The 144,179-nt window shown below is 39.9% G+C and overlaps 6 protein-coding genes across 9 annotated transcripts; 3 read left to right on the forward strand and 3 right to left on the reverse strand.

Moving 5' to 3' along the window:
- Window positions 1-8,780: 8,780 nt before the first annotated feature.
- On the forward strand, window positions 8,781-21,116 carry rgma (repulsive guidance molecule BMP co-receptor a). Its single transcript, XM_068708175.1, has 4 exons — window positions 8,781-9,279; window positions 13,365-13,480; window positions 15,307-15,824; window positions 18,075-21,116. Exons 1-4 carry the CDS (start codon window positions 9,266-9,268, stop codon window positions 18,777-18,779), a joined length of 1,353 nt encoding a protein of 450 aa, XP_068564276.1. The 5' UTR covers window positions 8,781-9,265; the 3' UTR covers window positions 18,780-21,116.
- A 757-nt stretch (window positions 21,117-21,873) lies between these two features.
- chd2 (chromodomain helicase DNA binding protein 2) lies at window positions 21,874-46,382 on the reverse strand. 4 transcript variants are annotated; one of them, XM_068708172.1, is made up of 42 exons: window positions 45,828-46,382; window positions 44,368-44,434; window positions 44,180-44,249; window positions 41,989-42,045; window positions 38,646-40,576; window positions 35,237-35,471; window positions 34,560-34,646; window positions 34,321-34,382; window positions 33,739-33,873; window positions 33,251-33,430; window positions 32,985-33,124; window positions 32,663-32,888; window positions 32,467-32,567; window positions 32,317-32,358; window positions 32,016-32,194; window positions 31,794-31,918; window positions 31,494-31,710; window positions 31,317-31,406; window positions 31,009-31,199; window positions 30,704-30,892; window positions 30,412-30,574; window positions 30,127-30,279; window positions 29,495-29,566; window positions 28,984-29,133; window positions 28,750-28,898; window positions 28,572-28,668; window positions 28,392-28,484; window positions 28,114-28,287; window positions 27,776-27,945; window positions 27,646-27,687; window positions 27,394-27,533; window positions 27,169-27,307; window positions 26,923-27,073; window positions 26,526-26,648; window positions 26,299-26,421; window positions 25,844-25,984; window positions 25,508-25,624; window positions 25,219-25,397; window positions 25,026-25,125; window positions 24,728-24,920; window positions 24,200-24,440; window positions 21,874-23,689 (listed from the first exon to the last, which is right to left on the reverse strand). In XM_068708172.1, the coding sequence occupies exons 5-42, from the start codon at window positions 38,705-38,707 to the stop codon at window positions 23,404-23,406; spliced, it is 5,457 nt and encodes a 1,818-aa protein (XP_068564273.1). In that variant the 5' UTR covers window positions 38,708-40,576; window positions 41,989-42,045; window positions 44,180-44,249; window positions 44,368-44,434; window positions 45,828-46,382; the 3' UTR covers window positions 21,874-23,403. The 4 variants fall into 4 exon arrangements, with proteins under 4 accessions (XP_068564273.1, XP_068564274.1, XP_068564272.1 ...); XM_068708173.1 differs by having other exon boundaries at window positions 26,305-26,421; window positions 41,989-42,048; window positions 45,828-46,376; XM_068708171.1 differs by having other exon boundaries at window positions 41,989-42,048; window positions 45,828-46,374.
- A 4,557-nt stretch (window positions 46,383-50,939) lies between these two features.
- On the forward strand, window positions 50,940-55,626 carry fam174b (family with sequence similarity 174 member B). The gene is made up of 3 exons (XM_068708178.1): window positions 50,940-51,567; window positions 52,297-52,428; window positions 53,335-55,626. Exons 1-3 carry the CDS (start codon window positions 51,290-51,292, stop codon window positions 53,336-53,338), a joined length of 414 nt encoding a protein of 137 aa, XP_068564279.1. The 5' UTR covers window positions 50,940-51,289; the 3' UTR covers window positions 53,339-55,626.
- Window positions 55,627-55,730: 104 nt separating this feature from the next.
- Window positions 55,731-67,453, reverse strand: st8sia2 (ST8 alpha-N-acetyl-neuraminide alpha-2,8-sialyltransferase 2). The gene is made up of 6 exons (XM_068708177.1): window positions 66,979-67,453; window positions 65,430-65,486; window positions 64,270-64,410; window positions 63,913-64,170; window positions 60,970-61,263; window positions 55,731-57,988 (listed from the first exon to the last, which is right to left on the reverse strand). The coding sequence occupies exons 1-6, from the start codon at window positions 67,074-67,076 to the stop codon at window positions 57,676-57,678; spliced, it is 1,161 nt and encodes a 386-aa protein (XP_068564278.1). The 5' UTR covers window positions 67,077-67,453; the 3' UTR covers window positions 55,731-57,675.
- Window positions 67,454-71,738: 4,285 nt separating this feature from the next.
- slco3a1a (solute carrier organic anion transporter family member 3A1a) lies at window positions 71,739-105,884 on the reverse strand. The gene is made up of 10 exons (XM_068708179.1): window positions 105,192-105,884; window positions 99,571-100,027; window positions 78,972-79,070; window positions 78,605-78,877; window positions 77,973-78,137; window positions 77,687-77,885; window positions 75,460-75,628; window positions 74,868-75,040; window positions 74,703-74,767; window positions 71,739-73,877 (listed from the first exon to the last, which is right to left on the reverse strand). The coding sequence occupies exons 1-10, from the start codon at window positions 105,348-105,350 to the stop codon at window positions 73,525-73,527; spliced, it is 2,112 nt and encodes a 703-aa protein (XP_068564280.1). The 5' UTR covers window positions 105,351-105,884; the 3' UTR covers window positions 71,739-73,524.
- A 19,244-nt stretch (window positions 105,885-125,128) lies between these two features.
- On the forward strand, window positions 125,129-126,466 carry si:dkeyp-59c12.1 (Ras-related and estrogen-regulated growth inhibitor-like protein). The gene is made up of 4 exons (XM_068708168.1): window positions 125,129-125,186; window positions 125,286-125,339; window positions 125,423-125,490; window positions 126,026-126,466. Exons 1-4 carry the CDS (start codon window positions 125,138-125,140, stop codon window positions 126,449-126,451), a joined length of 597 nt encoding a protein of 198 aa, XP_068564269.1. The 5' UTR covers window positions 125,129-125,137; the 3' UTR covers window positions 126,452-126,466.
- Window positions 126,467-144,179: the final 17,713 nt, after the last annotated feature.

Raw genomic sequence — 144,179 nt, forward strand, 5'->3', positions numbered from 1 at the left:
CATTTCCAACAGATTCCACTGCACCACAAGTGAGCTGCACCTGCTGTGGTTGAGATCAAAAGTTGTTTGGCAGGTTCTAATAACTAATAAAGCTAATGTGTGTTTCTCAGGCCACGCTTCAAACTCTTCCATGCGTTCATACCACAATCATTGTGAAGCAGAATTCATCAAGTGTTGGATTGTTCACATTCACATTTGGGTGATGATTTCATATATTGCTGTTTTCTAAAAAGCAATATCGTCAGATAGGGGATCAAAATCGTCCGACCCTAGTAGATGGAATGGGATTTCAGGCACTGTTTGACCATCCAACAAGGACTTGAGTTGAAGCATGCTGACAACATTACCATGAACAGCTGCTGGCTAGAAACATGCCACACAACACCAACACTTGCTCGTGTTTGATGCTCATGCAGCATCAAACTTTCCCCATGACCACAAACACCATTCTTCAGAGAAACTTAAACATGCATTGCATTCATTTTATATTGTTCAGACATGTAATGAAAAGTATCCAAGTGGGAAAAAACATTCACCCAAGCCTGCAAGATGTAATTCTGACAACTACAATATCTCCCACTTTGAGAAAGAAACTACAGTAGTGCTAACAAACCCTGGCAACATGCCAGTAAAGTCTCCATCACTGACAGTTAATTTAAACACTGACACAATCAATTAGTTAATTTCATTTGAAAGGAACAAAACACTATTTAATTGTATCTTTTGTGACACAACAAAAGAAGCTAATGTTACAAGGCTAATAGTGGGGTGACTATGTTGGAATAATGCAAGAACACTCCAAACTTAGGGTCGTTTTTTTGTCCTGGTCTCCCCGTTCTGACAATATTGTGTGAAGCAATAGAAGTCAGATGAAGTCTGTGGGCTGCTGAAAGCCATTTGTGAGGATTGAGGTTGAATGCTCACTTCAATGCTCACCTCTCAGACTTTCACTACGGCAAAACAACCCAAAGTATTGCACTGGTGTTGGCGTGTTACTGCAACGTGCAAGTAGAGTCTATAATATCTGGACCTACAAGTAATGCACCATGAGGTATTACCGGTATTCAGGGCAGTGTGTTGAACGATGACACTGCACTGCTTTTTAACTTTTCAGGTGTGCCACCCTGAGGGATTTTTTTGCCCAAGGCCTTTTCAACATGAACCCCTGCTGTGCCAACGCAGCGGTCTCATTTAAAACGAATAAGGAAGCCAGCGTTTTGCATGGCAGTGTTATTGTCAGAGTGTAAAGGGCCCTGACGCTGTGGAAACCAGTTATACTTGGACTGAGCTCATCCAGGTGTGGTTTGATATTTAAAGGGAACAGGAGGGCCATCTATTTTCCTCTCTCGTAGTCTAATCTGTCACCAACTCTTCTCTTCTGTGCTGCTTGTTTGTTCTGTTTATGGCACCTGGAAACCCTCACTATACACTTGAAAGCACAACAACGTCATCTCCTGCTAATCATAGAGATTATTAATGCACTATCGCCCCAGTTTTGCTTAACTCATCGGGATACGATGTTTAATCAGAGATTAAAAGGAATCTTGTTTTCATGTTCCTTTTCAGATGCAGTGCACAGAAAACAAATTGCTTGCCTTACGAATGTGCGGCTCAGAAGTACAAAGAGCTCATTTACAGACCGTTCCCTGGCTCCTCACACCTGCAGTAAAGTTGAAGTGGCAGCTCCAGCTCCTATCAGGGTGCTGGACATAATAGCTGTGTGCTAAGTGGATGGCTGGATGCTTCCAGCCGACTAACAAGAGGCAGCAGCACAGCTTTGGGCTCTGCCACTGGCAAAGACCTGAGGCTTCAAGGTAATTTTATTTCCTTGATCCGGATGTTGGTCTCCTTGCACTTGGATCTTCTTTTTTTTTTTTAAATGTATTAAAAAAAGAAAAATAAATATTATATTGGATTTTTTTAAATGTGGGGTGAACTACTTTATTCATTGTGTGCCTTTAACTGATGGTGCGAGGATATCACAGTTTCCTGTCATGGATATTCTCAGTTACTGCACCTACATGCCTTTTTGGATGCTTTTTCTACCCTCAAAGCTAATTTGTCAGCTCAATGTCTCAGGGTCAGGAACAGTGCATGCTGTCTAATAGCAGCACAGGGATTTTTTTGTTTGATAGTACATATCTACACTGGTGTTACTCACTATACAGTATATCACACCCTTCTGAACAGTCGATTTAAAATGGGTATTAAAATGCTTCTGATTCAGATTCTTCTGCTTTCTTCCTTGTTTTTACAGCCAAAGGTTTGGGTGATTTATGTGCCTTGACAGTTACAGTAAGTGTCTGTCGGGACACGTGCTAACTGTTCATAAAATGTAACCTATTTTACCTAATATGTCATTTGTCATATCATTTCATCTACCAAAGGTATGTTTCTTCCATGGTTTGCTTTGATTGGCGCAAATGAAAGGAAATGTAGACAATACATGGGCAAGTAGAGGCATACAGACTGATCAGACTTTTCCTATATTAGTCATGAAAGCCACCATTCACTTTCACTCTTTTCCCTACAAAGTGTAACTTAACTGCCACGTGACAAGGGGAGGTTTTGAAACATTTCTATTGTATTCATACAATAGTTGCACCTTATCGGAATATCATTTTGAATCACGTCAATATAAATCTTAACTTATAACTCTCTATGCAATTTGGGCAAGTTGGCCATGGATCACCAATTGTACAGTTGTGGAGACATATTACGATGAGGTTAAATATGTGGTGACTCTAGCTTTAATTAAAGTTACTGGTGAGAGGACTAGCCTGCGTGTTGAGACAGACGAGATAAAGTCAACGTGGCCTGGAGGCAACTATGACTCACTGATGTTATTTTGGCTCTGGCATTGGGATTTTTGTTCGGGGGGTGGGGGGCCTCGAGTCTCCTCCTGTTTCACAACTTTTGAGGCGAGCCCTGCTGTGTGAGGCACTCGCCATGAAGAGCCGTCAGTAAAACATCAACAGCCTCCATCTCCATTCCACTGTTCGACAAACACCTGACCAAACACCAGACGCCATCACAACCACAAGGAATGTGGAGCTCCACAACCATTCAACTGCTAATTAACCTCATTGCATATAAAGCACAATCCTCGAGCTAAGGCATAACAAATCAAACCTTTATAGCTTGTTCAGCACCAATGTTTTTCTTTTTTCCCCCCTTTTTAGGGTCTGATCCAATTAACCTGCTTCTATTGCTACAGTCGAGACAAAGAAATTACAGTATCATTTTACATATGACGATGAATAAAAACATAATTTAGCCCTGGGGGGGAAGATCCACTGTCTCTGAGGGCTGAGGATATCTGTAAGTATTTCTCCTGTAATTAGACGTCCGTGGGCTTTTCAATTAATCTGAACCCAAAGCACTGACATTTCCACAGCTCATTAATGAACAGCTGCACACTTTACAAAGATGAAGTGGACTACAAGGCTGCACAGGGATATGAACATGGGTGACATTTAGTAGTGCTGTAGCTCTGCTGTCTTCGGTAGCAATACAAGAGGCATTTGCAAATGTTTTGGAGCATCTAATGGGAAATAGCTCCTCTTTGGCCTGCTGAGGAGATAGCATACATCTTAATGAGTTTCAGATTCATCTGTTCTTTCAGCCACCACTGAATTCCACTCTCCAACAGTTTTAAGGAGACTATAAATATTTCAGCATGAAAATTATCTTTTTCTAGTGCTTTAGAATTGCAAATTAATTTCCCTCCACCCGCCGAGGATACAATTACGCTGTTGGACAGATTGTTCTAAAATTCTATCGAGCAACTGACCCGTGAAAATCGTTTAAAACTAAAATAGGTCTGCCAATTTATATTGCAAATGAAATACTTTACGGCACAGATATTAGACGGAATGACTCCAAAGTTTTACATGCAATAATGATCACATTTGCTTGAAATTATGCAAATTTTAAAGGAATTAGTGTATTAAAATGTGAAATGGAGCGAGTTGAGGGATTTGTAGGAGCAGCTATCCTGGCTGGGGAAGGCTACTTTAAAGTCAATGTGTGTGGTCAAAGTAATAAAGGGAGAGAGAGATAGAAGCAGTCGAGGCTAGAGGCGAACTTGCGGGCCAAGAGTTCTATAATGCTGAAGATTTACTGGCAAGACTAGTTAGAAATAAATTTCAGATTGTGTCTTATTAGATTTCAGCATTGTGATGTTTACTAAAGTTTATTTATATGATAAACGTTAAGGCAACAGCAAACACTCCATGCATCAGATTCTCCATGCAGCTTAAAGAATCAGCCTGATTCCTGTTTCTCACTATCAGCAGAGCATGAAGGCTGCAATGTGATTTTTTACAAAAACTTGAGCCTTCCTCTGCAGCTATTGTGACAAGATGGGACAAAAGGAAGGGCAGGATGTAGCACCTGCAGCTGTGCATACAGGACAACACTGCAGAACTCTAGTAAAGTTCAACCACCAAGCAGAAGAAGCAAAGACATAAAAGAGCTGTGAAGAATTGGCTGGCTGACAAAATGCACATAATACAAATAGCAGGACTAAGATTGTGACTTAGTTTGTTGTTATTAAGTCTACACTTTGTCTGTGCTTGCATTGACCCATGTCCATTATTGACATGGGTCAATGATGGATAACCAGAGGTTAGATGGAGGGGAAATACTGGTTCTGATAGGATGCTAAAGAGAGTTGCCAAATATTTCAACGAGAAGAATACTTAACTGAAAGCTGCTAATACAGCTGTGACAGTGAAGAGTACAATAGGTTTCCTAACAAAGAAATGTTAAAAATATTATTATATAAATAGTCTTAAGAATAAGAAGTGATCCATGCAATTTCCGAATAAAAATGTTGTTTACTTGAAGTAAAAATTGGATTACCTATTTCCATTGTCTGTGTAAAATGCCAAAAAAAAACATTGTTTTTATGACAGTATAGACAAATGGAGGCCTAATTCCTAAATTGCTTATTATTTCAGAGACTAATTAGTTGTGAATTACTATGAATTAAATTGGTGGAAAGGCGTTTCACTCTGTATGGAGAAAACCATTATCTAATTCTATGTTCATATACTGAGTCCTTCACTTTTTGCACAGAATTTCAGAAGCAGGAAATTAAAAAGGCAGCTGTTGTATTAAGATAAGCCTCAGTTGTCTTGCGTGCATTCATGGCATCTTGCATGATAATGGAGTCATGGCTTCTCACCAACATCATGTTTGTTTGTTTGTTCAACCCTGTCAGGTGAATAAATTGTAATGATCATTCATGGTCTAAAGCGGTTATTTATTCACTAATGGTGCTCCCCAAAATTTGGCTTGATGTGTTGTGTCTTTCACTGAGATCAGTTGTGTTTAGCGGCGGAGCTAATTATTTGTCTTGCCGTCTGTACACACTCTGTCTAGTTCGGTCCATGTCTGGAATTAAACAGTGTGCATAATTCTCGCTGGATTGCAGTCTGGCTTTAGAAAGACAGGAAAAAAACAACCTCTTCTCTTCTGCTTAAAATGAGAAAGGAGATTCCGTAATGAGGGTTTGAACATTCAAGGCCATTCCTCTGTGTGCACGAACGGGCCAATGTGCAAGCATTCATATTGTTACTGACTGTGGAAGTAATTCCACACAGTATCGGAGCCCCATATATCACCTCTTAATAAAATGTTTTGAATTCATGCTCACACCTTATTACCAAAGACTGTGCTGGTTGATGCACTATCCCCTCTTATTTGTATCTTCACTGAATACCAAGGGACTCTCACTGGTTCACTCTGTTTTCTCATTTAACAGCCTTTCGAAGAAGAGGAACCTTTGGCGGAAAAAGGTCAGTTTTAACACTGAAAATTGCTCTTAAGTCCTATGTTTCAGTTTATAATATCATGCCAGCAATACAATAGTCCACACCGAGGGATATGCATATACAGTATGCGTGGCCTATACATAAATGGATATAATGTCACGCATATTATGATGTGTGGAGAATACAATAAAGGCAGCAGATAGACATTAGCATTTGCTGCAGTTGTTAGCAAACCTGTTTTAAGTCAATATGGCAGATCGGTTTCTCTGATAAATCACACTCGAAGCATTATATAACTACAGTATGGTATGGCACAGTTATGTAAGCATATACATGCTGAAAATGTATTGTATACAGTCATATACTGTTTGTATTTTTTATTCAAAAATTGTTCAACCTCATTCATTTGGCAGCATTGAGAAGAAAAACAATCAACGTCTAAAATCAAAACAGATAATGCAGCTTTTGTTTGCAACACGACAGGTTTTGGAGAAATCTGACACAGCTAAATAACTTCTAAACTCTTTTGGTCTTTTATGCTATAATTATCAAGAAAAATTATTAAAAATGTGATTCTTTACTTTTCAGATGTAATCAGCTGTTATGATTGCAGATTAGGGCTGCAACTAACAATCATTTTCTCAATAAATGGATTCAGTGTTTGGTTTATAAATGTCAGAAAATAGTCATTAAATGTCTTGTCTGACCAAAGGTCAAAAACATAAAGATACACATTATTATATTACATTATTATCAGATAAGGCAAAGAAAAGCAGATATTAGATATTACTTAAACGATTATTAATTGGTTATCAAAATAATTGCCATAATCTTTTTAGCTTTCTTAGGTTACATATATGAAATTCTTATCAACTATTAATATAATTTAAACAGTGTACAATTAACAAAAAAAAAAACGTTTTCAAGATAATGTGTCTATAATCTCAAACAGCCCTTGTCAAATATTTTGGGAGCTTCAGAAACAAAATGCAGTGACACCTTGGAAAAAAGAGGCCCAACTCACTGTGACAAGCTAATTATTATGCTGCGGGAGTTGAAAGGGAAACTAGAAGGTCAGTAAGAGCACACTTTTGGAGTTTAGTGACTCAAAAATAATGCAATGACTAGTTTCCTGCATGTCTTTCATAATGTCATCTCAACATGTGGTCAGCTGTTAAGAGACATTTCTCATGTAAATAATCATTGTTATCTGAAATCATGACTGTCCTGTAATAAGACGACAACAGTGAACTTTTGATCCTACACTACTGGGGAAGTACAGCGTGTGATGATCTGATGACCGGAAAGTGAAGCAAGATTTGAATGCATTGGTTGGACCTACAGTTTGCGGTTTATGATTTATCATGTCGCAGAACTCTTGCAGCAACATCCAATAATTCAGTATCTCAGGAAGGTTTGTGTAAAATCAATAAGTAAGATAGTCTTTACTGAATATATATATATATTTTTTCATATCACACGGTTTGAAAAATAAATGTCTCTGCCGGGATCAAGAAGCTTGTAGTCGTTTTTACATCGGTCTCACAGGAATTTTATGCTCTCTGGCAGATTTTTCTTCTGTTTCTACCTCTAGTTTCTGTTTTATTTGCTGTTGCAACCTGAGCTTAACAGATTTTGTATAAGGGACGAGGAATCACAGGCTAATAAAGGAAATCACAGAGAGCCCCAAGGGTAGGCATTACTGAAGGCTTCTTTCATTTGAGCCGGTAATATAGTTACATTGCTGACTGTCACTGATTTCTACTGTAAAATGAAGCAGACACTGAACAAAAAAATCAAAGTGTTTTACTAATCTGGTGATGTGTAAAGCAGATCTGTTGTGTTAACTCGCCATAATACCTCAGCAAGAGCAGCGACTACAGCTGTGTTTGAGATGTGGCCGGCATCCGGCACCTCTAAAACCATTCTTTTCACACTAGGGTGTCACTCTTTCATGTTCTTATGTTACATCAATGTAAAATATGCTGCCTCTCAGTGGCCATCTGGAGAGGGCAGGACTGGGCAGTGATAGTAAACGAGTGGATTACAGGGGTCAGTTTCTTGCTTGTTGCACAAAGGGATGATGTAATGTGACAGCTCTGTCCTGTAGCTGCTAACAACACCTGTGACATCAGCGTCAATAGAAGGTGAAATCACAGGGGTTTTAACTGTCACTGCTGCTATTCTGCTTGATTGTGCATGTCAATTACAAACCTGGCAGACAGTAAGAACACTGGACTGGTCACTCTGCTTTTTCAGTCAGATAGCCTGCTGTAAGTCTTTGCACTCCCTGGTGTGATGGATTTTCCTGATCAGACGAAAAAATGGAGCAGAGAGAACCAGTTATGTTGTACAGAGTGGAGACTGGAAAAGCTCAAGAGGAAAGAGGGGGGGGGGTAGGTTGTGGTATTTTCCTGCATGCAGTCTGATCCTAAAACACAGGTGCAGCCTCCATGCAACCCTCTCTGCCTTTGAGCATACCCCACCCCCCTTCTCCCTGATGCAAAGTGTTTGTCCATCTGATCCTCCTTAAATCCTGATTATTATGGATTTGTCTTTTTCCAACCTGTGATTTGCAGAGATGAGGATCTGCTAAAGGTTATCTGGTGAGGGACTGGATCTAACAATTGGGGGGTATTTAAACACAAAAACACAAAATAATAAAGACGTGTAAATTAGCTGTTCAGTCCAGTTTTAAATGTAGTCCTACTGGTGTTGTCAAAAGGTGAAAATAGGGCATATATGACTATGAAGAACATAATATGCAATTCAAGTGGAAGCTGACATTATATGGATTTACTTGCAGTTGCTTTAACAGAGAATAACATTGTACAACTCACTGTTTTTCGACCCTAATCTGAGGAGTCCTATCTCCCACAGAGAGAACAACTACTTGGGGAGGGAAAGAGGGGGGGGGTCCACAGCTGAGATTTGGGGCTCCCAGCGGCGTCATGCAGAGCCGATCATTGTCTCTCTCACACTTTCTAACTAGCCGTTTCACAACATCCAGACAGCAGATCGGGCCGTACGCAGCAGCAGAAGCAGCTTCGCCCTCAGGGCATTTTTTCTCCCCGACGTCGACCATAACTAACAATTTGGATTCAACACGCGGATGGGGGCAATTACTGGACTTAATGTCTCCTTTCCGATCGACCGATAGTCAAATGAGTTAAGCAATGACTGCAGAGATTTGAGACACCCCCCACCCCCGGGTGCGAGAAGTGTCTTTTTAAATAAATCCCAACTAAAAAGAAAAAAAAAAACACTTTCATTTCACCGAGAAGAAGATCGGTGAACATCATGTACAGATTTGCGGATTTAACACTCAGAAAGCCACTGAGTGCGTTTGATTTCGGATTACAGTGACACACAGGACGAGTTTTTTTTTTAAGGGGGAGATTTTTTAGGAGTCTGCTCTCTCTCTCTCTCTCTCCTGTTCGCTGTCCTCCGGGTTCCTGCAGGACTCCCAGAGTCGTGGAGAGCCCATGCAGTCGCCAAGGTTGGTTTCTCTTTAGTTCGAGACTTATTTAGAATTTTAATAAATGTTATCGGAGTATATTTTACGCAGGAGTTTTGCCAGTTTTTGCCGAGCTGCAGGGGTTTTAAACTGTATCTCTATGTCCCAATATATATATATATATATATATATATATATATATATATATATATATATATATATATATATATATATATATATTTCCAGATGTACAATCAGGAGAGCTCGAGTTCTGCAATAGTAACAATGTTAACCATTTGCAAGTGTAACTCAAGAATTACGCATAAAAACTGCATTCACGTCACCTCGTGCATTTTTAAATATTGAAGTATGCTGCACTATTTAATGCACCACATTGTCAGCATTTATCAGCTACTCCCAAACAGAAATAGCGTTGAGGCTATTACTTCTATCTGACATGGAATGAAAAGAATGATCTTCTTCAGGGCAGTGCAACAGGACAAATGCGCCTGCTGGCTGCAGATTTACACCTTTTTAAATCCCAATTGCATGACAGCATGTAATTAGAGCAATAGACGAGCTGTCCAAAGCTCAGATTTAATGACAGGTTTGGTTGTCCTCATAATGCCATGTGCGTTTGTGTCATGACTTGAGGTTTCATATCAGAGCTCATAACAAGCGCCATCTATTGGAAAAGAGGATCAGTCTGCTGTGACCATCGATACAGACGCATATAAAAATGTAGTGCACAATTCAACACTGGAGAAGAGATGAAGCGCTTCACCAGTATTACTTACATTGCACTATATTCAGTGTATGGAAATGTCGAAACGGTGTCAGGTTTGACAGGTGATATCAGAGATTTAAAGCACGCCATTAAACGTGATTGGATTATATCTACTGGATTTATGGAGATGTTTTATTGTTTAATGATGTCACCTTCACCTGTCGCAGCATGTTGAGCACATGATCTGCCTGATGTGGAAATCTCTCAGGAAAGCTGTTTCTTATGTGTCATTTACCAATGGAGATGTTAAATTTCGGGTAAAAGTCATTTCAATTAATTAGCAATTAAACAATCTGTTGATTGATCAGACAATAAAACTATCATGCAAAGGCCAAAGTATAGCCGGTGGCAAAATGCTTGATGAGAAAAGCCTATTGGGGAGAAAAAACCTGACCTCATTTTGATTGGTGCTGTAGTCAAACTGATAAAATGTGCCTTTGTGATGAGAATTAGGGCTGCAGACAGGTAGCTAATCATTATTTTTGCAATTGATTTAATCATTAAGTCTATAAAATTTCAGAAAATTTGTCAGAAATGGCATCACAATGTGCCAGAGCTTAAGATGATGAGTTCATATTGCTTCTATATTCCAACAAATGGCCCAAAACACAAAGGCATTCATTTTTACAGTGACATAAAACAGAGAATATTAGTGAATCTTTGCATTTGTGCAGCTGAAACCAGCGGTTGGCATTCTTGCCATCAAAATAGTTGACGATTGACCAATCTGTTAATCGACTAATCATTGACTCTGTAATTAAAATCAGATATTTTTATCCAGAATAAGGAATATATAGGTCCTAACTGAAGAAATGGATTGAAGACTTCAAAATAAATTGTTATCCGTGAACAAAAAATCTGTAAAATAATTAGTTCCTCTAGTATCATTGTCAATTTGCAAATGAACACTGTGATGCACAAGTATCTCTAAATATCTATTATTAAAGATCAAAGCTTACTTGTGACTATTGTGTTGCCAGAAATGTAATGACAACTAATTAGCTTATTGTTCATAAAAAGACAATTTAAAAAAATTGTACAAACACCATTGTTTGCAAAGTTGCTGCAACAGGTTTTAAATCTACAACCTGCACCATCTATTTTCCGGATGTGATGTGAACCGTCCACTAACGTGTGAATCACTCACATTTAAAGATATCTGCACAACAGTAGGAACATTTCATTCCTGTGTTTGCCTCTATATCCACACTGTCACTGATAAAAGCCCCAAAACGTTCCACACATCATCAAAACACATCACAGAGCAGCTTCTACCTTTCAGTTGCAGTCATTCATTTTAGATGTGAGTACTTGGTATATTAGAGCTGGGAATCAGTCTGCACAGGGCCACCCTTGTTGAAAACATGTGTAGGCTCAGACCTCATTGTACAGGAACGTATCCATCATCCACGAGAGGGACAGCAAGCATTCACAAAGACGTTCACCGTACTATGGAAAAATACTGAACAGCCAGCCATAACCTGAGTGTGCAGCAATCTGTGTGGTAGTATTTTGGTGTAAATGGCAGTAAAAGACAGCAGGAATGTGTCATTTGTACAAGATAATCAAAGAAGGTGGTACTACGCCTTTTAGAGTAGGGGATCACGGCCTGCTCTTTGTGGAAATTATTATTATTCAAATCCTTTAAACTAACATGCATTACATAGGCCCACTCTGCTACAAGTCCTGCATTCTTAGTTTTACTTCAAAGCAACGCAGTCCTTGTGGTCCTTTTCTCATTGCTGATGTGATAACCTGCGTATACTGCGGTTATGGCTTTGATTACTTCATGTACTGTTGGGTGGTTTAAACTACAGCAAGGAATCATGGTTTGTAGTTATATGCTGGGTAACGGGGAACTAATCAGTAAAGAGTACAATGTTCTGTCCAACGCTGGAAGTATACATTGAGAACACACCGTTCATGTTCTTAGTGTTTTTTCGGGGAATTTAACAACCAAGGATGAGTTGTCACTATGATATAATTACAGGCATATTTCACAAAGTGGGTTTTTAAATACTGGATGGATTATAATTGTGCTTTCTTTACTTCCACCCTTTAATATTCAGTTTTATTTTATGTTTTGGCAGTTGAATTCCATTATAACCCTTTTAAGTTCCCCCCAGTTCCAGTTTGTCTGACAGTATGTCTGACATAGAGCTCAAACTATTAGGCAGTTAATACATTTGTCAATCACGTTTTTATCCAACTTTTTTGATAATTGGTTAATCATTTAAGGCATTTTTTGCAGCAAAAGTGCTAAATATTTGCTTGTTACACCCTGTTGAACATGAAGATTTGATGTTTTTGTATTTAATGTAAATATCTTTGGGTTTTGGATTGCTGGTTGGACAAAACAGCCAATGTGAATATGTGAGCTTTGGGAAACTGTAATAGCCAATCTTCACTATCACCTCATATTTTATTACGTGGAAAAAAAAATTATCAATAAAACAATAAGCTGAAAATAATTGTTGGTGGAAGGTCTAATATATATCACAAAACCACTTGTTCAAATTCCATATGTGATGTTTACGCTGAGTGAAATATTCAAACCTACATTTTTACCATTTCATCAAATGGGAATCATTTTGTTCACATTTATCCAACATTCAGTTTGACAAAATTGGCATCTTTAGAAGCTTTAAGATCTCCACTGGAACATTAAATAATGTTATGTGGATTTTGGCTGCACAGTGTGAGTTAGTTGACCTACCAGTGGGTCTGTGAGGATGAAAAGGGTCAACTTGGCTTGCAGCCACCATTTCAAGTAATGCATTATTATACCGTAGGTTTAAACACAGCAATGAGTGCTGATATGAAGGGCAAAAGCAGATCATTTACAGCTACGTGAGAATAAAGCAATGTTTGTTTACATTGTATGTTGTCGTTTTCCAACTCTTTTTCCTCTTGTGTTGATCTCCACACACATGCTTCCGATCAGACCTTTCGTACACACGGCGTTGTGTGGACGAGCACTGTGTGGGTCGCGAAGACTCGTCGTCGTCGAACAAGTCTGCACATTGAGTTGTAATTTGAAACGTGCAGAGGGGGTTTAAGGGCAGAACAGAGAGCCGTGATTGGTTCAGTGTGTCCGCCTGTGCTCCTTTTCGACACTCCCTAAAAGAAAGATAGATTGCCTGGCTGCTTTCAGCCGCTTGTCCCGCACTGAGTGTTAGCTCACAGCTAAGAGCGCACAGACAACTTGTTACCAGTCAGTGATGACACGACGGGACTTCAGACCTCTTTTATGGGACTTTTTGTGGGTTTTCTCAACGAGGACTCGGTGTGGCTCTAACTCGTCTCCTCTGTCCTTTCCTTAACCCGGTCTGACCACCAGGGAGAGGAGTGAAGAGCGACCCCGAGCTGGATGGACGGTTATGGGGAAAAGAGGAAGAGCCTCGGCGCTTGACGTGTGCAGAGTCCTCGCGGTGTTTCTCTCACTCTTCCCCTGCGGTAAGATGATACTTTTTGTTACTTTTAAATTAAAAAGCCAACGTTTTCAAATACATTTTTTTTTCATTTTCTTTTTTATAGCGACCCACTGGCATGTTTCCACTGATACGGTTTAACATGGTACACCACAATATGAAACGGTTTTTGCTGAAGTTCGCAAATTGCTATAACAAATATCGATGCATGTATAAATCGCTGCAGCGAATCAGTTGGAATTGCATTTAAACTAAATACAACAATGATTAAAATCTACTGGACTCTAGATTACCGAGATTTTGGGTTTGTAGTGTTTACGTGCAGACGTCTGGTTTTTGCAAATATTTTAGTCTTGAACGTTAACAGCCATGCCGTTATAGCGCAACATGTGAGTAGTTCAAGCAGCGTGAGCTTTAGTCAGTGTTTTACTATTTTATTAGAGAAAGACTAAACAAAGTGAGAGGTCTTCTTGGAGCTGCTGCAGCCCCCATCTCTTGTTTTGTTTGGGGGGATGGTGCGAGCCTCGGTGTTTTGCAGTGGCTCCTTGAAAAACTGTAAGTTAGGTTATTAATTAAGCAGGGAATAACACGTTGAGGTGTTTTAATTGCTGCCATTAACTTTTTTTTAATGTAGAGATATGGTGGTGGGATTATGGTTTGAATGCGCCTGTTGCAATGTATATCTCCAAAAATCCACTATAATAGCAAATATTTTTAAAAAAGGTCCAGTGAACTGTTGCAGTGACTGTGTCGCTTTATATTAGACTCCCACATTTTTGTGTTTAAATATTGTCTTAATATCTTTGTAATTTGGCAATGGGATGATTGCAGTGGTTCACTTTTTGCAGTGTGGATACCTATTTCAGCTCACCTTACATGTTTGCCAAACCCTTATCAGTTTCCCTCTTAAGTCAAACAACAAAGGGATAATGCACTGATAGTGGAGATCAAGATTAGTTTATTGTCGTCTATCAAATGGGCGGTAGATGCAGAGGCCATTTGGGGGTTGGAGAGAGCTGCGGTGAAGCTTTCAGGAGGGATATTGTTTAAAGTGTTACTTCAAAGTGTTGATATGGCTTTGGGGGAAACTTCTCACGGCCTATTCAAATAAATGCTTTATTAGTCAAAGGTAATACTAGTCAAACATGGCATTCTTAGAAATGTTTAAAGAACATTGTGTAAAGAGTTGGACGGATGTGGCAATGAAATTGGAGGCAACAATCTACGTTCAGTAGCGTTTATTATCACTAAAGGTGTGGATTAGGATTCCCAAATGGCAACTTTTACTTGTTCACTAACCAGTAGCCAATGAGTGTGAAAGGTTGACCAGAGGGATGTTCAGACCTGCGTTTAGTCCACTGTTTGCACAAAAACATGCTGTGAAAAGATTTGTATACATATAGACATTATGTTATTTGTCCTTTTTTAAATGATGTACAAACTAACCTCAGCAGCAAATATAGAATGAGGCTTTTATTTTCTCTAGTATTTGAGTGTTTTTCAAATTTTGACCAGATGCCAACTAGACAATAGACAAAACAAAGTATGTGACAAAATATAAGAGTTCCTACTTTGTTATTATTAAAATGTGTTTAACTTGATGTATAGTATTTGACACTGTGGCCTAACCACAATGGCTGTGTGAGCATTTATGCTTAGTTGTAAATGTTGATTATTCTTGTTTTAGATTCAGTATTATTTAAATCTGTGCTTTAAAACTACCATCAATAACAGCCAAAGTGTATTTATAGCTTTTTTTTTTTCCTCCCTGTCTTGATCTTGTTTCTAAATGACATGGTGTCCTGTGGTTTGCTTCTTTTGTTCAAACTGTATATTGTTCCTCCCTGACAGTGAGCCTGCAGTGCAAGATCCTCAAGTGTAACTCTGAATTCTGGGCCTCCACCTCAAACTCTGGCCCCGAGGAGGAGTTTTGCACAGCACTGCGGGCGTACAACGGCTGTGTACGCCGGACTGCGCGGACCTGCAGGGGGGACCTGGCGTACCACTCCGCCCAGCATGGCATAGAGGATCTAATGAGCCAACACAACTGCTCCAAGGAGGGGCCGACGTCCCAACCACGCGCCCGTACCCCTCTTCCTCCTCCTCCTCCTCCGCTGCTGCCCGACAGCCAGGAGCGCTCGGACGGCCCAGAAGTGTGCCACTATGAGCGCAGTCTTCACCGCAACACAGCGCCGCCCAACTACACCCACTGTGGCTTCTTTGGAGATCCACACCTCCGAACATTTGGCGATGACTTCCAGACATGTAAGGTGGAAGGCGCCTGGCCGCTCATCCACAACAAATACCTGTCTGTCCAGGTGACCAACACTCCTGTGGTGCCGGGGTCTTTGGCCACTGCCACAAGCAAGGTGGGGATCCTTTCTCTTTGTCCTGTATGCATGTCAATGTGGTCTACTCAGTTCAAAAGCAATAACTCTGTGGATCAAACACTGAATCAACTTAGGGCTGCATCTAACAGGTATTTTCATTTATCCACTCATCTTCTGATTAATTTCTCCATTAATCGATGAAAAATGTCCATGACGACATTGTCCTATATCTTGTTTTGCCTGACCAACAGTCCAAAATATTGAGTTTACAATCACATTAGTCAAAGAAACGCAGCACATTCTCACATTTGAGAAGCTGGAATAAGGACATTTTAGACATTTTTACTTGAATAAAAAATAATCGAGCAGTTGTTTCGGCTCTACAATCAACAGAAAAATGTTCAGCAACAGTTGTGATAATCAATTAATCATTGAAGTAATATATAAATCAAAAGTGCCAAAAATGGCTGTTCTAGCTTCTCCTATGTGAAGTTTTTAAATCTGTTTTATTATTATCTTACATTGAATATGTGTGAGGTTTTGACTGTTGGTCAAACCTAAAACTTTGCTTCATTGATGTTACATGTTGGTTGCATCAGATCATCCTACTGTTCATGTTTTGGTTTGTACGAGTCTCTTCTTTCATGTGGTTTGTTGGTCAGAGCTGCTGTGGGGCTGCTTCTCTGTCAAACTGTGGACTCTGGTTAGTGTTTGGATGAGGTCCACAATGACGGATAATGAAGCCAAACCCAGCTCCATAGCAAAGATCTTGATAAGCTTTATAAATTATATGTTAGTATTACAACAGCAGTGCTGCATCAAATGTTAACACGAGGCTCCATTTTCACTTTTCACTGTGGACAGCTCACACTGATGTTTGGCCTACTTAGAGTGTAGTCCACACTGAGCCCATTACGTTCAGAAATGTTGTGTCTGCACAGAACTGTAGACATTTTCACTCCATTATGAGATATTTTCTTTCATGGCGTTAACAGCAGGGCATTCATCGTTATTGTTGTTTCATTTAATGGTACGTGGGTTCGTTGGGATGTCTGTCCCTGAAATGGCTTTCAGTAGAACTTGAGGTCAAAAACAAAGAAGTAGAAGTATTTGTAGTTGGCAAATTCACTTAGAGTTGGTCCAGATCTGGCAAAGTTTTGACAGCAATGATTCTGAACCTCAGCCACTTTGCAGAGTCTCAAAACTGAGGTATTTAGACTGAGGCATATGGCAAGAGAATTTTGTCCATTTTTTTGTACATTTGTAGAAAGTATAATTTTCTGCAATTAAGGTTTCTTAATGATACTCTATTAAGTACTTTTGTTTTTTTTAAAGCTTTTAAAGTAATGACATTTTTTCTAATGCTGTTCTTGGAAGCAAATGAAACAACTTTTGTTAAGATCTTGATTCTGGACAAAGGGAAAACAAGGCAGGAGCCAATGCCACCTGTGCAAACAAGGCCCCTCTGCTAAAAGATCTGCAATAGCAGAGCTCTGTGTTGCTGCATTACTCTTGCTACAGCAAATAAAACTGTCTGCTTATTCCCATCTTAATTCTGATGGAGGGATAATGGAGGCATTTTTGTTTGTTTTCATTAAAAGCTTTAGAAATGATCCAGTGAGAAAAACCCCCAGAAGTTAATGTAGGTGGGAAATGTTCCCCTGAGGGTGGAGGGAGTTGACACAGAACTGGTGCAACAGATAGATTGTCAAGCTAATAGCGTATTCTGTAGACTCCCCATCCTCTGTCACAAGTGAGCACACATCGGTCCCTTGGCTTTTCCTGGTGTCGCCGCTCCGACAATGGCTCATTGGTGTCCTGATGAAACCAAGCTTGCGGAGTCCTGAGCGGTCTACCTTAATTAGCTGCAGAGTATATCGCTCTGTCCTGGCTCGACGCCACTCCCTGAAGCATAGTTGTGGGGTTCACAGGCAGGTTTTTCAGCGCTATGAATGGACCGTCTTTGTGTCTGCAGGCCTGATTTTACATGGCCGAGACTCGTGTTTTTTGAGGGCGTTTACCTTGGCCTCCCCCATGTTGAGCCAGTGCTGAAATAGGACACTTAAGTGGGGTGGATGGCACATATAGCACAAACTTGTTCTTAATGCAAATGTATAAGCACTTCCCTTTTTTAAGAATCAGATGTTTACATCTACTGCATTTTACCAGCATTCTGTACATTACCAGAAAAACACTGCAAACTAATGTCTACACACTTATTTTTATGAGAAAGGCAAACGCACACAATGAATTATGCTGAGATGTCTTTCTCTTTCTGTTCTCCTGCAGCTGACAATCATCTTTAAGAATTTCCAGGAATGCGTGGACCAGAAGATGTACCACGCAGAGACGGATGAGCTGCCGGCCGCATTTGCAGATGGCTCCAAGAACGGAGGGGATCGGCACGGAGCAAACACTCTGCGCGTGGTGGAGAAAGTTCCCGGGCAGCACGTGGAGATTCAGGCCAGGTACATTGGAACAACCATAGTGGTCCGGCAGGTCGGCCGCTACCTGACCTTTGCCGTGCGGATGCCGGAGGAAGTCGTGAACTCGGTGGAGGAAGGCGACGACCAGGACTTGTACCTGTGTCTTCACGGCTGCCCCGCCAACCAGCGCATCGACTTCAGGAGCTTCAAGGTCCGAGCGGCGGAGGCCCACAGCGCGGGCCGGATCAGGGGCGGCACCGCGGCACATGGATTTACCTACCAGTCGGCCAAGGCCAAATGCAAAGAGCGGCTCCCGGTGGAGGACCTGTACTTTCAGTCGTGCGTGTTTGACCTCCTCTCCTCTGGAGACATCAACTTCACCATGGCCGCCTACTACGCCTTTGAGGATGTAAAAATGCTCCACTCAAACAGCAAGAGATACCACATCTTTGAAAAGGACGCTTTTATGAGTAATGCCGGCCCGAGGGGCAAAGATTTCCTCTCACTCCTCTTCCTCAACGTCCTTGCTGTCCTACTGTGGGTTGAATGTTGCACAGTTCATCTATAGTCGCTTCACAGCAGTATCCTCGTGTTGTATCCGTCAGTGAGTGTTAGAGTACCGTCGCTGTGTCGTACATTGGCTCCTCTCGTCTGCTCTGGTCCTGAGACTTGACTGGTGGCTTTGCCAGTAGAGTCCTCCCAGTCCTGACTCATTTTAGTAGGATTGTCATGTCACGACTTCAGTCTAATGACAAGTAGAGGTTGCCGTGTTCCCACCTGTCATCACATGTGTTTAGCTGGTTCATAGGACCGGTCTTTGATGAGAGCAGCGGTGAGAGAGCCCAGCTACTCCAAGAGCTCAGGATATCCACCTGGGATTAAATCCCACATTCTCACCGGGCCCGCATGCCTATGGGAAGCCGGACAAGATGATCTTTTGCAGAAAGAAGAGTTTGCTGATCCTCCCTCTCCTGATCCACTCATTGGTGCCGAGCCAATGAAGCTCTCCGTGGCTCATGTGGCGAAGCGAGAGGACCTGACAGGGGCTTTTGTTAACCTAAGGCCAGAAGCAGCTCTATGTTTGATTAGTTTCCAGCTTTGGAAAAGCCGGAGCCTTTTTGGAGGAAGCACTCAGCCAAAAGGATGTCAGAGCAGCGTCTCCAGTTGTCTGCTGTGGAGATTAATGGGTCATATTGTAATACGTGTGTGTGTGTGTGTGTGTGTGTGTGTGTGTGTGTGTGTGTGTGTGTGTGTGTGTGTGTGTGTGTGTGTGTGTGTGTGTGTGTGTGTGTGTGTGTGTGTGTGTGTGTGTGTGTGTGTGTGTGTGTGTGTGTGTGTGTGCGCGCATTAGTAAAATATGTGTGCAGAACTCAGCATCTGTGGTTCATTTTGTGTGTTTGTGGGTCCAGGAGAAATCTTTCCCAAGTCTGTGGAACCCAAAAAGTTCAGAAATAGAAAAGATAAGGCGCTCCACAATCTGTTAATATGGCCTCTTATCTGCCAAGTAGCAAATCCCAAAAGGGAAATGATAAAAAAGAAAAAAAAGATCTCTTTTCAGTGTCATACAGACCTTTACTTCATTGTTCGGGCTGACATGTTGATCACACAGTGTTTTGTATTTTACGTCTGTAATGTGAATGTAGCGAACAAGAAAAGCAAAAGAACAACTGTAGTTCAGGGCACGCATAGCGTTTACAGAATGTAGATCAACCTGTCGAACTTAAACACCTCTTTAGATAGCAGTTTGTGAATTGAACTCTCCATTTCAAGTCTGTGGTGTAGATACTGTTAGTACTAGTTGTAAAGATGTCGCCTCTAGTCAGCAGTTCAGCATTTTTTAGACGACCCGTGTGCTGACCTGGCTTTGTGCGTAAACGATAAGCATATGTCGGTAGACGTGATTTCATGGCTTAAGTCATTGCCAAAGAACAAGCCCTCGTGCCAACATTTCCCCCAACAACTGAATTTCCATCTTTCAGTCTTTTAACAATTCACATTAGGGGGATTCTTAATTGTATATAACTTGTTTGTTGGTGAATAATGCATTACAGTAACACACTGTAAAAAGCAGCATTCGTTTTAGCAGTCGCATCTTTGCTTTTCTTGTGTTTCATGCTAACACTTTCCTTTTTGAACTTTGGCGCTCAGCTGCAGTATCTGGAAATGTCCTCCATGTAGATACAGTTACTACTCTGGCACAGTTCTGCAGTCATTTATCCTTTACACTGAAGTATTTGGCAGGCCTTACTACTGCTTTTTGGAACATGTAATGGTGCAGTTTGACAACAACAAAAAAAGTCACGCAAACAAAATGATTGTAATGTTGAATCTTGTGTTAATAGATGTAATTTGTGTTGTGAGTTTTACAGTATATGGTTCTACATTTGAAATGTGAGGTTGTACATATGTTTTGTGAGTTTTAAATTTGTATATTACCAGTTGTGTTTTGAATTTATCACTCCTGTTTTTGTACATCAGATGTTTTGGTGAATGTGAACCTTTTTTTTTATTTGAAAAGGGATTTCTTGCAAAAACATGAACACCACAGAACTAAATATTCTTTACTATATACAGTATACTCACCTAGTCTTTGTGGAGGAAGTGATAAAATGCTGGTTGTCATCACTTTATCTAAAACATGCTGAATGCAGTCCACATCGTCTAGAAACATGTTCTGGGGTGTTCGTGTTTTTGAGTTTAAAGCACTTTATGTTTTCTCTTCCATTTAGCTCTTATTTTGTTTGAATTTCTGTGTCAGACTTGTAATGGTAGAAAAGTTTAAAAAAATTGCTGAATGGGAAATGCCAGAAAGATCAAACTGTTTGTATGTAAAGCAAATGTGGTGCCACACACCAGCTGTTTATAATGTAAATTATTTATTGAATAAAAGAAAATGTCTTGTTAATGAGGTGCCCTCTTGTCTCAGTTGCTGTGAGAGCGTTTGTTGAAATTCACCGTTTTTTGTTGTAATAATCTGCAGTGTTTGACTGCCCCCTGCTGCAAGGATGTAGTGGTGAATGGGAACAAATGTTTGAGGGAAGACGTCCAAAGAATGATCTTAAACTATGATTAATTAATCAAAAGTCAAACTTACGTTGTGTATAAATGAGCTGAAAGTGACATTGTTCTTCAGTGCAGATAAATGTTATAAAGGACTAACATGTCTATCCACAATCGCCAAAATCATTCAATAGAACGCCAAAGGTGTCGGCTTCATGCACACCTTATGATTAAGAAATTATATCCAAGATCTATGAGTCTGTTGATTGTAGCAAACAAAAGGAAAGCTTAATAAATTTCCCTACAATGTTAACATGTGCTATTAAACATTTAACATTTTGAGTGCGAGCTGTCGATACTGTAAAATGTTCAAATGTTTTTCCATTACAGGACTCAAAAGTCAACGTAAAACATCTTCCTAACTTTATATTCAGTTTTATTTATAGGCTTTCAAACTCATAATTCCTGTATTTCACAGCTCATGTGTAATTCACTTTTTTATACCTAATATAAGTAGACTTATGAATGCAGATTTGTCACTTGTAATTTTGATTCATCAATACTCAAAGCAATCCTGAAAATCTCTTGCATGTCTTTGCAGAGGAGACGATATGATGAAGCAGTTATGGAAATGAAATCAGGAGGAAGACAAAGCTGACACATTTTCAGTGTGTAACAAAGTTTATTACATATGTCCAAACATATGTACAGCACATTTCTCATGAACAGTGGTTTTGTCACAAATATAAATTATTTAGACTTCCTTAAAGAACATGTGATACAGCAACAGTAACTTGCTTAACGTGGAAGAAAAGATGCGCTGGCTGTTCACTGTAACAGGTCGGCCAAGTGACCCGGACGAAACACGCGTGATTTCTTTAAATTTAGTTTTTTTTCCATCAAATCAACACTTTTGGAAACCACGTGATCATTACGACAATAAGTGGTCCCTTAACCAGCTCATTTAGAGCAATTTCCTTAAAATGAGACTGTAATACTACACCCTGCCTTCATTAGGCCCCAGTACTGTCCATGTACAATATGAGAATACACATAAATAAGGCACAAATGGAGAAGCATAAAAAAAAAAAAAAAAAAAAATTGAGGGCCAGAGCAGGTTTGGCACAGGGAAAGAGTGACCAAAGGTAATAAACATAATTAAATGTCATCAGCAAATCCCTGATAACCCTTGAACAACCTACCAGCAACAGCATTACCAAACCATAAAAAAGGAAAAGAAAATGTTTGATCACATAATATTTTCAGACAGCATCGAGTACTTACATACTGTAGGTGGAAAGATGAAGTAATGAAACTACACTGAAGTACTTTTCTTAGCCACCAGAATACTGAAAGGCAACAGAAATAAAGGATTGTCCCAAGTTAGTGTTATCAGCTCTTTGCACAATATGTTGCAATAAATACTGCTTACGAAGCTTCCATTTCATTGGGCCTACTGAGAGGGAAAGTGGACAAAGCAAGAGGATTGCAATGATTTATATAGCTACACAATTACAGAAATAATGGTTATTTGTACACGAGTGATAGGAGTTTGCTAAAAAACATTTTCAAACGACTTGTAGAGTGTTTAGAGGAAACATACTGGCTTCGTTGCTCATTCAAACTTCATAAGAATCAGGCCGTGCCATCACATCACCATTGTAACCCCGCATGGTGATTCAGTTCAGCTACATGTTCACGGTGCACATGACGACGAACACGTTACACATTCTTTCGTATTGAAATCTTCCAATGACATCATTTGTCAATACTTAAAGCTAAACACAAAAAAATAATGTCCATGTCATGCCTCCTTTGGGAAAAAATCCCAACATTTACCATTCAGAAAGGCCAGAGCCTTCAGGCACTTTTAGGATTGAGATCAGTTCATGTATCCTAAATTCTCCTTAGAAAATAGTCCATGGGACTAAGCATCCATAAGCACTCCAACTCAGTCTTACCACGGTCGACTGTTTGAGTCAATTCACTCAAATAAAGATGCTTGTTTAAGTTTTTTTCATCTTGAAGATGACAGACAAACAATCTTCCTCCAGGGCACCATTCACAGCCAGTGTCACTGGGGGTAAAGAGCAAAATAGCTTTGCTGGTAAAGAGGGTACATGTTGATTTCCTTTCCAACTGTGAGCTTATGATTGGCGAGTCCAGACTCCATCAGCAGCATTGGCCTCCTTTTATGTTTTCCTATTGTTCCAGTTCGGATCTGCTGTGGCATTCGGCTCTACGGGCCGCTCTGGTGGAGAGCGGGAGTCCTGGGGAGACTTCTGAGCCTGCGGGGAGCGAGGGTCCAGCAGCGGGGGAGGCTTGTCGGGGTGGAAGGGCCGGCTGTAGTGCTCTGGTCCAGGTGGACCTGTTGGCCTCTGCTCTGGCATCCTCCGGAAGTCCTGAAGAGGGCCTTCTCTTCCCTGGTGGTAGTTGGGACGGAAGTCATCAGGACGCCTTCTTTTGGGATCTGAATGCCTGAAATATAATTTATAGCAGTTTTTTTTAAACCAGTGGTATGACATAGGGCTGTGCACTTTATCGAACTTCAATCATGATTATGAAGTGAGACAGTGAGACAGTGAGACCGTCAACTGGGCTGACCGTCCTCAGTTTAGCTTAGTCAGCAACCCAACCAGTCTTGAAACACAGACTCTGTCTCGTGTGACTTATCTTTGCCATGTCATCACCTTTCATATCAATATAACCAATGTGTTTATGATTAAATTGTTTACACACAAAGTTCTTCAGAGGTCTAGCCTCTTATTTTTGCTCTCAAAGTGCACCAGGTTGATGCATTTAACTTTAAAATGTTGGCTACAAAATGTTCTTTTTTAAATGTAATGAGTAATCATGGTAAATAATCAGGATTATTTATGTATTATTATTATTATATAATGCATCTTTGCATCAATCGAGTAAGACACAATAGTTCCCGATATTAAGAACCAAAGCTAACCTGAAACATGTAATCAGAGTACCTCTCACCTGTCATAATAGGGCCTGTGGCCCCGGTGGTCCCGGTCGTTGCTGTACTGCTCATACGGCCTTTTTCGAGGCGAGCTGTTGTTGCGATAACCGCCTGAGCTGCGGTACGAGTCTCCATGAGGTCGTCGATCACCGTAGTGATCCTTGTAGCGATCGTACGGATGATGCCGGTCTCCCTGCCACGACTGGTTGCTGTTACTTGGGTAATTGTATTTACGGTCCCTCTGCCAGTCTCCTCTATCTGTAATGAAACATGCAGAAGCAGATATTAAAAAGAAAGTTCTATTTTTCCATTTAATAAGTAACTTCAATTAAAAGGATTAGATCAATGTTTTTGGGAAAAAGAAGAAGATCCACTCTGGTGAATATGAATCTACAGTCAGGACGTGCTTTGCTTAGCTTAGCTTAGCTTAGCTTAAAGACTGGAAACAGGAGGAAACAGCTTGAAATCTGCCTGCAACGACCTATAAAGCTCATGAATGCTCACTTTGTTTTCTTTGACATTAACATAATTCTATCCGTACGTACCATCATTGCCAAAGTGTCGCTTATTGGCCGAGTTGTACGACTCTCTATGGTGTCCGTGGGGGCCTGGCTGAGACGAGTGAGATCCAGGTTTAGAGGACGACTGAGTCCCTGTGGAGTCTCGACTGGAACCACAGGGCTCCGGTCGGAAGTTTTTCGACCTCCCTCCAGAATCCTCCTTCTTCTTCTGCTCCTTCTGGAAACGCAACAGGATATGTTCAGTGTTGGTTTTGCACAATACATTATGTTTACCTCCTAACACTTGATAAAGTGTCTACGACTAGAAATAGGAACCACGTGCCTCTTCCTCGTGTGATCGCTTCTTCTGTGCCATTTTGTAAAGCTTGTGGAGCTTCCTGGCGCCAAACTCCGTAAACTTGGACACAAAAATCCAGAGGTTTCTGCCAAAAGGGGAGCAAATAATCATAAGCAGAGTTAAACAGGTGAGCATCATGATTCATTACACAAAAGGTTATACGGTCTAATCATCTTACCTCCGCCATGTTTTGACTAGTTCGGGGTCACTGTAGGCTTTAAGGCACTCTGTGATTCGGTCTCCAATCTTCAGGAGGCATGTGCGGGTGTGCTGGAGCTGCTCCTGGTCAGACAGACCCTCATCTGGTTTATCCAGCTGCTTCAGGGCCTTTTTCACCGGCCTCATGCGCTCCTTACACTGGACACATGTACAAAGTGCTGGTATTATTGTAATGCACTGCTCGCAAGTTCCTTATCAAATGTCACTGGCTTATTAATCTTTGCACAGGAATGAAAGAAGAGACTTACAACACTGAAAGTGTCCTGGTCGAGTTCATCATCCTCCTTTCCTTCAATGGGAACGGGGTCTGACCCAGCCGTTATGTGAACTGGACCTTGAGTCTTCTTCCCTTTGACTGCTTTAGCCTGGAATACAAAAACAGCAGATATAAAGACAATTAACCCCTTTCTGCCATTCATGCCGTCAATAGCTTATTCTCAGGACGGTGACAGACTTCATAGCCATGTTCCTTTAGCTACATGTTGCATTTCAATGCTATAATGAAGTACAGCATAAAAAAACATTATTCCATCATGTTTGAGAAAAGCCCACATGATAAGGTCATGAATACTTTTCTGAAATACCTTCTCTTTTCTGGGCTTGGCACCCTTTTTTTCTTTGTCCCCGTCCTTCTCCTTTTTAGGAGTTCCCTGTTTTTCTTTGTTCTCTTTGTTGTCCTTTTTCTTTTGTCTTTTCTTGGCGGGGGACTTCTCCGTTCCATCATCCTGTTCCAACGCAAGACAGCGCATGTTAAACAACATAACAGCAGGTCTTACAACGAGAGAGGACAAGGACTTATCTGGATTTACCTCTGCTTCTCTAAAAATAAAGCTGAATTACACGTCTTTGATAAAGTGGTTACTTTGTAGTTTTCTTACTTCACAGGGCCTGATTTATAGTCTGGTCATTTAGCCACCACTGCAATTAAGGACAAGTTTTGGAGTTGGAATGGCTAAGCTGGGTCACAAAATCAAATGTTTCAAATGAAACCTCGACACAGGAGCATAACTAAGCCTCCAGACCAGCAGGTGACACCGACCTTTACCTCGCCCTCCTCTGACGGGTTGTCGGACAGGCGGGGGGAGGAGATGTCGTTGCCCTGCTCATCCTTGAGGATCTTGTTCTCCTTTTTCACCCGAGGCTTCCTCTTCTTCACTTTGACCTTTGGAGGAACAGACTGGATGAGCTGTGCGGCTGGCAGGTCAAAGGCAACCGTCATGTGGTGAAAACAGTGTAGATGAGTCGTTCTGATTCACGGCAGCATACCTCCTCCCCTGTTTTAGACAGGTCTGTGTTGTCTTGTTCCTTTTTCAGCAGCTTGAGAAGATACTCGGCTCTCGCCTGCAACTGCTTTGCCTGAGGCTTCTTGCTTGGATCGTCTGGGAGAATCTGTGCAAATGGAGGTAAATGTTAGACCAATGCATGATTAAAAGAGGTGCTGATTATAGTGCAAGTACTAATAACAGAAACTGAGGAATCTAGCTGCGTTCGAAACATTCTGACCAGAACTTGAAGAAGCTTTTACAATATTTAAAACGGGCCAGTTTTGATCCAAAATTACAAAATAAATGTATGCATTTAAGTCAAGTGTGTCCTGATTTTCTAATATTTCGATTTTCATTCATCTCCAACTTGGTGATAAAGGTAGAAATTAGACATTTGCCTTATCAGCGAGTTTAAGGTCAGGATCCGTCTTGATCAGATCCCAGTTGCCAAAGCCGTGCTCATAGATACCAAGCAGGACCTGAACGTCATCCTGCAGTTCCCAGTCTACATCAAAGTGGGCTACCTTGACTCTGCATGTCAGAGTGAACCTGTGGGAAACACATTTGTCAAATTGAATACATACATCTTAACTTGAGTGTAATGCAAAGCCTGTGCTGCTCCTCATCTCTGCAGCGTTTCTTACTTATTCCTCTCGGCAGGATTGGAGGGCACCACTTTGTGCAGGGGCTCAAACTCTTCCTCGTGCTGGATGATGGACTTGGCGTTGACCTGCACTCCCGAGATCTTGATGTTGATTCCTCGCCGCTTCCCAGGACCTTTAGCTGAAATAATAACATGCGTATTTTTTTGGGGCCCGGAAAAAATACTACGTTGTCAAAGAACTCTAACCAAGTAAAAACCAACATACCTTCAACTGGGTTCTCTTTAAGGTGTTCCTCGTGCTCCTGCACTGCAGTCACACAACTAGTATGAATCAGTTCACCGAGTCTCTTCAGGTCTGCAATGGATTTGTCAACCAGCTCAGAGTCTCGTGCAATGGCCTCCAACCTGGATACAGAGAGACGCACTTGACTGTTTGAGCGGTTAAGATGTCTAACAAACCATGGGATTCAATGATGTAGCCGTACATTTATTATTAATATCATTTAACAAAGCTTACCTTTCGAGTGGAGATCCAAATTTCTTGTATGCCTTAATGAACCTGTTAATGATATTATAATGAATACATAGTAATTGTGTTAATAAAAGAGAACTTCACTGTAATACAAAATACAAAATAAATACATTACCTGCGGATCTCTGCATCAGTGAAACCCTCCACATTGTTTTTGCGGGCTCTGGGTCTGCCTCTCTTCTTTGGCTTCTTGTCGTCATCACTGTCATCAGTCTCACTTTCAGAGCCTGAGGAGCGGTTCTTCAGCTTGGAGCCCACATCACTGTCACTATCATTTGCCCGAGCCTGAAAAACAAGAGGAACCAGAGCAACGCCTTATGACCAGATTAAAATAAGCTGCTGGCAGATAGAAAGCCTTGTAAAGTAAGATTCTGAGATGCAACGGTTCACCATGTTTGTTGCTGAAATGTGTACATACAAGTTAAAGTCAAGCAACATTTTTCCTCCTCTTACCCTCTTGTTAGAGCTTCTGCTTCTGGGCAGCATGAAGATGTCGTCCATCTCCCGCTGCTTCTCCTCCTCCTCAACTTTGCGTCGCTGCTCTTCGGGGATGATGTCATCCCATTCCCGTATGGGCCTGTCCACAAACTCTGGAACGCTCTCCTCCATGCTTGAGAAATTGGCTACCTGCAGCGACATGAGGAGGAAGAACGGGACAAATCAGATTTTTGCAAGAGAGGGATCTTTAGATACTTCACAATGATGCTACGGCACAAAGAAGTGACAGGAACCTTAAACTGAGAAAGAAGTTCATCCGTCGCACTTGAGCCCTGGTCACTCTCTCTTGTTTCAGCCAACCTCAGGATCTCATCAATATCCATCTCCTACAGGAAGAAATACATTCTGCTTTAATTCCACAAATATGTAACAAGTATATTTTATGCACACTAGAACACTATTTGTTGGAATACCTGCGGTTCAGACTCTTCTCCTTCTGCCTCTTTGAAGAGCTCCTCTGCACCAAACTTGAGGATGGCAGTCAGTTCTTCTTTATTGAATGGGTTTGAACTGGAATAAAAAAGCAACAATGTTGAACACACAGAGGTTCAGTGTTCAAATATTTAAACAAGAGGATTTCTGACATCTTACTTTGTGGTTCCTGAGTTGCTGTCGAGTACAGTTCGACCAGTGGTGTCCATCCTCTGAATGACAAGATGGTCCAAAACCATCTTCTTCTTTGCCCTCTCAATGATGTCTTCCTCCACTGTCCCTTTGGTGACCAGTCGATAAATATTCACCTACGAAAGGTAAACATTCATGTAATTATCTTTTCAATTCTATATCATATTTACAGTGAAAGTCATCATTTGGGCGAAGGGTTACCTGTTTCTTCTGGCCGATCCTGTGAGCCCTGGCTTGTGCCTGCAGGTCATTTTGAGGGTTCCAGTCAGAGTCAAAGATGACGACGGTGTCCGCTGAGGCCAAGTTTATCCCTAAACCTCCAGCTCTGGTGGACAACAGGAAGCAGAAGTCCTGGAAAACGGATGAAACTGTTAATATGGATCTCATTTAGCAATACACCGCACACCATTTGGAAACGCCTGATGAACAATGAGAGCAAAATGGGGAATTAAATAAATGCTGCTCAACCTCAGACTTTCTTACAAGTAATCATGTATATTTGATCCTTTTTACACCATTTATAAAATACATACTTCAGCTGCTACTTCTCTAAAAGATAGTCTAAAAAAAGTGAACCGTATGTTTGTTTGAAACAGTCATCATCCCAATAAGATAAGACTAATATGCTAATATTCAATTAAATGTGTCGTGCATTTGAGAATAAATGTATTAATTTCTTCAGTTAGTAACAATAAATGATTAGTATACATACCTCTGAGCCTTCTGCATTAAAGTGATCAAGGGCTTGCTTTCGTATTTCTCCCTTTATGGAACCGTCCAGCCGCTAAGGAGGAGAGAGACGAACAGAGAGAAGTTGACATGCCATTGTACCAATATGTCTACATGCTCAGACCGATCATATCAGTGTTCACCGATGTCTACATCAAGTCACCAAAAACAAGTCCAGTGACTTGTAGCAGTTTCTCTGGTCTCCAGCGGAAAATGATAACTTGTTGATATAAATAACATAACAGGATCTCTCAGCCCGGCGGAGTACATGTGCAACACTGAAACCAGACCCTCATCGCAGTCGAACCCACCCAACAGCTCCCTGCACTGTAAACACCAATAAAGACAACAGTCATAAACTTTTTGACTCCATAAACTGTCAGACTAGACACAGTTTCTGGAGATACTGGTGATAAGATTATGAGGTTTTTAGAAAATCTGATGGTTGACAGGCTGACAGCACTATATATTTGATTTCATGGTAATTGTTCAGCAAATAATAATCAAAAAAGGTAGTCTTAGTGCATTTCACAATTATGTTCCTTTTGGAAGAAAACAAGTCAGAAGTGCAGTACGGAGATGCACAATGAAGCCCTGAAAATGTTCAAACCGGACCTGGAACGGGTAGCGATTCTTGGCGAGGTATTCAGCCAGAATGTCCAACATCCTGACCATCTGGGAGAAGATCAGCACTCGGTTGCCTCTTTCTCGGAGTCTGGTCAGCAACTTGTCCAGCAGCACCAGCTTCCCACTGCCCCGCACTACACTCTGAAAAAAGTACAAAGATGGGGTGTCAGGGAAAATGAAGAAGCACTGAGCGCTCATTTTGGACTAGTTTCCTTTGCAGAGATATCCTGAGGTGTTGCTGGGAGCTAAGGAGGGTTCAATAAGGAGACATACCTGCAGGTGTTCCTGTTGTGTTTCACTGTCTACATCCTCAGGCTGTTTAATGAGGAAACTGTGGTTGCAGCACTTTTTAAGTTCCATAACGATGTTCAGGAAGCCAGAGGAGCTGCCTCTGGTGCCTTTGAAAAGAGCTCTATAATTCCTCGTTAAAATCCACCTGGAAATATTGGGGAACAAATTACGTTAATGGGGAGGAGAAATGCAGCTACTGTACAAGACGCTTTGAAAGACTAGTAAAAAGTAGTAAAAAAAAAAAAGCTTACGAAAGACAAAAATACAATCATACTTGTAGAACTGTTTTTGCTGTGCAGTCATGTCTACTCGGAGGATCTGTTCTACTTTGGCAGGGAGAGATTTCTCCACGTCTTTCTTAACACGTCGCAGAAGGAAGGGCTCGAGGACTTTGTGAAGACTCTGATAACCGTTGTCACTTCCTTTCCCGTGTACATCGTCAAAATCCTCCCAGGAATCAAACCTGTTGTGCACGACAAAGATAACAGACGTCACTCATCCATGGCTGGGGGTCAAACCGATGGTGTTTCCTTGCTTTTCCTTGGGTATCATATAAAAAAACGTCTAAACAGGACGTACTTGTCAGGCATGAGGAAGTGCAACAGTGACCAGAGCTCTTTGAGGGAGTTCTGCAGCGGCGTGCCGGTAATGAGCAGCCTGTGGTTAGACCTGAACTCCATTAATGATTTGTACAGCAGGGAGTCGTCATTCTTCAGCCTGTGAGCTTCATCCACACCCAGAAACGCCCAGTTGATGTTCCCAAGCACCCCCTGCAGACAAACGTTAAGTCCTCGTAAGCCACCGTGATCCGATTCTCTTCATGCACAGACATACGGCAAAGAAAACCACAAACACAACCGTTAAGAAATACTGATCACTGCACCTACCTTGTCTTTGAGTAGAATTTCATAAGTGGTTAATAGTGCATTGAAACGGATTCTTTTCGTTTGATGGTTCACCCACTCGTAGTCACGGATCTACATCAAACAGGAGCAAAAACACAAGTTCATGTAACCAACTCTGAAGAGACCATCAGACTGTAAGACACTCAGGATTCAACGTACCGATTTCCTGCTCATGACGTCACCGAGGTAGACCACCACATTCATGTGAGGAGCCCAGGTGTCAAACTCCCTCTGCCAGGAGGTGAGCGTGGACAGAGGCACCACCACTAAGAAGGGTCCGTACAGCTGATGCTGGTTAAACAGGTAAGACAGGAAGGAGATGGTCTGGATGGTCTTTCCCAGCCCCATCTCATCAGCGAGGATAACGCTATTGCACCTGAGGATGGAGGAATAAAAAAACTATTTAATTAGATAATCAAGACCAACACCGTTATATTACAATACTCATTTACACAGTACCTGCACCAGGAGTGGGCCAACCAGTTCAACCCATCCAGCTGATAATCTCTCAATTGAAGGTTATCATCTCCAATATACGACGGTTGATTCTTCAGAGGAGTGAACCTCGGTCTTTGCTTTAACACCTGAAATGATATTTAGAACAAAAAAATGTAACTAGGAGGAGAAAAATTCAAAAATAAACCATGAAGACTAGTCCATTTTGGGTCATTTCACTCGTACCTTGCAGTCTTTAGAGGGGACGGTTTTACTGGAGATCCGGTTCTTGAAGCTGTCGATGCAGTGCTGGAACTTCTTTCCAACCAAAGCTCCATCCTCCCAGCTGCACTCTGAATAGGGCAAGCCCATCCACTTGCATAGATACTCTGGCTCATTGGAGGAGGGCGTCTTGTGACTATGAGCTGTTTAAAAAAAGCAGACAAATGATTATGACAAAAGTAAAAGCTCAGAAATGTACATTCAGAACATTTAAAAAGTCAACAGAACATAACAGTGATGGTAAGAAATTAGCTGATGGACTTACAGGGGAACTCAGTGGATCCTGGTGTCTTTCCTGTTTTTGTTGCTGTTGATAATAAAATTAGTTTTTAGTACATCTTAAGTGTAATTCAAAAATAAAATGATTTGCTGCACTGTCAGACAAAAGCAAATACATCAGATAATGAATTAGTACCGATAATGCGCTCCACAATCTGAAACTGCTTGTTCAAGTCATATATGAGCTCTTGTTGGCAGTTATGAAATTCTACATCCTCAGGAGACACTCTGTTCAACCTACAAACAAGGACAGAACAAACCGTGAAAACTCTCAAAAGATGAACATCAGCAAGACATTTGTATTTTAATGTGAGGACAGATGTTTTTTTTACCATGAATTGAGCTCATCTTGTTTCTTTTTGTAGTTGTCCATTTTCTTTAGTCCCTTGACCTTTTGCTGCAGCAGAGTGTCCATGCTCTCCCACGTGTTGTGGATGTAGGACCAGCCCTTCCACTTGATCAGATAGTGAGTCTCCCCTTCATCGTTCTCGGGGTCAAAGCCTTCATTCGGGTCCCCGTTCTCCTGCACGGAATACCCAGTAGTGGTAGCCCCGGTGGCTAGAGGAGGTAAAAAAACAACTTTTAGACATGTCGCAAAGCGTATTTTGATACAACGGCTTTCAAAATAGAAAGAGTCAAGTAAAAATGCTCAACCTCCTTTTTTGCCCGTCCTGGTGTCCATAACCTTCTCAATGGTCTCGCTGTCATCATCCTGCTGCTCCTCGCCTGCGTCCCCCGTCATTTCAATCAGGTCATCAGAGTCCGTTTCAAAGTCATGTTGGTCCTCTTTATAACTGTAACACAACAGACCCGGTGACAAACATGAGTCTGACGTCCTGAACACTAAACTAAAAGTCCAGTTCAAATAATTCACTGCACCAGGACACGGATGATAAACCACTTTGGGTTCAGAAATGCACCTTTTGACTTTTGTTGCACCCCTTTTTCGAGTCTGTCTCTTTGGGGTGTCGTCGTCTTCGTCGTCATCGTCGTCTTCATCGTCGTCATCGTCATCATCTTCAGCAGAGGAGTCCTGTTTCCTGGACTTCCTGCTTTTTTGAGACAGTTGCTTTTTGTTGCTTGATGACTTGGTCTGAGGTCTGTAAAACACAGTTAAGCAGAGAAACACACCAACCACTTAGAGAAAAGGAACCATCTCCTGGATCATCGTCACAGTGGTCTTGGTCTCTTTTGGCCGACTGACAAACTGCAACATGTCTTCATGATTTGAAGAATGTTTGTATCATGATTAGAATACATTTTACATGTTGAATTTTAGACACCGTGCTGCAGGTGTGAACTACTTCACACCAAAGTAAAAAGGGGGAAAACTGCTCACACAAAATGGAATGACTTGGAGATGACCAGTGGGTAGCTGTCTGACGGCCAGGCCTCGCTACACTCTTACCTTCTAGCAGGAAGTCGTCTGGATCTAACTTTTTTCTCTTCCTGCTCACTGTCTGTACTGTCGGAAGCCTCCTCCTCCTCCTCCTCCTCCTCCTCCTCCTCCTCCTCGTCTTCATCATTTGAGTTCCAGATATTTCTTACAACAAAGAAATGCCACAAGTTCACCCTCAAGGCCCATCACTGCTTTAACCAAATTTTAAATTTCATTAAATACTGGCCATAGGGTGTTCACCACAAACCCAATTTGATCAGTGATGAGCCGATGATCGGACCAATCAGTTTTTGATGTAAATGTCGAACCTCGCCTGACTGACTGAAACTAACTGAGCCCATTTTTAACAAACAGATACCCATTTACAAACAAGCTTAACGTGATAAGAATCACAACATGAACACAGACAAAAACAGACATGAGTTGTGCAAAACTACGGTATGGATTGAGTGTTGAATAACAAAAATCTTGCTAAAAAAGGAGTTTGGTATAAGTGTCTCAACATGGCAGAATTGAAAGAATAAGGGGCTGTAACATGAAATAAAATAAAAATAATAAATACTCAAAGATGTTCTCAGTCTTCACACTTACTCTTTTTTTTTAGCCCGGGATGATTTTCTCTTGGGACTTTCACTCTCAGAGTCACTGCTCCCCTGTAAATACAGTTTCAGTCAGAGCTTTGTTTCCACATGAACCGTAGCAGCACTTCTCAACAGCGTCCACTAGGTGGCACAAGAGGCTTGTTGTTGCCAATAGAACATATTGTTAAAAGCCAGGACATGATGAATATCAGTATTCTTGGTCTAAATTGTTTCAAAACATCCGCTTACCCCAGCTCCGATGTTTAAACGAGCCGGCTCCTGTCTACTGCGGTTTGACCTCCTGACTCCATATACATCTGGATGTTCGTCCCACATCTGTAATCGGAGAGCGAATGCTATCAGAGAGCCGCTGACTTTCTGTATCACTTTACAAATATGTCATGTCTGATTATAAAGTGTGCTATCAGGCTGCAAATAATTGTTACTTTCACTATCTGACTCTCAATTAATTGATTAGTCTATAAAATACTGGAAATTAGCGACAAATGTCCCATTCTAAGGCGGCGTTTTTAAATGTCTTACTTTGTCTTTTTTAGAGTTTACAAGTACTTAAAACGGAGAAAACATTCACAATTAAGAAAGCTTTAAATAGTGATATTTTGTGGCACTTATGCTTACAAAATGACAATGAAATTACAAATCAATTGTCAAAATAATTGCTTATGTCTTTGTCAGCTATCTTGCCACCAGATGCTACCCACTAGCTGCAGTCAAACATGGATACAAAGACAATATGTGGCTTAAAACTACCAACGTCTTGCATTTCAAACCTTCCTAATTCCATTAAGAGCCTGACTACACAAACAAAGTTAACTCAATCTACATCATTAGAGAACAGGAAGTGCTTTAGAAACAGTACGCGGCCACAAAGAGCTTTCTACAGCCAGGTGACCTTTCACCTTTACCTTCTTCACATCTGCCAGTCGCTCCTTCTTTCTTACGGGCTTGTCTTTCACTCCTGCTGTGGTTTGCTGTGATTTGGACTCTGCAGACTCGCTCTCTGACTCTGAGTGACCCTCTGACTCTGAGGAGCTGTTGGACTCAGAGTTGTGGGATCTCCTCCTCTCACTGCCATGCTCGCTCTCCGACGGACTCGCCGACTCCGACGCAGAGCGGTTGGATTCCTCTGAGGCCGAGTTGCTACCGGAACAAGAACACGTTGACTCTTTTCGATTTTGCAAGTGCATATGTTGAGCTACATTTTACACCAAATGACAACAATTCTGTACACCAAAACAACAACACATGTGAGTAGAGTTGTGGCAGCAACTTAAAAAGAAATAAACTCAAAGTGCACACACTCTCACTGAGACATGGACAAACTGCAGGAGCTTGATGGCATGAGTGAATGGTGACTGTCAGCTGAGAGGAAACAGAAACCTAATTACATCATGCAGCATCTTCTTTGTCCCCTTAGAATCTTATGAGCTCATTCTCTCTAAGGCACACAAATCTACTTAGTCATTTTGAAAGGACTTACTTTTAATCAGTAAATTACCAAGTTAAAACATCATCACTGCTTTGAGTGGTGACTTAGTACAATAGAAATAGAAAAAAAGGACAACACAGTTAACACTTAAGAGCCCAACTCTTTTTGTGGAGGAATAAGAATCTTGTATATGGTTACTGACAATATTAAAGAAAATAAACATAATTTGTGTAATAGAAAAAAGTCTCTATTGTATTATGACCCCTCAGATTTATCTTGGGTCTCCTCCAAACCCCCCGGGTTGGTAACAAACCACTGTCACAACATGGGGGGGGGTTCAGATAAAAACTCACCGCACCTGAGGAGCAAGGAACAAGATGGTACAGGGTATATCCTGATGCAATTAAGTTCAAATTTGAAGCAAAAGTATCACTTTTGTAAACTATATCTACATTCGACTGTAGCTGGTATATTTGATGACTATACATTAATGTTATGGGGGCGTCGATGGATAAACTCCAGCTTGAAATGGGGACCTCTCCTGTATGGGTTTCTCTGCGTGCAGTACCTCGTCTGGACACCTGGGGGAGCACTCACTCAGTATAAAGCTGTAGGAATCACTGCCTCAGAGGTGGGTTTATATATATATAAGATTAAAAAGTGTTTTCATTTTAAATTTTTGATTCATCTATTGTTTTTCCTTTTTGAGAACAAAATCATTCGTATTTGTCTTACTGTGTATAGAATGACCATGACTGTATTCTGACATTGATAAAACAAATTAATTCGTTGGAAGTAATTCAAAACAATCCAACATGTGTTAATGTAGGTTTATGAATGAGTGACAGTTTCACAGTCTGCAATATCAGCAGCCTTGATTGCCTAACTCGGAAGTGCAATGCCTCCTTCCGCTTTAAGTGAGGTCAACAGTGGGCGGGACATGGGCAAAATCTCGAATTATCATTGGCTGGCGTGTTACTAGGTGGAACTCTAGCCTATGGGAGCGCAGTGTGGAGGCCTTTTAATGTCTGAACTCTTCCTGTTCCTCCATGTAGTTCTGAGCTGAGTTTAAATACTGATAAGTGAGCAAGCTGGGCACACAAAGCAAGGGCCATTTTGTGACTCAGGAGAGCATGTATATGTAGTACTTTAATAATAATTAATGTTGCATGAAATCAAAAGATGTTCTGTTTGTTCTGCTGCAGTGTATGCCCACAGTGCTCATCTTGCAGTCTGTAAAAGTTCAGCTGTCATCAGTAGCAGAGGACATATTTCACACACAGCTGAAAATACTAAAATGGCTGCCACAAGATCACACAGAAAAACTACAAGTGTGATGTAACCTGCTGCAGTGTACAGTCAGTAAAATGCTGTGAGGGTGATTACCTGCATTTAGTATCCAAACTTCTCTGTGTCTTTATCTAAAAACACAACAGGCTATTGTGATCAAGCTGATCATTATTTATTGTGAAAACATGGCAGCATTCCTAGCACTAAGAATGTATGTTGGGCCATAGCATTTATACAATAAATACACACATTTATAATAAGAATAGTAATGGCTTGCCCCTTGTGCAGTTTCTGAATTCCTGCAGTGTTCTGACACCATGCAAATGCACCTGTTATTAGTTTTAAAAAACATCTTTATTGATGAAAATAGGTGTTTCCACTCGTTTTGATATTTGAAGATTCATATACCAGAGGATAATGAATACACACTTGCAGAGTTTTACTATCTTTCTAAAAAGAAAAGCAGACAATACTGTGAAAAATGTATATTTAAGTGTCAAGAGTCTTGGCCATAGGCACTTAAATATAATCCACTTGACAAGTAATACAGATAAAGCCAAATAAAACAGAACAGTGTTATTCTGTAACATTCACAAGCATCAAACAGGTTCAACTAACACCATCAATATCCATATAGCCAATATTAATACAAGAAGTGCCTTTTAAACGTATCTGATGACAGAGAATGTGTTAGGGGCCATCAATGAACAAAATACCTTGCTTGACAAGTGAAAGCAACCATTCAATATTCTAATAACAATAAACATTTGATTTCAGAGAAATATTTGAGTCTGAAATTGTTCATAAGGCCCTAAAACAAAAGTAAAATCAACCTTCTCCTGAAAACATGTTACATAAGCATGTGAACATTGACATACTGTCATAAAACACAGTAAAGTAGTTTTAAGTTTAGCTATCCATCTAAAACAAGAGAAAATTATATAAAAAGGCATTCAAATATTTGAGATGAAGGGCTTGAATGAGCTGAAGTATGTATAAACTTACTTGGATTTCTTAAAACTCTTAATTTGGTCAAAACTTTAACTACAGGTCCAGATAGCTTACAGATTGATGTACAAAAATAAAAAAAATGAAGTAAATTGAAGCAACATGCAACCTGATTTAATGTCAGAGAAGTAATGACAAAGTATGTTATATATAACACATCTTAAAGACTGACCATAAGTAACATCAAAGCAAGCCATAGTGTGTGAAATAAATAAAAACCAAAGCAACAACGTGGATAAAATGGTGCAATGCAGCACCAACTAGTTAGACAAGGTCGTTACATGAAACATCTGTGACAAACCATCAGAACTTAACACAGGACAAATGAGTTTACCTGTGGTCTAACACATAACATGTTGTGGGCAGTGATCTCTTAACACAGGCCTGGAACCTCAGTATTGAGTGTAAGAAATGGTCAAATCAGGGTGTGGCTGTTAAACAATAGCAAGGTCACTCGTGACAGTGGTACACTTCTTTAAAACCACGTCTCGCACACACACACACACACACACACATGATCAACCATGCTTGACATGTAAACAATCACACCAGATATGAAAAGGGTATAAAATGTTTAAGGATCATACCTTGATGCATTGCTTTGAGTCGATCCTTCCTCTTCTTGTTTTTTACTTTTATTCTTCATCATGGTAGTATCCTGAAAACCTTTATGAGAGGATGATCTTTAGTCCTGGTATTTACTGTCAAAAAGTTAGAGCAAGCAGGAACTATCATAAAAGTCCCACAAGACAGCCTGTGCTCCAGTGGCAGTAAAAACCTCAGGCGGTGCGACACGAGCTAAGAAAAGGGCATTAAATCCAAAGATTCAAGTATTATTACTTGCATCGCTAATTTAAAATGCAGCTGAGAAATATGAGAAATGCTGCTATAATAGGTTTAATATCCAACGTGTGTCCTTTCAATACACGGATCAAGCCGCATGCAGTTAATTATAACTGCGTCATCACATGAAGGGATAGAAAAATAACATTTAAGGACGAAACAAATCCGTTAATTATAAACTACACAATGTAAACAGACCGATTCAATGTGAAGAAAGGCTGTAACCTATAAATTAACTATTAGATTCACCTTCGGGGTTTTTTATCCGACTCGAATAAAAACAGCAAGTTGTAAAAAATAATAATCACTAAACAATAAATTAGAAATAAAACAAAATAAGCTTTGGTTCGTAAAAGCTTTTAGGCCTTTAAAGTCTCTGCTGTCAGACTGAAAGCGACGGAGAGCCGCTCTCTAAAGATGGAGGCGCCATGGCTGCCAGAGCTCAGTCTGGAAAACAACGACGAGCAGCTCCCTCTGCACACGGCTCGTTCAGCTCGACAAAACGGCCCAAAAAACACGAGAAAACGCCCGAATACGCGATAAAACACCGATCGTACGAAGAGCACTTTAATTTTTTGTCAGAATCGAGCGGTCTCCGTCGAAAAACGTCCGAGAGAAACGGTCTGACGAAAGCCCATGGCACCCTTCCCAAGGCTCAGCCGCCATCTAGAGCTCCTTCCTAGCTCTGAAAGCTTCGCCTTTGATTGACGTTATTTCCATTTACCCCCACACTCAGGTGATGTTTAAGTCCCACCCCTTTTATTATGTTTAAAATGTGCGTTAATATATAAACTTAAGTCATTTAAAGCCCAATACCTGAGGGTGAGACCTTTACTTCCAACCTCGTAAAAAAAAGGTACCAATACTGAGAGGTTTAAAAGTATATAAATTGGGGTTGCACCAATTGCATCACTTCCTGCTCAGACAGGAAGGAGGACAACCAGGGGCCATTTTAGAGAGCCTTTGGAAACCATTTCTGTTCAGGAAAAATCCTTTGTTGAAGTTTGCTAAATACAAAATGTGTGTGTTTTAATGGATTAAGCAAAGACTTTCCGTTAGGAGGGATTGGAACCGACTAATTTTCGAGCACTTTTATTTTATCTCAATAATCGAGTGATAATTTTTCTTCGTAGAACAACGCTTGAATAAAAAGAGCATTACTTCAGGAGATTCATCAACCCAGGACGGAGCTTATGCTAATCTATGAATTAGCAAACACGGATGAGTCGTGAAACATAGCCAGTGCTAACCTAATTAATTTGTTGTACAGATTAGCGGAAATATGAAAACCAACAGCCGAGCTAAAGGACTTCAACACTAGCCAAATATTACGCTCAATGTCGTATTGTGATTTTCTGTATAATTAGTTATTGAAACAAAGCCAGGAAAAAAAAATATGAAGACATACACTTTATTTAAAAACAACATTTGAAAATCAAATGCACAAAGGCGGATTTTGCGTTTCCCAAAAATAACTGTAATTTTTGAAGTCCGCTATGCAGCCAGCAACAGTGTTCCAGTGTCCATATTGTCGTAAAAAAATAAAAATCCAAATGTCAATGTCCAGACAAAAACAAAAAGTTTCATCTTGTCAAATTTTGGCTAACTGCCAAATCACTTTTCCATCTTCACGTTAAACAACGCTGTCTTCACTTCAGCAATATCCAGTTGACGTCTTGATAGGATAAAAACAAGAAGGAAACAATGTAAGGCCACAGTGCAACTGAAACCAGCAATGATTCACTGTCCAGCAGTCAAACTGGAGGCTCGCTAAACTAATACGCAAATTAACATTCATGGCTAGCTTTCACATGCGTTAGCCAACATTGCAAATGTGCACGTCAGTCTTAATTTTTTATTTTTTTTAACAAGTACAGTTAATTCTTTTGAAACTAAATTGCTATTCTCTTAAATTGCGATTATTATCATCACATCGACAATGTATATAGAACGCTAGCGACAGATTGTTGGCCGTTTGTAATCCAGTGTCAAAACATATATTTAGGATCAAACTTGTTGTAATATTACATGCCAAACGATGTATTGAGTTCCGATAAGACATTCAATACAACTTTTTACGCATCACATGTAACGAATAAAAACATGTTAGCATGTACGACATGTTAGCATGTACGACGTTGCACAGTGAGAAATGCAGCAAGCTACACTGGTAATGGAAGATCTGTCAGACTGTTGTAAGGCTCTGAATTGCCAGTTTGGTGGATTCAAAGAAATCAGCAGAATGAAGTCCAGAGTTGAGTAAAATGTGACAACAATTTGCAAAAAAATTCATCAACTGACCACCAGGGGTGTGCCGAGTCTAGAGATAGCCTAATTCACAATATGCGATTTGCATAAATCTTAATTACGCAACAACAGTAATTACGATCAAAACACTGGAATGCGAGGAAACAATGCTGTATGCTAATTAGAATACATTTAGCCGTAATTGACTAAATGTTTACCAAAGTCATCAAAGCAAATTCATGATGGACCAACAGATGGACAACATTATCGCATTCAATAAAAGCAACCCTTCAAAACAGCAGCAATTTCACACATCTACTGCTCAAAAACAGAAAAAGAAATACCCTTGTAGCTCTATAGGCATTAAAAAAAAAAAGTTGTTACACGGCATCGGCCATGTTTTCAACTTTAAGGCCAATAACCTTTCAGAGATTTTAGCAGAAACGGATGATATAGAAACTCCTGGAGAAAGGTGGGCTTTCTGTAAAGTACCAACAGGAGGCAATGCAGTCAATGTCCACATAAAGCCACAGTAAAAAATAGCTTACATTATTATTAATAATGGAAGAATAATGAGAATTGTTACGCATGTACTATCATAAATTTACAAATTGACTTTGTTACTCTACCTGCTGACATTAAGTCTTTTGCTAGCTTTTAGAACTAAAAGTGTATAGCTGCAATAAATATTCCAGGTAAATGATGGGTAGAGTGTGTTATACTCAACCTATCTGAATAGGTTAACTCTCCAGGTAACATTTCCCCAGAGAGTCTAATTTTCTATTCATTATATTAATGAGCTCAGTTAATAAATACTTAATTCAAACAAAGAAAACTTACAGAGCTGTCTTCTTTTTCTTCAAAATTCGAAAATCTTCACACCATGTCTTCATGTATCTGCTGTGGAAAAGATAAGAAACAATTAATGATACCCATATCAACACCCATCACATTCACACAGATATAGCCAATAAGTGGACCACTCAACGTGATTGGCGCTTGGGTCTTTGGATTATAAATGTTCATTGCAACCGACTAAAGATGACAGACAGTTCATCTCAAAATACCGTAATAACTATTGATCAATATCCGATGTCCCACACGGCAAATGTTTTTGCTGGAAATTGATTTAAAAAAAACAAACCCAAACAGTGTTCTTTTTTAACAGAAGCCAAAGTCTTTGACTTTATTAAAACCTTCAATACTGCAACATTCTAGATGACTTACTAAAAAGATTTATTCTAAGCCTACTGCTGTGCTGGTTATACTAACATTGTGAGGTTTAAAAAAAAATCTAATCTTTGTCACAACAGAAGAAGCGATGCCAGCATGACTTAGTCAGTGAAGCATTTTTTAACGAAGTGCAGACGTAAACCCAACGTGTCACTCAGTGGGACACGTTTTTTGTTTACATTATTCTCAAATTTACTAAATGCATTTTCTCAAATTAAGAAAATCATACTGCTAGCTGTATGATTTAGCTTTTATGTTCTTTTTGGGGAATGTCTTTTGTTGTAAGGACTCCTGATTCCATCTTCAGACAATTTTAGATTGAGTGGACGGTGAATCAGTGTAAATGTTTTGTACATACTGATCAGAACGAGTCGGTCTCTAATGTTAATGGTTATTGTTCCAGAGATTTCACAGTGATGCACTTCTTATCACAATAAATTGTTGTTGTTTTTATGTGGCAAGTTAAGACATTTCTCATGTTTTAAATTTGCTTTTCTTATTCATATTTAGGTGCAAAGGTTTTTTGCAATGCTGTTCCTCTGGAAGCAAATATCATTGCAGCTGCTAATGAGGGAAGACGGGACATTCTGATTTTCATTTGGATGAAATTAAGGTGTCTGAGAATGGTTTCCAAGTGTCACATCAAAAGCAGTGGCATAAAAAAATAATGAACAACGCAGATAAATGCACCCCATGTCACCTAATATTTAACGCATTTAGGACGAATGGACATTAAAATAACTAATCTGGCTGTTGTCATGATGCCCGCTGTGGGTCACAATTAAAATAGCCTTTTAAGAGTGCGACTGCATAGCAAAATTAGCAAATCATTCTTCTACAATTACTTTGGCAAAATGCCACCAGTTTGGTAACTTACTACATGTAATCAAAAAATGTTAATGTAATCGAATTGGGATAGTTTGCACAGGTTGTCAAACTATTGACAGACATGGCACCATGAGCGATGTTTAGCAACCAACGACTGGCTTATACTAGGTGTCTTAGTACAATTCTTTAATTTGAGTAAAACTCTAAAAAGAATGAATGATCCTGGATCAAAGATCGCACGTCAAGTCTTGTCACACCGCCTTTCGGACACATCAAATTTTCACAAACAACTCGCTCTAAAACCTTAACATTTCCAATGGGTTGCGCTACAGCTCAGCGGCGTTTCGCTGCCTTGAGCAAAGCTCAGCACGCCACTCGCTGAGCAATTGATTGACCTTTGGGTGCAGAAACTGCGTCCTGTTTTAACTATGATTGATGAGTGCAATGTCAGTTGTTATGATGAAAAGAATAATCATAAAGATTTTCAAGGTTAGCTAGCTAGTCGAAAGACCATCATTAACATTGTACAAATCTGAATGTTATTTTTAAATACTTGAATGTTTATTACGAAAAATACACTAAGGAATCCGTCTTTAACGGTTTTAATTTGTTAATGCTAACTCTATTTCGACACTTATAATTACACTGTTAATATGTGAATACTTGCCACATTATACACTAGGGGGCAGAACTGTCCTTCAGATATAACTGTCATTACTTTTAGTCAAAAGAAACTGATAATGCACAGAAACTAAATAACATTTAATGTTAAGCGGTATTTTTTAATAATGACATACACATAGAAATGAAAATACACTATTCACTCTACTGTTTATTTGGTTATGTACGCGTTAAATAGTGGTCACTAAAAACGTCAATGTGATTCGACAAATTTGAAGAGCTCAATGCACAGATAACATGCCAGTAATTTACTGAACAAATTTAAATCTATTTTAAAAAGTATACTTACAAATCTCTGGTGCAGTGCAAATCTCCTGCATCCTTCGATTCATGGCTCCGTGGTGGTTAAATGTCAACCCCTTTAAAAAGATAAAATAATGGTTCAGAGAGGAAATGTGACAGCAGCACCCCCTACTGGCAACACATATGCCGCAGTAAGGACAAGGAAGCTAGTTAGTCTGGTTAAACGTTACATACCATTTAGCTCGGATAAGATGATCCCTTTTCTTCGTTCACGCGCATTTGCTAAACTTCAAGGGAATCCCTGCAAAAGACAAAAACACAATATATTTTAGTAGTCACAATTAACAAAATCGCAACGTGGGTTGGCATAAAACATGGAATTTAATAGGTTACTAGTTTAAAGATATTTTTAAGATTATTTTTGAGAATGTTTCAGGGCTCATAAAGAAAATTCTAAATAACTCGTAGCATGTGTAGTTGGGAAAATGTTTCATCTTTGTGCGCCTTGGTGGCACAAAATGGAAGTAAATTAGTGTTAAACGGGAACCTCCTACTCAGGATAGCGTTGAGAAGACATTTTGTTGAGTGCAGGGTGGTAGTAATCCTTTGGATTTAGCAATATAGCTTAAGATGTAACAATCTGTTATAAAAGATTGTATGTTATCTGTTTTATTATCGGTAGTATTTACCATCACATGTGGATAAATCCACAACCTTGTCCGTGAGACTGTGGTATTAAAATTAATTTATTTCTTTATTTAACATTAATACAATATTTTGAGTTTCCTCAAATTCTCATTGAAGTGTGGCTTTCTAACATAAAAGTCTTCCTTTACATGTCTTGCAGATGTTAATGTGAATGGGAAACAAAATGAATGTACATATTTAAATTATTCTCCATTCAGTGTGATAAAGGGTTAAAAGCCAACACCCTATTGTGTATTTCGAAGTATATCTAAGCTTTTATCACATATAGAACCTTTATTTGGCAAACAAAGCAAGTATAGTTTAAGTATTAAGTCTACAATAGACACATTCTTGACAATAGTCATATTTAGAGCATTTTGGCAACTTGTCACAATTTATTTATAATCTATTTATAATTAATAACAGTTTAGCATCCAACACTTTCTTAAATATGGTTAGAAACTACATCTGTAAACTCAAATCACAAATAATGTGAATTATCATCAATTTCTAAATATTTTTTTGATGTACAATTTGAGGAAAAACCTCAAAAAACTAATTTCCTGAAAATGAACAAAAAAATATGCTTCATCATGAAGTGTTGGTGGCCATGAGTCTGAATACATCGTTTAAAAGAGTAAATGATGGCTGCACGAGACGTTTATGTCGAGTAGAATCACACACGAGCATTTGTCCTTTTCAAGGACAAAGCACATATTAAATGCGTAGGTTGAAATAACTCCAAACAGGTCGAGAACAAACGTACCTGTCAAAATATTAACTATGTTAACTCGAAGTACAGCTAGCAAACATGCAATTTCCATGAACTAAAACAGACATAAATGCAGATAACACTCTCTGGACCGTTTTCTGTGTTCTTCGCTGAGAACGCACCATGGCCATTTTTACAACACTGCGTCTAACTGTCGTCCTATCCACCATTTTGACGAACACCCTAGTCGGTATTTTAACAGCTACAAATGTCTTCATTGCTCGTTAGTTCTCACCCATTTCTCAGGCCGTGGCTACCCGCCGTCATCTGCCCGGTCTTCTGTCGCCTTTTTGGGCAGTTTTTGTCGTTTTGGTGGGTCTTTCGGCCGCATCTTTTCCGCCCTTCCTCTTCTCTGTTCTCGACGCCTCGCTCCTCTGTAGTGTGTGTCCTCCTCGCTCCCTCTGCCTGAGCTCATATCCTTCAGCGGCTCTGCCCACTTTGCTCTCAACGTAAGCCAAACTCCACTTCCTCTCCAGCCCCATCCAGCTAACTCTAGCAGCCTATACTGAGCCTAGAAAAAACGCCGAAACTCTTCTTGCATTTAGCTGAGCCCAAAAACTATAACAAAACATTTTAAACTTTTTTGGCGTTAACAACACTTTATGGAGGAATATCAACACATTCAAACAAAACTGTTATTGTCAACAACCATGTGTGACCCACTGATATGAAACTATTTGTAAAGAAAAACATACTTAGTAATATATTTAGATACTTGTTTAGTGGTATTGCTGTAAATATGTTGGATGCATATTAGAAAAATACATTTTCCTCTTTACACCGGTCCAGTGTGCCTGTTTTCAGACTTCTCTCTCATCAGCTAAATGAATGCCTTTCCTCAAAACACCTAGGTACAGTATCTATGTAGTAGGCCTAAGTTTTGTCTTGCTTCAGAAACACAGGCCTTCTTTAAACACGTTCGATAAGGAGAAAGATAGTGTATTGTAAATGCAGATCTGTCAATAAATTATCAATAACATGTTTACTCCCTGGTTTATGTACCCCCATAATTCAGACATCAGGCTTAGTTCCTGATAGCGATGTAGGCTACCTGACTATCACCATTCCACAGTAATGAAGGAGTGATAGGGGCCATGCATCATTCCATTTTGGAGTGAGATATGCCATTTTTTTAAATGTTTGCAGCTCTATGACAAACCTACCCAAACAATTAATCTGAAGTAAAACTGTACAGCTGCCTCCTTAAGGCTTCTCTGATTCTGGATAATAATAACTGAACGTGAACACCTGCCTTGCTTGTGACATAATCAATTGAGATTGTATATGTCATTTGATTTAACTGAAAAAAAGGTTTGAACATAGTCTAATGGGGACAACCAAAATTAGCACACGTTGGCTGTTCAGTCAGTGCAGCCTTTCTTGGACAGTCTATGGAGTCTGTGGTATGCAGTCCACCCCCCTCCACCGACCAATGAGGTGTGTGCCACGACAGCGCATGCTCTCTGCAGAGGAAGATTTCTTTAAAAAGATCCTCAGCCTAGCAACAGGAGAGCCCTCTATGCAAGCGCAATTCCAGACCAGTAAGTGAAATGAATACAGTCTTGTAGTGACTGGCTGGTTGGATCGGTTTGAACAGGGAAGTGCTTACCCACCAGATTCCAAAATAGTGTCTTTAACCTTTAAGTCACCTGAATGTTGCAATCTCACATTGGGCTTTTAGAGATTGAGAATTGGAATATTTGGCACTGTTGTTGCAGCACAAAGCTTAGTGAATATCAATAAGAATATCTGGATAGTTCAGACCATTTTTCACTGTGTTTGATACAATGTTATTATGTTAGGACTTTACTGAAGTTGCTGCAAACAAATATGCCATACATGTAACACACAGGTTGCCATTTTATATAGAAGAAGACTCCAGTTAGTAGTCAGCAGGGAGAGCTTTTATATTGGCCCTTTATATTTACAATAGTATGACTTAAAATGACACATAAGCACACTTTGGACTCACATTAATCTGCAGCACAAAACAATTCTTTGTCAGAATGGGAAGGCGGAAATGCAGCCATTTGTTTTGTTAAAAGATAAGTAGCCTTTACTGTTGCAGAAGGGTGTGCCTTAACAACACTAACAACAGGCAGGGTTGCATTCATGGGTGTTGTATTTCAGGTCAAAACACACACAGCAAACGTCATTTTACACTGCAAATTACCTTTAACAGTTGACATAAGAACAGGTACACTATGTTCTTATGTTTGCTTTTTTAATTGGCGAGACAAAGGATTCTGTATTCTGGTGTGGTCATGTTGTTCCACAAACAGCGGAGATTAATGGTGAGGCATGTCCACGACTTATATGGCTTGGAGGGACTAAAGTATCAAGTTTCAAATGACTCAAGTATACTCTTCAGTATAAACATATATATATATATATATATATATATATATATATATATATATATATATATATATATTAACAAAAAACTAAACTAAATACTAAATATCACAGCAGTGCATCATTTCCAGACAATTTAAAATGTTCAAAAATAATTTCCCTTATTTTCAGGTTATATTCCCAGTACAGAAAATTTGGCTCGTTAATTGATTTCCTTTCCAATTATAGGGCTTATACATTCACTCTTAAGCAATACATTTATTAACCTTTTTAATTAATTAACCGAACATTGGACATTGAACTAGACATTGTACTTAACCTGCTAGGCGTTGCATTTGTATTTTAATAACAAATTTGTTGGTTGTCCAAACTAATCTTTAATATTGAGTGTGTGATTGCAGCTAAACTGAATAGGAAGGGTAAAAAAAACAAACTGTGGTGTAAGCCAGTTAAAAGCAATGTAACCTGATCACCGTGGTCACATTCTGAGCTGCTTCTCTGTGCAAAGTTCAGGCCGTCCTCTCAGCATGTGACAACCCCCTTTAGCTTCAGATCTGTATCTTCCCTTGTGAGGACAAGGGAAAATGTCCTCAATAAGAAATAAATCTCTTTGCAAAATCATACATCAAGGTACTTTATACCTTTGTGTGCATGTTTGTGTTCAGTATGTCCTCTCCTGCTCCAGATCCTTACCTCAAGGCCTTCTCACACCAGTCAGTGCTGAGTTTTGAACTGTGCGGTGAAAGAAAATGCATGTTGTTATTTTGTGCTGCCATCTAGTGGGCTTTGATCAGCTCTCACATACAGCAGAGGATTGAGGGGGGCCAGTACCCCCAATAGTAGGTGTACAGAAATAAGATCAGACATCAAAACAGACAGAACTACACAGGCTGTCTTTGTTTTCAGATTAAAGGTTTGCACACTGTGAGGGATTTCAGAAGTAATATTAACTGCAAAGATCGTACCCACTAGCCATCAAAGGGATTATTTATGTAGTAGTAATTGTAAGTGTTGGTCTACTTTTTCAAAAGGTCTATGCAGATTGTAAACCCATAAATCCAGTGAAACTATAAATTGAGATAAATCATAAGTCGTGGCTCTCTGTGTATCTTAGTGAGTGAGACAAAGACAAAGATTTATTTTGTGTTTGCGTTATGCTTATATATTTGCACATTACTGATCAATTGATTGCTTATCAACTTCTTGTCTGGTCAAGATTTTCAATTGGATCGGCAGCTGTGACCTAACAGTCTGCTGCCTTTGGGAAATTGTGTTTGCTGTGGCCCATGGGAAAACAAAGAAATGCTGCCTTCAGATGCTGTTGGAAATTTGTCACTTAACTTGTCACAGCAAAGTGGTAAGAGAAAGTTAGACTGATTGACTGACACCCAAGCCTTTAGGATGGGATGTGCGCACTGTGTCAAAAAACGTAAAGGTATTGTAGTATTTACAATTTGTAGACATACGAATTAGTGCTATTTTCAATGTTTTGTCATCATACATCAGATAATCTATTGCAACACTATTGGCTGGTGTCTCTGCTGGGCTGTGTCTCTTCTTCTGCAAAGGAAACAATGCAATGCAAGTGATCCAAATATAAGACTCCCTCTAAATAGAGCCATGTCTAGCATTGATGACATCAAGGTTACGTCCTGATGTTTACAGACACACGTTGGACATTATGTGTTAAGCTTACTGCAGTAATTTTGACTATTAATTCATAATATCTGTATCACTGATATTAAAAAAATAAATCAGCAAATGTAGTTTTTATTCCCCTGAATTGTATTCCTGGTAGTATGTGAGGAATTTGCATTTAGACTGAAGGAACATAAGGCCCCCTGAAAAACTACACATTAAATGACACGTCTCAATTGCATTCCACCAACCAATCACACAATAGTAGGACTGTCATACACTGAGGATATTTCACTGTCCCCCCTAACTCTTTTGTATTTGTATATATCAATATTCCAGTCCTTAGATATTTCTATAGACTAGATATATAGACAAGTGACTTCCCTGTTTAGGAAGGTTCAGCGGTGGAGTGCAAGAAACTACATTTACTCAAGTACTGCTCTGAAGTAAAATTTGTAGGTACTTGTACGTTCAGTATTTCTACTTTATACTTCTACTCCCCTACATTTTAGCCAATATTGTACTTTTTACATCATTACACATATCATATTATATCACATATCATATCATAACTCCACGGGCAAGACATTTAACCCCAAGCTGCTCCCTTAGACTGTGCCTTCGGTGTCTGTGTGGGGTATGAATGAGTTAGTTAGTCCTGATGGGCATGGTAGCCCCTACCATCAGTGTATGAATGGGTGAATGACAATGAGCACTGTGAGTGGTCGAAGGACTGAAAGGTGTTATTCAAGTACAAGTCCATTTACCATAATACAAAATACAAGTCAACTATTGCATTCTGATATATTATTATGGATTAAAGCTACTCGGCAGTTTACAAGAATACAATGTAATACGGTACAATACAAGAAATATAATAATCAGCCCCACCTTTACCGTGATGCTTACATATTAATGCATCACCAATTATAATCCAGTAATCTAATATGATCCTGGCATGAGCCATTCACATAATGACTGCTTTTACTTTTGGTACTTTTTTGATACGGATGTACTTTTACTTAAGTTAGATTTTGAATCTAGGATTTTTACATGTAACAGAGTATTTCTACAGTAGTAGAAATATTGCTATATTTATGAAAGTAGCCTAAAAGATATGAGTACTTCCTCCTCCACTGGGTATGGTCTAGTTTTACTTGACATCTAAATGTAGTATTATATCATATGATGTTATATTATATCAAACTTTTCTTTAAAAGCGTAATCAAACATAAGCCACTAAAACAAATAGTCGTTTGAATCTGCCAACATATTCTTCGTGTTGACAGCAAGGTCTGCAGGTGTTAGGAAGTACGAGGCTGCAGTGAAGGCAGCACCAACCCACACGCTGCTCCTCTTCAGCACCGGGATCAGCGGGCCAGCCTGCAGAGCTCTTCCGGAGGCGGATAATCCCCATCTCTACCCTCCACACAGCCCTAATGCAATCAGGAAGGATTGCTATTCCTCACCTCAAGAGAAACACGTTTTGGAAGCGAATGCAAGCTACGGCCTAGAAGTCCACCATTAGGAGAAGCAGGGAGATGGATATGAGTGTTTCGCATTACTGTGTGAATAGCCAACACTGCCAGTGATAAGCCGATTCTCCACAATATGACAGCTGCTGTCGCATTTCATCTAGATCGGAGAAACTACTGAAAGAACACCCTGCTTGTTTTTTTTTTGTATTGTTATTATTTCAGCACCATGGTGACATACAATCTAGTATTAACTTTCTTCATCGCGGCTCTTTGGCGGGTCGGTGGCGAACCACAAACTCTTTCTTCACCTGCGACGCAGTTAAATTCAACATCATCGTCGATCATCAGCGAAGATGAGGAGCTGCCACATAATGTCACAGATGCCGCCGTGGGATCCCGGATTTCATCTCTAATGACGCATCTTCCAGTTCTGAAAAACATTGTTGTTTTCATCTGCGTGTTAACAGCTGTTCTCATCACATGCCTGGTCATCAAAGTGGTCAGGTAGGTTGATCTCTTCTATTAGAGACGGTTCTATAATAAGCAGCATTACAATGATGCAGTCACAGTTTGGTGATCACGGTATAAATGTCGCTCTCAGTGTTCCTGGTAAATTCATCGATTAGGAGCGCGTGGTTGTGTTAGGTCTGAGCCTATTAATAATATTCCTTCTACCTGATGGTGCTTTATGTAGGCTATTTTGTGTCCTTATGTGTCTTTGACCGATGTGAAATATTTTACGGTCCTGATATTACCGTCTTTGCATTCATCACATATGATTTATTTTAGGTGTTTTCATTTTTCATATTAGGGCTGCAATTACTGACAATTCTGATTGCAGATGAATCTGTTGCTTTTTTTCGGTTAATCAGTGGATCTTTTAGATAATAAAATAGTGAAAAATGGCCATCACAAGTTCCCAGAGTCCAATGTGATGTCTTTGAATTGCTTTACAAAGATATAAAACAGGGGAAAAAGCATATTTAATCTTCATTTGAAAAGGTATGTATAGAGAATGTTTGGCATTTCGGTTGATAAATCACACAATTTACACACAATGGTGGCAATCAATTTTCAATGAATGTCAATTGAATAATTGTTCCAGCAGTTTTTCTTCATAAGTGTTAGTTTGAGGTAAACTAAAATAGGTGCACAGCTGATGTTGTGGTTTAGTCAGTCAAACTAAATGGTGAGATTGTATTTCTTGTGCTCATCACGTTTTCTTCCTCACAGATCTGGGAGACGATTGAGAAAAACAAGGAAATATGACATCATAACGACACCTGCTGAGCGTGTGGAGATGGCCCCTCTTAATGAGGAGAACGATGATGAGGATGACTCGACCCTCTTTGACGTCAAATACAGGTTTGTTTTTCAGGTCGAAGGACACTTTAGTGTTTCTAATGACCAAATAAGAGCGACTGCAGGCCTAATCCCATTAAGAGAGATGTCCACACATGATACAGTGACTGTAACAGTGGAAATATCCACTATAAAGTGTGATAACGGTGATAAACTAGATCACACTCTGGCCCTTTATTTCTACAGATATGTCCCAAAAGAAATGATGCTTCTTTGAAATGGTTTGACTCAGTCAAACAAATTAAACACAAATGATTAGTGTACATTTTCAAAAAACTGAACCCTTTGTAGTAATTTAGTACTTTTGAATTGTCTGGTTTTTCATGCCTTACTTTTCCTCAATGCCTCTACTTATCTAACCACTGTAGTCGTCACACATTTTAACCTTGATTTGCCTGAGGTAACGCACCTTGTGACTCTCTTTTGACTATCAAATGTTGCTGGGTGGCACCATAGTTTTGACAAAGTTAGTGTAGTGCCACTAAAGCAGATGTCTCACTGCTTTTAGTAGACTTCTATAGTCCTTAATATTAAGCACACAAAAATTAGAAGTTCTGCAATGCAGTATAAAACCACAGCGTCAGAATAGGAATTTCAAAGTATGCATTTAAATGTGGTGTATTTCTTGCTTGATGTTCTTGAAGAAACGCTCTGTTTTTAAGAAACATTGTAGTAGGTAGCCTGATGTGGATATTAGGTTTCACCCTTCCGTCCTCTCCATTGTTCTTTAACACACAACCACTTCCTCAAAGGAAGATATGACGCCCTGTTTACCTGACATTCTTGATATCCAAGTCAGACCGGACTCTGCAGGGAACGTTTCCTCTTAACCATGTGGGCAGTATAGCATACATGGTTATATTCAAGATACAATTCAAAGTAACTGTGAGTTTTCATTTTGTTTTGCAGGTGAAGCCCAGCATGGACATCAATATTTGATAACTCCTGTCTTGCACGGGACAACTGAAGTGATTTCCTGTTTTTTGTGTAGTTGAAGTCTAATCAGATCAGCAGCTTCATATTCTGCTTGTGCATGGCTTTAATCTGTGTTGAAAGGACTGGAGCCACATGGATATCATTGTTTGCAGCTTTACAGCTGCTTCCATCATGTGGCACAAATTACCTGCACAATCTCTGGTATTAGTAATATCAGAATGACATTCTTTTTTTAATTTTTTTTTCTACGCTTGAGCTACAGTAGGCCGGGCTGAGGAGTTTATAGCAGAAAGGAACCAGCGCCTGCTTTGAAGCTATGATATATACCCATATTCAAAATGAAGACCACCAGTCATTGCATCAAATGTTAACATGCAACAAATATTACGCAGAGAATACTTTATTCAAATGTAAAAATGTGCACACTTTCAAGAATCTATTGATATACAGCAATTGATTTTTTAAAACTAAAATTTCATACCAAATATATTTCTATCTACTAACCACTTTGCTGTGCATATATACTGTTGAAGGTGGTCTGTCCTTATGTATGAAGTAAGCGTATATTTTTTTACTGTATGTTGTAGACGTTCCTGTTTTGCTGCTATCTCAGCTGACTTACGTTTTTCAAGGTTCAAATTAGATTAAAAGCTCAAATAATATAGTCAGGGTATATTTGTGAGGTGTTTATGAAATACATCTGTGTGCTATGAATGTGAATGCTGTAATCTGTTGTGATCAAGTGTGTTCAATCATGTGATAATGTTGTTTAATCAAGCAACCACTGAACGATATCTACAACAGTATTTAACATGTGCGACACGCACCCAGTGTCTTATTTTCTAAATCAAAAACAATGTTATGTCAAAATGATCCCAAGATCTGGTATCTCTTGTTTGAGATATAGGTGAACAGTTAGTAAAGTATAAATGGAATGTCTCCCACAATCATTTCTGCTGATGGCTCACTGACTCTTGTAATGTCTAACTAGAAATGGACTGTTTCCCCCCTGAAGAGTTGCTTCTCTGTGCCATACAGGTTCTGGTAAAAATCAAAAGAAAAAGAAAAAAGTGTTCCTATCGTTTCAAGTAGCAACACTGGCTTTTTGTTGTTGGAAATGTTTTGACATGTGGGTTTAAAATAAAAGTTTTATTGATTGTGAATAAGTACTCAAACCATTTGGCCCACTAGATAAGAGTTAATTACTTAAAAAAAAAACTAAAAGCATAACTGGTTAGTTCAAGTTGTTATATCTTTATTTCAAATACAGAATATATAATCAACCAAAAGTCTGATATAAAGTACACAGAAGAAATAGCAGAGGACTTCACAAAACTTCCTTGTCTCTGTCTGCACCCTAAATTTAATTCAAGTAAACTAACAACGTTGCAGAATACACCTAGATTAGGTTTCTGCACTAAATGGGAGTGGTGGTGTTGTAGGTGACTTTCTGTTTTTTAGCCAAACTGTTATTTGATTGAGTGCACCGTGGCCTACAGCTGTGTCTGAATGACTACCACCCCTAGTTAACAGAAAAGATTGTAATGCCCAACTTGTACAACTTTTTCTTTCCAGGAGAAGGAACAGTGTTATAAACTTAAGTTATTGACATTCACAGAATCTTGGATACATCTGTTACTGTTGTTAGATATACAAGCGACATGGAGTGATGTGTGTTAATGTCTGATAAGGTTTTTGAATCATATGTGAATCAAACTGTCAAACATGTTTTTGATATAATGATCTTTAGCAGACTGCTGGCTATTTCCTGTGTTGTCCATCAGACTATATGACCACTGTTCCTTTCAGTATTGTGTCATGTTTCATTTGAGCTTTTGACTGTATGTGCAGAAAAGTGCAGATCAGATTTTTGTGCCTCTGCTCAGTTTGTCTCAGAGGAGTGTGTCTTCCATCATGGAGACATCTTTTATTTTATCTTTAGTTGTGAGTGAAATTGTGGAAAAACCCTGCTCATCTACAGAGGCTGATTCTAGGCTTTTATTAGAACTGAATCATCTGCTACAGACAGTTCCTGTTGTAAAATGAATAAACGTCATTGTGGTAGCTATTTGAAGACTGTAGCTAATTTCCCTAATCCCACATCTAAACCCCAACAAAGTTTTGGAAGTTTATTGACAAAAAACAAAGTCCCTGTTTAATTTTCGACGCAGAGATGTTGTATGTACCCACAGCTGTTTCCTCCGTTTCCATTTCTTTGAAAACACTACTGAAATAAAACTGCTTCCTTTGAAGTGTAAAATCGTTTTTAGGGAGAGGCTTGAAGTGTTATTTTTTTCCATTTTGATTTTTCGTGTGTTGTGACCCAGAAAAGTACATTCACTTTGTCATAACTGCACAATTGAAGAGTCCTTGAGTCATACTGAATAATTTCAGAACTAACAAAATAAAATATACTCATGTTGTATGTATCGAGACAAGACCAAGCATGCAAAAGCTGACATTTGTTTGCGGGAATTTGGACATCAAGAAGATGTTAACAAAGTATACATGACAAAAAAGTGCGATACAACTGTACAGCACAATCCCATACGTTTTTTGTCAGACACTACGTCAGCAGAAAGTAAATTTCAGATTCTGGGTTAATTAATGAATGTTTCTATTTTTGCCGAGCTCAGAGTAGCTTTCATAAATAAACCTTTTATTGCCTCAGACTGCTCATGTCTAGTACAACGTTCGTGTCTATTCTTAACTTTACTCGCGGCGTTGGCCAACATACAAGTCAACTGGTGCATCTTGTCAAAACAACATGAACGAATCACATGACTGGGAGCGCATGACAGGCTGCTCGTTTAGCTGCAGAGCTCTTGGAGTGATTCAAATTCTTCTCTTAATTGTTATTGAAAGAGGCAGTTTGTTGCAGAGAAATACTCAAATAATTTGCCAAAAAGGCACATATCAAGACAACTCCTAAAAAACCTAAAAAGTGAACTGAACTTTGAAACTTCACAGTACAGAAGTATAATACAAACTAGCTTTGAACTGATGTATTTGTTTGACAAATAAGCCTGGTATGTCCTTAAAATAAACATAGAATTTCATGTAACTCTGTTTTTCCATCTGTCCCATTGTGTTAAGAATAACTTGGATAAAGCCAGTTTTATTTCTGGGCTTATAAATGGTCCAATGGTCTAATTTATTGAATATTATTACAAGCATAAAATACTGGCAATTTCAATCAAAACCCACAAATATCTATACCAACCTATATTGGTTGAATTACTAACCCAAACCCTCTATACAAGTACAATTCATACATCATTTTAAATGGATAAAGGCATACATGTTATCAGTTCGTACTCCTCTCAGGGTTATTGCACTGCTGCTAACTTTAACTATGAATTTATTTAAAGCACATTATGAGGTTCATTTCTTACAGCATTTGTAAGAATATCACCAATACATTCATTAAAAACAAGCTACGTTCTCCTTACTACCAATACACAGCTATAGCCGGACCTCACTACCAACAGGGCTGGTGTTCGTTGAGAAAAGTTCACAAAGTGAGTTTACCGCCGCCTACGTCTGTGCAAACATTCTTATGTGAACAGCTGGTACACTCCTTCTTTACGCTCACAGAAGCTCAATACAATTCAACGTGTCTCCATTCGGCTCTCAGGGTATCTCAAACTTTATCACTTGGCAGCTCTGGTTGACTTGACTTTGGGAATTCTTTGCTTATGAATAACCTGTTTTACACCGGCAACTTTATAAGAAGCTACAAAAGCATAAAATGCTCTCTATCAGAGGAAAGTTTGTTATCACAAGTTGAACATCATATTAAACAAACAGTAGACCAACAATTTTTCTGTCATCATTGATCTCCCTGATTATTAAGTGCTTCCATCTTGTGGCCCAAAACGTGTCTCACAGGAGCCAACAATGCAGCAGCTCCTCATGATGTTGACATGCTGAGTAAATTACAACACACCTGTAATGGAGCCCTGTTAATCATTAATAAATGGCATCTAAAAATATGTTCTGAGTCCTTAAATTATAACCATACTGGAAACCTTGATGCCCTGTTAAAATGGTCTGTTTAAGAAAAATAAGGGGCGAACAGATGACAGTATCTCCATGGACACCAGTAGAAAAGGGTCTCATTATTTTAAAGGCTGCCATAGAAATCTCATTAAAGTTAAAACACACCAGTGAAACAAGTCACTAAAAGAGCTTGAAATAGAAAAAGTTCATTCCAATTACTGAAAATAAGTTAATTCAAGTTTCATAAAAGTACGGTTACAAGAAAACTGTTTGTACGGAGTCCGCTAAAAGTTTCCATGGAGATCCTTTGAGCTATTTTCTCTGCAGCTCCTTCTGTGGTCTCCTCTCCGAGTCACAGGTCCCAGTGTGGAGCCGGAGTGCCCCCTGTCTGTGCAACGCGCTCAGGGTCCTGAACTCCAAAGGCATGGTGTGAGGACTGGAGCTGGACGTGTACTCGTACTTTAGAGCGTCGTAATAGTGGTATTTGACTGGTTTGCCCTGCGGGTCGAGTGGGAAGGGCCAGAAGCCGTAAAGATGGATCTCTTCACAGAAGCGAGTGGCCATCGTGTACATGAGGAGCCCAGTGGTCGGACGCTTTATGTGGACGTTGTTGGTTAGCCAATACCTGTTGACAAAGACATATAGCGTGTGAGTGGCTGCATCCAATAACACAATAACTGCCACCTAGAAATACAGCAAAAGGAAGAATATGCTCTCCCGAACACACTTAAGTCAGTATTCATGAGGAGAGTAAAACTTTTGATATAAATCCAGATATATAGTATGCCGGATCACACAGCGTGCAGCTGAATCCAAAGAAGTCACTCAAGTAAAAATGTAGAGCCTGCCGGATGTGTTTCTCTCCGCTGTGGACCACCAAGCTGCCCCTTCAAAGACTAACTGCTCACAGATAATCAATATGTCAGCTTTTCACCTCTTCTTCTATTTGCTCAGTGGATGAACTGCAAAAATATCACTCTAAACAAGTCATTTCAAAAATCTTCATTTGGAATTAATGCTGAAGCAGCTGGTTGATAAATTGATAGAAAATTGATTCTCTAAGTAATAAATATTCTCCGGTTCCAGCTCCAAGCTACCTTTTGTCTCTTTTACATCATTGTAAAATGAATATATTTGAGCTTTGTTCTGTTCAATGGACAAAATAAGTAATCAGAAGATGGAATTTTAGGCTCTAAGAAATGGCATTTTTACAGATTGACAATAATGCAGGATGACCACCGCTCCATCCGGCTTTAGCTTTGCTCACGTGCTGGAACCATCAACGAGTCCAAACTGATACAAGAGACATCCGCACACTTACTGCATAGATTTAAGAGTGCGGATATCTCTTCTATCAGTTCCAATCGACAATAAAAAGAATAGTTCCATGCAGCCCTATTCATAACACAGTAAAACAAGATTATTCCACACATTTCCTGGCTCTAAAATCTTGAATCTAGTGCAGCCATCTGCCCAGGAAACAAATAATATCTATTTGTCTTGGATCTGGATTGGATCTTTCATGCAATAATGAAAGTGAACAAAATTGATCATCTCACCACATTGGCAGAGCTTTTACTGCATGTATCTTTGGAAAAATAACTCCTGTATAGTGAATGTTTATTACTTGTTCAGGAGGATATGTTTTGCAGCATGTTGAAAAAAAAAAGAAGCTGCACACACTGGTGCTGGCCTGCACAATTGCATTATTCTACTTCAGGTGACCCAGGAGCTGCTATGACGGATGCTGCCCTCAGAAGCAGCTTCAGGGACACGGCGGTCAGACGTTCACTTGCCCCAACTTCATTTTCCTTTCCAGTCATTCGCCCATTTCTCCAGCCTCGGGGCTACTGCTGCCTCCTCTGGCTGTGCACTCTGTGGTTAGAGTGGAAGGTCACGTTGAGATGCAGAGGTTGTACTATTTAAAGCAGTTTGTGTGACATGAAGGAAAACTCCGGAGGGCAGGTTTGCAACTGAACACTACAGCAGGTGATCAGCATTTTAACAAGCAGAGGAGACGGCCTAATTATCAGTGAAATGGTCTGATGTGGCATTTGGTCGGAGTGAATAAGAGTAGATCCTTTGTCCTCTAGGGCACATGACGGGGAGTTAAAGTTCAGTCTTACTGAGAATATGACGAAGTCAGGGGGAGCTTTTAACAGACGCCACATTAAAAAGTAATAAGGCATTGGATTCATCTCCAAAAAGATTTTAGGTGAATGATTTTCTCTTGACCAAACAGACCAGAAAAAATAATGGCCCAGTTCTACCATTTTGCAATTAGAGTGTTAGTTGGGGCAGACAAAATGGCATAATTTGGTCACTGACTGGCGGTTGTTAGGCTTTTAACAAAGCAGGAAAGATCCCGAGCAGAGCCTGGTTGTGACGAGAGAGAAGCAAGGACAGCAACAAAAATTACACAGATGGGTTTTACAACAGCCTGAAGGCAGTGAAGGCTGTATTTGACAGATCAGTTCTAAAATAAATCCTCAGAAATAATAAGGATTATCAAAATATAAAAAGGTCTTATTATACCACAGCCTAACAGCATATCTTATTTGTATCAATATCTAAATACAACAATTTGGAGCAAACAAGTAACTGATATTTTGCACATAGCTTGACATTTTGAGAAATGCCATTATTTGCTTTCTTGCAGAGAGTTAAATGGGAGGATCCATACCATGAACAATCCACTCAGCACTTTTTGTAGAGTTTTGTTGTCGTCACCTCACCGTGACGACAAGATTACGGGAAATCACTGCACTTGGCTTTTGATCACCAAGAAATAGCCAAAGCATGTAACCCCCATTAAAAGCACAAAGTGTTTATTTGTAGTCGAGCTAGCAGCATGGCTCTAGGAAGGGAAATATCGGTCCGTTTGTTGGTTGGTTAGTCCACCACTTTGGTCCACAATGAAATATCTAAACAACTATTGGATAAATTGCAAAGAGATTTTGCACTGACATTCACAGCCCTCATAGGATGAACCCTCCTCACTTTCGTGCTCCCCTGACTTTTCCCCCAGCACAACCATGAGGTTGACGTTTGAGTGAAATGTCATAGACTGTCATGATATTTGGTTCAGAAGTTCAAGTCCCCCTCAGAATGAATTCAGGGCTGAATTTGGTTTATGTCATGAGCAAATACCGGCAAAACTAATGACGTTCCCAAAACCCTCAGTCTTACTTTGTGTTTAGTGCCAATAAGCAAATGTTAGAATGTTGACCTTCTCCTCTAACTCCCTACAAGAAAACAAATAAGTGCATTTCCCAAAATGTTTCGCTAGTTGTTTGAGGGATATAAATGATTGATCCTAGCACATGAATAAATCATAAAACCCTGATGTGTCTGCTTGAACTGTCGTTCATTTCACAATCAAACACACACAGACATTTCACACTTGTTCAAGCCACATTTGATAGAACGACTCCAGGTGCACACTAAGTGAAGAGAGGCCCAGTAGCGTTCTCACACCAACTGCCCCAGGATATCAGCTTTAATGCTCCGTTTAAAAATAGCCACCTGGGATGCAGATTAGAGCTAGCCAACCCCATTCATTATGCTGCTCACAGGAGTTCTTAACCAGCCTGAGCTGTCTCTTACCCTCTGACAGCGTGGAGAAGGCGCAGCGAGGGGAAGGCGGTGCGGACGTCCACAGTGTGCAACAGGATGAGACGAAGGGCCCACTCCACGCGCTCCTCTCCCCCCTTGGCCATGAAGGCCGGGATCCACAGCACGCTGCCGCTGAGGCTTTGGAGCCGCTGCAGGAAGCGATCCCTCCACTCTTCGCTGACCAGGTCCTGGAAGGCCCGCTGCACCACCGAAGGGTTCATGGTCACCAAGTTGGTCCGCCACCCCACGTCCCGAGAGTACTCCTCCACTGGTGCCAGGTTACACCTTAGAACAAGCAAAGCACACGTCGCTCAATTCCACTGTCAGCCAACGTGAAGTGATTTCCTTTATTGTCTGGATTCTCTGTCCTTCTGTGCCTCCGCAAACATAAAGGTTTCTAAATGAAGCGTAAAACCACGCTGAGCAACCAACACAGCTTCAAACCTGCTTGGTATAAGAATAAAAAGACGTTCTTTGGACGGGACAGGTCTATCATATATTAGCTAACACTGCTAATTCTAAAAGGTTCAGTTCTGATTCATTGACTGATAAAGCTTTCTCAAAAACAAGCCTCCAAAAATTCCATATGAAGAATATTAGGTCACACTGTCATGAATCTACATAGCGTGAGAACGTTTGTTGCGAGCACATTTTCTTCTTACATTTTTCTTTGTGTTAACACACACACTTGTGAGACAGATCCTGAAAGGCTTCTCTGTGTGTAGTGGACTGTTGTTAATCATTTAATACAAGATAAAAAAAAAAGAACTCTCAAAAGAATTCAGAAAATTCAACAGACTTCTCTCTTGGCTTTTTTGCACCCTCAAGCATTTCAGAAAATGAATATTAAGACAGCTTGTTCCCTCATTTGTTTTGTTAAACTCTGACATGTGCAGATGGGTGACAAATTAAAAGGAAAACCTGAATTAAAGAGTGTAGAAAACATTATTGCAGATTTAACTAATGCAGGATGTGAGGGCTGACTGAATGGTTTGATAAATATGAAAATGATTCATATGCTATGATCTTCAGTCACCAGACTCACAAGTGGGCTTAAATGAAAGCCAAAAATCTACACTTCAATCATACATGTCCTTAGCTTAAATGATTTGATGTACCAGTTTTGATAAGTCATTAATTTCATGAGCAGTGACTGCTACTCTGCAATGGATAATCAACTTCAGAATCAACTTTCATAAATCCTATTCTTCCGGCAGCTCACACAGTAGGAACACACTTACATTTTGTTTTCCCCCTTAAATCTACCCTCCATCTGTTTATGCCCTCAAGCTAGTCAGACCATTTGTCAGGCAGAAGTCTCTACCAGGAGTGAAACAGAGCAGAAACACAAGTGAAATTCAGCAGAAAAGCAGCATGGCCTTTTTGTTTATCCTCCAAGTGAATACCAGAAAACACAAAGACGGTAATTATCTTCACGGTGAAGCAACTCTCTACAGTGTGGAAGGAAAGCGAACCAGGAGTGCTCACTTTTAATAACTTAACATATTCTAATTTAAAACTTGTGGTCGCTGTCCAGTGAAAACCCATGTCTCCAAAACATCAACAACACAATTCATTTAATTCAATTCATTTTAGTCCGTTTCATTGGAAAATTCCAAATCATCATGAATAGATGCATGATTTTCACTGGACAGCAACTTACCATTACAGCTTAATGGTTGCCGTCAATATACTATGACAGCTGATGCACCTGCTTTAGGAAACAGTTCAAAGATTAAATGCAAGAGGAAAACATGACAAACATGCACCATCAGCTTACTAATTTATTTTTGAAAGCTCTAATAAATTGTTCAAGTACGCCAAATTATTCCATTACATCATCACAACACTGAGCTGAAATTATCTCGAACCCAAAATACCGTCAACCTATTTAGTGGAAACGCAGCGTAGGGCAGAGAACTATATTTAGCTGAGGCATTATCTCCGGATCGGATGCGTGCGTGTCAGAGTAAAATCCTCAGCTTCTCAAAATGCCACTTTCCCTGTTGTCTGCCTTCAGCCAACCATTACCGCCGTGCCCCGGCGTCATTATCATGCTGCTGTGGTCTAGAAATCATGACCTCTCCTCGTCAGCATAACATCGCAGCACTTAGAAAAGACGAGATTCGCTGACAACAGAATCAATTTCAGAATAAAAAGGGACACAAAAGGATTTTGAGGCCTATTCAGCTATCGATCAATCAGCTCAATGAAGTGCTACCACAGACAGCTACTTCTTGCTCCATTGATACAGCAACATTAAAGTCATTGATTTATTAGAGGCTGCTTCTCACTGTAGTTACCTCTGCAGTTAGTGCACGTTTTGTTAGATTGTTCTGCTGTATACAGAATCCCAACAAGAATATCTTTTATTTTTTGGCATCTTTCATTATAATACAACCCCAGACAGATTTATTTTCCTTCAATGACAAGTGAATGGTGATAAATAACCCACTCAGTGACTCCTTATACACAAGACAGAGCCGGCTGATGGCTTCACAAACACAATTCTCCGGTAAATGAGAGCAGGACCCCTGAGAGCGCCGGCGTTTCTCTAAAAAGCACAATGTGTTTCTGCTGGATGCAAAGACCTTTCAAAGTGTCAGTCTAATGTATAATCATGCATTTACTTGCTCTCAGTCCGGCAGCTCATTTCCAACTTTAAAATCATTAAAAAAAAGCTTTGACAGCTTTTTCAAAAGTGCAATTAATATATTTCTAGCGGTGTGAGCACCAACTCTAAACCTGAATTAAACCGAGAAAGTGCTTATCATTCCAATGTGAATTATACTCTCAGTAAAGTGAGATAAACCTAAAACTGAAACTAATGCACTAATCCATTACAACTACGGTCCACTTTGACTCGCATGTGTTATGATTTATTTCAAGTGGAAGACTTCCAACCCTGTAATCACTTCTAAAGAAAAAGAATACCTGATAACAAAGTCGTGAGAGTCGATGTCGGGTCCACAGCTGCTGTTTAGCAGAATCCCAGAGTTTCCCACTATGGCGCAGCGCCTGTGATGTTGGTTCTTCATGGGGGATATAGTTGGCAAAAGACGGTAGAGATTCTCTGAGATGTTGGTGGTGCTGTGGCGATCAAACACATAGTGGATGATATCTCCTGGTTTTAGTGTGCCCTTCAGAATAGAGATGTCCCGCTCTGGATCGAGAAACCTCAGAATATTCTTTCTGCGAAGAGAGAAAATACACACCAGTTATTAAAAAACAGACCCTGCTGAGCGGAGTGTGAAACGATGTTGAGATAATTGTGGAGAGCGGTGAGTCTGCCTGATGAGGTTGGAGAGCGTCTTGTTGAAGGTCCAGTCGTTTGACGAGAGCTTGACAGTGTTATTGTAGCTCGGACTGAGATGATTTGCGTCTTTGCTCGATCTCGTCGAAGCAGTCGGATCCACGTGTGCTGCAGCCTTTCTAAATGAGAACAGGAAAGTGGTGTTATTGACACGCTATTGTTATGTTTAAAGTTCTGATCAATAAGAAACAAAAGCCTTGCTATTTGGTTCATATATTGTGTTCATTTCTCTTTTTCCCCCAATTTAAGGGTTATTTTTTATTTTTCCTTTCTGAATCAAGGGTGTAAGAACAGAGGTTGTAAGAACAGAGGGTGTCACATGTTGTACAGAAGATTAGGGAGACAAATTTGTGATTTTGGGTTATATAAACAGTAGTGGAATGTAACTAAGTACATTTACTAAGGACCAAATGTTGGGTACTTGTTCTTAAGTAACTAAAGCTTTACTCTTTTATGCTACTTTACACTTTTACTTTGATTGCCCAACACTTATTTCACAGCGTAAGCTATTAACTACATTGTACAGTAAGATTTGACATACAAAGTTCATAATATAACATTCATGGAGGCCATATGTTGCATAATGAGTACTTTAAATATATTTGAACACTTATGTACCATATTATGCAGGACTTTTATTGTAATGGGAGTATATTTACATAGAGGTAATCCTACTTTTACTTAATCAAATCTGAAGTATTCCTCCACCGCTGTATATAAAATAAATTGACTTGGCTGCAATGAGGCTTAGAGTAATTTAAAAGCAATAAAGTTGAGGTTATTTGCTATTTTATGCAGCATTATTCTTATGGCAGATGTTTTTGTTATTACATGGATACCACCACATTGATGGGTATTTATAGCAGCTGCCTTCTCGCTGTAAAAAGTAATGAGACGTTCACTGTGAATGACTCACTGTCAAGGCTGCAAAGGAATCAAATGCCCAATGCCAACTATACAAATTATATGGAAAGACCATTAAGCTCCCCACTGGTGGTCTACAGCCATATGCATTTGCATATACAGTATATATACATATATGTGTGTGTGTGTGTGTGTGTGTGTGTGTGTGTGTGTGTGTGTGTGTGTGTGTGTGTGTGTGTGTGTGTGTGTGTGTGGAGATAATTGGATTTCAGACCTGTGCGGTTTAGGGATGAGCCGATGAAAGTTCATCTTCTTTGAATGTCCAGTATTTCTACAAGGAAAAAAAAGAAATATGGTTTAGATTGAATTATGAATCACATACTGCAGCATGAAGGCTTGGCTGATAATGGACTGATGTTTCAAGTCCTTCCTGTAATCATATCCTGTAACAATAATGCACCCACTGTATTCAATACCAGCCCCACCGTGCTTCCGTCTTTCTAGACAGGATAAAGGTGGAAAAGCATGCATCAAGGTATTTTTAAAGCAATCCACTGTGGGTCCATTTGCTGATGTAATGAGGAGAAATGGAGCCTTAATGGAGCCCCATTATACTGAAAGGAGGCGCTATTTTCTCAAGGTAAGGCGGCAATCTTTTTAAATAGGTGTTGAATACACCATGCCACCAATATGCATTTTACAGTCGTACTAAATCGGTCTATTTTTCAATCATGACCTTGTTCACATGTGATAAAATAATGACAAGCTGCCAGTTTGTCTTGAAGGAGTGAGAAACTGAAACGGAAGAGTGCTTCTCTGACAGACAAGTGGGCCGTTCTCACTCGTTTTACAATCCTGGTGGCTTTAAATATATTGTTACAATCGCGTTAAGCTACATTTATGCAGAAGTGGAATCGGTTCTGGGTCTTTTCCCACCGCGAATCACAAACCAATATGACCTCATTACAACGTGAGCCACAGCCGAGTAATTGCATTCAAAGCAAAATGTTCTTGCTGAAAGGCAGATGTGAGAATCCAAAAGCTTCACAGAGAGAGAGAGAGAGAGAGAGAGAGAAAGAAAAAAAGCCATTCAGGTAGCACAGCTTCTATAAAGTGGTGATGATAATGATGAGTGGAAGAGTGGGATGTTGCACTGTTGAGGCCTGGTTGGTTTTACATGTGGCAGATTTATTTTAGTCCTAAATGAAGAAAGTATTTTTTTTTGCAGGTCAAATATAAGCATGACTTGGAAGATGTCTGCTGCACTGCTCAACATTTCAAGGACTGAAAATGAAAAAGAAAAAAAAAGAGGAGACTCGTTTGTTTCCAATCTGTTGCCCCCCCCCCTCTCTCTCCTCAGTCTTTCTCTCTCTCACACACACACACACACACACACACACACACACACACACACACACACACACAGTCTACTCCTATGGTGTAAATGTATCCCATCCCGCATGCAGGCTGCTGCAAGACAAATAGCCTAATCCTTGGAGACCCTGGCCAGGCTGCTGTCGGAACAGCTGCTGCTGCTGCACCCAAGTGTTACAAATAGAAACAAACCACCAATTGTCCAAATCCAACTCTAAACTTCAATTCAATAACGATAACCTCTTTTATTTCACTCATTAATTCCCCCCCCCCCTACCACTCCACAGATTCAATCCTGTGAGGAAATAACCTGCTGGACAAGAAAACAATGGACACAAGCGCGCGCGCGCGCACACACACACACACACACACACACACACACACACACACACACACACACACACGCACGCACGCACGCACGCATGGGTAAATAACGGGGTGCTACTTACGCAGTTTCTTTCTCCACTTCTGCAATATCATCAATTATCAAAACCACCACCAGCAGCGTTACAAAGCCGAACAGCAGCGTGCGGAATACAAGCGGCATGGCTGAGGGGGAGGTGGGCTGCAGCCGGGGTGTCCCTCCTTTCAGCAAACACTGTGCTACATTAACCTTCTTGTGTTTCCCATTTATAAATCAAAAAATGCGCTCAGCCATCTCTCCCATTGTTCTTATCGCCGGAGTCGGACACTCCCAGGCGAGCTGCGGAAGACGATTTCCTTGTGTCGGTTTCCCGGCGGGGCTGCTGCTGCTGCTGCTGCTGCTGCTTGCCGTCTCCGGTGTTACCCCCTTATTCCCCAGTCAAACTTTGAAAGCGTGCACCTACACAGCCTGCCATGGGAGCAGCGAGATGTAGACCACATGCAGCCTTAAAGGCGCAGCGGCCAACAACTCCGTCTCTCGACCCCGAGCAGCCGGTTTGATTTCACTCTTCAGGTGTTTGTTGGCTTCCCCGAGAGGAGGTGGAAAGACCGCAGTCCAGAGGTAGTCAGACAGGCGCACGAGGCACGCTTGCACCAAAGTAGTAGAATCGTATCTGATGTGTAGTCTGATAGCCTACATTACAAAATAGAGGTCAATGCTTCAATGAAGCTCACGTGGCCACCAAGCACAGCGAGTGAGCCCCCAATCAGACGAGCACTGAATCTAATGGAGGCGTCTTTTAATAGCTCTGGTCACCAGTGGTGGATGGTAATGAGACACAACACTAAACGTGCCTTATTACACTCCAACACTTTCAGAGAGAATTATTATGATTTTTACTCCACTACATTTATCTCACAGCTGTAGGTATTAGTTACTTTTTTATTTGACTTAAAGCCGTGTATGTATTGTTCAGGATTAAACTAGTAAATCCCAATCTCTTTTTTGTTGTTGTTGCTTGTAAACCCTTACAAAAAAAGCACTTGACGCCGCTTGTCTCCAGTAGTTCCACCAAAGACTGGTTTCACCACCAAACTTCTCAGATGGTTTCATTTAAAGAGTTGTTTAAGACCTAACGATGTAAAATGATCTCAAAACAGCATCAATAAAAGAAAAGTAAATAGAAATGTGTGCTGCGCAACTTATGTTTCTTCTTCTTTCCAATCCAATCAATCACGAATGACCCTTTAGAATTGTCTTGTGACCCGATGGAGGGGGTCTGACCCCTAGATTGGGAACCACTGGACCAAATATAAAGTAGTTAAAGCTAGCTCCACCTACGAGTTGCAACAATACTTGATACGTTTGTGCTTAGGTAGGACTTTTAATGAAGGACTTTTAGTGGAGTATTTTTACATTGTTGTTAGGATCTAAATACTTCTTCCACTATTGATTTGGTTTTTGGTGCATTTAACAGTTTGGAGGAAGTAATCCTTCTTTTCACTGAGCTATTCCCACTAAGAAATTAATGTTGGACACCACTATCATTTAAAAAAATGTTTCTGACGCTCCCATTTGCATCGCTCAGGGTATTTCTGTTCTTTTTTTTCTGGTACAAAGTGCAGGACTGCTGATCTTGGAAAAAGAAATGCATCAGACCATATATCTTTGTATTACCGTCACTACGCCCTGCTCTGCTGTGTCTACAATTTTCTTTGTTTATATATTTTCTAAAGCCTATGTTTATCCTGAAAAAGCTAGCTGGGCATATTTTCTTGCAGTTTCCTGCTAAAATGTTTGCTCCACCTCAGGCACATAAATGTTAATGGTGGAGTTACACTTTCCCTTAAAGCAACAATGTACATTCACTAATTGCTGCTTAATTAACTAGTGCTTAAGCATTGAGTGTAAACACATGTTGAGATTTTAATTATCTGTAAATTACAACCGTTTGAGCTCAATGGCCATTTAAATTATAACAGCTATATTAACTACACTGGAAGCCATCAGTGTAGTTAATGTGAGAACATTGTGGCCACATTTGAGCAGTTATTGTGTCAGTACTCACGTCATAGATAAATACAAGCAACAAAAACATTGCAGTTTTCAGAGTATGTCATATTTAAAGCAACTACAGATTACATTGGACATTTGTTCATCATCAGCATCATCCTTTAGGACTTTCTCTTCGTCCTGCTCATCCTCATCTAATGATCATCTCCAGTCTCACTAGTCCTTCATTGGCTAAATAAACTCACATTTTCAGCTGAATCATAGTTTATTATTATCTATTTACTGACTTCAACTATATGCATGATAGCTGAGCACATGGTTGTCACATGGTCAGTGTGGCTTTAATTGTTAATGAAGCATTAATCAGTTAAAGCAAATGTAAAGTGTTGGCTCTGGCTTTCTCAAATTACATGCATATATTAGCTACACAATTAAATTTCATAGACATGGATAAAGGGCTAATTTACATAAAGTGAAAAGTGCAGCTGCAGCCTTGACAGTGTGCATAATGACATGACTCATATTCACCCTGATAATAATATCGAATACTAAATGCTGATTCATATATGCTGCATTTATGTGTGACATGTGAAATCTCACATTTGCATTCCCATTCTGCAGTTTGTGATCTTGTTGAAAAATCAGCATCCAGGCATGAAAGTCTAAATGTCAGCGGGCTGAACTCACTCACTCGCTCCACTAAATTAATATTCACTGAAACATAACACAGTATATCCCTCAACAGTATGAACAAGACATAAGTCAAAGTTCTCCACGGACGATTTATTGCTTTGTTTTCTTTCTGCTGGAGTCGTTGGGCAACAGTTTGTCTCACTAAAGCACCCATTAGGCTAATTGACGCTGCTTGATTGAAAGAGAAAACTCTTGCCTGCAGCAGCTTCTATTTAGAGGTTGCTTGCTTTTTTGTGTGCGTTTTGACTTTTCAACAAGGACACTTTCCCCGGAGTCTCGCAGTTGCATTTTGTGTGTCTTTGATGTGACGAGCGTCAGGAGCGAGGTGTGTATCAGAGAGGGATGTTAACTGATGCTGCTGATACTGTAGCTGTTGTCATACACCAGCTTTTTGCCTCGTTGAAGAGTGTCATCGCGCTATTATTAGACGTTACAACCACAGAAACACACTACACTCTAGTTTTTCAAAGTGTGTTGAATTTGGATTCACAAGAAGTTAGAAATGATAACTATGACGTGTTTTCACAAGAGGCTTATTTCTGTGCTCAGTACACAAGCCAAACATTAACATTTTTGTGATTTATTATTTATTGTTTACATGGTATCAATTATTTATTTCATCCCAGTGAGATGTTTGATTTAATAAAACTATGTGATTCATTCCAGTCCAGCAGACTGGGTTTTGTTGTTCTTGATAATAAGCAATAATAAGAGATAATAAGAGATAATAGGAAAAACAGGGCCTTGATGAATGTTTGGCACAAAAACAAAAAGCTTAGTTTTGGCTCGGTTGTTTAGAGCTGCAGAGAGGCTTCAGCTTTCATTATTTTCATTAACACATTTAAAGTACAAGCTTCTCCGATCAGTCTTCAAATTCACAGCAGATAAAATGTGCGCTGTGTGAAAACACAATAAAGCAAACCCCCTCTGCAGCTGTGACTCAGGTCAGCCTCTAATTGGCTGTGTGCAGGTGTGACAGGTTCTTTGTTGAGGGTGACCTTTTGAAATATTTTGGGAATGTGGTTGCTGGCTACAAAGAAATGTCATCTCTTATTTCATGGCCAAAATGTTACAGTCAAAGCTCCAACTTTCAGTATATGTCAGTGTGGTTGATAAGGTGGTGTATGAATGTCCCAGCATGATGTCAGGTGCATAAGCAAAAACAATCTCAAGAAAAATAATAAATGCTGCCAAAATAATGATTTATTAAGTACAACCACGCAGTTTTCATTAGGTCATGTAGCAGCTGAAAGAAAATTGAATTTGCTTGTCAAAACACTGTTTATTTTTGCCTAGAAAGGGTCGTCGCTCTTAAAAATTAGACAATATTTGGATGCATCTTTGCCCGACTACTGTCATGTGGTTTTCACAGGTCTTTCTAAAAAGTCGATCAGACAGCTGCAGCTTATCCAGTCCAGATCATTAAGACCAAGACTAGATCAGTCCAGTTCTCAGATCGTAACACTGGCTTCCTGTGTCAGAAAAATGTATTTAAAATACAGCTGTTGGATTATATATATTGAAAGCTGGTTAAAGTTCTGCCGGTTTCTTTAAAAGACAATAGAGTAGCAGATTAAGGCTCCTTTTTGAATAGTGACTGAAGGATGAAAGATGAACTAGAAGCTGTAAATCTGCTGTGTGAATCAAAATATCAGAAGCTCCATTCTTTTTTCAGGTCAATACTTCATCTTCCTGAGTGAGCACTTAGTACAATATTGAGAATATGTGATGAGCCGTGAATAGACTGAACTTCATGCTGTTCCCTTTATGGTGCCTCAACACTTGTTTAAAGGTTAAAGGGGGTTTCATAGAAAATAATTTCATTCTATACAATATGTAGAGTAGATCAAAGCGGAGTAGTCATCATAAAATGGAACTTAAATTTGATCCATAACACCTTGTTTGTTATATATTTATAGCTTGTTTTACTTAAATTAATCTTGTTTTGGTTCTGGCATGTCCATTACCCTTATTGGACTGAATTTGTGTCTTTTGTTTTGATGTTTTTTGTTTTGTGAATGTGTGTAAGTACATGACAGAATAAAGCCAAACCAAAGTAAACGCTGGACAAAGTAGCTCTCTGAAATTAAAAAAAAAGTCTTTAAAAAAAAAAAAAGACTGCAAAAACTCAAATTTGAATTTCTTTTCTGAAAAATAATTTATTTCCAGAGTAAAATAAATGATATGTTGCCATACAAAAAGTGTAAGAAAAGGGACAGTCAAAACTTTCAATGCAGAGAGAACAGAGATCAGAGTAACAGTTTGTACAGTGTGTGCCGAGTTGCATTAAAGAGTTCTTCAAATACATGTCCAGGAATAAATTCAGTGTGTTCTTTGTTGTTCACTTTGTTTGACCTTGCACACACAAACCCTCTGTAGTATTTCTGTATTTATCCCAGATCAGGACTGCACGATTTTTGAAAAATAAATCTAATTGCGGTTTGACTGATATTGCATTTGCGACATGATTGAATGATGAATGTTTTTACATCATCATTCTCATTTTTGCTGAAAAACATAATAAAATGATTATGCCGTGATTATTGCAGGGCTCTGTACCAAACCAAGATGTTTTCTTAAGTCTGTAGAATATAATATATGGGCAGGACATCTCTGCAGCACGACAATATTCAACCTGAAATTGTATTTTGACACAGATTTAACCTCTTACAAATATTGCGCTGAATGCAATTTGGAAATTGTAAGCAGCCATTTTGGCATTTTGTGTAATTGTGCAGCCCTATTCCAGACATTACAGGCCTAGGATTTTTTTGTTTGCCCCAACAATGCAACTATTTTCATCGCTATGAATTGTCCCAAATCTTCTGTGACATCAGACATACACATCTCAGACAATTAGTTTATATATAATTTATACTGTCCTTTCCAAAACAATCTAATAAAACATTCTGCGCCTAATGAAACTAATATATTACTCGCCATCTCTTTTACTTGAATGTCCAAAACACAGAAATACTATTTTTGATTTTCTTGTTTGCTCTTCCACTAGGTGCAAAAGTCAAAAGAAAATATAATTAACATTCTTAATTCAATAATCCCTTATTAAGACGTGTTAGGCTGGATAAACTCTGCAGGTACGGAAATAAAACAAACTGCTATAATGAAAAACAAACCTGCAGTCTGACACAAAACTAGTATAAACATTGATGTATCAGATATGAATTGCACATTTGCATCTATGAGACAAGACTTCACAGTCTAGTCTAAACAGTATCAAAAACAGTGGCTGTGTTCCAGCAAGAGAACGAGAAACTGAACAGTGCATGATGACACGAAAACACCACCATGTTTTAAGGTCCTAGACTTAACTTGTTTACAGATAAAACATCTAGTAGGCCACTATAACAACCCAGCCAGGGTGTTTCTGTTCTCTTCTTATAAGAAACCTTCCTGCATTGAAATAAAATGCATTAACTTAACTATTAGTTTGTAAACACTTGGCAACTTTTAAATATGAAAAACGGAAGAACCACCCAACTTTTGTTTTTTCTTATCATAAAAATCTCTTTTCTGAGAGCGTGACAGACAGAACACACAGTGCACTGACTGAGAGGAAACTGTCATTTTTCACACAGAACACTGGAATCATGACAGACCTAAAACAATATGGCAACTAGTTGTAATAGCATCATGTCCACTCACTACTAATCAGCTAGGACTGAGCCTGACAGTACTTTAGTCTGTCCTCTACCACCGAGTCAACACAGGAATTCACCGGCAACACTGGACAACACCTCGCTGATACGTAAACGACTAAAATGGACCCGTGAAAGTTTACCGAGGACGCGGAGCGCAGTGGAGAGCAATGTTAAATAGATTGCCTTGATCAAAAACACTTTATCTTAATAAAATGTTCTTTTGCGAGAATGTGAATGTCAACATTGTCCTTTTCTTGCATAACAAACTATAAAACTGACTCCATATTTTCACAAACCTCATGGTCCTCTAGGTTGTATATAAACTTTGTCCTGTCTACTAGTTTGGGGCCGTCTGTGAGAGAGGGGTAAAACTCCGTCGCCGTCATGTAGCCCTCGTTACTTTTGATGTACTTCTTGTAGTTCCTGCGTAAGCAGTACCACGTGGTGGCGTAGAGGAGGAAGGCGACGCCCTTGAGGACGATGGCGAGGCTCACGTACAGATGCCTGTAAGCTACGTTGTCGTAGAGCAGGCAAGCACCCCGATCGCCGCAGTCTAAACTCCAGAATAGGCAAGTAGAGTCGATCCCAGCACCGAATATCAGAGGAGGGGGGATGAAACCTGTTAAACAGAAACATAGACTGAGCCCACATACTCTTCACAATAAAAAAACCTTCAAAAGAAAAGCAATTTGGGTCAATATCAAATAACTAGGCGGCCTTTCTTCCTCTCTTTTTTTCGATTTTTCTTGTTCAATGTTCAAATCTTTTTTATAGAAAGGGTTTTTGTTTTTTTTGGGAAATATCTTTATTCGTCTTTGTGCTCTGAGAGTCGGATGATAAATTCCTCCAACAAATGCAAAAGAAAGTTTGGAAAAAAGGAGAATTTGGTTCGGTCCCAACACCAACATTCAACATAAAAAAAAGATTTAATAAGTGTTGGATTTAGCGTAAAGATACGGTAATTATTTGTTATATTTAACACAAATATGAAATATTATTATTTCAATTATTTGAGAAATGCGTCCCTTCCACTTCCCAAACACAGAGCTAATCAAAGATAATATCTCTTTCATGATCTGTAAAATTAGACCTGCGTGTTTCTAGATAACTCGATTTAGTCTTCCTTAATTCCATTACTCCTCCCACCAATACAGGCCGCGATCGACCCGAAACGCTTTGCTGGTTTCTTGTTCCCACACGGAGACAAATCAGATCAACCCAACAGCATTAGAGTTGATGACACTAGAAAAACAAATGCATATTCAGGTCGATTGAGGCATGTATTGATGGGAGTGACGAGATTATCTCAGCGCGTCCCGGTGAGCTCTGTGAAACCTACACACACTTAACGGGTAATACTGTGGCAAATCAAGCAATTATAGAGTATTGAGACATAGTATACCATAGTATTTGAAATTAATGTGGTATCTGATAAAATCCTTACCGAGGAGTCGCAGCAAAAGAAACAACACTCCTAGTGCATACGATTTCAGCTCAGGGCTCACAGTCCTACACGGGAAGCAGATAGAATAAATCAGTTTTGTTGTTGTATTAGATTCGGTGCAAGAACACACATCCACTGCACACACTCATACGTTTATCAACATACCTGATTAGGATGATAACAGAGGGCGTCTGGGCCATGGCTCCGACCAGGCTACAGGCACAGATCACACACAGGAAGATGAGGAAAGACTCCTGGCAGCCCGGCATCGGACATTTCCCCGAAACGGCTGTGGCCAGTTCACTCTCGGAGGATACACAAGCGCATCCCGTCAAGTTCTGAGAAGAGAAGAAGAGGAGGCTTCATATAAGAACCATTTGAAAAATAACTAGTAAATCAAATTACAGGGAAAACGTGCGACACATTTCGGAGGAAAGCCGGGATCAGCACAGTGCAATTAAATGATCTGTACTTTATATCTGCACTTAAAAAAGTACTGCTACAGCATCAAGTCTCTTCTGCATGTGATTTAAATATAAAAAGACACTAATCTGCAGTCGGCATCTGATCTGGTACAAAACAAATGTGATAGCTGATGACAGGACTGTGAAATACTAGGACTCTTCTTTACTTTAATATCAAAGCACATTTCAAAGAAGTTCAAAGAAAAGTTTGCATCATATGTAATTAATTTGCTGTTTTTTCTCCCTGTGATTACTGTCACTAATCGCGACCGCAAAACTTAAAGGCTAAAGACCTGGGAGGTGTTGGTGGCGGTGCGAGGGCCGCCCGTCTGTGTGCAGCCGGCCAAGCAGGCAGACAGGTAGGTGACACCGTTGGAGCCGCACACGGGGCTGATGGAGGAGGTGAAGCAGTTGCAGTGACTGATGCATGGAGCGTCTGGTTTCTCACCCACCCGCAGAGTCCTGAACAGAGACACAGAGAGAAACCTGAGCATCCTCTCCAAACTGTAAGTACCAGTTATATCTGTATGTGGCACAAACAAAATCGAAGAAGCACTTTTTTATCAGTGACAATATGGTTCACTTTCAACATCTCCATGGAAACTGCTCTGGAGCAGGCTGGGTTCAGGCTACCAAATCGAAAAAGTAGTGAAGACCTAAAGCCAGTGTTTCTACAGGCCCACTGCACGGACAAAAATACTGCTTTCACATTGAAATAACAACACATTAAGGCAACTGTGTGGCTGCGCATCAAACCGTAACACTTTTTTGGAAGAGACCAAAATGTGTCTGTAGACAAGAGTGTTGTTAATAGGGCAGCCATTTAAAAAAAATATCTTGGACTTTGGTTAATCACTTGCTCAGTTATCTGTAATCCAAAGGAGAAGGAGAACACTGGTCCCTGAAGTTTCCATGTAACACATAACCAAGTGGATTAGTACTTTGTGATAGTAATTGAGTGATCGTGTTTGCATGCGTGTAAAATGTGTCCTTATTCTCCATTAGTTGCACTTCCTCTTCTCCCTCCATCCTACAGCTCAGGCCTACGGTGTTTGATATAGTGATATTGTCGCGTTGAGAGTGATTAATCACAGAAATCAATCCAAAATGCCTTTAATGTCTTCAGCTGTCATTTTTCAACCGACCAACAGTCTAAACCCCCAACATATTCAGTGTACTTTCATAGAAGAGGGAGATTCTTTTGGAACCCAAGAATTTGTTTTCTTTTAAGAAATGCATTAGCGTTTTTGGTATCTGCATCAGGTATTACATAACCACTAATATTGGAACATTTCAACAATTTCCAGCTCTAGACAAAAACAATAAATAAATAGATAGTGACAAAGAAGTATAATTCATCATGACTCAATGAATCAATATAAAAGTGAATGAAATGTCCTGTTGCATAATATTTTAGCTCTATCATGAGACCGGTGACTGATTCAGTGAAGGCTGTTGCATTCATATTCAGTCTGTGCAGCACGGAGGAACACAAGGCCACTTTCTGAATATAAAATCTTTTTACAGACTCCATGAGATGACACAAAGTTGTTTGAATAAAAAGTAAGCCCACTGTGCTCCAATGACCGTCAGTAATAAGATTGTATTCACACATTAGACCCTTTGCAGTTCACCTCCAATAAAGTCCTCCAACCTTGGCAGTTACTTTTCACTGCTATAATGTTGTTTACTGCTCATGTTTATTTATTAGAATAAGTCCTCATGATAGGACACACATTCACAATCTAGGGTATAAAAACTCTTTTTGGCCAAGGGTATGTAATAAAATAATTGCATAAAATCTATAGTTTATTGTTTATAGTCTAAGTCTAACTTTCTCTGCTGAATCTAGAGGAACTCCACTAACTTCCTCCTGGGGATGAACCGTTTAATCTCATTTTACATACAAGCTGCATGTGATTGGTTAGTTGTAACAAAACCAGCTTTGTAATGGAAATTGAATCTTGGGTGTACTATAGAATCCTGGCGATGCCACAAGGTGAACTCTGTGAGGAGGACCTGCTCCATATGTGCATATGAAGGGCTCATTGTAAGCTCATGAAAACACAGCAATTCTCGCTTAGTCACTATACACTAATGGTAACATAGCTTAAGTGAATAAATTCACTTAAGTGTTACACATTGGTCCTTTGAGGAATCATCTGTTTGAATAAATCCAGTTAAAGAATCTGGATTTGTTTTGGCTGTTTGAAGGTAAAATGTTGAATTGGCTGTTTAATGAGGAGATTTTTGTTTTAGCAAGATTAATAGAAAACACATTGAACACTATATCCATTATAATAAGACCTTCTTGTTATGAAAATGGGATGTTCTGACATTTTCTGTATGCAACGACTGGTCAGGTTTCTTGAAAGCCCAATTAATCAATCAATTTAAAATAATAATGTTTTTTCTGCTTTCCTCATCTCACAACCCCTCAGATAAATCTGTGTACTGCGTTAACCTGTGTTCAACGTTTAGAATAAAAAGGGCTGCCATCTATCCAGCTTTCTCTCTTACTCGTTGCCATATGGGACCGTCACCCCTGCAACGTGGCCGGTGTCGCAGCCCAGGAACAGGAAGGAGACGTAGCAGGCTGTGGAGATCAGGTTGACCAGCATGGCCATGCGGATGGCTCCCAACGCCGACAAGTTCAGCTTCTTCACCAGCAGACCGCCCATGAAGATCCCCAGACACGCACACGGAATGGCTGTCATACCTTGAAAACAAAGTCAAACCTTTTTATTATGCTGTTAAACTGTACGTAGTATGTGTGCGCTCATGGCCGTTTGCTCTGGACACACACCTAACAGCTGGTTCGCTGAGGATGTGGTGAGGTTGAATTGCTGCTCGAGGTATTTCCCCAGAAAGGCCGCAAAGCCGGCCACGACCGCGATCTCCATACACGCCGCCAGGATGATGCAGGTGAACACGGGGTTCGACAGGAGGTGCTTGGTCACCTTGGGGATCACTAGTCATAAAGAAATAAAGGACGATCATTAATATACTAGCATGTTGGTCAGCAGGACAGACAGGATCCTCTTGTTGCATTTAAGTCTGTTTAGGCACCTGCTTTAATCTAATATAATTAACTTATTTTAGGAATTAAATAACATAATACTAATATATAACATTGGATGGATACTCATTAGATACAAAAAAAATGTTTTCTTATTTTTGGACAATCTGCATAATGAGTACTTTTACTTTTATGCTTAAAGTACATTTTGCTGTTCGTACTTTTCCAGAGCATCACTTAACTTGTGGTGGAGTACTTTTCACTGTAGTATTACTACTTTTTACTCTTTTACTTAGTTTAACATTTTAGTGTTATTCACATTTGTTAAATATAGGAAATTAATGAATCAGTATGTGTTTTAAAGAGTAATTTCCTTGCATCACAGCACTGCGGTGCTACACTGGCTCTTGCACACTCACCCCTGAGTTGCTGACAGCAGGTGGGGCTGTTCGCAGGCTCGTGGTTGCGTGCAACCCCATTGCTGGGCTTTGGAGTCTCATAGTCTGCACTCAAAGAGGGAGGAAGCATAACCTGCTCGCTCTCTGCCCCCTCCTCTCTCTCGCTGGTCGGCAGTGACTGAGGGAAGCCGAACATGAAGAGAGCTGAGCAGAAGAGTAAGGCACCACACAGGAGGAAGCCTGCCCACCAGGCCCCGATCCACCGCGGGTCTTCTGGAGTGATGCCCAGCTTATCTGTGGAGAGGCCCAGCAGAGCAGAGGTCAACAAACCAAACACACAGAGAAAACACACTAAAGCAACGCAACACTGGAGAAGTATTGAACTCACCGGTGTCGATGAAGATAGCATCCACGTAGAACTTAGTGCAGAGGGAGCCAAGGATGAAACCACAGGCAGGCCCGAACACCAGAGTAGAAAAGAGGATTCCTGCAAGAAAACAAACATCCACTTTACTGGTTTGTTTGGTCTCATTATATTCAACTCACGCTTTAAGAAATACTTTTATATTGACAAAAGCACTGTTTTATTAAAGCAGCTGTAAAAATTGTACTGCAGGTCACCAGCCAGCTCTTTGTAATGCTATAAAACACCTCCGATATACAAAACAGGGATCATTTGTACAAAAACATGACATACATGATAATTGACCTTTGCCTCTAACCCACCCTAAGCATCAGGAGGAGTGGGCTGCTGGGAAGTGTTTGGGGAGCTACTTGGGGTTCAGTGTCTCACTTGAGGACACGCAGACATGTGGACAGGAGGAGTGGGGGACTGATTAAAGGACGGCCCGCTCTAGTGAAGTGCAATCGATGTCCCCATGCCGGAGGATTTCAATAAGTAGCATCAACTTTTGCACATATATTGCAGATGAAATATAATACTTTCTGTATTTATTATTTGTATTGTGTTTTGTTGCATTTATTGTCTTTATCTGTGAGATAAAGAGACAAATTCCCTGCTGTGGTGGGACAAATAAAGTTTTATTTTATTATAAAATCATATTAAAGCCTTGTGTGGCATACAACAGTCAATTTGTGAATGACTTAGAAATAGTTTTAAACAATTTTGAATGATGAGAAAACTTTTAGAAATGTATCCACTTTAAGGAAGGCCTTTCATCCTTCAGTCCACGCAATGTGAAAAAAGAAATCTGAAATTTTTTTGCTTTGTCCAACCAGCAATCTAAAACCCAATAAGATATTCAATTTGAAATGATGTAAAACACAGAAAAGCTACAATTCTTGATATTTGAGTAAATATTTCAGCTCTACGTTTATGTGGCATTTTCCAGGAGGTACGGCGTGAAGCAAGACAGCAGACAGGGAAACATTTTGAGTCATGAGAGATCAACTCAGCCAGTTAAAACCACAAGACAAGTGCAGCGGCGGCAAGCAGTGACTGTACACGCAATGATCACATGGCTCAGCCTTCTCATTCTCGCAGGGTAATGCCCTGCACAAACAGATACACACTGTGAGGACGACACCTGACAACAGAAACCAGCTGTCTCGTCCCCAGTATGCTCCAGCGGGCCGCTGGAGATAAAAGGTGGAGCTTGAGATCCAAAATCCTCATTAGAGCGCTGTCAGCGGGGTGAGAGTCTGGTGCTGTGACTCAGACTGCAGGCAGATAATGAAGACTCAAAGCTCAATTTGGGAGAGTCAGTCTCCCTGACCGCATGTCGTGTGATCTGTGGTATCATCAGTCGGCACTGTTGGGACTGTATATGGCACACAGCAACAAAACAGAGCGAGTTCTAAGCTTGTGACTCATAAAAACCGGCAATGCTATCTATAGATTAGCATCAGAAATAAAATAAAATAACTACTACTCCACTTCCTCCTCCGGCCCTGCAGCATCACAAACATTGGCCTGAGCATGGCTACTATCAGCACAGAGCCTCCAGTGAGATGTTGTTTGAATGCCAGGAGCAGCCACTTAATGAACAAGTGCGGAAACTGTGACTAAGCTCTGTACGACTCCGCTAGTGCCGAGAGTGAATGCACGGTCTGCTTCCCCCCTTGACCACCCACATAGGAAGGGAGTCGACACATTCACATAATTGTAGCCTCATTCACACCATAGTTTATTCTTCACATAAAGGAAATGGCTCACAGATTTGTTAGGTGCTGCTCCCCAACTATAATGGGGCATAAAACAGACTCATTTAGGCCAGACGAGGAGTAAAACAAAAGAAAAAGAGCTTTCATGTTAGGATTGGAACATACTGCTTTTTTTTTTTTTTTTAAATCATCAACATTCAGCTGAAACATCTTTGCGGTTGACAGTCAGGCCAGCACGGAAATGAACAAAGATCTAAATATGTATCTATAAGGCGCCAGAGCCTTTTTTTCTTTTTGCAATATGAAAATAAATGTAATTTCCTCTTCTTACAGTCCGAATGTAAGACTGAAATCAAAGTTTAAAACAATTAAGTTCAAACAACTGTGTTTAACCACCTCTGTATACAGACAGCGAGAGGGACTCACACCCACAAACACACAGGAAAGAGCTGTTGTGGCACATCGGGGAGTGTTTAGTAGACACCAAAGAAACTGTGCAGTTTACCAGCACTTTCAGGAGGGCTGCAGTCCCTGTGTATACAGCAGATTTGCCTGTGGTGCTGCAAATGAGGCCTGTGCACTCTCTGTTTTGAGTGTTTCCTTAGAAACTGAGTGTTTTCTTCTCATAGCAACAACATTACAATTTCTTTCACCACAGGAAACCTCAAAGAGGAAATTCAGTTAGTGAAATCACCTTGCAGGAGACGACGGCTCAGCTAGCCCACGGGTCCACGACCACTGAGCGTTTAAATGTTTCCACAGAGATCCGTGCCAAAACCCCCCGGTTGCTCTCAGAGACGCTGTCTCCTTGATGATAACATTGTGGTGCAGCGAGAGCCTCGCATGTGGTGGAGATCACTGATCTATGAGGGAGCATGGCTGCTTATCAATCTGCTGCTTCTGCACAAGAAACAAGGCCAACACAAGTTTTAAGTTGATGATAATCTCAACATGAAAGATTTAACAACAACAAAAATATATATGTATATGTATATATACACATATATATATATTTTCTTAAGGTCAAAGCCACTAGAGGAAAAGCATGCAGCAAGTAGAGTCTCCCACATTAGGATTAAACTGAACATAAACTGGGTCTTGTAGTCAAAACATAAACAAAGTATGAAGTCCAACACTGCTTCAGTATAGTTCTTCAGTATTTCTTCTCTACCATCCGGAGCCTAATCTACTTGATGTGAGCTGCTCCAGATACAAACTTTATTTTGAATGCTTTGGGAGCTCCTACATGTTAAATAACACTGACCGTCTGTGTCAAATTCTCCAGTTTGGCTTAAAGGAATAGGTCAACATTTTGGGAAGTTATATTCTCATCTAACTCTCAGCAAGAGAGGGAATAAATAAGAATATTTCCCAAAATGTCATAATATTCTTTTAATTCTTCTGCGTACAGCAGGGGGCAGAGCAGAGGAGATAAACAGCATGTGGCCATAAAGTTGGTCATCCAACTCAGTGCTGCTATTGTTCTTTCTCCGCATCTTATTATAAATAACCAACCTCTGCAGATAAAAAGACAACTATGCGCCTGTACAAGCTGGAAAGGGACGCGTTTCATATTTGTCACGACAGGATTAAGCTGGAAAAAACAAAGAAAAAGTTAAGCACATTAAATCTCCATGAAGGACCATACACGACCACAGCCGTGGGTAATCTTTGTAACACACTACTTTTCTAAAATGCCTCAAAATCCCCTTTTCCCTTCCAGCGGTCCTGTTACAAGATAAGCACAAAACAAACTAATTTGTTCGTGTTGGTGTGCATCCGAGCCTTTTAGTATCCTGTGAATTATACTCTCAGGGGAGCACGTCAGATTTAATTCAATAACAAAGCTCCGCTCTATTGTTTTTGTTTCCCTCTAATTTGTTTAGAGACCAATAGAAAAAAGCTGGGAAAGCGTCCATGGGGCTAGTCCTTTTCCGGGTATTAATTAACCCATAGATGCATCTTATAACCTACCAACTACATTTGAAAAGTTGACTTATGGTAAATGTTGAATACACAAACACCCACGCATTCCCTCTAAAGAACAAAGAGGGACACTTTTCTATCATTTCACATGAAGCACTTGTGGTTTAGCACAAGTGGAAGGTCCTTGGTATATTTTCACACTCGGAGAGCGTTTCCACAGAAATATGGTAAATGTAGAGCGCCTTTCTAGTCTTCCGACCACGCTTTAACACTACACGTCATCATTCACACAACATTTGTTCATACACTGATTGCAGGGGCTACCTGGGCCACCTGCCCACCAGGACTCTAACTAAACCATTCATACATCGCAGGCACAGTCTGCGGGAGCAATTTGTGGTTAAGTCTCTTGCCCAACGACACATCGACATGGGGTTGGGGGTCGAACCAGTGATCCTCTGACTAAAGGACGACCCTGCTCTTCCACTGAGCTTACAAGGAGGGTTCATTCCCATTGAGTGCATCTCTCAAAAAAACCTGTAAAGTCTTATACTTTGTTTGTAAGAGAGGAGATGATAACCATGACAGCCTGGGCTGTACTCTTCTTAAAAATCCCTCCGGAGACGAACGTGGAGCCAGGTGAAACCCAGCAAGAGGCCGATTTAACGCCGTATCACACAGATACAAGGTTCTCGACAAAGATAATTGCCATTTAAAAAACCCTTGTCCCCGAGTTAAATTTCTTTAGACCGTCAGAGCAGGCTTGATATTGTAATCCAACACAGCGTGAGGCTGAACAGAAAAGCTCACGGTAATCGAAATGTCGGATACATTAAGCCCGTGCCCTCCTCAGTTTATTTCATGCTCTCACTGTACAAAGGGAATTCCTTCTCCTCCATTTAATCCTGCCCAAGTCGGCTGAGCTAAATAAGAGCAGAAGGACGGTGCGATGTTGGAGGCCAAACAAACAGCTGGTGCCACTTTCACAAGGGCCCAGACTGAAACAGAGAGAGAGCTAAATGACTACTAAAGGTACAGCCAGTGTCTCAGCTCTGCATCTCTGAGGCCCAAACATGAGTTTATGTCAGAAGGTCAATTGAGAGCAGGAACAAAAAGAGTCTTGGGAGGGAAGAAGTGCGTAAAGCAGACACAAGACTTCAAGGTTACTGTAAAGTTTTAAGACCACACGATTTAAAGAGCTTTCAAACAAAAGCCCCATCTTCCTCCTCAGCCGTACATCAGGCCATAACATCCTCCGCGTAGAAGCGTGAAGACATTCTTTAAGATTGAAGAGACTCGGGAGAAACACTCAAAGATCAGCACAGGCCGTTTCCTGCATGTCCATTGAAGTAAGGTGGCATCACTCACGCCGACAGTTACACAAAGGATTCAGACCCACCTTAACTCACGCACCACGCCTAACAACTATCCTCCTGCTTCCTGGCAACACACTTCCTCTTCTCTCATCAACTGCACAGAAACAGCACGCACAGTAACAAGTCAATCCGTGTTTAAGATAAGATTATCCTGCATTTGTCAATCAGTAAAAGGTCAAATATATAAGTAAACCGTAAAGACTAATATAAGATAGAAACGGACTGAAAGGTTCACATTATTTCACATAAGAAATGTGAAATGTGTATTGATATTGCATAATGGTATACATTGATTGATTGATAGCTTCTTATCTGTGGTTTAAAAGCCATTTGGTCTGTAAATTGTTGTGACTTAATATACAAAAATGAGGGTTTATCACATTTGAAATGAAGTTTTTCCATAGATGGAGTTAATCTGCATCCAGTTATTATAATACACCCTTGTTTGTGAGCTGGTATTCTCTGTTGCTTCAGGAGAGGAAGCTGAGGTTGTTTGATTGGTGGACGAGGCCGCATGGCACTGATGTGATCTGTGCTGGTCCAACTCTGACCTCACAACAGCCACATTTTAACCGGCCCGTGTCCTATTTCTCATCACTCACAACCTGCTGCAGTTTCTCACTAGACTTTCATTAGAAAGTGCATTAAGGATAAAATACCCAGTCAGGAATGGGAGAATGTGTGTGAAACTGCTCTCTCTACTTCCTGTTCTATGTATTTGGCTGGAAGAACCTTGTTCGTTTCTTTATTACCCCTAAAATGAAGACATACTTAACCACAATAAACGATACATGCTGGAGAAATTGTGTGGGGAGCGGTGTGCAAACCACCACCATATCGTCTGGTGCTGTCCCAAGATACAAACAGTCTGGCAAAACATTTGGAGAATTATGCAGCATATTCTTGGCCAGCAGATCCTATTTACATGCAAGTCATTATATTCGGGTGATCTACCAGAAGGAATAACAGGAAATGACAGATAGCTCCTGAAAATATTAACAGTAGCAGCAAAAAAAAGCAATTACTCATAAGTGGCTACAAACAACCCCCCAGTAGAAAATTGGACTGAAATCATTAAAGAAATTCTCGACATTCTGGAAAGACTGACTTTCTGATATGATACATACATGATACATACATACAGTTGTGGTCAAAAGTTTACATACACTTGTAAAGAACATAATGTCATGGCTCTCTTGAGTTTCCAGTTATTTCTACAACTCTGATTTTTCTCTGATAGAGTGATTGGAACAGATACTTCTTTGTCACAAAAAAAATTCATGAAGTTTGGTTCTTTCATGACTTTATTATGGGTTAACAGAAAAAGTGATCAAATCTGCTGGGTCAAAAATATACATACAGCAGTACTAATATTTGGTTACATGTCCCTTGGCCATTTTCACTTCAATTAGGCTCTTTTGGTAGCCATCCACAAGCTTCTGGCAAGCTTCTCGTTGAATCTTTGACCACTCCTCTTGACAGAATTGGTGCAGTTCAGTTAAATTTGATGGCTTTCTGACATGGACTTATTTCTTCAGCATTGTCCACATGTTCTCAATGGGATTTTAAGTCAGGACTTTGGGAAGGCCATTCTAAAACCCTAATTCTAGCCTGATTTAGCCATTCCATTACCACTTTTGATGTGTGTTTGGGGTCATTGTCCTGTTGGAACACCCAACTGCGCTCAAGACCCAACCTACGGGCTGATGATTTTAGGTTATCTTCAAAAATTTGAAAGGTAATCCTCCTTCTTCATTATCCCATTTACTCTCTGTAAAGCACCAGTTCCATTGGCAGCAAAACAGCCCCACAGCATAATACTACCACCACCGTGCTTGACGGTAGGCATGGTGTTCTTGGGGTTAAAGGCCTCACCTTTTCTCCTCCAAACATATTGCTGGGCATTGTGGCCAAACAGCTCGATTTTTGTTTCGTCTGACCACAGAACTTTCCTCCAGAGGTCTTATCTTTGTCCATGTGATCAGCAGCAAACTTCAGTCGAGCCTTAAGGTGCCGCTTTTGGAGCAAGGGCTTCCTTCTTGCACGGCAGCCTCTCAGTCCATGGAGATGCAAAACACGCTTGACTGTGGACACTGACACCTGTGTTCCAGCAGCTTCTAATTCTTGGCAGATCTGCTTTTTGGTGGTTCTCGGTTGACTCTTCACCCTCCTGACCAATTTTCTCTCAGCAGCAGGTGATAGCTTGCGTTTTCTTCCTGATCGTGGCAGTGACAAAACAGTGCCATGCACTTTATACTTACAAACAATTGTTTGCACTGTTGCTCTTGGGACCTGCAGCTGCTTTGAAATGGCTCCAAGTGACTTTCCTGACTTGTTCAAGTCAATGATTCGCTTTTTCAGATCCATGCTGAGCTCCTTTGACTTTCCCATTGTAGCGTTTGTGGGCGTTTGTATCCAATGAGCCCTATTTAAATGGCCTCAGAGAAGTCACCAGTTGTAGTCACTCATAATCACTCACAAGAAGTTAAGAGGCCATGCTATGAAGCTCATTTCATTGACACAACTTTCTAAGTCACCAAAATTGCTAATTCATGTTGCTGTATGTATATTTTTGACCCAGCAGATTTTGTCACTTTTTCTGTTAACCCATAATAAAGTCATGAAAGAACCAAACTTCATGAATGTTTTTTGTGACAAAGAAGTATCTGTTCCAATCACTCTATCAGAGAAAAATCAGAGTTGTAGAAATAACTGGAAACTCAAGAGAGCCATGACATTATGTTCTTTACAAGTGTATGTAAACTTTTGACCACAACTGTAGCAAGATGGACAAAATGGACCAAATATTTGTCAGAACAAGAAACTTGGCTGGTGACTTGCCCTCCCTAACCTCACACTGTTCAGTGTTGATGCTCATTATCTTTTAAGAAGACAGGTACTCTCTTCAAACAGGATGCTACTTCATCTGTGTAAATCTAGATCCAAGCTTAAATAATGCTGTGTATAGAACCCTTCCAATATATTTTTGGATATCTGATGTAGGGCTGAAATGATGGTTGACACCAGTGACGAACAATGTTGTTGCATGGTTGTTTTGATGCATTTAGTTTTTTTCTCTTATTTATCTATTTAAATCTATTTTTCTTCCTGGTCTTTCTTTGGCAGGTGCATGATTTACTATTATTTATTTTTACTTGTTTGGGATTTGTCTTTCTTTGCTGTGAAAACCCCCCCAAAAAAACCTTAATAAAATATTTAAGTATCGAAAAATGAAAGTGCATTAAGATATCGGGTCTTAGTGCTTCATTCAAAAGTGAGAAGCTATTCAAGCATGCAATGACATAATCGGTGTCTCTCACATTACTGGCCACTCTATCTGCCAATAACACAGTGAAGGTCTGCTTCACACCTCAATATATTTCAAGAAAAACAAACTCCAAGGAACTGGTTGTGCAGTCTCCGTAAACTTTTGTCCCATTTCATTTGGTTTTTTTTTTCCACTTTTTCTGCTGTCACATCTGATCTCTATCTCAAAGTCATTCGTCTTCAGGCACTCTTCAGGGAACTGACGAAATTCTTATCTCACATTTCTCAAACAATATCTTACTGAAGCACAACTTCCTCTTCCTCTTTCTTTGGACAATCCTACTAACACCCTAATCCTGCAGACTGCTGCACAGTGACCCCCTCATGATGTGAACCTGCGAACAACAGCACAAACAAACCTGCTGAGAGGAAAGGAGCTAATCTAAATTAACAAAAATCCTTCTTGAGATTAAACAATCATGACTTTAAACTACGTACACATGATGATCAATTCCTGCACACGTCCGTTATGTAAACTCATGCCTGCAGGATTACTAATAAACAGGTTAAAGTCATGCAAAAGTCTCCTCTTAGGTGAGGTACAGGGGATATTAACGGCTACTAAATCTTCAGTGATCCATAAGTTAGCACTAACAGCATTAGACACCAGCTTTCACCCCAGGAAGTGAAGCCTCGGCCCACCTGAGTGGCTTTTAGTATCAACGTCAATTTTATTCACACTGAAGGCAGGTTTAAAAAAAATAAAAATAATAATTAATATCACTTCTCTGTCCTATGAAAACTATGTCCGGCTTTGCAATGCATTTTGCGGGTGTTCCAACAGGTTTTGAATGGTTCATTTATATTGTATTGATGAGATTATTTTCCCCATTAATTATTTTGTCTATAAAATGCATGAAAATATATAATTTTCCAATAACCAAAGGAGATGTATTCAAATTGCTTATTATATATATATATATATATATATATATATATATATATATATATATATATATATATATATATATATATATATATATATATATATAATAAAAAAGCAAACCTTTAGATTTCAGAGGCTGGAAACAGCAGACGTTTGGCTTGAAAAATGACAGAAAAGGTTTTCAAAGTAGATACTGATAATTTCTCTGTTGATCGACTAATTAATCATTAGTTTATTGTTACAGAAACAAAAACCGTGAGATGGTTTGTTGGTCAGCTGTACCCTATAGTAACCCTGTTGGCTCTACACAGCAATGACCTAAATAACAAGCCAAAGCTTAAAGTAGGCTCTCAACTCACATTCAAATGCCATTACATCAGGATCATCCTGCTTTAACTTCCGCTTACGTCAAACCATCTCAAATTTGAAACCAGCCCCCCCGCACACGTCCGGCTGCGAGCTCACATCAGCACGTCGTCTTCTCGTCTAGTCAACTCCTAACTGGCCCCGGAGCAGACGAGTGTTTCACTGATGCTATATAAAAAGCGCAGCTTAAGGACACGTCTATAACTATTAGCATTTAGACCGTGAGGATGAGGTGGTCGGGTTTACTGCTGAGCGGCGACCGGACGACACGCCGGCTTCTCAGCGGCTCTCTTCCTCTCAACACCCGGTCACGTTAAGCTGAGCTCTGGCTCAATCTAAGCCTCCGAGAGGTCACGGCCTGAGATGGGAGGTCAACGTTGGGCCTCGCTGAAGGCTTCACTACTTCATTTGTAGACTTCTGATATGAGTCTAGACTACTTAAAACAAAGTTATTCCTAAGTAGCAGGAACATCAAGTGACATTACCTGAGAATCCTGTACATTTAGTTTGTTTTTTAACACATGGTCTTCTGTAATTTAAGACAAAACACAGATTTTATTTTAATTGGTGTAACATTCTTAAAATTCATGGATTTAAAAACACACTAAAAGCCCAACATATGTTCAATATAAATATTTTTAGTAAAACAAATATCTTTTTACAAGAGCAAAAATGATTTGATCAATTGATCATTTTGTTGTTGAATGTAAAATAAGCAACTATTTTTCATGAGGGATTAATTGCTTCAGTCATTTTTTAAGCAAACATTTTCTGTTTCCAGCTTTCTCTGATTCATATCATTGTAAATTGAATATATATATATATATTTTTTGGACATTTGAAGACGTTACCTTGGATTTATATCATAGACTCATTGATTAATCGACAATGCAAATAATTGTTTTTATTTTGCATCATTTGATTATATTCATTCTAGCTGTTTCATATCAGAATTGAAAAAAGAACAAACACTAAATGCTGCCTGAAGATCTGCTGTGCCCAACAGATCTCTGTCCTCTTTCATAATTCAGAGGATGCCACATCCCATGACTCCTTGGATGACAATACAGAGAAAAATCACTTAAGTAAAACACACTGCAGCGGGGCGGGAGAGGGGGAAAGGTTTTTATGGAGTGAGATACACGGCAGAGCTGGAACAGTGAAGCCCCGTCATATAAATAAATGTTGTTTAATCTGGAAAAATCAACATCCGGCCCGCTTCCATTATATAAAACAGACTGTAGGTCTGTAACATACATGGAGGTGGTCCTGCTTCCCTGCCTGAACTCAACTTCTTTATCTGTTAAACTTCATGAGGACGGAGATGTTACCAGCAGACTCTGTGTAGTAACCAGAATGATAAATGTGTCATCTGACAGGAGACTCGAGGAGATGTTAAATAAGACCCGTCTGAACACGCCCACAGAGAGTTCCAAGAGGTGTTTTTAAACGTGCCACAGTAAGAAAAGCACAGGTGTTTATCGTCAAATTAATGATTTTATTCAACTGCTTCAATTTAAGCTTCAATTTAAGGGTCCTGGTATATAACCCAACCCAAATGTTGGTGTATGGTTTCTTACTCTACTTTTCTAATCAAATAAATGTAGCTCATCTAAACATGTACTTGTGTTGTGCTAAGGCGGCCTGTAGTCAGGCTCTTCTTGTACCTTGTAGATCAGAGGCATTAGGCTACTTTAACCTGACATGCAGTAACTTAATCTTTGAGTCCCATTAACCTTGTGTCATCACTCTCCCAACTATTCCAGGAAGCAGTCAAAGCCCTCATTAACCTCAATGGCATCAGTACTTGTTCGCTCAAACTGAAAGTCCATTTGTTTTTGTTTCATGTCCGACGGATTTAAATCCACACGCCTAATCAATGAAATGATCTTCATCGTTAGTAAACGGCACACGTCATCACTGCCGCCAGATCTTTTTTATGCGAGGCTAGCGGTTTTCAGATATTACAGTAATGCTTTGACTGCTGTTACAATAATAATGATGTTCCTTCTGTGCCATAAGATTGCATAAACAGACTGGGCATGCTTTCAAACAGGGCCGTGATGCGATGCTGGAAGCAGACTGCCAGCTCTGTGAACACAGGGTCAGCAGAGAGAAGGACGGGCAGACGGGGCGGGTAGGAGTTAACGGAACAGAGCGAAGGCTTGTCTTTCTGCCCTGCTACAGTGATCCGTTTGTAATACTGCTTCAGATGTTTGCTCGGAGCCGAGACGCAGCTACCCACAGTCTCCATTGTTGGGGCAGTTGGGTGGTAGGATGAAGGCATGGGGGAGAAAGGGCAAAAGACCAGAGCGTGTACGTCTCTCCGATGGAGAGTCGCAGCTGCTCTATTGAAGACGAGGAGCACAGAGAGGTTTGGGACTCTTTGACAGCAGCTGGTAACAGCTTCTTCAGCAGGTGGCTTGGCCTAATTATCAGGGTAGAGATGCCAACAGCCCGTCCCCTCTTTTCTCCGGGAACATGTGAGAAGTAGGCGAACACAATATATGGACAATTGTACAACATCATGTTTGCCGCCAATTTTAACGCGGCAGTAATTATGCTGCATCCTGAGGAAGAGGAGAATCGATGGGGAGGGACACAGGTGGGAGGTGTTTTGGTCCACATGTGGAAGTGTGTGTGCAAATGAGCATTAGATTAGATCCTGATGGCCAGGTGGCACCTTGTATGGTGCTTTACAGTCAGACTCCATGTGTATACGACGATTGAAACTAAGTTGAACTTGTTTGGTCAGAAGTTGACGCTATAACCTGTGCATGGCTGTAATCCACCACTAAACAGGGTATAAGTAGAGGTTGTGAAATGTAAACAACAACAAATATCGTCTTGGCCATCCAAACATCTACGAGAGACAAATGGAAGAAAAATCTTCAGGGATTATTTTCCAATTAAGCAAGTTGTATTTGTTCTTTCATGTCAGCTAGTGTTTGCCATGCTTCATGCTGTCTGGAGACAAAGACAATATAATATACATCCGGGAAGATGCTGACAACAGAAACAGCTGATCGTTAATGTGATTTAAATGTCCGCTAAATCAGAATTAATACGGCAAAGGCGTTTCCATAATCCATTTTGCGCATACATTTTTTTTAATCGACAAAGGCAAAAACCATCTCACGCCAGCGTAAAAACGTATTTTTGTGCAACTGAGGAAGTTTTATCGAATGAATGCGATAGAAATATGTGAATGGAAACACAGGAAAAACTCAAGTTAACTGGAGCAGAACTATTGGATCAGAGTGAAGCCAGAAAAAAAAAAAGGAACAACTTCTGTTTCCACATTGATTAAATAATAGTTGACTCAATCAAACGGTTAATTATAATTACTGCCCACCTATTGATCAGAGTCCATTTAATTAGGCACTGTTATCCCTCACTCTTCGCCATCAGTGATATGGGGATTAAGTGCTGAACATGCTTCTGAGTAATCCTAGGAGCCCAGAGAGCAACCACTTACACACCACTCAATCAATGAGGCTTGGGATTTGTGGCAAAGCCACGAGCGCAGCAGGAATTTGTATTTCCTGAGCAAAGTCCTCGTCCAAGGTCAGGTCTAGCTGTACAGTTAAAACTGCTCATTTTTCTGGCAAATCCAAGACAGGAGCTGACCAGAAGCCATTTGTGTGATTTTTTAAACCCTTTCTGCGTTCCCCATACTATTTAGTATGCCAGAAAAAGATTAAGTACGTCTCAATACATAGTGTGTCAAATGCAATATGACAAAAATACCAGGATGTTATACTTGCATCCGGTCGGACTTTGCAGTATGAAAGCCTGTATGATTTTCTGGCTATTCCAACCCACAATCCTTTGGGCTGCAAATGAGCGTCAAAGAGGGGCAAAGTTGTGAGGAAGCAGCGTGTCCCAAATGAAAGCATATTGCATTAAATGGTATGTACTTTGTAAGGGCGGCTGCAGTATGTACTAAAAGTAAAAATAAAAAGATGTGATGCGATCAGGAACACGGCTCCTGTTTGGTTTGAAGTGACAGCTGCATCCTTCACAGCAGGACTGAGCATCTCAATCCAATAGTAAAAAACAAACAAACAGCCTAACAACCTACCGTTTCTCTGGCAACGGATGGCTGATGCTACTGTGTTTATGATCTGTCTCCACCCACCTCTTATCCCCACGCTCCTCCCCCCACGGGTGACCAAAAAAAAAATCCCCTTTTTAATCAGCAGTGACAGAGTCTGACCCAGATCGACTCGAGACGGTTGCGGGGTGGCATGGTGGCATGGTGAGGTTTACTGAAGCCACAGGGATCCATGATGGAGGTGAAAAGGTCCCACACGCACGTTTAGGCCAAAAGTACTTAAAAAAAAACACAACTAGCCACGATGCAGCAGGATGCCACCTTTCAGGCTGCTGTGCCTCCACTCTACTGCTGCAGAGGTCTGACCTATTTACTGGCTCCCAAACTGACACTTTCTCAGTTCCCTCATCGTCCAGCTGAGGGATGAAAGGTTCACCAGGCCTGAAAAGTTCGCCCATCATCAGTGGAACTTTAAAAATTCATCTTTAAAGGGTTTCCAGATGAGCCATGCTGAGGCCAGTTTCATAAAGATATCTTGGACTGGACATAGTGTGTTGGACAGATTTCTGCTCTTAGATTAGTCTGATGCAAGTTAGACAGTTTCACAAAAATAAAGACCCATTTTAAGCCTAATAAGTTATCCACCCTACCCCCAAGCTAGCTCTTTTTTAGTTCTACCACTGTATTTACATGTGGTCCTTGGAACAATTAAAATAGAAATTGGTTCACAAATGTTCTGCTGCTTTCCTCTATTTTGTGTGTAAGCTGTCAAAATCAAAACAAAATGAGGGATTTAGTGAAACCTTTGGATGTTTATCTGATCTGATCCGACCAGCCAGACGTCCAACAGACAGGACCGTACAGACTGTGGCAAAACATACACTGGCATAATTACAGTGTCACTACAATACTGTCCCACAAAAACAGCAGATTGACTGGGGGAGGTGAATCACCAGATGACGAGTCCTTATGAGGCTACTATACAGCCTGACACACAGCAGAAATGTGGGCATGAAATAATCAACCAAGTCCACACCCCTCTGAGGTTAACACTACCGATTTCTTTGTACGCCCGTCCCATCCGATTCATATCAGAATGACATCTAAACAAACAGGTCAATCAGCTCTTGTCATCTGCAAACAGCCGCTGCTGAAAAATCTTTAAATTATTAAAAGCAGACTAATTTGCTCCGTATGTTTTGCCTCATCAACAGGCAGGACTGAGAGATCACCTCATTAGATTCAAGGAAGGACGGCAGATTCATATCAAACAACTTTAATGAAACTTTAACTTGGGGAAGCCACTCATCAATCACAATGACTTTCCATTTACCGAAAACGAGAGCACTTTGAAGTGCTGCCGTCTTCCTCTGCTCAGCTTTGCATATGCTCAGCTCCGTTCCTTTCTGACTCCTTTACATGATACTCAGGGAGTTTTTGGGGATAATTACTGATTAGCTTCGAGACCGCAGCAGCATGTTGTTGACCAGTGGGATACAAGATAATCTCAGTGCCTTCTCTACCCTCTAGGACCAACCCGAGGTAACCGAGCAGGGGGAGGCCTGCAGCAGAGTAAACGTCTCTGGGTCATTCAGACCTTTGAGCTTCCTGTCACACGTGGTGGAAAGACAAGCCCACACAGTTCATTAGAGTCATGCAGAGGAGCAGCGGCTGGCTGACAAACGTTTACTGCAACGCCGTTTATCATCTTGAGATAAAACAAACTGGTGTTGCTAGGCAAACTCGGCATTGCAGCTTATGGCAGGGACGGAAAAACCCATTTAGAATCTAATCCTTCAAGATGACATTAACATGCGCCGAGTTTAAGTAGCTTATATAAACGCCCTACTGCAGCAACCGTTTGGAGTCGGAGCATTTTAGCAGGAATGTTGACAAGTCTCTCGAGGATCCCTCGGAGACCATTGTCACTACGACGACTGCAATCAGTTTTCCGAACACACCTGAAGCTACATTTATCCCCGCAGAGCTGAAATGAACACAGAATTTTGCAATATATCATTAAGAAATTGCTTGAATACATAAAAAATAAAATACACAGGGCTAAGGCCTGACAAGGCATACAAACCAGTGTCTGGCAGCAAAATACAGATTTGAAAGGCATTTCTTTATGCGTCTGCTCTCCAGGTAGAGGCAGTTATCTCTCAGACCACAAGTGAAAAAGAGCCCTTTGTGTTTCCCCACAGCTAGTCTGTCATTCCTAGTTTTTGTGAGCGAGTGAGTGAGTGAGTGAGTGAGAGAGAGAGAAAGGGAACTCCTTTAGCATTCGGGCCTCCGTCTGGTGTACATGTCAGCTTGACAGCTATAGACTGAGACAACGTTGGACACAATGTAACATACTGTTACAAGTTTAAGACAGCTTTCGTTATCTATGGCTTTGAAGAATGAGGAATAACATTCATCATTTGAATCAAAGTTGTATAGAAGCTCTGCCATGAGTTGAAATTGTATACACTTCCTGTCTCGAGTGGGTGTGGTCAAGTCCACCTTGTTTGGAAATGTTGAGAACATTGTGTGGAGGGACAAAAGCAGGTTGGGTTGTATTTGCATTGTGTATTTGTATTTTCTGTTGCTAACATTAGATATTTACACAGCTAACCGCCATAATTATCATTAAGAACATTTGTTATTTAGGGTGTTGTGTCAGATCTTGCGAGAGAGAAATAGCTGAGCTGAGCGAGAGCTCAAACTAATTCAATTTTCTCCTGGTTTGTCTTTCTGAAAAAGACCGTTTCAGTGTCAGAATGAGTATCAGCTTTATGCATATACAGTTTAAAATGAGCTAATTTGGGTAAATGAAAAGACGTTCTCCGACTATGTAGCCTGGAGATATGGACACATTGTTTAGTGTTAATTAACAAACGTTAGTATGCTAACAGGCTAAACTAAGATGGTAAAAATGATTTGCTACAAATCAGCATGTTAACGTTGCCATCATGAGCCTTTTAGGCTGCTAACATTAGCATTTAGCTTAAAACACCACAGTGTGTCCATACAGACTTCCCTAGCAGCTACCATGACTGCAGTGAGCACAGGAACTTAGAGTACAATGTTCACTTACAACGCTGTAACAGAATCAAACTAGAATTACCGCCTCACGGTTGTATGTTTCCACCAACCAGTCATTTGTCATACTGTAGTTAGCATATGAATTCTTGAGTTATGCCCCAAAATGCGTTTTGTCAAGTCACAGTGACCTTTGACCAACAAATTCCAATCAGTTCATCCTTGAGTTCAGAGAGATGTTAAAGTTCCCTCCAGGCGTTCCTGAGCTATCTTGTTCGTGGGTATGGTTTTTTCCATATGGAAGGACAACTTAAAAACACGATGCCTCCGGCAACATCTACTGCTGGTGCGGAGGCATAAAAAGAAGCAATTTGGACAGTAAACTTTGTTATAATAACTTCAGCAACTGTGTCACTTCTGCCAGCACAAGAAGCTTGCACTTTAATTGCGCTTCTCCATTAGCACTCTTTTTTATCTGATCATACATTTCTTATACAACAAGCAACGTCCACATGTCCAAATCTGTGGGATTTTGCATAAAAAGCATCGACACTGATGAATTAATTAATGTCATACTTTCAGTCCCCCCCATATATGTACTTTACCACAGGCACTACATACTGTACATTATATTTTAATGACCAAACCCCAGGCTGTTTAAAAGCTTCTGAGACCTGGAGAGGCAGGAGGGTGGAGTCTGTGCTTTTGGATACACGACGCAGGCTCTAAACCCGTCTGTGTGTGTCCTGTACAGTATATTTACGCAGGGGTCCTGTGGGAAGAGCCAGAATTAGCTGGGGATAGTGAAAGGTCACAGAGCAGTGGGAATAGAGATCCTGTTGACGCAATCTGTCCAATCATATTTATTTCCTTTGGCTGGAGACCAGTGCCTACGTCTAGACTCTGGGAAACAAACCAAAACAACAACGCGCCATACACATACATGTGTTTATGTTTAACTCTACTTGGTAATGGCATTCAAAACACTGAAGTACTTCCTTTAAGAAGAAGATGTGCCACGTAGCAGCACAAGCGCCTACAAAAGATTCTTAACAGTGACAGTGAACATATCTCAACCAGACAGAGACAAACAAGCTCTCTAAAGAGTCACAGCCAACTTTTGCCTGAGTGTGTTTTACAGCTGTTTAAACAGCAGTAAGCCATGTCTGCTGCAGTATACACAGTGAAGGCAGTGAAGCCTCTGGAGGAGTTGTTTTTCACAGGCCTGCGTGGTATGCATGTGCGGCCCGGCCCACTCAGACCCACCTCATGGCTGGCTGGTTGGCATTCCTGCCTCCCTCTGTAATTATGGCTCTTCTCCAGGCCTTCTTGACTCGGCTCCGCCTGCACCGCCGTACTCTTAAAGGGCGGGGTTGGCCTCTGCCAAAGGCAACACACTTTCCACCTGGCCATTTGGCGCAGCCTCTAATTTTAACAATAACACATCACCGGGCAAAAATGTGCACCGACAACAGCAGCAGGCAACAGTTGTCTGTGGGACAAATAGCAGTCTCAATTACACTTTGGTGTCATGTATCGTGGTTAATCATGATGTTCTTCACCTCGAGCTGAGCTTGATATTATGTGATATCAGATAATTAAAAGAATTAAAGAATAAAGGTTTTAACTCTGTCTCCCATTGAGTGTATGAAACCTTTTAACACTTAAAAGCTGTGCAAGAGTCTACATGCCAAACAGCATGAACTTCTACACACTTGTAATCTGGCAGTATGAAAATAAGAGCCTAGAGGAGGTTTTACTGTACATGCTCACACAGCACATCTGTCTGCAGCTGTTATGAGACACATGTCAGGTTAAAGTTTCTGCTCTCAAGATTCCAAAGGTGTTCTCCTCTCTAATTTTGCTTTTACGGCTTCTTCGAAGCACTCCAAAAAATTCCCCTTCAAAACCTGCAATAACACGACTAAGATGATGGATACATTCACTGTCATGTTTGTAAAATCTCACTATAAAGCTACATTCATGTTTATCTTAATTTAGATAATGGCGTGATATTTTGAGACATTATTCCCAGAAAAATTTATAGTAAATTAAAAAAAAGAAGACTGAAGCCGAAGCCTACAGAACTTGTTCAAAACGTACAGGAAATAAGCAAATATTTGGCCAAAACAAAGACATAAAGTTTCATAGCTGCTGTAACAATGTGAACTTGTTGACGTAAACAAATACATTATCAGTACGTGAAAGGAAATCTCACAGAATTTCAAACAATCTACTCCATTCATGCAGCTGGGGGCACATGACACGCCTGCAGCAGAAGGATTAGGACGATCAGCTGAGCGCCACTCAATGCCACATTGTTCCTCGCTGCTCACCGCTTGTTTTTCCTCCAACTCTCTTTGCAGCTTATCAGAGGAGGACAGAAGCAAATCTCGCCTCCCTTATGACTGCCAAACTTCAATCACTCGCAGTCCACTTCCCACTGTAAACTGCTTACAAGCCACCACAATGGCGCAAAAAAATGTCAAAGCCGTTTTCTGTGGCAATTTTTCAGGGTATTTATTGTTTCAAACAATAGCTTGAGGTGCTCATGTTTTTGGGACAAATAAAACAATGAATGGCAATTAAGAAAATCAGCTTTGGGCTTGAGATTACAGAGCACACTGCTGCCTTTGTTTTTTCCGCAGGTCACATCTGTATTTGAGTGACAAAAGGCGGCCACATGCATGCTGCTGTGTGAGTGTCAGCCCGAACTCATCCTCTAGTCAGGCTCTCATTGTCTCTGCTCCACGCTGATAACAAACAGCACACACTACACAGACACATCTCATCGACTCCATCAAAGGCTGGTGTGGCCGTCTGGACGACCAACAGGCAGGTCGCCGTCAAAACAAGGAAACCTACTATTACATGGATTTGTGGCTGTGGCTTCGCAGCTAACTTCTCAACTCAACATTAGTGCAAAAGAGGTTTTTAACCATGCAGGAAGGGTAGGTAGCCTGGGAAAGTTACTGTTTGAACTGCTACGACATTATAAATCCTTATTCGCTTTCGTGCCAAAAGATAGATGAGAAGATTGACACCCTCTCATGTCTTGAAAGTGGTATCCATCTCTTCTCTGCAAGAAAGCAAATAAACGCATTTGCCAAAATATGTTGCATATGTTGCTCTTCTTCATGCAGACTATATGTTACATTAACATATTTCACTGGGTGGTTGTTGCTGTGAAATATCTTGAAGTGGATCCACAGAAAAAAGTTACAGAAGTGAAAATCCTCCATGGCTTAATGAGCCACGCATTAAAGCTTCCTTCTGCATACTGAAATGGAAAAAATATACATATCACAGCAAATACATATCCCCTAAACAGCCATTGTGTATTCAGAACTTTGCACATAAAGCACTTTGAATGCACCTTTAAACCTCCAAGAAGCCACATCAGCAGCATCTCGCCTTTGAGATGGGATTGAGCGAAGCAGAGACATTTAACCCGCATCTGGCCACTGAAACGGCTGTAATGGAGATTAAAAAGCTCAGAGATTTGCTCACCTGGCACTCACGTGATCAGGCCTGTTCGTGGAACAAAGGCATATGTGTGCAGCAGAAGAGCACACACACATATACTGTGTTGACTTAAAGTGTGCAAACATTGCACCTGATGAACAAACACATTCATGGCTGTCTGTCCGCGTTACCAGTTTTAGCTGCCTTGGGAAATCAGTGTGCTGCAGCGAATAGATTTTTAATTTCCAGTGTGATAATCATCTGTTTCCTTTAACACTGCTTATCTTGAACAGAAATTTAATTCAGCTAAAGATTATCAAACCATCCTTCAGCAGAGGCCTTTGGCTATCTGACTTTGGTATGTACCCTTCTCCAACAGATTAGGTATAATCTGGGTTTTTAACATTTTGTTCACAGTTTTAGGAATGTGGCTCACCTATATAGAGCGATGAGTCTTTCTTCTTCACGTGGTCATCGATGTAGGAAACCCCCAGAGGTTGCACGGGCGTGGCTCCAATCCCCAGCAGGACCTGGGCTCCAATCAGCAGCAGGTACATCATGTTGGTGTTGGCCCTGTTGTTGCACACTAAGTCTTCAGCCAGCTGGGCTTCAGCGCTGCTGGTGTTGGAGCAAACGTCCCGGCCCATGTCAGTCCTCCACATTTCCCCTATCTCATACTGATTAGTTAGGAACTCGGGCAGAGCCGAGAGAAGGGCGCCGAGCGCCATGACGATGCCCCCGCAGCCGATCAGACGGGGCCGATGTGCTTTGGCCCCGAAGTAGCTGACAAACAGGATTAGAGCCAGGTTCCCTATCTCGAAGCTGCTGGCTATCACTCCTACGTCAGCACTTTGCAGGTTGAACCGCCGCTCCAGGGTCGTCAGCACACTCACCTGAAAACAACAGGACACAACGTCAAACTACGGTCATGAAAAAATTAAACAAGCACAAAACCAAGGATGTCGCAATCTAATGTCACCAACTTAGAAAGAGTATTCATTGTATCATAAACATTTGAACTCTATGACTCCATTTACACCTGGCATAAACATGCAATTTGTGTCTGGATGTACCATCTAGATAAATAAACGCATTGTGACCAGAACGCTTCGGATCTGCCAGTTCACGTCTGATCAGATCTCAGCCAGGTGTAAATAAAAAGGCCTGTGGATCAGATGTCCTCATCCAGATACAGATCACATATTAATATCAGTGGAAAACGGGGCCTATATTCTTTAAGATGCATGTGTTCATCATATGTTCTAAACTGCGGCTTTCCATTGGAATATCCTGAATAACAAGCTGTTCAGATGTTCCACACAGTGGCTCCTCCCTGGAAACAGGCCTCTGTTTCTGCTTAGCCGGGCACAGCAACATGTAGCTCATCACAAGCTTCCCTCTCCTTCACCAGCTGTTACTACCAGGGCCCAGTTGGTTTTTTAAACTTTAGTTTTCAGTTTAAACTAGAAAAGGTGCACTTAGTGGAGTTGAGATCTTAAACTTACCAAGCTTTCTGCTCACCCAAATTATTATGCAGATTAGCCGTGGACAGACAGAGAGGTGCACACTCACTCACTCACTCACACAGGACTGATCGTATGATCCTCCTGGCTCAGATAATAAATAGTCAACACTTCATAATGAATCTGTCATAAAGCAGAGCCGGGCTGTGTTGGCTTGCGTGACGTGTGGGAACAGTCTCTCAGTGCCATGTGAACCACAGCGTCACATTCAAACAGTTATGAGGCTATTTTCAGATCTGTCCCAAACTGCCCTTGAAAGGGCATCACGCTTTTCCATTTCCTCACAACGGAGTGTTGAAGAGTTTTGACTGAGCTCAACTCAAAAAAAAAAAGGGGGGATCGTGCCAACACAAACATCCCTTTCTGAGGAAAAAAAAAAGGGACTTCACTGCATAATGAATTAACTTGTGGTTTTGCTGTTGGAAAATGTTTTCCATCAAATGCTCAGTTATGTTAATTTAACGTACACAGTTGATGTGGATTAGATCAGAGTATGTTTAAACAAGGAAATGACCTTTGAGGCTCCATGGAGGCCGAATGTGGCGGTGACTTATCAAAAGTACTCTTTTTTTCGGCAACTACACTTGAATTTTACTTTCACATTAGTATCAAACTTGGCCACATATTAAATAGCATCAGTAACAGAGTTTCTTCAGAATGTAGATAACATTATTATTTTTTGGGTGTTTTTCCTCCCACTTCCTGTTGCATTCAGTATGTGTCATCCACTTTTGACATCACACAGTGTGAACACTTTGTGTCTTTGAGTTTTCCATTATGTTTGAGCTTTAAGCAGAGCAGAAAACCCTTTACTCTTCAGTCCCCACTGATACCTGTTAAAATATGATCAGTTTCTATAAATGCAATCCGACATAGCTCATTGTTCCATACAGTATGTCCCCTTTGAGACAATACTAAGTAATTACAGTGGAAAAAAGGAGTCATCTTCTGTGACTTTTAAGAAGCAGAAATGACAGCAGGTCGTTCTTGTAGCTGCTCTGGACACAGCTGCAGTGACTCCTTCGCTACACATCAACGCACGGGGAGGACGATTGTTGGAGGCGGTTCGTGCCGGAGTCCTTTTGGTGACGTTGAGTTGGTAGAAAACTTCAGGCTGATTCATGACGTCCCCTTTGGGGTGGCTCTTTCCCACTAAATGCGAACATACTGGACAGGCTGCGTTTACGCTTGTCTGGGCTGGGATCTGATCAGCTCTTAGAAGCCATGCCGGGCCCTAATAACCTGTTGACACTGTAGCTTTGGCTCGACACAGACAAGAGACACGGCAGCAACAGCAAAGCAGAGCAATCCAAGCACGTCCCACCAGCTGAGCAGTGGAAACACTCTGGATGAGTTGAGCCCTCGTCCAGGTTCAACATGTTTATGCATTTCCACTCTGACGTAAACAGCAAGCCTTCCAGGAGGAATACGCCAAGAACAAATTATATAGGAAAAATCGAGTGGATCGCATACATGGTCAGTGGTCACGGCAACATTTTCTCCAGATAACTCAAACTGGGGATATGTTTAATCTGTTGCATGGCAACAAAACAAACCCCGTCATGTTGTGGAACACCCCATCACCTAACAGAAGGACAAGTCTCATCCGAACACGAGGAATCCCGACTTCAACAGACTTGTTCTTTTCAGGATGTACCGACAGTGTCTGTATTACCAGCCAGCCGCTAAAGAGCAGCTAAATGCCAACATTCACTTCTTCCCATTAAGGTTTAGCACCGACGTGAAAATGCTGAAATGGTGCCATTAGTGAAGGCACAGCAGCTGTTTTTAACTGAAGGCTATTTACAATCATTTGCATTCAGCTTTATGAGGTGAAGCCTCCTGAAGGTTAGCTAAAGGTAGTTTAACTGCTCCGAATAAGCTAAAGAGTTGTTTTATTGGCTTCTAAAATAAGCTACATCAATAGTGCATACAGTGTATTTTTGTCTAATTTTAAGTTTCTTTATTTTCCATCCTTATTTTTTTGGCATGAGTGAAGTTTACACATTTAACTTTTTTCCAGTTCATGCATGCGTGTGCAGAAAAAAAGCCTCACATACAGTGAAGCATTTGAATAAACTGCCTATTTATTGACCCTTAACACCCAAATAATTCTGACTGTCTATTATTTTTAAACGTAGACCACGTTGTCTACAGCACCTGGTGCTATGTACTAATGGCCTAAAGGCTGAAACAGCAATAATAAATGACCTGGGTGATGTATGTTTTGATTTATGTTTGTATACTGACCTGAACTATTTGACATCTCAGCATAACTTTAATAAATGAAATGACTAAATCAGTAATATATGCACAAATTCATGTGCTGTATGGAATCGTAGCTATTAATGCTGATATCTAATATCTTTTCTTAAATGACAATAAGGTTTCGGGAAACTATTTGGGCTTCTCTCACAAAGCTCAGCTGATTCAGTGCGACTGCAGTTTGACAGATTTGCTCAGCTGAGACGAACACAGTTCAGGTTCAGGTGTTAGTCGCACTTCGCAGCTCGAGCTCTGCTGTGTCAGAATTGGTTCTTATCAGGGAGCTGTTAAATGAACCTCAGGTGATGCATACACAGAAGTCACAAATAAAGCTTCCAAGGGCTTCATTTATAGTATAAACCATAATTAAAATCTGATGGAGTAAAGTGTGAAGGAAACATCTGATAAAACCTTATCAGTCGCATGACGGTTCTGGGATCAGCTAGAGCTCGAACCAAAGATTATCTTTATCATTGATGCATGATTGTTTTGGACACAAAAAACAAAAACACATGAAGATGTTACTTTGGGGTCTAGGAGATAGTGAATAGGCATTTCCCCCCTACTTTTTTTCACATTTATAGACAACATGATAATCCACTAATCAAAATAATTAAATGATGAAAATAGCTTTTAGCAGCCCTGAAGTCCATTAGACCAAGTCAGCAACTGCTGAAAAGAATCGCTCATTAAATGATTTACTTCAGACGTAAACTTACAATCACAAAATGCATAAATTCAGCATCTCTTACACACAGACGGTAAATATAGCTGAGTGACTTTCTGAGAAAACCACAAATTAATCTGGAAACAATGACACTTAAATCTGTACTACTGAGGTATTTGCCTGAGCAGGTTGACTGTGTATTCACTGTGTATGCAGTCAGGCTGCTAAATCAGGACACCCAGCATGCTGCTAAGTGTCTTGTACAGTAAGCGGCTCACAGAAAGCAAAGGGGGCCATGATAGCTGAGTTTTGTCCGTTCACTGCCAGCAAGCACTCTTAAGTCCCATCATCCAATCAGAGACAGCCCATGTAGGTCGACGCCAGTTCACCAGATTGTAACCAAACCAGTTACCCAATGTCCTTCCTACGGCTTGTAAATAAAGCTCCGTGTAAATTAGCTCCCTTGTGTTGACGAACAAAAAGTAGGCCAGAAAGTATCATGTGTTTTTTTTTATGAGGAAATAAATAATAACCTCACCTGGTTTAGTGTTCAAACGGTTGAACAGGTGTCCAAAACTGATGCAATATTAAAAAAGGAGAACAAATGCCTCTTTTGAAATAAACAAGAGGAAGTCCTCTTTAGGAAATCATCCTAACCGACTCTGAGTTGCTGTCGCTGTTCTGAGCTGCGGGATGATAGATGCTCAGCAGGTCCACTCACAGAGAAGATAAGATGTTCCACTCCAAATATGGCCATCGCATTCAGGGTTTAGTCGACTAATTGAGGAATTGAGGACCCGAGGAAACTTCTCTTGGAGAATAAAAGCGTCAAAACTAAATGTTCACGTTGGTCACCAGAGGCTTGCGGAGCTCCCTTTGGGACGCTTTGAGGAATATTTGGGAGCACTTTGGAGAGTAGTCCCACAAAACCTATATTAGAGTCTCTGAGCAAGTTAAGATCTTTTTTTTAATGTTTTTATGTTTTCACTGCAACCGCAAAACAAAAATACACATTTTAAGGTTTTAAAAGAAGAGGGGGACATATTACCACCCTGATTAGTTATACGTGTGATTAATATTAAAAGCAAAAGAGTGAGTAAAACAAAACCAAAAAGAAAGAGGAAGTAAGATGGATGGGAGGTGGGGGGGTCCTTGACCTTGAATGACATTTTGGGTAAAATTAGCCAATTATTGCCTTTGTGAATATGATAAGACTATCAATATCAATGTGAAGCAGAGCTGTAAGGTCTCCCTTTAGTTGCTGCTGGATGGTTGATTGAAAAAAAGGCTTAGTTTGAATTGAGACAGTCTAATAGATACATGTACAGCCTATAAGACATCATGGCACAAAAGCAGCATGATATTTTCTCACAACTATGACAAACAAGGGATGAAATATGTCCTGCAGACTGTACTTTACAGTAAAGAGAGAGCTCTCTATACCCCGCGGTTACTCTGCTACGTGTCATTTAGCCTAAAGCGAGCAGAGCAGCAGAAACCACAAATGCAGAAAAAGCCCAGACCCGGATGACAAAAGTCTGAATATGACCCACAGTAGCAGCGCGAGTCCCGCGCGATGAGCTCGGTTTGTGTTGCACTCACCAGGTATGCTCCGACGGTGCCCTGAGCCAACATGAGGGCGCATTCCGATATCAAGAATATCTTGATATTTGAGAAGCATGAGACGTTTTTGCGGAGGCCGTCTCCTTCCAGCATGTCCACGCCGCTCCGGTCCGAGTCTCGGTGCTTCTTCACCTGCATCCTCGCCTCACTTTACCCACACGGCACCGCGAGAAAACCGAAACACACGGGAGGTTGGACCGCAGAGGGAAGACACCGGCAGGCACAGCGTTTCGCTTTTCCCCACCTGAAGACTACATTCGCGGTGCTCCTTGTCGCTAATTTGTCTTCGCACACGTTGTCAAGCTACGAAAACACACGTCCAAACTCCGCGGGGCTCTGCCGGTAGTCTGCGCTTAAACATTGCCTCGTCGTCGACGCACAGGAACATGTGAACTCCCTGAAGGTGTTCGCAAAGGCAAAAGTGAACTACACGCGGGTAAATCTCTGTCAAATCGCATGTTTCCGTAGCGGGGGGGTTTTGTGGGTCTCAGGTGCAGGGGAAGGTCCCGGGTGAAGGCTTCTCCCTCCTCCTCCTCCTCTTCTTCTCTTTTTCTTCTTCTTCTTCTCTTCTAACTCCTGCCGCTCCGGATTGTCATGGTCCTTCACGCACAATGACTGCTCTCTGTCTCTGCGCTCCCACCTCCCTCTCTCCTCTGTCAGCACATGCACTGCCCTAGAGGCGCAGTGTGGCAGCATCACAAGTCTGCTCAACTTGCCTCCGACTTGAAAAAAATCACTACAGTAGTCCCATGCGGCCCCCCGTGTGTGTGTGTGGTGTTTAAAGTGACTCATTGCTATTTTCTGATGTATAATTTGTCCTCGTCAAATCTATAGGGATTTTATCTGTGGTGCTGATTGGGATGATTGTTGAGTCTCAGGGCAGCAATTAAGGATTGTTTTAGCTGAAGCTAGGTGAGGCTAGTCGCTAAATCGATCGGTAACTCTCAGTACAAAATTATTTGACAGCTGTTTTGATAACCGGACAGTCATTTATGTAGGAAATATGGCAAACATGCTGTTGCTCAGGTTTCTTCGATGTAATTGCTGCATAAAACCTGACCTGCCAGATGGTTTGACACAGAACGATCTGAGAAGCCCTCATTAACTGTTTGGAAAAGGGCACAGTAAAAAACTAAAATACTTGGTTGGTGATTTGATGAAACATCTGTCGATCAAACTCTTACCGAAGTCAGTTGGGAAGAAGGTAAAAACGTGTTTTCCATTTAAAAAGGCCTACAGTGCCGATTTTGCTCTTCTTTCAATGAAGCAATACTCTCTCAGATATAACTGATGCTACTGCAGCATCTACGCTAATGTCTTTAGGAAACGCCATTGTTGTTTCAAACAAACAGGTGCCTCTCTGTGTCATCTCTTACACACTTAAAGGTAGCTGCCAGTAGCTCCTCACAGGACGCTGATTGGTCCGTGCTCTACCAGACACAAACACATTACTTGAAACCTGACAAGATTTTCAATTCGATTCGGCGATTGTAATCGCTAGAATCCAGCTGCAGAGCAAGGTAAGTGTTTTATATTATTGTAAATGGAATATCTTTGGATTATCTACTCCACCGCCCATAAAGTCTTTCTAACTGTATATTAATAAAATTACCCCTGAGTATCTCCATTAACAAGTCAAACATGGTAATGAATGACTAATGAAAACATCCAAAAAAGACTTTGGGCAGACAGTAACAGTATACTTAGGGCTGCAACTATACTAACCAACTTATTTTAATCATTGGTAGCTTTAATGTTACTTTTTTGATCAATCTCCTCAGAGTCCAGGATAATCTTTAACAGTCCAAAACCCAAAGATGTTTTATTCACTATATTTTGAAGAAAAGGAAAACACACGTTTCTCACGTTTGAGAAGCTTGAACAATCAAATGTTTGGACTTTCTAAAGAAATATTTTTGGGAAATACTAATCGCTTTCTTGTTCAGAGTTTGATGAGAAGATTGGCTAAAGACTGGAAAAAGGGGGAAACAACTAGTACGGCTCTGTCCAAACAACAATCCAAACCAAGAAATGGTCCGTCACATTATTGCCATAATGTGCCAAGTTTTTATGCTAAGCTAAGCTAACCAGCTGCTGGTTGGAGCGTTATATTTATCGTATGTATGAGATTGGTATCAATCTTCTCATCTAAACTGGCAAAAAGTAAAGGAGAGTTAGTATTTCTCAAACAACTCCTTTCAAAGCAATCAATCATTTATGAAAATAGCTGCTGATGAATCGAATTATCTCTGCAGCACTTTGGTAAAGTTGTAGCAGGAGATGTGATGTTTGCACAATATGTTTCCAACATTATTATGGGATTATCGTGTTGTCAGCATGTCTGGGATGAGGTATTGCGGTGGTTATGATGTAATGTAACCACATAATAATATGATGATGATGACGGGGTGGAACTGCTCTGGATGATAAACAAATCTGGTGTAAAGGCTGCAAGGGTTTTCTGCAGCTGTTTGCTCTGTTTTGAAAACAGCAGCAGCATGAGGACATGTAAAGGTCAAGGAGATGAGCTGGTAATTGCTGAACTGTGAAATATGTTTTTGAACCAAACTGAACATTTAAAAGCTGGTCAAAACAACAACTTAACATGCAATGACAGTTTATAAGGTTATTGTTAGATATTTCAGAACCAGAATCAGAAACTTTTTACATTACACATACAAAGAATTTTGCTAGGTGAATTGGTACGTAACGGTAAAACACAGTTTATAGTACAACATAATTTGAAAATATGAAAATTTTGAATAAAATATGGTGAACAAACAAATAAGAGTAGGTTAAAGCAAGTGTATTATTAAAGTGTCAAGTGTATATTAATAGAGAAAATTGTGCAAGGGTGAGTAACAGTAAGAAATTGTCCTGGAGATGTAGTGTTTGAGTCAGTGGGGGTCCCGGGCTTTATTGATGAACCCAACTGCAGATGGGAAGAAACTGTATTTGTGGCATGAGGTCTTGGTCCTGATGGACCGCAGCCTCCTGCCAGAGGGAAGGGACTCAAACAGTTTGTGTCCAGGGTGAGAGGGGTCAGCTACAATCTTTCTTGCCCGCCTCAGAGTCCTGGAGGCGAACAAGTCGTGGAGTGACGGCAGATTGCAGCCAATCACCCTCTCAGCGGAGCCAATGATACGCTGCAGTCTGCCCTTGTCCTTGGCAGTGGCTGCAGCGTACCAGACGGTGATGGAGGATTCAGATCAAAGCTTAGATCTGAATTGATTAGTTGATTAACGACTTAGTCAATTGATAGAATATTAAGTGGAAACTGTTCGAGTAATTTTACAAGCAAAAAAGCTAAATATTTCCCTACTGTAGTTCCCATCTCTCCAATATAATGGTTTGCTGTTTTTGTCTTTTTTATGTCGTTGTAAACTAAATATTTTAGGATTCAGGACAAATCAAGACAAATGGGGACACCACCGTGGAAATTGTGAGGCACATTTTTCACTATTTTCTGACAATTTATAGACTAATATATTCATTATATAACCATTACTACTCCTTGGTTAATTTAATTTTTTTTTATTGCCTTGTTTGACCTGTTAATTGATATACTCAATACCAAAGTTCCCTAAGAAATGCAACATATAAGATTATATATCTAGAGATTAGTCTTGAGGTTAAATGTATTTTCATATCTATTTGCCATTTGAGTTAGTTTAGTTAATCAAGATACATACTGAGATCTTAAATACATGAGAACATATCCTTTTACTGATACAAATCACTTTCCTCTAGTAAATCCCAAAACAACATTTGAGTCAACATAATGAAGATGGATTTAGCGACTAGTAAAAAAACATCTTATATCAATATCAAGATGATTCTGTGGTAGCTATACAATACAATTGTATAACATTAATTTTGTCCATTCGACTCACAGTTCCACTCTCATAGTAAACCAGAGGATCTGAAACCGTCTCATGTTAGAACAACCAATGGACCCACAATAAAAACGAGAAATGATCACTGCATGGTTTAACAGTCGACTGTGATTCAGGGCGGCCCCCTCATTGTCAGACTGGGTTTTTGGCATGTGTCCAATGCAAAATGGTCATCAATTGTAGACACTCCCTCCCTCTCGACCAGCACACACTCCCACACAGAAATCCTTCCTACGCCTTTGCATGCTGCTTCCTACGTTCAGCCTGCTGGGAGAAGCAAAACGTTGACTGTCAAGCTGACAGTTTTTAAAATCCCACTGAGCGCTGATGTGCCAAAGCTGAAGTATGTAAATATTGGAAGCTAAAGGAACAGCCTTATGAGAAATGTAAATCTAGTGTGGTCTGAGCCACATGCTAGTTTCAAATTGTTTGAAACCAACCTAAGATTATTGGTTCAAAGACCACGTAACCTGCAATAGTAACTTGTGTGTGTGTGTGTCTGTGCTCAGGGTTAGTGACCCCTGAAGGCAGTTATGCTTTAACTTAAGTGCTAAAGGCCCTGCACACATACACAGGTGTTTTCAATTACTCTGCCTGATTAGAACTGTAGGCACTTTCTAGCTGGTTGGCTGTGTGCTGTGGAAGCATCCTCAATGAGTTGAATAAAGACAGAGCTGCAGATGTTCCCAAGTCAAGTTTAAAATTTGTGCTTGAGGTTTCAGTTGTAGAGACAGTCAAACAAACTGCTCTTGACAGCTGCAGGGAGACGACAGACAAGGAGAGACTGTCCTGAGCCTTTTACTGGAGGTGGAACCCTGTGTGGGTCCAAAAGTGCAGTGAACCATGCAAAATCAGAGACAGTGCTGTTTTTTTTTTATTGTTGGCTCTTTTAACACACTGAAACTGTGCAAGAAATAAGTCACAGAACTCATAAAAAATAATGGTATACATTGCTCAGTCACACCTTGAAACGGCAAAAAAAAAATGCAAAAGAATGTTTTCAATAAGCTAGCTATCATGACCACGATTCTTACAGTACAGTTCTTACAGTTTTAGTCTCATGGTTATAGCATAGCATGTGTCCAATTAGCCAGCTTTGTTCTTTAGCACTGCCTTTTTTGCGAGGACTCAGGGATGGACTGGGTGTTATTAACAGGGGCAACAGGCAAAAGTCAGGGAAACGGCAATTTTATAACTAAAAAAACACCTGTGTGGGAGGTTCACAGGTGTACTTTAAAATGAATCAGTGCATCGCGAGACCCCCATCACATGTTGATGGCCATGTGGCCTGAGGCATTATGGTTTTGGGTTGTTCATCAGGTCCATTCTCGCCTAAAGGGAATTTCTTTAAATTTTGCAAAAGCGTCTCCCTGGACTCAAGGATGAACCGTTTAGATTTTGGAAGTCAAAGGTCAAAGAAACACATTTTTATGTGCTCATAACTCAATAATATTTGCTAATTGTGACAATTTCACACAAATGTCTAATTGGATACAATTATGAAGTGATGACATTTTAGACAGACATGGATGTAAACTGCAACTTGACGGAAGCAATCAACCACAAGGTGGTAATTCTAGTTTCTAGATCATTTGGAGGCCTGTATTTCACAAGAAAAAGAAAGATAAATGTAAAAATGAATCAATCAATATAATTTGTTAAACATAAATGTTTTCTAGAGGTGTCCTGGTGGCCTAGTGGTTGAGAGGTATACCATACCACTACAACAACCCCAGTTTGATTCCATTTTGGTGCATTTCATACCTCTATTACTTAATGTTACTGTGAGGAACTTTTAACTGGTTATTGAGATTCCGAGCGAAATCAGATGAAATGATGCAGGTTCACCAGAATGTCCTTCAGCTCAGACTCCAGTGGGGCCTCTGGCAGCGACCAGCCCAACACGGACAGAACCCCTGTCTGGCTTTGCTGACGCTTTTAACCTGCAGTCAGGAATTTTTGGCAGGACAAGGAAAGATCTGCGCCCGGCACCAACACCTCCTCGTCCAGCCAGGAGCAGAGCTTCACCTTGCTTCTCTGCTTTTTGGAACCCAGGCCGTAATGCTGCCTGCTGGAGGGAGAGGAGGCACGGGAGGACCAGAACCAGGAGTGAGCGGGGAAGACTATCAGACTCTACTACAGTGAATTGAGAGGTTTTCGAAAGCGACTCTGGTGCTTGGAAACATTAAATGAAAGTTCCTTGTGGTAGCTAAATACATTTATACAGTTCACCTTTTATTGTAATCAGTAGTCTGTTCACGTCAGTTTCTGAATTAGAAAAATAGTAGAATGGAAAACAGAGTGCAGAAATGCGTGTGTGTGTTTACAGCACTGTTTACATACAGTAGACGTGCACGGACATGAGTCAGGTAGTAACAGGCAGTGGGCGGAGATGCCTCAGACCCGTGCCAGGAATGTATGAATGGAAAACCCTGCAGACTATTGTTCTGCCCTCTGAAACAGCTGCTATTTAAAGGATTTGACTGTGGAAAAGAAGCCCAGCCTGTCTACTGGGAAAAACAGGGAAATGGGAGTCTGAGGCATAACTGGTAGTACAAACAATGCTGCTGCGAGGCAACTTTTCCTGCTTAAACTTTCAAAGAAAGCGTGCCTGCACTACCTGTTATTTCACAATGTTTACCAAATAAAAGTTCAACTTATATAGCTCTTTTTTCAGTAAAATTATTTTAGAAATCCCATCATGAAGCACATGAGCTGACGTTTATGTTCCACTCCAAGTCGTGCCATCAATATTCCTATATTTCGATTGTGTAAATTCAATTTACACTGCAGACACATAATGGCATAGTGTAAACTTGTGTCTACTAGATCCGAAGCTGAAAACATTCTCAGGATTGCTTTTACGACATTATGGTTTAAATTATGTGACATTGAAGAAACTAGATCGTGTATCCATAGAAACATCAAGTGAGCTGCAAATCCCGGAGTATTCACTGGATTTTGTTTTGTAAAAAGTGGTTTGGTCAGTCTTAAAATATATGGATGTATACAGTTGAATCATAACAAAACCTGCTTCAGTGAAAAGCACATTACAGGTGAATTTTATTGGTCATATTCTGAGTGTGTTTATATGTTAAGGCCCTGAATGTGTCCAGTATTAACATATTTAAATTTCTTGTTCTTTTTCTTGTACTGTTCCAGTGTGTAAAGCAGCCATAAACCATTACTTTGACAAAGCAACACTGTCTCAGATTTGTCATGGTTCACTGCACTTTTGGTCTCACACAGGGTTCCACCTCCAGTAAAAGGCTCAGGACAGTCTCTCCTTGTCTGTCTGTTACCTGTAGCTGTCAAGAGTAGTTTCTGTCTCTGTCTCTACAACTGAAACCTCAAACACAAATTCAAATTTGACGTTGAAAGAGAACATCTGCAACTCTGGCTTTATTCAAATCACTGAGGATGTTTCAAGAGTTGTAGTTTTTCAAAGAAAGTCAAAATATTGTTTCGCAGTCCTCTTCTCATCTGTCGTTAAATCTCTGCATCCATCCTGAAAATCTTCAGCCTTTCTCTTAAGCCACAGTGGTTGTCATGGAAATGGAGGATGTGAGCAGCGGGAACGGTGTAGAGGGACTTTTGTGGGACAGTTGTGAACTTATCAACAGCTTTAATTGGAAATGGGATTGTGTGAGTTTCTGTAAAAACACAATGGTCATTGTTGGTAACTGCTGAGGCTGCGTCTGCATCATAAAGATGCAATCTGGTGTTCGTTTTTCTGTCAAATGCAATTATATTTTCAATTTGTATTGATAATATAGGCCCCAGGTTCCTTCAAGTTGACTGAAGTCAGTCTGTGCTTTGCAAATTGATGTCACACAAATATGTAAAATAGTAAAAAAATGCAGATATAAACCTTACCTGTAGCACTACAAGACATTACAATTTTGTGCTGATGTTGGCGGCCCCCGTGGACAAAAGCAGTAGTGTTTTTCCTAAAGAAAAATGCATTTTCCCATGAGCACCACTGTCTCTTGTCACGAAGATCTTGATCTGACTAGCGCCTGCATTTGTTTCGGAAGCGAGTGGAAGAATGATGCAACTTTCTCTGTTGGCAGATAGATACTGTCGACTGCCTGGTGCATGTCGGTCATCGTGCTCATATTCACAGAAAGCTTTGCGGTGCTTACATTGTGCAAAAAATCCCGTTAACGTTTGCTACATTCAACTAACGTTAGCCAAAGCGTTACCTACCTTTTTTTAGTCACCAGTGTAATATCGTTAATGTAAAACAGTTTCTCTGAATATATTTCACAAATAAAATAATTTTTAAAAGTGGAAGAGCGGCAAATTTAGGATTGGTTTTGAAACCTTTCACTTTCTGCAATTCTCACCATCTGTTGAATGACCAACAAGATTGACTTTAACTGTGCTCTATCACTGTCGTTTTCAATCAATTCAATTCTTTTCATTTTCTTTTCATTTTGTCTTTGCTGATCCCAGTATTAGCTGTAACAACTAAAATATAATGTAAAATATGAAATTATCTCAAAAATAATCTCCTCCTGCTTAATTTTAACTGGCCACTCACTGTGAATCTTTGCCTGTGAAAATGTAAACATTGTAATGGTGTAGTATAGTGGACCCAAACGCAGGACAATGACAATAGGCAAAGTGATAAGAAAGATTTATTGACTGGTTGCAGAGAATGAGGATGGATGAAGGGGGAAAATCCGGCTGGTGGATGCAGAGGTTGAGGGGAGTGGAGGACTGATGAAACGAGGCAGAGCAAAGGAGATGTCAGGGTGTGGCAAAGAACCAGGCTGTCAGGCAGGCAGTCATCCTGTGGCACACAGGTTAGAAGCAAATCTGAATAAACTCTAGAAATTATTTTGAACGCACAATTAAAGCAGAGTACTGTCGTGTTTCTTTCTGAACTTCTGACAATTCTCAGAATGGAAAATACAAATACAAATTATCACTATCAATACTTTCATTGTTATTTGACCTGAAGAGAATGATTTTAACTGAAGTTATCCCTAACTTTCATTTACCCACAAACACACAAAAAGGCAACTGTGTTATACAGATTTCTCATTTCTAACAGCCTCAGACTGAAACCAGTTCTTTAGGAATGCCACTGCATGTTCAAACAGTGAGAGCGTCCTCCTTAATTCTGAGCCCAAAGTTGTCTCTGTCAGACAGATGCCCAGCTACTCTGGCCTCAGGCGCTTCATCATTCAGACGTGCAGCGCTGCTGAGCTGGAATTTCCCCTGAAGGGAGTGGCCTCTGCAGAGGATGGGGCTTCCTTAAAACTCATAGATAGTGCTGTTGGGACTTCACCATGTGGGGGAAACAAACAGAGAGGCCTACATGAAAAGAGAAAAGCCTAGACTATGAAACTGCGCCAAACCCCCATCAGGCGTCAAAATCTCACCTGAGTGTGAGATTTGGTTTAAGCCACAACACTGGTGCCTCATTGGATGAAACCCACAGGACCTGTCTTAAATCACCTGCGGAAGGAAGATTAGGAATTCCCGGATTCTTTGGGTCGGCATCCGCTGTTTTCCCCACTGCCACACGAGGACCAGTTGCCGTTTAATCCGCTGACAGAGTGTGTTATGGTCCCCTGTCATTGGTTGGATAACTCTGCTGAACAAAAGATGGAAGAATGCACTCCGATAGCTACGAAGCGATCTCAAGTAAGAGGCTGTTGTCTGGGCAGAGAAAGGCCATCGTGTGTTTGGAACCTTGATCGTTTGTCTAAGTTTGAACTGTTTCCTTGCTAGTGTGTATTTTACGGACTGCCAAGTCCCATTCAGTACTGTAAATATAATTGTTGGTGCTGTATGTAATAGTGTCGCGCCACACTTTGTTATGTTTGGATCAGCCACCTTGAGTAAAGTCGGTAAATTGTACTTTATTAGTAAAGGACCTGAGTTCATCAGTTGGGGTTCTGTGTGATAAAGTTGCAGTTACTGTACTTTACGGCTGCGGTGATGATCTACTTTGCTTTTAGCACTTTCCTCTTCTTTTTCTACTAACCCATACACATGTATACACACTGTTAGGCTGGCCACGCAGCGGCTGGACTTTAGAAGAGGGACGACTGATACAGAGATTATGTGCAAACCAACCAGGTGTTTATTTCACCGACAAAAACAACAAAGACATGGCACAGCTCTTTGCATGTTGGACCACAGGCAGCATGTGGTCCTGGCAGCAACAGATTAGATTTAATATGGCAGCCTTATATAGCCTGCCACCAACGAGGACCTCCACCCCACTACAAGATAGGTAACTATACCCCTTACCTGAAAATACAATTACCTAAACTACAACACATACTTTAAAATAGATTCCTAACATCCTACGGTCAATTCCAATCCATATGATCTCTATGGTGGTTACACATCACCAGAGAGATCATATACGGCCCGAACAGGGAATTCAAGTTCACTACCACCCCTCTATTAATTAATACATGGTATCTCCCGGAACTATAAAATGGCGCTCATATACCTTGGGGACTCTTTTGGCCGAACACCCTGGAGTGGAGACACAGCAGAGGTAAGTGATTTGAATATGCATGTTACTTGACAGCACTATTAACAACAGTTTGTATTCAATCCTTCTGGTAAAGATAACCAAACCAATAATATGTTTGTATCTCCAGGCCCAACCTTCAACACTATACCTGGGAACATATCAGAACCACAACAGTACAATAAAACATTCAACCCTTAGTGTGTGTGTGCGTGTCTCCATTACACTCATCATTCATACACACATGGTGTGTTAAGCGCGGCCTCCGTTGTGTATCTCATACCCTCCTTTAGATAATCACGGCCGTGCCGCCATTGTGGAGCCTTGCGTGGCATAATTATTCACGTGACTACGTCCACCATCTTGCTGTCTTTCTCTCTCCTCCCCCTCATACATACACACACACACACCCACACACCCCTCGCCATGTGCTTGGTTGTTGCTTGTAGGTTTAGTATGCTTGTTGTTGTATAATAGATGTTTGTTATATATTATTGAGTTTTGCTCAGTATTGTTAAGATAAATAAACTTTTCAAGTTTCAAGAGTGATGTGATTATTCTGTGCAGATGTGTTGTGGTAATAGCTGTTTTTGATGGTCAGTGCTGGGATCCAACCCTTCATTGTTCACTCTATAAATGTGGAATAGTATTTTAACTATTAACATTTTGAGTCGACACCACTTTTGAGACTTAATCCACAGTTATTATTAATAATTGTATTAATATCAATAATACAATTTTGTACTTGCGAAATCCAAGCCTGCTCCTGCCTGATCCCAACACTGAAAGGAATTATTTGGTGGAAAACTCCCAACATGTTTCCTGTGTTGTCAAGTCTCCTTTAAGATAACTTACAGGAGGACTTGCGTATTCACTTTCAACACAACAAAGACAGTTTTAAAATGTTACTTCATCTGCTGGAATGACGCCATGTAAAAAGAAGCCATTTGTGTTTGATTTACCTTTTCACCATTGTGGCACTTTATAGACTTTATGAGCCACTGTTTTTTTCTCAGTGAGTTTTCATCCCCCATTGCTTATAACACTGACAAGAGGAAGAGTAATGGAGTGGTCAGATTCAATGAGTGCCTCCCAATATTTAGTGCCATAGTCCATTTGCTTGCATTCACTTGCAGTGACCAGAAGTGAAATAACACCTCAAAGTCAATGTTCTCCTCAGATATCAGGAGAGATCTTAAGGGGCACATAAATACTGCATGAACTAAAGGACAGTGAAATGGCATTTGCAGCTTCAATGGGGAGCGACTAAAATGTCACGCGGCACTTTTTTTTCGATTGTGTCCTGTCTAAATATAGTGTGCTGCTGTCTGTTCTAGATTTTAAACCATTTCATGCTGCTGCTGTGCTGTCTATTTTTACACCAATATCAATAGAGAGGGCAGCTTCTGTTTTAAAATAGAATAATACTGTCTGCTGCTGGGGAGAGGATTTCAAATGTAGCAAGTAAAAAGCAACGTGGACCAGTTTCCTCCCCCGTTTAAATAAAGCCATGGGATGCATGTGCTTATTTCCAGATAGAACCTCACCTCATGAAACTGCTATTCACTCAGCCAATCATCTAAATGTTTCCTGGAGCACGTGATAATAAAAACCACATTAGATTTACAGAAAAGTTACTCCACCCACCCAAGGTGGCATTCTCAAAAGCACATATTTGTTGACATCTCTGTGCTGGACTTTTTAATTACCAGCCCAACCTGTTTCATGGGAGTGACACAAAAATGCGTTCATTGGGAGGAAAAATGCAAAGCTGCTAGAACCAGGGAGTCCGATGGCATTTAAACAAAGAGTGAGCGACGGAGAAGCACTGTGGGCTGGCTGAGCATGGGAATACACAAAAAAAAAAGTTTAGGGTTACAAGTGGGGTGAGATGGAAACAATGGCAGAACAGAATAGATAGCCCTGGGGAGTCGAGAGGACATTTCAGTCAGAATTTGACTAGATTTTTTTTTTCACATCGGCCTGTATTTGTCTGTCAAAACAATATTTGCAAACTGGAACAACTTGTTCCCAAAGCGAAAAACCACAGAGCTGAGCCACCATGAGGTCATGAACATGTACAACCTGGAGCGACTGCACCGGGGCTTTGTTGACTGTACAAGCTTCTATGACCTTATGAGCCTAATTTCTTTGTAAGAAATTCTTTCTTTGCTTTGTAATGATGTGATCCAGAAATATACAAATGTCCCCTGAAAATGCCCTGAAGTTTATTGTCGTAGAATAATCCCATGTTTGCTATACAAATTGAGGTGTCACAAGGCTGAAGGCAAACAGATCCAACCCTAACATTCAGAGTTAGTTAAACAGCTTATTTTAAGATTATTGTACACTGTATATCTTGTGTTAAGAAGTTTAAGAAAAAGAAGGGAAAAAAAGCTTAAGCAGCAGTCACATGCCTCTGGATCATTTTCTTCCCACAATGTACTACAGTTGAGCCCAAACTAATTTTGCCTGCCCTCAGGGGACACTTGCACATGTTTTTATGTGATATTTGTTTTAAAAAAAAATAATGGTATTTTTAATGGATTCATATGTCTGGTGTTTGAAGAGGTCAAAACTCCAGTTACTTCTCCGTTACGCAGTTTCACAAGCGTGTCGGAGATCTACAGCGGCCTTCAGGTAATGTAAAACACTAAAGCCAGTGTCTGTTCTGGGCTACTGTAGCAACATGGCGGTGCAACATGACTCCATGAAGACGACCTGCTCCGTATGTAGATATGAAGGGCTCATTCTAAGCTAACAAAAACGCAACAATTCTTAGTTTCAGGTGATTATACACTAATGAAGTTATGAATATTATATTCCATTTTTACTTATAGATCCCCAAAATGCTACACAATGGCCCTTAAAGAGTAGAGGATTGTGGGTAAAAAGCTTTTAGTGCAAGAAGTATAGTTCTGTCATGTGACTTCTTACCACAGGCCTATAATCCCTTTAATTAAAGCCTTCTTTCTGTGGCTCAGCTACAACTGGCAACTACGGAGGAAAAGACTCATAAATCAAATGTCGCCATTCTGCACTTAAAGGGGAAGTTTAAGCAAAGCTTTGTTTAAGATGGGTGGGGTTATCCACATGGTGGGATCTGACAGTCACCCTGATGAGAAACAGTAACCAGCACATACCTCTGCAGTATGGTCTTTAAAAAAAAGCACAAAACAGTCCATTGTGACAGCGAAGCAGTTTTGTAGGCTTCATCCCTTCACTCAGCAGATTTCATCGATCCTTTTGCAAGGGAGATATTTTAGTCGCTGACATTTTGATTGTCAATGTTTGGCATGTGGTGGGCTGATAATTCATGTTGAAAAGCTGACTAATTGGGCACCACATCCAAAAGGCTCTCTGTCACTGGAGGCTGTCCAGAGTTAAGATGATTTCATGCAACTGAAGAGATAATTCACTTGCACATTTTGCTCAGCACAGCACAAGATATTCATGCGACCTCTCTGGCCTCAGTGGTACTCCTAGTATCAGTGTAGTGTCAGCTTCGCAAGTTTAATACAACATTTGAATATGTGATACTGCTGTTATAACTATTCAGCAAAACTTTTTTTATTTCAAGACTAGACATTTCTGCAATCCTGGCTCAAAACATGGCCAAATAGAGACCTTGAGTGAAAAGAGTCATGTGGTAGTAACGTCGCTCCAGTCTGTCGTGAGCACGTTTACTTACAGTAAATGTATGCAAATAAACAGGAAGCTACTTAGTGTACATGAACCTTTCAGCCTCTGTGATTCTTCTCTGATCTACAGGGAACATAACTATAGGAAATTACTTCACCACTGCCTTAGAGTATTCACAGATCGCGAAATGTTGCTCAGCTCTCTGCTGAATTCTTTTAACTTAACACATTTCACAGTTAAGTTTAAGAATATCGGCTTTGGGGGAAATATTTTTAACTGGGGGCACTATTTGTGCCATGAGAAAATATGTTCATCTTTAAACCTGCTTCAATTTATGTTTTGGCCACTATTGAGCAGCACAGCAAGCTGTTGTAGTAAATAACATTTGCTTAGTTAAACATCCGGGGCATCATTATCATTAGAGCCGTGCTTTGGCCACCAGATTACTTTTTGCTACTAGCCACTTTTAGCTCTGTTTTGGTCTCCACCAGCCTCTTTAGCTGCGAAATGCTCCACTAAGTTCACCAGCTAGTAGCTAACTGTGTCTGTCTTGCGGCATGCAGTGAACAGAGGGCTAATAGAGCGCTTTGGCTAAAAACAGCTGCCTGCTGCTGGAAATTATGCTAAGGAGAACTGTGAGAGTGAATCAAATCTGTAAAGATGCTGGTTGTAAAAACAAAACAATGGGGTAAAAGATGTCAAAACACTGCATAGAAATCATGTGGATTTTAGAGTTAGATTAGTGCAGCTCTTGAGTTATGAAATTAATGAGGTATTAATTGTTCACCAAACATTTTGGTTCTTCTCAACCCCAAAATTGCATTATTTTATCAACCTTCATGCTTTTAGATGCAATAATGTTAAAATAGTGTATGTTTTGCTAAACATTGCGCTGTTCCATCTGTAATTATTTCTAACAAAAAGTGGTTTAGGTGTAGAAAACATTCAGCAGCTCTCTTGCCCTGGGGCACAAACTGAGAGGAAACATGGGAGAGATGGCGAGGACCTTATGTGGAATTCTGAAGAGCCTCCAGGGACCATTACAAACCACTTACCATATTTATACCATCAAATATTCAGGCAGCACTTTTCCCAGTAAGCACACAACCCCTTCTTGAAGTCAAATGCAACCAAACTAAAAGCAACATGTGAACATATGGTCACTTGACAAACTCAGCCGCAGTGGGACAGCCGCCTGGAAAAGTTTTTGTTTTTTTCATTGAGGACGTTGGAAAACTGGAGTCAGTACTTATGTGCGTGCCATTAAATCACATCTTTAATATGATTAAGTATGATAATATCTGAAGGGACAACATCTCAAACGTTATATTTTTCAATCAGCTAAAAACAGACTTGAGGACATTGTTAAGGCTTTTACAGAAGTTCTTTATTAACCTAAGCTTATTGTATTTGCTAGATTTTGTTTGGAGAGCCCTCTGTCCTCCTCTATCACTGCCAAAGCTGGCAGGAGGAGAGTAAGAATTATTTCAGTCTCTGTATATAAAGGCTAGTGTGCCCTGGTCTTTTTCCTCATCCTGTAATTCTGACAGTGCGAGTCTGAAAGCTTCCTTCCTGTCTGGGAAATTACATGCTAATGGCCTGCTCTTCCCTCTTCTCTAGTCCTGTATCACAGCTGTCTAATGAGAGCATCAGTGTATAAGTGGCTGCTGATGATGGATGCCTGCAGTTTTATCAGCTGCAAGCAACTGATTAGCTCTGAAGAAATGATCCTTTTGCTTTGGAATGAAATCTCAATCTGTCTTTGTCTGCAGATGTCCAAATATAGATTTCTGTTCCACGTCCTTTAGTCATATAATATTCTCATTTAAAATCTCATTGTTTTACAAAATGTAGATCAAAGTGTGCACATATTCAATGGTCAGTCCACCACTTTGGTCCAGACTGAAATATCTCAAAAACTGTGTGACAGATTGCAATCAATTTTTTTACAGAAAGTCATAGTTCACAGAAGATGAACCCAGCTGATGTTTGGCGAGCCTCTGTCTTTTCTTCTAGTGCCACCATGAGGTTGACATTTGTGATTGTGAGTGAAATGTGTCAACAACTAGGTGGATTGCCATACAATTTGGTTCATTCATGTTCCCTTCAGGATGAATATAGTTATAACTTAGATAACGGAGACCAAAGTAGAACTAAAAAGAGGTTGAACATTCATCAGGTGACCAAAAAAACAACTCCAAATAAAGACTATTTTCTGACACATTTGACAACTTTATAAAGTAACAATCTGTCAGTGTTGTTGTGTAAACAGCTTGTTCTTCTGCAGCTCAAATAACACTGCTTTAAGTCGAGCACAGAACACTATGAACACTTTAACACTCTTTACATTTACAGTACCTTTAAGTGCACCAGTGTTTCTGACATGAACATGAACCTTTTGGGAAGGAATTGTCTATTGGCTGCATAAATATCTATATGACAAGTGAATGCACAGATGCATGACTTGCATGGAGTAAATACATGCAGCAATATTCCAACTCAACCAATACAGGTAAGAAACCCTGAGCACTAAAAATCTGAATGTCTTTTTTACCGACAACCTACAGTATAACACACTTATATTTCTTAATAGTTTTCAAACAGACTGAACATGAATGTGAATTTAATGTGTGCACATCACTGACAAGCTGAGCATCGTACTACTGCCTCAGTTCAGTTCAGTTTTATCCTTCTCCATTTAAAGTGGCACATTTCAAATGGAATTGCAAATCAAATGTAAATTTAAATAAGGCCTGCCATCTGACGTCTTTAATCGGGAGGATAGTTTTCAGTTTATTTCCTTATCGCAGCCCTGAAACAGGGAAAAGTGGAATTATCACAAACATACAGTGAGAGTAAGTTAAGTCCCTGAGAAGATATATTTGCATAAGCACACACAGCCAAAGCAGCTTCCTGTGAAACGTCTTTTGATAAAATAGACGTTGTTGGAGTATATAAGTACTTTACCTCTGAGTATTGCAGAGGTTTGTGTCATTATTCCTGTAATTTATTATAAGAATATGCATTTCAATGTACTAATAAATATGTTTGATGGTAATGTTAATACCTACAGTAATACCTGAGTCCTTTGAAATGTTTAAACCCCCAAATGTCTCTCTTTTCAAAGTCACTGAAGGATGTAAATGAATTATGGAACATGCCAGATAAAGATGTTTTGCTTAATTAAATCCTTAAAATTCCACTTTTTAAAATAGTGTTTGATGTTGCATCATTCACTTCATGTTCATTTACACATCACATGCTGGAAATGGTTATACAGTTTGACAGTTTGATGAAGTTAAAGTTCAGTTTGCTTACACATCACTCACTGTAACACAAAAGTGTGAGCGCCCACATCAGCACTGAGGCACATTTACATAAATTAAATGTCAGTGAGTTTGTTATTTTAAACAATTTTCTCCCTTTGGCTGAGGGTGATTTGACAAGAGCAGTGGAAAAAACACAATAATGTAATTCTCTAATGCTAAAACTTGTGTGTGTTATGCATCTATTAAGAAAAACTGAGTTTTATTGGAGACACAAAGGATTTTCAGTTTAGTAATAACTGTATTTCTCTGTTTTGGGCATATCTCACCACTAGTATCTCTGCAGCTGTACAATATGAATTTTCATGAATGTGGCGCCTTCACTGGCCAGGAAACTTAATGTGCTTCTGAAGTCTGTGATGAATTTCACACAGACACGTCAGGATGGTAAAGGTCATTGACGCAAGATAATGTGATGACTGGTAAATTCAAAGCATTACAAACCATCGTGACTTCATTATACCATTCATACTCTCAACTGTGAATAGTTTTCCATATGTTAATTATTGGGTTTATGTATATCATGTTTTTATAAACATGATGTTAACTATGATTCATTTGTTAATGATATAACCTAATTATATATGTATACTGTATATATAAATATATATTTATATTTAAATGTGTACATGGTAGTTAAATGTTTATGCTTACCTTTTCTTCTACTTATTTTTTAATTGTCTATTCCTGGATGTACTATGAAAGCGATGGAAAACCGGAGTCAAATACATGGCCAATAGTTCTGATTCTGATATATATATAGATATAGATAAATTCATATTCATATTCATATTTCATGAACACAATTTTGTACATTTTGGCTTTATTTACCTTGTTCTTTTAATGATATTGTCATAATGATAAATACAGCCATGTGATCTACTCTTTTAATTTGATCAGGTTCCTTATTATAAATACGTTGACAGTTAATGCATCAATAAACAAGGATACATGACAATTACTACAAATACATGTTAAGACATTTCTAATTAACATACATGCTAAATAAGTATAGAACACTTTATTTTATGACACACTGAACGCTGCAGTGTTTGCAGTAAACTCCAACAAAACCTTTGAGGGTAGAGCTCAAGCTATTCCACATATGTGCTAAATATGTGCCCAAAAATCAGGCATAGCCATCGTATGGAACGGAAACAGCCAAATATTTAAATACATCTTCATGGAGCTTCCAGTCTCAGAATAATCTTGTTTACATGAGATAAGAGAGAGTAAATTAAATCAGAGATGATATGAAAGGTTTCTGTGATTTGGTTTTACTGCTGCAGCTTAGATAAGTGTCTGCTGTCTCCGAGGAGCTTTTCTTACTACACCAATATGAAATGTTGAAGAAATCAGAGGTAAATAAAAGAAAAAAACATGATTAGTAAAGGTGTATCTTAAAATGACACCTGACTTGGTCTTGGGTGATACAGAGAAGTATTAGCAATCATGCACAACTGATACATGCACACAAGAAACCAGGTTACTAGGAGAAATCAGATTAAAAAAGGAAAGTGTAGCCCACAGCAGAGTAAGTAAAGCTGGAAAAGATAAAGACAAATCTCTCTCTCTCTCACTCACTCACTCACTCACTCACTCACTCACTCACACACACACACACACACACACACACACACACACACACACACACACACACACACACACACACACAAACACACACACACACACACACACACACACACACACACACACACACACACACACACACAGAGTTTCTGCTCAGCCAATCAGTGTCCAGCTGGCCTCCTCTGCCTTTTCTGAAGCAAAATAAAGTCCTCTGTTTGTGGAAGACATTTATTGAAATCTAGTTCCCCCTTGTGGTTGCTGGTAATGCTGCAGCAACAAATAGAAAGAGCATTCACTGGATTGAATGATGTACATAAAGGTGAAACATTAACTATACCTGCAGCTCTTAAATCCTTGTTACACAGATTCACACTTAGACTGAAGTTATTTGTGTTTTCTGGTGCTGTGAAAAGTTTATACAGTAGTGGAGGAAGTGTTCAGATTCCTTATTAAACCAGTTATACAATAGTATTAAAATACTATAATAGATATTTTATATACTGTTGGGTAATTTAATCAATAATAATTTATTATATTTATGCTGATCATATATTTGTGCGTAAAATCACAATTTGCAAAGTAGCTGTCAGATAAATGTAAAAAGTGCAATATTTTCCTCTGAAATGTATGAAGCAGAAGTACAATGAGCTCATGAGTAAAGTACAAGTAGGCCTACCTGAGTATATGTATTTAAGTATATATTCTATTACTGATTTTCTTAAAATGTCAAAACAAAGAACAAGTCTGTAAGAAAACGTGTATTATATCAGCGATGTTCATATATCTTTTTAAACTTTCATTCATCTGCAGCGGGTTCCTGCCATCGACAAGCGCGTGTGCGAGACCACGTGAGTGAAATAATTGCTGCTGTTGTTGTATAGGTGATTTGTTTTTTACCCCGCCCACCTGTGTGTCCTATAAGGCAGCTCACATTGAGCTCAGCGGCTCCACACAGCTGTCTCACTGAAAATGGATGCCAACATCGTTGTTATGGGGACAGAAAGCGTCGGGAAATCAGGTAAAAAACATGTCTGTAGCGGAGAAATAGTTATATGTATATATATATATATATATATATATATCTTTCTGATGCACATGCGTTACTGTTGTTTTCCAGCGATTACTGTGCGCCTGTTAACTCGGAGATTCATCGGAGAGTATGGAGATATTGGTAAGTGTTTTACTAACATCGATGCAATGTGGCATTTTTTTAGCTTCATCTAACTTTACTTTAACTGAACTCTTATCTTGCAGAATCCATCTACAGTCACAGTTTTGGGAGGGAATTCACTCTCAATATTTGGGATTCACCTTATTCTGAGGTGAGGAGAGATAACTATCAGACAGTTGTGATCAATGATTTCTTATCTTAATAATGCTGCACTATTCTGCTGACAAGCTTTGCTGTTACTAGATGAAGTGCTCCTCAAATCCTCAAATTAAGTAAACGTTAAAGTATTCCAAAGTAAATTACTCCATTACAAGTAGTTTCTTCATTTTACAATTTATGTAAGTAAAAGTTCCATAAAATGTGCCTTAATAAATAACCTATAGTTCCTTTCATAGTGTTAAATTACTTTTGGGTAGTTTTATCTAAAATAATCTTTTATACTTTAGTAGAAGATCATATGTTTTGTGTGTAAAATCCTAATCTGCAAAGTAACTAATAATTAAAGCCGTAGTGCAGTAAAAAATACAATATTTGTGTCTGAAATGTAGTGGCGTAAAAGTATAACGTAACATAAAATTTAAAAACTCACGTAAACTACAGTTTTTTTTTTTCTCTCTTAAGATCAGTTTTTGGGGAGATTTCTTTTGTTATTTTCCACCATAAAGTTAAATTATCTGATTTTGCAGGATTTGTCTGTGGAGACGTCGCTCTTTGAGAAGAAGGTCCAATGGGCAGACGGCTACGTTCTTGTCTACAGCATCTGCGACAGGGCCAGTTTCAACTCCGTCAGCAGGCTCATTCAGACCATCAAGTCCACTAAAGACTACCTGAGCGCAGATAAAGTGCCCATCGTGATTGTGGGTAACAAGAGGGACCTGCACCACAGGCGGACAGTGCTGAGCGAGGAGGGATGGCTGCTGGCTCTCAACACGGACTGCCTCTTCTACGAGGTGTCGGCGGCCGACAACTACCACAGTGTGCTCATGGTGTTTCATGGACTGGTGGACAGGATGAAGGACGCCAAGCTGACCTCAAAGAGGCCTCTGGGGTTCAGGGGCATAGTCAAAACCATGTCAGCAGTGTTTGCCAGGAGACGGACAGACTCCTTTTAGTAAGACGGACAGAAGAGGAGGGCATTTTCTGTAAATCTTCAAAAGAGAGGTTACACATTGTGTGTATTTGAATGGATGGATTACAGTTAGTGAGAAATAACCATGTTACTGTGCCAAAGGTAACAGTGACGTCTCCTGAGGCAGAGACGAGTGTTGAAAGACTCCAGGGAAGAAACACGCCTTAGAAAGTATGGAGACAAAACAATCTGACAGTTTTTTTTTTTTTTAGATTAACTGCACTTCAAACTACAGGAGACTAACGAAATTACAGACTCATTCAGTAGACAGATACTTGACATGTAATATAATATTGTATGCCATATGTTTAAGCTGTGGATTCAGATTCAAAGAAATTCTATGGACAAAATGTGCCTTTTATTCATGATGATGACCAAAGACTGAAAAAAAGCTCAAAAGGGAAACTTTTGTGCCACTGGAAAAAGTGACTGAAAAGTGTCCTGCTCAATCATGTAATTAATTCTTAAAGTAAAACATTTGTATTTATTCAGGTCTGTTTTCTATATTTATGAGCTCTCACATTTTGTATTAATTATTTATGAGTTATGAACTGAAATTTATTGTTTTTTTTAAACTTTGTCTTACAAGGTTTTAAATAAAGCATAAAACTCGATTTTTCATTTGTATTGATTTCTAAATCCAAATGCTCATTGACGCCCACAAGGTAATACTCATACCTTTTAAGGAGTGATGATAATGGGTACAATTCAGATCAATATGGCTGTTTTTTGTAGAAATTCAGAGGTTTGCCCAAGGAACTAATGCAGGGTGGATGCTAATTGACTGGATGAAGGATGTTTTCTATACTAATTACATCATCGGACAATCCCAAAACTAACAGCGCATTGGTTTCTGCACCTGCTTCATCTGTCCTGACTTTAAACTCACAGTAATAACACATTTCCTAAAGTCCTCTGGCGGTGTTGTGGAAGAGTTTGCAAATGCAGGTTTAAAAACCTAAAAAATGCCTGCTGAATACGACTGTATTTGTAACTACAAAATGCATGTCCTGCATGAAATCAAGGTTGGAAGCAACTAATATCATTTACTTCCATTATTGTAACAAAGTTGTTTATGTGATTTTTAAAAATCACAATTGTTTCCTTTTACTTGAGTAGACCTATTCAAGTATTGTACTTTGCTACATTTCAAGTTGCATCTGCAGATTAATCCGCAGCTGCAGCAGAGAAGAAGCTGCTGGTGTGTATGCAGCCGCAGGAGGGCAAAGAGTGTGGAGGCAACAAGTAGCCAATCAGAGGCAGCCTAGGGCAGCTCATGCCATCGCGGTGACACTAAAGGACTATAGAAAAGAAGGAAGGGAAGTCCCACTATTAAGCATCATATTTGCGTTTTACATTTTATGAGATGTTGACTGATGTTTGTTTTACTTGTTAATGGTCTCCAAACAGATTGTGGCTGTCTGCAACAGTATAGCTCAACAAAAGATAGATACATTTGGATACATTTACAAAATTTGAACGCTCTCCAGACTGCCATTATAACCAGATCAATTTATTAATGGCTACATTGCATCAGCTGTACGAAAAAACTGCAGAGTGCCCATCTGTTGGTTTGGACAGGAGGGGTCTTGTTGCATCATTTAATGCAATCTATAGTGTTTTTTTTCTGTATTGTCTGCTTCAATAAACAACCTGGAAGTTGAATATGTAGACATGTCATTTGTGTAGCTAAAGTAAAAAAAAGAACTAATAAAACAGTTGTAAATGTCTTCACATTTATTTCCCTAGAGGTGAAATAACATGACAGTCAATGGGGCAGTTAAAGGGCTATCTTGGTGCTTTGAAGCGGAGCATTCAAAAACTGTAAGTCCTATTGCTTTATTGATTTAGGCACTAAATCTCAAATGAGACAAAAATGTTTTAATGTAAGCTACATGTGTATCCTGACAGCATTTACGCTATTTAATGGGATTGTCAACACAGATGCTGTAAAACATCCACAAACTTACTCTCACTTCTCCCTCAGTCCTCCCCAGATCTTAAATTAAGACTTCATCCTCTTTTTCTATGAAGAATTTCTCTCTGACTAGGACACCATTTCCCCCATGAAAAATTCCTCTAATTTGTGTCTGGCCTGTTCCAGTAAACTTGAAGTGACCCCCAACATTAGGCGGCAGACACGTCTATTCTTCTTTTAATCCTTTCAACCTCTGTCGTTAAGTGTCAGGAAGATGTCCATCTGTGTGGCTAAGGCAGCAGCATGGGAGGTTAAATGGCAGGTATTCTGGTGCCAGCTCCCCCTCTTTTCTATTCTTGTTTGAGAGGAATCTGACAGGAACAAGGCACGGGTTAACAAAGTAAGACTGGGGCAGTCTGGCCCCTGCAGGTCCTTGTTACAGTCTGTGGCCACTTCACAGCACGACCCAGTACTGCAGCCTGACAAAGATGTTTCACCTGCAAGGGCTGCTTTCATGCGTCTCCATGTGCTGCTACGATGACACTAGGCACATAAGACATTTGCAAATCCCTTTTCAGTTTGAGATGAAAATAATTTGTTTCCATTCACAAGATGCTCTGTTACCATTTTAATGACTCTGAATGAGGAAAACGCATTTGGAATAATTATGATTAAATTAAAATATTTAATTTGCATCTTAATTCACAACCTTTGAAATTAATGCAGGCTTTTTCGGCAGAATTTGTGCCACAAAAGATACTTTTGTGACATTAAGCACAATGCAAGATGCACTTGTAAGACACCTGAAACAGGCAACATTAAGTAATATCAGGCATTTTGTGTTTGTAAAAAGCAGTCAGAGGGCATTTATGAAGCACTTTACACCATTAAATGCATTTCATGTATAATATTAAAGCTGGGGTAGGTAGTTTTTCAATAGTGTCATTGGTCCGTGACCGTGATCCAGATGCCGTTATATAGAGGAAATTCTATGAGTATTACCACCCTGATGACACACTGAGATGAGAGGCTCTACAAGATCAGGGAGGCGTTTCAGGGGTGGAGAGACAATGCTGCTAATAATTTAGCATTCTGCTAACCGTAGCCGTGAGCTCACAGCCTCAGCCTAGAGCTTTAGCGATAAGTAGCAGAAGGCTAAACTATTCGTAACGTTTTCCCTCCATCTCTGAAACGCTTTGCAGATATTGTCCGACTCTCTTCTTGAAAAGTCTGTCTACCTTTTTTGAGTGGCGTCGCAGTGTAGGCAGTTACTGCCAATGCTGGAATAGCAATTTTTATTATTATTAACTTCAGAAAGATTTTCTGCAGTTGAATCAGGTTTTCACCATCTGAAGGAACCTGCATGTGCGTCTGCATTTTGTAGAACAGCCAATAGAAATGACCTGTGATTGGCCAAAGTGTCATGACAATGCATTGTGAGCACAATAAGCCTGTGTGTGGTTCACTGTCCTCCAGTCTTTAAAGCATACCACTGTTTGCCAAATAAAGGCTTGTTGGTTGTGCTGAAGCTGGAATTCCATATACTGTAGCCTATATCATAAATAAAGTTTGATATAGGCTACAGGGGCCTCCTCTAAATGTTGGTGCTTGAAGAAGATCTCTGACCCAAAGCTCACTTTAAAACCGTCTTTTTTCATCTGGAGAGATACAGTATGTCTGTCTGTTCAGGGGATCAATTCATGGAAGTTCAAATGGATCTTAACTGGCATCGTTTTAAATCTAAGTTGAAATAGTTTTGGAGGCTGAACAGAGATGATAGCTGATCAGGTGTCTTTTACTGATTATTTCTGTTAGATTGTATTGTCTTGGTTTATGGGACCTCTATTCTAAATTGTGTTTTCTGTTTATTGTTGGCATGAGGAGCTTTTTGTATTTTTTCAATTAAAAACCCATAGCCAATGTGAATCAGTTAAGGCTGTGAATACTTGTGTATCTACAAAAACAAATGAAGTTCTTGATTATTACACACATCCTATCTGTTGAGTCAGAATGTAGGGACTGTCCAGACCACTGGACTTCAATACTCAATACTCAATATCCTGTTTCTGAAACAAACTGATGGGAAATGTTTCATGACATGGCACACGGCCAACCTTTACTCATTTAAAAAATAGAAGTTATGGTCAGCAACAATGTTTACAACCTGCTTTCGAACAGGTCCCGGGGCAAGAAATTAGCCCTCACATCATTTTACTGCTCCCACTGTGTCACTATCCGCAAGTTAATGTTGTTCATGCCAGAGTTTGAACCTGCAGGCAGAGCTGGCACAGAAATCTACAACATGTTGTAACAGAATCAGTGGTTTATCAAATGAGGAAATGTTTTTTTACAACTCCACCATCCAGGTTTGGTGATCACTGCTGGAGACTAAGCTACTGTGGAGCGCCTGGTGTGCGATTGTTTTTTAGACTGACTGAGCTGGTGTTTGAATATGGCCTGTCTGCTCTTTTTAATGAATGCGCCATGAATCACTCAGATCCAAATTATATTTTCCACCCACAAGCATCCAGCTGGATGTGTTTGTTTATAAAAAACATTTTAGTGGATTCAATTTCAGGAGTCTCACTGCATCTAGCACCAGCACACATTCAAACGCATTCAAAATTGCAACCTTTTACCATTTAGTCAAATAGTAACTACACCACTGGACCCTGACTGGATGCTTTAAGCCAAAGTCACTTAGTGGAAGGCTGAGGTGAGTAAACAAGAAAGTACAGTATCCCTGTACTCTAAGGTCTCTCAGAAAATACAGCTTTAGAAAAAAACTAAATCCAGATCAAACAGTGAGGTCAGCAGCTGTCATCCTGAATAGTTTGGATTTTCATTTCTTCAACCATAATAACATAAGACACAGTATGTGGATCTCTCCCCTACTGTTTCTGTGCCGAGCTTCTAAAAGGGCATCATCAAAAGGCAGCTGATGATTTGTTGTGTAGATTTATGTATCAGCTCTGCCTGCAGGTAATAAGAGTGTATATGGCGCTGCGGCTTCAAAGAAACAAAACTGACATGAAAGGATACTGTGCAGCCAATCTTCACATGTTTACAAGGAATATAAACAGCATTCAGACAGCAACTTTAGAGAAACCTGACATCTGATGTTAAAGGAAAACATATTATACATTTTATTGGAGAGACTAACAGAAATATAATCTAACACTATATCTCATAGCTTCAGATCACATTTTAGACCTCAACTGAATGCTGTTTCCTGACTGGCGGGCAGCAAGTTGGTGAGACTTGCAGTATGACAGAACTGTGTTGAACATAAAAATGAACAAACAGAAACAAAAAATTCTTGTAAAATGTGATAGAAAAGTATAGAATTATATTTCAACTGATTAACTATGAACATTTAAAGAACGACTTAACAGTTGCATGACTCTAACTTTCCAACAAAACGGTAATCAATCATCAGTCTTAGGCTGCTCTGTCCTATAATCCTCTAAAGGCAGAGAACGGTTCCTAAAGAAACAATGAAAGGGAGTAAAAAATGGTCACGTTCATCTAAAACATTGTTTTAATCATTTTATTTGTTTATGGGGATCAAATGTTTAAATGTTTAAGTTTTGCTATGTGTCTATCTGGCCACCTATAATTTGTGCAAGTAATATTCTTATTTAGATTTATTATTTCTTGGCTGTGAAGAGTTACTTCCTGGAGGCTTCACTGGTTGCCTTGCAACTATTCCTACCAGCAATTTGTCATTTTAACCCTTCGGTTTCTGTATGGATTAAGCAAACATGATATAATTCAGTTTACAGACCTAAGAGTTGTATCAATCTTTGCATCTAACTCTTAGCACGAAAGCAAATTAGCATGTTTCTCAAAATGTTGAACTGTTCCTTTAATTTGTAAACCACATGACACTGTCAGGTCTTAACTTTGAACAAATAGGTAGTTACTGTGTTTTGGAACTTTGTTTTTGTGCTATTTTATGGCAGCCCACTTATTTTGAAGAGAAAGCTAAGAAGTTTTTCACATGACAAACAACATGTAATGTCTCCTTTTTAAGATGAACAACTTGGGCTCTTACCGTGTGGCATTACAGGTTTTGTCAAACTGACAATGACTTTCAATTTCCTGATACAGCATTTACACAGGGGGTCTGGAATGTGCAGGCTCTAAAACAAACGAAGGTGCTCAATGAGCCTTTTTAGTCAACCAAATTTAATAAGCAATGTGTTAACTGATCAAGAATGCCAACTATCCCTTTGCGTATGCCCTTTTGCCTTTGTTAAGTTCCCCTGCAAAGACTTAAGGACCCCCTGCTGCGCTCTACAGCTCAACAGTTTTCCAAATAAGGTTGCGGTGTGTACACACAGTTACCATAATTCAACCCCCAGCATGGAAAGTATTGAAAGTTCAAAGTTCAGGAGCACATGGTGCCTTTTAATGGCTCATCTTACTGGTGTTACTCTGTGCTTCAACTAACAGCACTTTGCATACAGTATGGAGGTGTAAATCCTTTTCAACATTAATTCCTTTTGCATATTCATGCAAGATAGTTATTGCAAATGTTTTTTTTTTTTTTCATTCTTCCATTTTCTATTCTCATTTCAAACGGTCACTAAAGGCAGCAAGGCTGAGGATTACTTTGACAAGTTGTCAGGTGTTCTCTGATCTGTAGGTTTATTAAACCACATAGAATCATCTCATCTGTCTGCATGTTGACATGCACCAGAGAGCATTTCTGACATTTATTATTGAGACACTTGTCAGACTTCTCCTCAGTCTCGTCATTCTTAAGCCCACCACTCTGGAGCTGCAAGGCTTTCAAATAACACGATGATTGAAAGGGATTATAATTTATTTTTCTTTCATCAACGATAAATATATGGTAAAATAAGCAATTTGTATTTCAACTTTAGCATCTAAATTCATCATAACTAACACGATCCAGCAAATCAAGGGATACTTTGTTTGTTCAAGCCTTTAATGCAATATAGTGCAAGGTAGTCATGTCTGGAGGGCAGAGCTGATAATACTTTGATGATCTAATACAAAATAGTTGATTGAGTTGGGAAAACGTTTCCTCTCACATGAGGGGTTCACGGGGAGGGAAAGTGAGACTCGTGAGCAGGTAAATTAAATCAGGCACGGTGATGAGTGACTCATCCTTCTGTAATGGGTGGTGAAAGGTTGACCAGGCTCTCCCCAGCAGTAGACACTGCCTGCATTATCTGGCCATAGGTGGTCTCATACAGAGGCACACTTGAAACTGGGCGTAATGATATTTAACTGATTAGTATTTATTACTTCAGTATATGTTTATGTAATGCATGTGGTGGTTATTCAAACACTGATGATTTAGAAATAAAATTGTGAACAAAGCCCCTCAAAAATTGGCTTCAAATCTTTAGTATTTCTATACAACATTAATGCTCACTAAATAAGCACAAATCAAACACCCTCTGTTAATGTTTTTATTAACATTTTCAGCTAATCTTTTTTATCACAACTGTTTAGATTTGATCTGAACGGATGACTTTGACAGAATCAGCATTCAATTATGATTCAAATGTTGCTAAACTCTGTGTGTGCAACAGAACCTACTGTAACTTTGGCAGAAAATGTTAATGTAAGATGAGGATTGAGAAAGTAGGTTTTCAAGGCCTTTAAAGAAATTAATGACAGATCAAATGTAGAGAGACAAACATTGAATGTGTTTTCTTTGTCTGATGATTAGCAGTTATCATTTTCTAAATAGATTTACAACAGTATATTTGTCTAATTTTAATTAATATTCAGTGATCAAATACATTTCTCTGATCAACTTTTATCTGGTAAATGAAATCTCTTCACATCATGTTAAAACTTGTATCTCAGTTTGTAAACTCATATACCAAAAAAGATGAAAAATCAATTTCCAATGAATTATCAGTTGTAACTATATGGTTGAGTTTTTTAATGATGCTTCAATTGAATTAGAGACTTTGATTCTCAGCTTCCTGTCGTCATTTTATTAATTCCTCAGAAATATTGCTAACATGCAGAATGTAAATGTTGTTTAAGCCCGGATTTACCCCTAACGATGGCTCGTCCAGTTTACATGCGACATACTCCACACAGCAGATGCATAACAAGTCCTCTCAGTAGCCACATAAATCTCAACAACTTTGGCCGACTGCCAAGCTGAATTTACTGCAGGGGTCCGATGTTGTGTAACAGCGCCTTTGTCTGATATCCATCCCCTGTATTATGCTAAGAAAAGGGGAGTTGTAGGGAATGTGTTCTGAATGTAAAGAATGCCATTGCTTGCATTTCCAAAGAATTTCTCTGGTAGCTACATTCAAGCCAGGGTCACACAGCAAGACGTCCAGTGGTGGGTCAAATATTATATTGAACTACAGACTAACAGGACTAACAGTGAGGTCTATATAGTTGTATTTATTAGCATTTAATCCTTAAGGCTTTAGGAACAGCAATTTTCCATTATTGCAGCAAAGACACGAAAACACCTTTGAATTTTTACAACCTGGGGACAGTTTAGAAACTTCAGTTGATATGGTGCATGTCTTTGGAAAAAAGAGCGGCTGGAGGAAGCACACATAAAAGTGGCACATAGAAGAATGCGCTTACTCTTATGACTCAAACCAAGCACCTTCTTGCTGTGTGTCAACAGAGCTCATGGTGACTCATGGTGACTCATGATCAAACACTGATAGGGGAACACCATGCTGATGCTGAGGTTGAATGAAGTATCCTCATTCACGACCGAAAGATGCAATTTAATCAAATTCAGGACGTTATCCGCGAGCCAAAACCAATTTCCTAAGCGAATGAGCAGAATGCAATCGACGGTGTCAAAAGCATAAAACGGTTTAACCGTTTTGGGTAAACGGCAGTCACCTCTGTGTCAGATGAAATGAGGAATTCATCAGTCATCATGAGCAGTGTTGCAATAAATTCTGAATAAATCTGAATGAAAATGCTTAATAATGTTTATGGAGTTGGTTCAGGATATAGAACATTGACCACCGGGGGCTTCAAAGTCATGACATATACGTTTTTATTGAAATTATACAAATGCTGGCTTTATTAAGTTTAACACGGACATCCTAATGATGGATTTCATTGTGCTCAAAGTTAGGCAGAGAGATAATAGGAATATGATTTAGGAATATGATAATTCAGACAACTGCTTTACAAATGGAATGCAAATTAATTAAAATAATAGTTTGACATTTTGGGAAATACACAATTGCTTTCCTAAGTTAATCAGTGGGGCAGCGGCTCGGTTTATATTGCAGCTTTTTGGTCACTGTGTTGATTTGTTTCGTACATTAGGGCGTACATACCCACATTTATACATGAAACATAAGCTTTTGTTTTTTATGGTTCGGTTTTGCATCCCTATAGTAAACCGGCTGATGGCTGCAGCTTCATAATGGATAGACAGATATGATATTGGTATCAGTCTTTGTAACAAAATATCAAATATATATATCAAAATATTCCTTTTGAATTAATATTTTCAGATTATAATGGAAACCATGAAGGTTTTCTAATGTCAATGTTGATATTGACAACATGTTACTATTACTTAAAATCTGCAAATAATCTAAAAAAAGAGACACCATTGTTTTACTGCACATACTGTACATTACCTCCAGTATTTTGATCAAAAGTGAAGATGACCGCTGATGACACACAGCGGAGGTGTAAGACCACCTCCCTTGATTCACGTTCGAATGTTGTGAGCAAGCTGATAGCCTGCTTGTAAGCTTCACTGCACAAAGTGCTTTCCAGAGTCCAACGTCTTCTGGAGCTGTGCAGCAGGCCATGCAGCACAGACTCCTGTTCACCTGCAAACGTCTGATGGATGAAAGGAAAGCACTCAACTGCTAGACAGGAAAATTAGAAGTGGGGCATGCCTGACAATCTACCTCCCATCATTACTGAACCTCATTTGCTGAAACATCTGCTGATGGATAAATAAGACGGGGCGTCACATCAGCAACAGCAAATTCAATGTTACGCAACAGATTAAAATGATGCGCAAGAATTTAATCTAATGAGGAGATTTGAAAATAAGTTCAGAGTTTGGTTTGTTTCAATAATGAATTACAAATTGGTCATTGTTCTTATGAGGTGCTGTTAATAAGCAGAAAGCAATAAAGAAAGGAAGATGTAAATATGTAAAATTACACTTTTCTAGAAAAATTAATATACAGTATGTCATATAATTTGTATTGTGTGTGTGTGTGTGTGTGTGTGTGTGTGTGTGTGTGTGTGTGTGTGTGTGTGTGTGTGTGTGTGTGTGTGTTTGTGAGAATTTCCAATACTTTAGTGTAAGGAATCTGTGCAATATGGATCTGTGTGTGTTATTGAATGTTAATTGTGGTTTGATTGTACACGATAAGGATCCTAAGGGAGACAATAAAGGCTAACCTAGTGAGAGCCATACTAATCACTTCCTTGTTCATCAAAACAACTAGTGTCTGTTTACTTTTTTTTTCAAAGTAATCTTTACTGACAACATATTTAAATACAACTTTGTATAATGATAAAGTTAAACTTACAAGACATAGAACAATACAAGAGAGAAAGGAAAGATAAATACACTGGATGGGTTATGCGTTTCTTAAAGTTAGATTAAAAAAGATAAAATTGATGCTTTATACTAATAATGATGATTATTTCAGTAAACAACACCTATCATACAAGAAATGCAACACAATGTGCTTTACAAGGCAAATAGATAATATGTATATAACAAATGCATATAAGTGCTATATATGTGTTGTACTATAAAATGTACACACACAGAATGTAATATTATGAAAGTTCAATATCTGCTCTATTGGTAGCGCACACACTTTATTTAAAAAAATGACCACAGGAGGGCAGTTGTGTGCCAGTGAACTCTGTAGTGAATGAGTGAGCCTCCCTCTGTTTGAATGTTTATTTCTCTTTGCTTGTCTGTCTTTCTGTCTGACTGTTTTTCTGTCGACGTCTCTCTGAAAATTATAATAGTCTCATTGGTTTTGATTTGCATTGCATTGTGTTTTGTGGCGTAGTCTGCGTTTAAAATGATTAATTTGTAGCTGCTGAGGTTATGCACACTTTTTACATTTGGGCTCATTCATCATTGGGATCATTTCACTTCAATTGTGTCGGTCCAGAGCCAAGGTGCCACATATGGTGAAAAACACTGGTGTGCTGATTACTTCTCCCTTGATTGGGAAGCTGATAGGAATACACAAGTGAGGATGGAGGGTGATTGCAGAGTAAAATAATGGTTCTGCACTCAAACTTGGGGGCTGCTCTAGTGCATTGTTTACATTTCAACGTGCCAATTCTGTGTTCACAATTTATGTTTAATTGCAAATTTAGGTAAAATGTAAGTAGTGCAACATTAATGTTGTGGATTATAGAGTAAAATTGTGCAGTAGAATGGCGTTCAAGACATTTGACAATTGATGTTTGACACAACCCGCCTGGGCATGCATCCCATTGACTTTTCTAGCTATGTGTCTCTAGAGACGGAAATTTCAGTTGGTTGGTAGGTTGACCCACCATCAGTCCAGGCTGAAATATTAACAACTTATTTGCAACGAATTATTTGCCACAAAATTTTGTACAGACATGTATGGTCCCCGGAGAATGAATCATACAGACTTTTATGATCCTGACTTTTCTTTTAGCACCACCATGAGGTTCACATTTGTGTTTTTAAGTGAAATATCTCAACAACAATTGGATGGATTGCTATGCAATGCTATGGAATTTAATACACACACTCAGGATGAATCCCAGTGACTTTAGTAATGCCTTCTCTTTTCATCTAGCTCCGTCATGAAGTTAATTTATTTAATGCTTCGACCAAATACCTACAAATCGGTCTGGGGTCCAGAAGGTTTTAATTAAATGGCCGAACCAACATCGGGGACAAACAACTGGGAACATTTTTTACTACTAAAACACATTACAGTCTTGCTAACATGACCATAACATAACTTTGCCCCCTGCGAATACGGAGCTCTTTTTTATTTTTTGCTGGGTAGAGTTTCCATAGTTTCTCCAGTTAGTCCAACATCCATTATTTCCACCTTCTGGTGATGGTTACCTATAGCTACCAAGGGAAACAAAATGGATATCCCCTTCCTTTTGGTTGCGTAGTGGTACTGCGCACTTCCTTTGTGCCATAAATCCAGCTTTCATTTTCCTGGATGACTGGGACCCTGTGGCACACAGAATTGCATAGTGAAAGGGAGGCTTGTAGGGAACCAATCTAAACGCTCATGGTGTCATTATTCCGGAGCCAACATTGTGCAATCACTCATTACTTCATATTGATAAGCAAAAAACTTTCCACTTTTTCCACTTTAGGGGCTACATTTCCTAAATCAACTAGATCGACAGGAAACATGCAGGCAATTATTTGTCATTCAATTCAAAATGTTTTTTTGACATGACATGGTCAATATTGTCAAAGCGTCAAGTAATAATGAGATTATAAAGAAAAAGAACAGGTACATTTCATAAAAATCAGTAATAATGGGATTATTATACATTTTTCATAATCAATCTTTTGTCACACCATGGTGGAGTCTATTCTGAAGCTTAAAAGAAAACTATAATTTATGTGTAAATTTATTATTGAAAACAACTGCACTATTTTTTATTTCTGACTCATTTTAACTGTAGTATAGAAAAGAAAAGTACTATGGAGCCCACTTATGAGCTGTATACTCATTTCTATTCTTTGATGTTCCACCAGCATACATATGAATCCTTTTAGCTGTAAGACATTACAGGAAATAGCCAAAAGCGTTCTTAATTTGCATATTACAAAATTGCATGTTCCTTTACATTTACGCTGGAGGCTGAATTGTGAAAGCAAAGAATCAGAAAATTCAGCTTTGCTCGACAGAACAGCTTTAAAACAACTATTAAAATGGATTGTGGAATTACATGACTGTTATACGATGTGAAGACAGCTGCAGCTAAGTGATGAGTCTCACTCACATGTGTAGGTGAGTTGGACTCCAATGTGAATCCTTTAAAGCTTGTTCTAATTGATGTTGGTCTCTCCCATCTCTTATGTTTACTTTGCTGGCCAACAAATGAAGAGGTGACGAGTCTCCCTTCAGTTCTACTCCAGTAATAGAATTACTTCTGGTTAAGAACAAACCCCCACACACACACACGTTTATTTTTCTCACAGACACTTAATGCATTCAAAGAGTGACATATAGACAAAATAAAAGAAACACTGCACCCCAATAGACCTATTCTTGAAATCCAAATATATTCTTTTTCTGTGCATCCCTGAGTATATATGATTATGGGATGCTTTTCATTGCTGATGTGCTGTGACATGGTGTACTTGTTGCATCATAAGCACTCTCACCATTATCCAGTACGGGAGAGGAATATGCATTTATTATTATGGGTCGAGAGCTGTAGAGGGCTGTCTGACACCATACACCTTGAGTTTTAGGGTATTTAGATGTATTGAATTTCATTCATCAATGAAATCTCCTCCTTTTTAAATCTGTATGGATTAGGAATACAACCACTTCTACTCAATAAAACACAACATTTCTCACCCCTAGGAGTGATAAACAAGACAGGAAACATTTCCAAATTTCTTACAGAGATATTTCCATCTGATCTTCGACAGAATATACAGAAAATGTGTGAACAGATTTTTTTTTTCAGACTGAATGCACTCTTTGACACTAAAGGATGCAAATGCAACACATATATACTTTAAAAATGACTATATCATTATGAAAAAGGGAATAAAATATAATTGACAATTTGTTCCATTTCAATAATGGTTCAGTGACATCTTTCAGACAGCATTTATGCATTTATGAACTCAGAACTTAATTGTGCAAATTAAAGACAAAACTAGCAAAGACTGTATCAGAGCCATTTTCTTGGCTTTGTGTTCTTTAATAATTGTTGCGTCTGTCTGTTTGCACTTCTTTGTAAAAGAGAATAAGAAAGGAAGCAACAAAAAGCTGTTGTCTTAAATACATAGCTTCTCCTCCCTGAATCCTCTCTTAAAAAAGATCAATGCTCTAATAAATTACAAAGCACTTAAAAAAACTGGACAAAAAAGTAAGAATTGCCTCAGACTTACAGGCAAATGTCACTACAGTGTAATATGTATTTCATGCCAAATTATATACTATCCTGCAGCAAGAAATTAATTAATTCAGTCAGCCTCTGACTGAAAGTTACGTTATTAGTCCTATTTTTACTTTTTACTTTTTTCTGACAATAGTGTCTGACAATAGTTTGTGAAAGGTACTTTCAAATTTTTATTTTCAATATTGTAACACAAAGTATTGAAGTGTGAATAGATACCTTATTATCTTTTTAGATTTTTAATCTTTTATTCTATAATTTAAGTTATATTTTTTTTATTTTTCTTATTGCTGAGCTGGCCTGTTTTCTTTTCCAACACATTATATTGTGCCATTGACCCTGTATTAACCTACATATGATTAATAAAAATAATAAAAATAAAAATAAAAATAAAAATGACTAATAAATCTAAACTCAGCCTGTTCTTCCCGCTGGCCATCACTCTGAACTTAAATCAGTCATACACTGTCAGTGATCCTCTGACACCAAAGTATCCAATGCTGCTGTTATAGATTATGATTTTAGTTTTCAATGCTCATTTTCATTACATACTGTTATATACTGCTTATACTATACTATTTGTATTATTTACAACTTACAAAACACTTGACTTTAAATAGCACATTTAAATGAAATGGCCTGCACATGATGACCATTGAGCAACTATCAAACAAAGGTTAACAAAGCCTACTTAAACATGTAGATACCAGAAACTAAACTATGCAGCAGCTAACATTAGCTTGCTGGCTAAATTCAGGCAACGCTGTTACCATATGCTAATTAGGTTGTTGACATGTACAAGTAATGCTAGTTCTCAAGCAAAATCCTGCTATCACAGATATGTAGGGTTTACTTAGCTCCATTATTTAATAAACCAGCTGTTCTCAAATCTAGTGGCAGTACAGTTGCTAGTGGAACATGGGCGCGACAACCTAGGAGGCATTGCACAGCGTGCAGTCCACTCTGCAGATGGAGTGACTGAGCTTGTATACAACAGGATGTTACCCAGTCCTGCCCACTCCCTCAGGAACTCTCTACATACACACACACACACACACACACACACACACACACACACACACACACACACACACACACACACACACACACACACACAAATAGCAGCAAGGATACCCACTGTACCTGTGGCACTGTAAAAAAAAAGGAGTACTGTCACTTTTTCAGAATTTCGGCATTAAACTTTGTACCAAAGTATCGGTTCCCATGACCTTAACTGAGCAGTTCCCGACAATGCTTCGAGCAGCACTTCTGGGGCCCAACCTATTGGCCTCTTGGGAACGGGCACACATTTCAAATGACCACATGCTTCAAACGGGCACTGGACTAGTAGTAAAAAATAAATAAACAGGAAATAAATATGTGACGGTCAATTTTGATATTGTCTAAGGTCACCACAAATAAGTGAATGTCTGGAAAACACATTATGCCAAACATGGACAGTAACCCATCAATCACTTAATATGATGATTAATTAATTTCACAAATATACTGCATCTTAAAATACCACAAAATGTAATAATCTCCCCTGTGACTCAAAAAAAGCCTTAAAGACAGGGAGCTATGAATCAGTGGTCTGGGTTTGCATGTTCAAGCTGTTTCTGACATTACATACATATTTACATTTCTTGTAAGCCAAATGCCAACCTACCATCTGTCAAATAATATGAGGAATCCATAATAGTGTGGGCAGGCATTTTATGGAAGTCATCTGGTTAGATGATTATTCTGCCTGGTTGTGTAACACCCAATAAATACGTTATATAGGAGCTGTTGCACGCCAGGATGCAAACTGCGCTTGGGCATCATTAAGATGGCTTTAGATTCTGGGACGATAATGACGGCATACTGATAAACAAATGTAAGAGAGGTGGTTCAGTGTCTCACATCACAGTCAACAACTTGTATGCCAGGGTTGAAAGAGTCTTTGATGCTGTTCTGAATGCCATGTGCGATATTATTTCCTACCAGGTCCTTAGGGTCAATCAGGATTTTCTCATGCAGCGTTTGTAGATATACCTATACCTAAAAAAATATATGCGCTGTGATTCATAGATATCCCACGAAATCAGCTGAATATGTAATCCACAAAATCATCAAAAAAAACATGACTTATTTCTCACGTAACGTGACGCCACTTATGTAGCTATTTTAACCCAAAACACGACTTCTTACGAAGTAGTTTTGGTGCCTTAACCTAACCAAGTATTTCACAATATTTTCCTAAATGTGTGTCCTGTGAAAAAGGAAGTAGTATTTTGTGAAGACCATATGATCGTAACGAACGAACATCAACACGTATTGCTGGACTTTCATAGCGAAATGCACGAAAAACTCTTACTGGAAAATAGTTCAGTTTGAAGTAATCATGATAACCACTGTCCCTGATGAAGTGGAATAATTCTTCCATCTAAACTCTCTCCAATGTTAATGACGCTGCAAACACAATAAAGCATAACTTCAGGTTCATGATATAGGTGGTCTTATACAGTATGGACCCCCACAGGAGGGGAACTAGAGGGTTGTGCGTCATCACATGCAACTGGGAAAAACTACCTTCATGCACCACCCCTCCTGCACCTCCTTTGCAAATGATCACACACCGCTGATACCACGGGAGGGTTTACATTAGAGTCAGAACCCGATATGCGGCATATAGCTTCTAAAGGGAGCCTCTGTGCTTCGTATTTCCATTACGGTTATTGACCAAACATCAGTATTTGATGAGTTGGGAATGACAACGGGTCGGTTTGATGTGGTCTATAGAGTCGCTGTCTGAAGCTGAAGCAACAGAAATAGGTGCATTTAGGCAAATCGCCATGTAGTGTTGCATTATTTGGAACACTACATGCAGTGTTGAAATGGGGCTCGTCACGTTAGCCTATATAAGAAGTGACTCATTGAGAGTGAAAAATGGAAAATGCATGAAATTATGGATAATTTCTCTTCCTCTAGTCTCATCGACCCTCCTTCGTCAGCCCATCTCTCTGTCCCTCTTTGTGTGAACGCAAGAGGCTGTCCAAGATGAATTTATTGCTTTGAGAGAGGGGTCTATTGGTCAACAAACTAAATCCAGGGAAATGGTAGCAACCAATTAAGCCACTTTAATTTGATTAAACTGTTTACCTGCATCAATGATTGCATAACAGTGGCAAATTTGCTGATTTTCCCACAAAATAATAATCCTGTAAAATAAAATGATTTAGGACGGGTTGACATTTCTCTGCTATTGCAGCTGTGGATCAATAAAAATGAATCATCTGCCGGTCCATCGCTGACTACTCCGTCTCATAACCTTGAGATATGAAAGATGAGATCAAAGGATTTCAGACAAATGTACCACTTATGATATTCAATGGACAGTCTTTTTTTTTACAAGGCGTATAAAGCTTTCTTGTTCAATTTGTCATTCTACATTTGAGTTGCTATGTGGGTGTTTGCAGTGTACTGTATACACCATTATGACACACATTGACACCGCTGTGGTAGCTTTTGATTTATGGCCCTTACTAAATGCGTCAAAGGATGAGCAAACATGGACCTTTCTTCTTGAGGGACGCTGCATTTGTCTAATAATTTAATGTTATTATTCATCAACTTTCAAAAGAATCATATTGCAATGATAAGCTGTCACCGTATCATTAAA

This window comes from Cebidichthys violaceus, unplaced genomic scaffold, assembly GCF_023349555.1.
Source record: "Cebidichthys violaceus isolate CVI_PGR_0920_01 unplaced genomic scaffold, fCebVio1.0.p SCAF_137, whole genome shotgun sequence".
NCBI lineage: Eukaryota > Metazoa > Chordata > Actinopteri > Perciformes > Stichaeidae > Cebidichthys > Cebidichthys violaceus.

Coding starts and splice junctions, on each gene's coding strand:
- rgma (XM_068708175.1), top strand. Junction 13,481..15,306: donor TCTCTCACTCTTCCCCTGCG/GTAAGATGATAC, acceptor CCTCCCTGACAG/TGAGCCTGCAGTGCAAGATC. Junction 15,825..18,074: donor TGGCCACTGCCACAAGCAAG/GTGGGGATCCTT, acceptor GTTCTCCTGCAG/CTGACAATCATCTTTAAGAA.
- chd2 (XM_068708172.1), bottom strand. CDS start 38,707: ATGATGAAGAATAAAAGTAAAAAACAAGAAGAGGAAGGATCGACTCAA. Junction 32,195..32,316: donor AGGATCCACTGAGTTCCCCT/GTAAGTCCATCA, acceptor TTTTTTAAACAG/CTCATAGTCACAAGACGCCC. Junction 26,422..26,525: donor TGTCTAAAACAGGGGAGGAG/GTATGCTGCCGT, acceptor GTTCCTCCAAAG/GTCAAAGTGAAGAAGAGGAA.
- fam174b (XM_068708178.1), top strand. CDS start 51,290: ATGGTGACATACAATCTAGTATTAACTTTCTTCATCGCGGCTCTTTGG. Junction 51,568..52,296: donor CTGGTCATCAAAGTGGTCAG/GTAGGTTGATCT, acceptor TCTTCCTCACAG/ATCTGGGAGACGATTGAGAA.
- st8sia2 (XM_068708177.1), bottom strand. CDS start 67,076: ATGCCGCTTGTATTCCGCACGCTGCTGTTCGGCTTTGTAACGCTGCTG. Junction 61,264..63,912: donor TCTCACGACTTTGTTATCAG/GTATTCTTTTTC, acceptor GCTTGTTCTAAG/GTGTAACCTGGCACCAGTGG. Junction 57,989..60,969: donor CTTCTCCACGCTGTCAGAGG/GTAAGAGACAGC, acceptor CTTTGTCAACAG/GTATTGGCTAACCAACAACG.
- slco3a1a (XM_068708179.1), bottom strand. CDS start 105,350: ATGCAGGTGAAGAAGCACCGAGACTCGGACCGGAGCGGCGTGGACATG. Junction 79,071..99,570: donor AGACTCATCGCTCTATATAG/GTGAGCCACATT, acceptor GTTTTCTTGCAG/GAATCCTCTTTTCTACTCTG. Junction 75,629..77,686: donor ACGGTCCCATATGGCAACGA/GTAAGAGAGAAA, acceptor GTCTCTGTTCAG/GACTCTGCGGGTGGGTGAGA.
- si:dkeyp-59c12.1 (XM_068708168.1), top strand. CDS start 125,138: ATGGATGCCAACATCGTTGTTATGGGGACAGAAAGCGTCGGGAAATCA. Junction 125,187..125,285: donor AGAAAGCGTCGGGAAATCAG/GTAAAAAACATG, acceptor GTTGTTTTCCAG/CGATTACTGTGCGCCTGTTA. Junction 125,340..125,422: donor CGGAGAGTATGGAGATATTG/GTAAGTGTTTTA, acceptor CTTATCTTGCAG/AATCCATCTACAGTCACAGT.